This window comes from Oncorhynchus mykiss, chromosome 10 (assembly GCF_057628025.1).
Source record: "Oncorhynchus mykiss isolate SJ-2025 chromosome 10, ASM5762802v1, whole genome shotgun sequence".
NCBI classification, from domain to species: domain Eukaryota; kingdom Metazoa; phylum Chordata; class Actinopteri; order Salmoniformes; family Salmonidae; genus Oncorhynchus; species Oncorhynchus mykiss.
Genome location: NC_143031.1, coordinates 59,800,707 through 59,944,275, shown reverse-complemented (window position 1 = coordinate 59,944,275; position 143,569 = coordinate 59,800,707). Strand labels below are relative to the sequence as shown.

General features: G+C 43.6%; 1 protein-coding gene across 1 annotated transcript; it reads right to left on the bottom strand.

Moving 5' to 3' along the window:
* Positions 1–27,325: 27,325 nt before the first annotated feature.
* On the bottom strand, positions 27,326–87,958 carry LOC149980102 (uncharacterized). Its single transcript, XM_090188539.1, has 19 exons — positions 87,509–87,958; positions 52,917–52,957; positions 52,232–52,360; positions 51,085–51,937; positions 50,780–50,925; positions 49,140–49,563; positions 48,980–49,047; positions 48,013–48,894; positions 46,379–46,802; positions 46,207–46,253; positions 45,690–46,061; positions 44,860–45,005; positions 42,861–44,680; positions 42,666–42,730; positions 42,345–42,490; positions 30,889–42,167; positions 30,693–30,757; positions 30,385–30,530; positions 27,326–27,936 (listed from the first exon to the last, which is right to left on the bottom strand). Exons 1-19 carry the CDS (start codon positions 87,956–87,958, stop codon positions 27,737–27,739), a joined length of 17,703 nt encoding a protein of 5,900 aa, XP_090044665.1. The 3' UTR covers positions 27,326–27,736.
* Between the last annotated feature and the right edge of the window lie 55,611 nt (positions 87,959–143,569).

Sequence of the window (143,569 nt, the reverse complement as noted above, 5' to 3'; positions counted from 1 at the left end):
TTATCGTGGATTTATCAGTGGTGACAGTGTTTCCGTGTCTCAGTGCAGTGGGCAGCTGGGGGGAGGTGGTCTTATTCTCCATGGAATTTACAGTGTCACAACTTTTTTGAGTTTGTGCTACAGGATGCAAATTTCTGTTTGAAAATATAGCCTTTGCTTACCTAACTGCCTGTGTATATTGGTTCCTAACTTCCCTGAAAAGTTGCATATCACGTGGGCTATTCTATGCTAATCCAGTACGCTACAGGATGTTTTGGTGCTGGTCAGGGGCAGTCAGGTTTGGAGTGAACCAAGGGCTATATCTGTTCCTGGTGCTACATGTTTTGAATGGGGCATGCTTATTTAAGATGTTGAGGAAAGCACTTTTAAAGAATAACTAGTCATCCTCGACTGACTGGATGAGGTCAAAATCCTTCCAGGATACCCGGGCCAGGTCGATTAGAAAGGCCTGCACACTGAAGTGTTTTAGGAAGTGTTTGACAGTGATGAGGGGTGGTCGCATGACTGCAGACCCATTACGGATGCAGGCAATGAGGCATTGATCGCTGAGATCTTGGTTGAAGACAGCAGAGGTGTATTTGGAGGGCAAGTTGGTTCAGATGATATCTATGAGGGTGCCCGTGTTTACGGATTTGGGGTTGTACCTGGTAGGTCCATTGTTAGTTTGTGTGAGATTGAGAGCATCAAGCTTAGATTATAGGAGCCCTGCTAATCCATCACGACTGGTCTGCCGACGTAGAGAACTGGAAGCACTCATACTTGGTTAGTAAGGTGGGGCCAGTCAAGGTCATGGAGGACTTCTGGCTGGGGTGTAGATGAGTAGCCACCAGGGGTTCTATGGGGGAAATGTGGGCCAGCCCAGTCCACTTCATATCAACACATTCCAACATTGACCCACCTTGGACAGTTCTTGGAGAAAACAGGTGTACCATGTTTTGGGAACAATTACTACAATGGTAGTAATTGCCTGGCTAACTATTTTGGCATTGGGTAGCATCTTACCCTTGTAGCAGGACATGGTGGTCTCTGTTACTGCATTGGACCATGGAATCACCAGTTTTGCAGCGCATTTGCACATGTCCTGCAGGTCCACACCGAGTTCGGTTTTGGATTCCCTCAGCAGGAGGCTTGGTGGCCTAGCCTGAGGGATGAAGGAATCTTCGTCTCCATCCGGTGATTCCATCTCCAATCAGGAAGCCAGGCAGGGGGGTCATGAGTTCATTGCTGGAATCTTCCAACAGCGGGGCAATGACATCGAGCTGGTCACCCCAGCTTGCGCTAGCCATCGCTCCCATTGGGATATCCATCACTTCTGGTGAGCCATCGGGGCTCAGGCCCCAATTTTAGGGTCCTGTTGACTGAGGCTAGCTTGGCGCACTAGCCTGCGAAGAAGACACAGTGTGGATAGGAGCCGGGGGAAGCTAATTCTTCCTGGGTATGTAGCAGCCCAAGGCAAGTGGAGCACATCAAGTGTGTCCTTGGCCGATATCTTATTTCCACAGGAGCAGATTCGTGCCGGGAGCTTCTACTCGTTTGGGTTGGGAGATGCTTTTTTTCACCATAGCTTGGATGCTATGTTTTAAGCTGTCAGAAAAAAACTAGCATGGTAGGCTAGTCTGATAACTAGCGATTAGCGTGGGTTATTTCCGACGGTGGCACTCGGTGAGATGGCCGAATACCGTTTCCGAAAGGACAGGTTAGAAAAGATAGCTTGGTGTAGCTAGTAAAAACGTCTCTTTTTAAAGTAAAAAAAAACTAAAGCCAGCTGGCATGGTGGCTAGCTTACCGACGACTAGTCACTGTTTGGATACAGCTAACTTGGTCGTGAACGAATGAGTTCCTACCTCAAACAATATTTCTCTAGCTATGTTGAAGGGAAAGGAAAATAGTCACCACCGCACAATCATGAGAATAGTGCCCGACGAGCGAGTTGTAGCTCACGTCTGTGGACAGTTTAGCTATATCAGGAAAATGCAGTCGTGTCAAGGTAAGCTTTATGGTGAAAAGCGAGAAGAGGTGTTTGAATTACTTATAGAAGCTGCATTTGGCCCTTTATAGGGTAGGAAGGACATCCTTCCCCAAAGCACACGTCTCGACATCCAGCCAATCATGGCTGGCGTATTGTAGTAAGGCTTCTGATGAATACGTTGTGTAATAAGTGAAATACCAAAACGAATACTTGAAAGAGATCCCATTTCATGAAGCTCCTGACAAACAGTTCTTATGCTCACAGAAGCAGTTAGGGAACTTGCTAGTGAGTGTTGAAGCCGATGACAGACGATTTTTACTCACTATGCTTTTGCACTCGGCGGTCCCGTTCTGTGAGCTTGTGTGGCCTACCACTTTGTGGCTGAGCCATTGTTGCTCCTAGATGTTTCCACTTTACACGTAAAAGCACTTAACAGCTAACCGGAATAGCTCTAGCAGGGCAGAAATTTGACGAACTGACTTGTTTCGAAAGGTGGCATCCTATGACGGTGCCACGTTGAAAGTCACTAAGCTCTTCAGTACAGGACATTCTACTGCCAATGTTTGTCTATAGAGATTGCATTGCTGTGTTCTCGATTTTATACATTGCTGTGTTCTCGATTTTATACACCTGTCAGCAAGCGGTGTGGCTGAAACAGACAAAACCATTCATTTGAAGGGGTGTCCAGACACTTTTGGTCATGCAGTATACGTTGACGGGTGGTGGTGGAGCCATTGGAAGAATACAATCTGAATGGAAGCGGTCAAACTTCCTTTGTCTCACACGCTTTATAATGTGTTGCCAATAGATTCATATAAAACTATTATTGGGAAACTAAATTATCAGCCCACTGTGTACAGACGTTAATTCAACATCTTTTTCACAATGTTGATTCAACCAGTGTGTGTCCAGTGTGGAGCCAAATTAATCAAATGTCTTAGACTTAAATGAACTGCTTGAGAAAGAGAATTGTGGCATTACATTATATGGTCCATATTTATCAAATTACTAAATTGTTTTTTGAATAACCATCTTGTGACAAATAGGACACTCCCTAGTGTAGATAAGATGTTGACTATGTTACTGTAGGTAGACTATGTTACAAATGCATGGATGACTCATGAGCTTATAATGTTCTGAACTTGAATGAAACTGACTCACCCCTTAATTAAAGAAGATACATTGACAGCAGCACCTTTGTACTTGTGACTGATCTTGACGGGCCGGATTCCATTAAATTCACCAACACCCCAAAATTATATTATTTCAAAAACAACATTACAACTGCACATTAATTGTGCATTGTAAAACCATTTATTTTAGAATATTTCTAAATGGTCTATCTACACTGAGCATACAAAACATGAACACCTACTCTTTCCATGCCATACTGACCAGGTGAATCCAGCTGAAAGCTATGATCCCTTATTGATGTAACTTCCAATCAGTGTAGATGAAGGGTAGGAGACAAGAAGGCTAGGCGTCCCGCTAGCAGGACACCTGTCGACAACATCCGGTGAAATTGGAGGGCCCGCAATTCAAATAAATAATCGTAATATTAAACATTTATGATCATACAACGGATTTGGTCAACAGGTGTCCTGCTGATTAAATAATCACATACTTTTTGAAAATATTCCTCTGTTTGCAATGCAAACGGTCCCAGCTACAACATGCATGGCTGTTTTGTTAGATAAAATCCTTCTTTAATCAAATGCCAAAAAGTCTGTTTAGTTGGCGCCATCGATTTCAGTATTCAACTTGCAGACAAAGGCATCCAAAAAGCTACCACTAAACTTTGTTAAAACAAGTTAAACTAAATGTTTATTTAGTCCTCAGGTACCCTAAAATGTAAATAAACTGTGATATTTCATATGGAAAGAAATATGTTCAATATAAAAGTAAAATGAGCAAGTGTGCGTCCTCTTCGTCGCTTGCACACAGACTGATTTCCAACTTTGACTCTCAGCAAAAACTCCAAATTCTTCCTCGTTTGGGAAGAAACAAGCCTGAAACCTTGAACAAAGACTGTTGACATCTAGTTGAAGCCCTAGGAATTGCAATCTGGGAGCTGGAATTGCATGGGACCCATAGCTCTCCATGATAAGAGCATGGGATCTCCCCCCAAAAAATGCTGGTAATGTTTTCTTTGGATTTTGTCCTACCATATCAATTGTGTTATAGTCTCATACATTATTTTAACATTTCTACAAACTTCAAAGTGTTTTCTATCCAATGCTACCAATTATATGCATAACAGGCAGTTTACTTTGGGCACGTCAGTCAGGCGGAAATTGAGAAAAATAGACACTATCCTGAATAAATTTTAAAGAAGGATTGTTAAGCCTTAAGACAATTTACACAATATTAGGAATGTGTTCCTGGTGTTTCATATGCTCAGTGTATATCTCCATTTAATCACAATATAAGGCCTAGATGTCACACCATTTGATAGCCTATAGCCTACACTATAGTAGACTATAGCCTACCATGTCCAATTATTTGAATTTCCCTCAGGTGTTTCCCTCAGGTGGACTCATCTACACAATCTACACACAAGTAGAAACAATGGAAACAGAATGCACACTTTGTAATTATGGGGTATTGTGTGTAGATTGATTATTTTTTTAAATCCATTTTAGAATAAGGCTGTAACGTAACAAAGTAAGAAAAAAGTCAAGGGGTCTGAATACTTTCTGAATAAACTGTATATCACCATTACCCTTCAGAAGGCTGCATAGTGTACCCTATGTACAATTAAAAAGGTACCCTTTTTACACGCCCAAGCTTGGAAAATTATATTCTGTCAGAAAAAAACATTACAACTGCACATGAATTGTAAATTAAATCGAATATGTCTAATTGGGCAGACGTGATACAAAATATTTTAAAATACTGCAATAATACCTAAACTGCAAAAATACATTATTGCCTTTCTCTTGCCTTTCAAGGATGATGAAAAAAAACATCTAAATAAAACACGTTTTTTTGTTTGTATTTTTTTTAACCAGATCTAATGTGTTGTATTCTTCTACTTTAATTTCAGATTTCCACAATCTTCAACGTGTTTCCTTTCAAATGTTATCAAGAATATGCATATCCTTGCTCCAGGTCCTGAGCTACAGCCAGTTAGATTTGGGTTGTCACGAAAATTGAAAAAAAAGGGTCCAATCCTTTAAAACATACAATCTACTTGAAGTGATGTCGCTCAAAATTGACATTACATTCAGTTATCTAGCAGACACTCCCATCCTGAGCAACCCAAAGGAGCTACCAATGGCACAACGACAGATCTCTCACCAAGTCAAATCGGGGACCCGAACCAGCAACCTTTCGGCCACCGTCCCAAACTCACAACATCCAGACACTAACCATCCAAGATCCCCCCCACAGTTCCCCCGAGAGCTGCCCCTCAACCATCCGAGACCCTACCACAGCCCCCCCCCCCCCCCCCCCCAAATCCGATGCCGTTTAGGACTTTATAGGTGAGGTAGGGAATGTTATAGTCAATTATTTGAGGAACAGGAGATCAACAAGGATAGGGGTGAGGTGGGCAGACTTTGCTGTTTGTGTCAGAATCCTTGCGGAACTAATTTGGATGAGCTGTAATTTACAGGCAGGTGTCCAAGTACTGTGTTCCCATAATCAATTCTGGAGAAAATGAATATATGGATTAGCTTTTCTGCGTCAGAATTGATAAGAGAGGATCTTAGCTGGTAGATGTTGTTCAGGTGAAATAATATTTTTTTACAGACCGGACTAATGTGGCCATTGAAGGAGAGATACGGAGTGGGGCTAAGATTGGAAGATACAGTGTTCTGTAGGATGGTGTTGATTTTTAATCTTTCAAACTCGGCCAATCTGTAGGGTGAGGAGGTGACTGATAGTGAAAAAAGTAAGGTCCTGGGATTTCCTTGGGTTAAATTGTGCCTGGCGAAAACCAAACACTGCATTCCACAGTAAGAACCTCATACCAACGGTCAAGCATGGTGGTGGAAGTGGGATGGTTTGTGGATGCTTTGCTGCCTCAGGACCTGGACGACATGCCTTAATAGAAGGATCCATGAATTCTGCTCTATATCAGAGTTTTCTACAGGAGAATGTCAGGCCATCCATCCTGTGAGCTGAAGAGCAGCTCGGTCATGCAGCAAGACAATGATCCAAAACAATCAAGTCTACATGAAAATGGTTAAAAAGCAACACATTTGAAGTTTTGGAATGACCTAGTCAAAGTCCAGACCTAATCCCAATTGAGATGTTGTGGCAGGACTTGAAACGAGAAGTTCATACTTGAAAACCCACAAATGTCGCTGAGTTACAGCAGTTCTGCACAGAAGAGTGGGCCAAAATTCCTCCAGAGTGATGTGAGAGACTGATCAACAACTATAGGAAGTATTTGGTTAGAGTCATTGCAGCTAAATGTGCCACAACCAGTTTTTGAGTGTAAGGGGGCAATTACTTTTTAACTTAACACAGGGGCACTCAGGTTCACTTTTTGTAATATTAGGTTTTGGTTGAAGATCTGATAACATTCAGTATCAAAAATTTGAAATTGGGCAAATACTTTTTCACAGCACTGTATAAATAGAGATAAGGTGACTAGGCAACAGGATAGATAATACAGTAAGAACCTCATACCAACGGTCAAGCATGGTGGTGGAAGTGGGATGGTTTGTGGATGCTTTGCTGCCTCAGGACCTGGACGACATGCCTTAATAGAAGGATCCATGAATTCTGCTCTATATCAGAGTTTTCTACAGGAGAATGTCAGGCCATCCATCCTGTGAGCTGAAGAGCAGCTCGGTCATGCAGCAAGACAATTATCCAAAACAATCAAGTCTACATGAAAATGGTTAAAAAGCAACACATTTGAAGTTTTGGAATGACCTAGTCAAAGTCCAGACCTAATCCCAATTGAGATGTTGTGGCAGGACTTGAAACGAGAAGTTCATACTTGAAAACCCACAAATGTCGCTGAGTTACAGCAGTTCTGCACAGAAGAGTGGGCCAAAATTCCTCCAGAGTGATGTGAGAGACTGATCAACAACTATAGGAAGTATTTGGTTAGAGTCATTGCAGCTAAATGTGCCACAACCAGTTTTTGAGTGTAAGGGGGCAATTACTTTTTAACTTAACACAGGGGCACTCAGGTTCACTTTTTGTAATATTAGGTTTTGGTTGAAGATCTGATAACATTCAGTATCAAAAATTTGAAATTGGGCAAATACTTTTTCACAGCACTGTATAAATAGAGATAAGGTGACTAGGCAACAGGATAGATAATACAGTAAGAACCTCATACCAACGGTCAAGCATGGTGGTGGAAGTGGGATGGTTTGTGGATGCTTTGCTGCCTCAGGACCTGGACGACATGCCTTAATAGAAGGATCCATGAATTCTGCTCTATATCAGAGTTTTCTACAGGAGAATGTCAGGCCATCCATCCTGTGAGCTGAAGAGGAGCTCGGTCATGCAGCAAGACAATTATCCAAAACAATCAAGTCTACATGAAAATGGTTAAAAAGCAACACATTTGAAGTTTTGGAATGACCTAGTCAAAGTCCAGACCTAATCCCAATTGAGATGTTGTGGCAGGACTTGAAACGAGAAGTTCATACTTGAAAACCCACAAATGTCGCTGAGTTACAGCAGTTCTGCACAGAAGAGTGGGCCAAAATTCCTCCAGAGTGATGTGAGAGACTGATCAACAACTATAGGAAGTATTTGGTTAGAGTCATTGCAGCTAAATGTGCCACAACCAGTTTTTGAGTGTAAGGGGGCAATTACTTTTTAACTTAACACAGGGGCACTCAGGTTCACTTTTTGTAATATTAGGTTTTGGTTGAAGATCTGATAACATTCAGTATCAAAAATTTGAAATTGGGCAAATACTTTTTCACAGCACTGTATAAATAGAGATAAGGTGACTAGGCAACAGGATAGATAATAAACAGTAACAGCAGCATATGTGAAAAGGAAAAAAAAACGATTTAGCAGTCTTATGGCTTGGGGGTAGAAGCTGTTCAGGGTCTTGTTAATTCTAGACTTGGTGCATCAGTACCCCTTGCCAAGCGATAGCAGAGAATACAGTTCATGACGTGGGTGGCTGGAGTCATTGACAATATTTTGGTCATTTGACACTGCCTGGTATAGACGTCATGGATGGCAGGAATCTCCACCTCAGTGATGTGCTGAGCCATAGTCTGGTTCCTCTCTAGGTTTCTTCCTAGGTTTTGGCCTTTCTAGGGAGTTTTTCCTAGCCACCGTGCTTCTACACCTGCATTGCTTGCCGTTTGGGGTTTTAGGCTGGGTTTCTGTACAGCACTTTGAGATATCAGCTGATGTACGAAGGGCTATATGAATAAATTTGATTTGATTTGGTCTGATGAAACAAAAATAGAACTGTTTGGCCATAATGACGATCATTATGTTTGGAGGAAAAAGGGGGAGGCTTGCAAGCTGAAGAACACCATCCCAACCATGAAGCACGGGGGTGGCAGCATTATGTTGTGGGGGTGCTTCACTACAGGAGGGACTGGTGCACTTCACAAAATAGATGGCGTCATGAGGATGGAAAATTATATGTATATATTGAAGCAATATTTCAAGACATCAGTCAGGAAGGTAAAGCTTGGTCGCAAATGGGTCTTCCAAATGGACAATGACCCCAAGCATACTTCCAAAGTTGTGTCAAAATGGCTTAAGGAAAGAACCAAGTCAAGGTATTGGATTGGCCATCACAAAGCCCTGACCACATTCCTACAGAAATGTGTGGGCAGAACTGAACTGCAAGGAGGCCTACAAACCTGACTCAGTTACACCAGTTCTGTCAGGAGGAATCGGCCAAAATTCACCCAACTTATTGTGGGAAGCTTGTGGAAGGCTACCCGAAAAGTTTGACCGAAGTTAAACAATTTAAAGGCAATGCTACCAAACACTAATTAAATGTATTCAAACTTCTGACCCACTGGGAATGTGATGAAATAAATTAAAGCTGAAATAAATCATTCTCGCTACTATTATTCTGACATTTCACATTCTTAAAAAAAAGTTTTTAATTCCACTTAATAGATTTTTTTTCTGTGAGTTCAGTGTGCAGTTTCTCTAGAGCTAAATCAGATCGAGCCCAAACTGTGCAATGTAGGAGGGAGTTTTAGTTTCCCACAGTCTAATATTCAATATCGTTTAGCGCAGAAAACGTGGTATATAACTACAATGACCATAATCCATTGTGTTGACTACTTGTACTGTCAGTGTGGGCAGAGATCTGTGTATAATGACGAGATGCTCATGACGTTGTGGGAAGGCAGGCAACAAGCTTAGGTCCAAAATAAGCCCATGTCAGCCCATGGTGTGGGGCTGACATGGAGAGGGAGAGAGAATAGACGGAAAAGAGCACATCGAAAGGGAAGGGCAGCAGTTGCTTCGTGAGGTATCTCCACCTGAAAATACATGATCTAACCTAAGTGATTGGTAGTTGGTATTCAGCAGTTATAAAAGTATGTCTTATTTACTTTAAAGACCTAGTAAAAGAGTGATTTTGTCATACGGCATACGCAGTCATACAGCATACAATAAGGAATTAAAAAATAAAGTATAAATAAATAAAGCACATGTAATATACACAACTGAAATATTTTATTAAGGGAAAGTAATGTGAATAAATCAGACTGTAACTACCTGTAACGGATTTCTTCGTCTGAGGAGGATTAAGGATTGGACCAAAACACAGCGTGGTAAGTGTCCATATTGATTTATTCCAAAAACACAACTGAACACTGGAACAAAATAATAAACGTGAAATATACAAAACCAAAACAGCACCGTGTGGCCCAAACACTCACATGGAAACAAACACCCACAAACCAAAAGTGAAACCCAGGCTACCTAAGTATGATTCTCAATCAGAGACAACTAACGACACCTGCCTCTGATTGAGAACCATACTAGGCCGAACACAAAAACCAACACAGAAAAACAAACAGACTGCCCACCCCAACTCACACCCTGACCATACTAAAACAAATAATAAAATAGCAAAACTATGGTCAGAACGTGACAGTACCACCCCCCCAAAGGTGACTCCGGGCGCAAAACCTGAACCTATAGGGGAGGGTCTGGGTGGGCGTCTGTCCGCGTGGCGGCTCTGGCGCGGACGTGGACCACACTTCACAACAGTTTTTGTCCGCCTCCTCAACATCCCCAGTGGCCACTGTCGTACACGTAAATCCAGAGCATCCCACACGTGCTCAATTGATGACATGTCTGGTGAGTATGCAAGCCATGAAAGAACTGGGACATTTTCAGATTCCAGGAATTGTGTACAGATCCTTGCGACATGGGGCTGTGCATCATGCTGAACCATGAGATGATGGCAGGGGACAAATTGCACGACATGATTTCGTCACGGTATCTCTGCACATTTAAATTGCCATTGATAAAATGCAATTGTGTTCATTATCCGTAGCTTTCACTTGCCCATAGCATAACTCCACCACCACAATGGGGCACTCTGTTGACAATATTGACATTAGCAATCCGCCCGCCCCACGATGCCATAAACATAGTCTGCAGTTATGAGACCAGTTGGACGTATTGCCAAATTCTCTCATTTGGACACAGATTATGGAAGAGAAATTAACATTACATTCTCTGGAAACAGCTCTGTTCTGCCCTCTCCACCTCATTCACTGCTGCCTGCTAATGCTCAACCTGCTCTCTTTAGGAAGAAGTTCTGAATATCAATATTTGCTCTGTGTTATGCTACAGGCTCTGACTAAGTGACAGGCGTTTTGCTGAGTGATGACATTGACATCTAACTGGTGCGTGAGCTGCCAAGGGACATTGACCGGTCCAGTGCATTGTGAAATCTCAACAAATCACACAGGCACTGCATCGCTCCATGGGCTCCTTGCAGTGCCTGCTACTAACTAGTGCAGGATATTGTACTGATCATTTTTGTCATAAAAAGTGCATAGCGCAAGTGATGCGTGGTTATGGAAACTCATCAGACTGAAATTAATAAAATAAAATGTACTATATTCTTTTTTATTGTACCATCAAAAGGTTTGGGGCTGACACCCAGGAAATCCAGGCCTAGTGACACAATTTCATTTTTGAAACCCACAAGTTATCTATTTTTCTAATGCAACCACTATGCTGTGACTGTCATTCTTAAAAGGAAAATTAAGCAACTAGGTAATGCTAAAATAACGGATCTTGGAAACTTGTGGTGGTTGTGAACATGCAATTACAGCGCACATATGGGTTATGAGAACTAATAGGTAAAGTGTATGTACAGTATGCATGATTGTAAGTTGTTTTGGAAAAAATACTTTGCTAAATCTCATATTTTACATAACATACCAAAAGTATGTGGACATCTGCTCGTCGAACATCTCATTCCAAAATCATGGGCATTAATTTGGAGTTGGTCCCCCCCTTTGCTGCTATAACAGCCTCCATTTTTTGGGGAAGGCTTTCCACTAGATGTTGGAACATTGCTGCAGGGATTGGCTTCCATTCAGCCACAAGAGCATTAGTGTTGTGCAATTAGGACTGGCTCGCAGTTGGCATTCCAATTCATCCCAAATGTTTTCGATGGGGTTGATGTCAGGGCTCTGTGCAGGCCAGTCAAGTTCTTCCACACCGATCTCGACAAAGCATTTCTGTATGGACTTTGCTTTGTGCATGGGGGCATTGTCTGAAACAGGAAAGGTCCTTCCCCAAACTGTTGCCACAAAGTTGGAAGCACACAATCATCTAGAATCTCATTGTATGCTGTAGTATTAAGATTTCCCTTCCCTTGAACTAAGAGGCTTATACCAAACCATGAAAACAGCCCCAGACCATTATCCTCCTTCACCAAACTTTACAGTTGGCTCTAAGCATTCGGGCAGGTAGTGTTCTCCTGGCCTCTGCCAAACCAAGATTAGTCCGATAGACTGCCAGATGGTAGAGTGAGATTCATCACTCCAGAGAAACACGTTTCCACTGCTCCATAATCCAATGGCGACGTGCTTTATACCACTCCAGCCGACGCCAGGCATTGCACTTGGTGATCTTAGGTTTGTGTGCGGCTGCTCGTCCATGGAAACCCATTTCATAAAGCTCCCGACGAACAGTTATTTTGCTGACGTTGCTTCCAAAGGCAGTTTGGAACTCTGCAGTGAGTGTTGCAATCGAGGACAGATTATTTTTTCACGTATGCGCTTTAGCACTCGGCGGTCCCGTTCTGTGAGCTTCTGTGGCCTACCACTTTGCGGCTGAGCCGTTGTTGCTCCTAGATGTATCCACTTCACAATAACAGCACATACAGTTGACCGGGGCAGCTATATAACAGGGAAGAAATTTGATGAACTGACTTGTAATGTTGAAAGTCACTGATCTCTTCAGTAAGGCCATTCTGCTGCCAATGTTTGTCTATGGAGACTGCAAGGGTGTGGTTTAAATAGGCGAATCTACTAACTTGAATGGGTGTCGAAATACTTTTGAATATATATTGTATTATATTGTATAAAAGAATGCATTGTGTACTCCTCTGCATGATAAATGTGCACACGTCTCTCTGAGAAAGCAATTATCTTGTGGTATAACTGGTATGGCAAATCATTCTCATTTCTCTTTTGCAATCAGACAATGAACAAAAACAACATTTAGGCGGATGGCACTGGTGATGTATTTGCACATTGGGGCAGGGTAGATGGATTTTCCGGGTGGAGTAATGTTTAGAACATTCTAACAACACAAAAGGGCTGACATTGAGGCCACCCAACCAGTGGATCAGCAATTGCAATATTAAGGCTGTAAATATGGTCTGAGATTCTTATTCAGCATACCTGGGTTCTCCTGCCATACTGACAGTAATGATCGTGAGGTGATAGAGTGAGGATATGCGCTACTTTTGGACCTGTATACCTGGCTGACAATAACTTTGTGACCCTTTGGGAGTATAATTTTAAATGGACATTATTTATTATTTCAAGAAGTTCAGGTGAGTGGAAATTGGCATGCAAGATACTGAATTTAGTGTAAGAATGCTAGGATTTTTTAATGATTTAGATTTTATAGCATTGCTTTATAGAGTTATCTATCATTATCCAACTAATTTCATCGTCATGATAGTATTTGTGCATTTCATCATTTTAAACGCAATTGTTTTTCATGCGCAAACTTTATACACACATCTGAACTTCAAAAATAACAGTTTCACAATTCAAATCCATCAAAACAAAATATTAACACAATTAAACAATATATACAAAAATAATCCATGTGTTTCATAATTTTGTCATCAATATTGATATTTGACAGAATTTCGTGTTAAACTACAAAACAGTAATAAACACTCAAACATCAAAATTCCTCTCCAAAAAACAGTGTTATTGCACCAGTTTAGAGAAATGTTTCCTAAATCCAATAATATCACATTAAATGATCTTGTCACCAAGTAAACTTGTGACCAAAATCTCCTTCACGTTTATCTACCAAATCAATCAAGAAGGTTACCAAGTGAAAGCAAGAAAGGACATCAGACACAGTAGGATTCTTTCATTATAGAATGCCAAGAACGTCTTCACACCCTTTTCAAGCTTTTCACATTGGGCAGCCTTAAATTAAAATCAAAAAATCAATTAATTAAATGAAACTACTCCACACTATGTAAGTAAAATGAAAATGATAGAAATGTGCTTTAAAAAAAACTAATATATATATTGATTGTGTAGGTCTGCACACCCTTGATGTGGCACTTCTAAGTAGGCCTACTGTCCTGTATGACACTGGCCTCCAATCCAAATCATAATTTTTGATTGCAACAAGGCCATTGTGTAATACTGTATTATATAACGGGTGGGTCTTGTTCTGAATGCTGATTGGTTAAAATCGAATTCCAGACAGTGTCTATTCCACAAATTACCGCTGGCTAAATCTATGACCTTAAAATGCCTATTTACTCTGTTCCATCTGACTGCTCCATCCAACTGTCTCTTCAGTCCAGCAAAGCAATTTACAAACTTGATCTCCACTATAAAAAAAACATAATCTCACATTTCTTTTCGGCTACCAGTTAGTTTTCAACAGCGGAGATTTGTATAAACCTTGCTCTCTGTCTCTCCGACATTTGCAACATTGTTTCAATTTTCAAATTCGATCTCCAGCTGTCCAGTAATAATGAACATGTCGGGAGTAGGGACGAGACGGACAGACAGGCAGCTTTTCTCAGCCAGTCAAAATCAGATTATGGATATATATACAAAGAAATGTCAATTGAAAAAGGTAAGTGCAGCTAGTTTGCCATCTGTCCAGCTTCAGTTTGAAGTGATTATGTTAGCTGTGTTGTTCACTAGCTCCTCTGAACAACAGTGTCCTGACGAGTAAGCACATTTTCTTTGCCAGGCAAAATCGCACCTCGTTAGCTCATTGTTATGGATGTCGGCAAATCCATGTCAATAGAAAGCCATTTAAACAAATGCAAATACTTTGCTGGTATTCTGGCTGTACTTTATGACGTGACTGTAAGTTAGCCATGGTTGGCTTGCTAGCAAGCAAGGGATAAGAACGCTGTCAGCGAGTATGGCAATGGGACATTTAGAAAGAACAACTGGGTTGCGTCCATGCACTTCACAAGACTGAGGCAGGTGTAAGGTTCCTTTACTATGACTGTGAGTTGTGGTTCTTGTCCCTGAATTCACTAACTGTAAAAGTTACTCTGAATAAGAGTGTCTGCTAAATTATTAAATGGTTTTCCACATGGTGTTGAGTGTTTCTGAGGGTGCTAGTCTAGGTCCAGACTTAAATCTGCTTGAAAATCAGAGTCATGGGTATGCTTGTCACCAGCAGGGACTGGAGAGTTAGTTAGGATCAAAAGTAGTTGTATTTTACAGGGCTTCAATTACTCAAATTGCCAAATACACACCAGAATGGGTTTCCACACAATTGTGTTTCTGAGTGGGCTAGTCTTAAAAAATCAAAGACAAGACTTCAATGTTGCGCTCCTTCAGTGATCCCCAACTAACTTGACTGAGGTTGAGCAAGTTTGCCGAGAACAATGGATAGATGTTTCTGCAGAAGTTGATGTAATCTTATTTAAAAAATTCCACACCTGTAATTTCTGCCAAATGGTGCTTCCACCAAATATGAACTTGGTGTGAAGACCTACGCAATCAATACATTGTTTGTTTTCATTACTTTGAGAACATTTCTATAATTTCTCTTTCACTTTGAAAGTGTGTAGTTATTTTTGTAGATCTGTGGGAAAATCCCAATTTTGTCTATTGTTGGATTTTAATTTAATATAACATTTTTTAAACTGTGCGAAGGGTGTGAAAACATTCACCCTTCACCGTATATACTTTCATATTAAGGATATATTATTATGTATCCACAATTTACCTGAAATAAAATTGAATGTACAATAGTGTCAAATTCCATCCTTTATTTCAACTGTGAAACCACAGTTACATTCTTGTTCAAAGAAGGAAGGTTTGCTCACCTCTTTGGTCACATTTGCTGCCAATTCCTGAAATGCGGTTGTGGACTAGTCCAAATAGTCACTTAGGAATGTACGGATCATTCTGAATCGTATTCCCAGTGATCCCTCATTTGCTGTCGTTGCTGCTGTAGTTGTGGTTGTGGTTGTTGTGGGAGAAAATGTAGATGTTGTTGTTGCGACTGTTGTTGTTGTAGGAGCAGCTGTAGAACCAGCTAAGGTTGTCGCAGCAGCAGCTGTGTTTGTTGCTGCTGCAGAAGTGGTTGTTGTGGGAGTAGCTGTTATGGCAGCAGCTGTGGTTTTTGCAGGTGCAGCTGTGGTTGTTGTGTGTACAGCTGTGGCTTTTGTGAGATCAGTTGTGTGTGATTTGGCAGTAGCTGTTGTTGTGGCAGCAGTTGTGGTTTTTGTAGGTGCAGCTGTGTTTTTTTGTGGCAGCAGCAGTGGTTGTTGTAGCTGCCGCTGTGGTTGTTATAGGGGCAGCTGTGGTATTTGGTGCAGCTGTAGTTATTGTGGGAGCACATGTGGTTGATGTGGGAGTAGCTAATGTTGTTGTGGCAGCAGCTGTAGTTATTGTGGGAGAAGCTGTGGTTAATGTGGGAGTAGCGATTGTTGTCCTGTCAGCCACTGTGTTTGTTGTAGGTGCAGATTTGGTTGTTGTGGTAGCAGCTATAGTTGTGGGAGCCACTGTGGTTGTTGTGGGAATAGCTTTTGTTGTCATTCCTGCAACTGTAGTTGTTGTAGCTTTTGTTTTGGATGTTATGTGGGTTCAGCTTTATTTGTTGTAGCTGTGCCTGTGGTTGTTGTGGGTGCAGCTGTGATTGTAATTGGTGCAGCAGTAGTTATTGTGGGAGCAGCTTTGGATGATGTGGTAGTAGCTTTTGTAGTCGTGGCAGCAGCTGTAGTTGTTGTAGGTGCAGCTGTGGTTGTCATGACCGCAGCTGTGGATGTTGTAGCTGCGGTTCTGGTTGTTGTTGAAACAGCTGTGGCTGATGTGGGAGTAGCTGTTGTTGTCTTTGGCATCAGCTGTGGTTGTTGTTGGTGCAGCTGTAGTTGTTGTGGCAGCAACTATTGTTGTGGGGGCCAATGTGGTTGTTATAGCAGAGGTTGTGGTTATTGTGTTTGTTGTAGCAGCAGCTGCTGTTTTTGTTGTTGCTGTTGTAGCAGCCCCCATAGTTGTGGGTGAAGCTGTGCTTGCAGTTGTTTAATCTGTTGTTATTGTTGGAGCAGCTATGGTTGATGTGGGAGTAGGCGTATTTATTGTGGGAGCTGCTGTGGCTGGTGTGGGAGTAGCTGATGTTGTGGGAGCCACTGTGGTTGTTGTGGCAGAGGTAGTGGTTGTTGTAGCAGCTGACGGTGTTGTTTTTGTTGTGGTAGCCACGCCTGTAGTTTTTTTGGTTATTGTCTTGGCGGCAGCAGTGGTAGTTGTAAGTGCCACTGTGGATGTTGTAATCACAATTGTTGTTGTTTTGGCAGCTAATATGTTGTTGTGGGTGCAGCTGTGACTGTTTTGAGTGCTGTTGTGGTTGATGTACCTGCAGCTGTAGTTGTTGTAGGTTCAGCTATAGTTGTTGTTGGTGCAGCTGTAGTTGTGGCAGCAGCTGGGGTTGTTGTGTGAGCCGTTGAGTTTGTTGTTGCGGCAGCTGTAGTTGTGGGATCAGCTGTTGTCGTGGTGGAAGCTGTGGTTGTTGTTGAAGCATCTGTTGTTGTTTTCGGGGTGGCTTTGGTAGTTGTGGCAGCTGTAGCTGTAGTCCCTGTAACACCACAGAACTCATAGAAATCTACTCTATATAAGTGTCATGTATCAATGTTGAAAATGATGACATTGACAACGGGGTTATCAATGATGGCTTATTCTACTTGCAGTAATAGAGGTTTTATCAACAGCGAGCAAGTTGTTCCCCTGAGACAGAGATTCAGTCAATCCCTGCTCTGCCCTGGTTGCATTGGGAACCACAGTCTGATTCTTGAAAATAAGTGTCATGTCGACAATCACTGAGCCACTCCTGTAGAAAAAGATACAGTCAAAGGGATGTCGTATGTATTTTCAGGTGAGGTGCTTTAAAACTTGTTATGGCTGGGGGTAGTATTGAGTAGCTTGGATGAATAAGGTGCCCAGAGTAAACTGTCTGCTACTCAGGCCCAGTTGCTAATATATGCATATTATTAATCCAACCAGGAAGTGGGAAATCTGAGGTTTGTAGTTTTTCAACTCATTCCCTATCGAATGCACAGTGCCTATGGGGTCAAATTGCACTTCCTATGGCTTCCACTAGATGTCAACAGCTTTAGAACCTTGTTTGATGCTTCTACTGTGAATGAGAGGGGAATGAGTCAGAGGTCTGGCAGAGAGCCAGAGTAACTGTTTTCATACATGCTGTGGTTCTTGTTGGTGCGGCTGTGGTTGTTGTGTGGGAGGCTGTGGTTGTTGTGTGGGAGGCTGTGGTTGTTGTAGCCGCAGCTGTTGTTGTAGATGAAGCTGTCCTAACTTCAACATTGATAGTTGTGGCAACTGTGGGGGTTATAGCAGCTGAAATTGTAGTTTTTGTCCCTGTAAGACCACAGAAGATAACTAATAAAAATGTACCCAATATTAATGTGCCATGTGTCAATATTGAAAGTGATGATAATGACAACAAGGTCAGCAATGACAACAATTGTTGGAAAAATGACTTGTGTCATGTCAAAGTAGATGTCCTAACCGACTTGCCAAAACTATAGTTTGTTCACAAGAAATTTGTGGAGTGGTTGAAAAACAAGTTTTAATGACTCCAACCTAAGTGCATGTAAACTTCTGACTTCAACTGTATGTGCAGAGAACATATCTTTTCATAACACTGATGACAATGACAAAGAAACGTGGCTTACTTGCTCTGATGGATGCTGTTTCAACTGAAAGGTAGGCGCTCCCCTTGGACAGAGCTTTAGTAAATGCCTGCTCAACACTGGTTGTATCGGGAACCACTGTGTTGTTGAGTATAAGAGTCATGTTGACTATCACTGAACCGCTCCTGCAATGTAAAATATAATTCATTTTCACAGGTAAAGCACAACAGCATTGTAAATGCTTTATGTAAAAGAGTCATGCATATCAGATTAAAATTAGAAACAAGTTTGTACTTATGAGAATGTATTGACACAACATCTTTTGTATGTAATGGGATAGATTGGTCATTATGACAGATGATTCACCTGACAGAAGAACAATACAAATAAGGTTTAAATAATGAGGAGTAAGCCGGTATTTAAAAAAAAAAACAGCTGAGGGATGGAACTGAAGAAATATAACAACTCTCAAATGCATAGACAGACCATCCACAAGATCAACATTATAATTTTAATCGCGTTTTGAAGATATACCGTGCTTATTTACAATAATGTTATTTTCAAACAATAGAGTAAAACAAGCTTTTATGTTGTTTTCTGATGGGTTAAAACAGTTGGGCGTGAGACATTTATGAGTTATATTCTTCAAGACACAATGGCTATACAGTGCCTTGCGAAAGTATTCAGCCCCCTTGAACTTTGCGACCTTTTGCCACATTTCAGGATTCAAACATAAAGATATAAAACTGTATTTTTTTGTGAAGAATCAACAACGAGTGGGACACAATCATGAAGTGGAACGACATTTATTGGATATTTCAAACTTTTTTAACAAATCAAAAACTGAAAAATTGGGCGTGCAAAATTATTCAGCGCCCTTAAGTTAATACTTTGTAGCACCATCTTTTGCTGCGATTACAGCTGTAAGTCGCTTGGGGTATGTCTCTATCAGTTTTGCACATCGAGAGACTGAAATTTTTTCCCATTCCTCCTTGCAAAACAGCTCGAGCTCAGTGAGGTTGGATGGAGAGCATTTGTGAACAGCAGTTTTCAGTTCTTTCCACAGATTCTCGATTGGATTCAGGTCTGGACTTTGACTTGGCCATTCTAACACCTGGATATGTTTATTTTTGAACCATTCCATTGTAGATTTTGCTTTATGTTTTGGATCATTGTCTTGTTGGAAGACAAATCTCCGTCCCAGTCTCAGGTCTTTTGCAGACTCCATCAGGTTTTCTTCCAGAATGGTCCTGTATTTGGCTCCATCCATCTTCCCATCAATTTTAACCATCTTCCCTGTCCCTGCTGAAGAAAAGCAGGCCCAAACCATGATGCTGCCACCACCATGTTTGAGAGTGGGGATGGTGTGTTCAGGGTAATGAGCTGTGTTGCTTTTACGCCAAACATAACGTTTTGCATTGTTGCCAAAAAGTTCCATTTTGGTTTCATCTGACCAGAGCACCTTCTTCCACATGTTTGGTGTGTCTCCCAGGTGGCTTGTGGCAAACTTTAAACGACACTTTTTATGGATATCTTTAAGAAATGGCTTTCTTCTTGCCACTCTTCCATAAAGGCCAGATTTGTGCAATATACGACTGATTGTTGTCCTATGGACAGAGTCTCCCACCTCAGCTGTAGATCTCTGCAGTTCATCCAGAGTGATCATGGGCCTCTTGGCTGCATCTCTGATCAGTCTTCTCCTTGTATGAGCTGAAAGTTTAGAGGGACGGCCAGGTCTTGGTAGATTTGCAGTGGTCTGATACTCCTTCCATTTCAATATTATCGCTTGCACAGTGCTCCTTGGGATGTTTAAAGCTTGGGAAATATTTTTGTATCCAAATCCGTCTTGAAACTTCTTCACAACAGTATCTCGGACCTGCCTGGTGTGTCCCTTGTTCTTCATGATGCTCTCTGCGCTTTTAACGGACGTCTGAGACTATCACAGTGCTGGTGCATTTATACGTAGACTTGATTACACACAGGTGGATTGTATTTATCATCATTAGTCATTTAGGTCAACATTGGATCATTCAGAGATCCTCACTGAACTTCTGGAGAGAGTTTGCTGCACTGAAAGTAAAGGGGCTGAATAATTTTGCACGCCTGATTTTTCCGTTTTTGATTTGTGAAAAAAGTTTGAAATATCCAATAAATGTCGTTCCACTTCATGATTGTGTCCCACTTGCTGTTGATTCTTCACAACAAAATACAGTTTTATATCTTTATGTTTGAAGCCTGAAATGTGGCAAAAGGTCGCAAAGTTCAAGGGGGCCGAATACTTTTGCAAGGCACTGTATATGATTGTCGTGGAAATTTCCTCTATTTATCAAATCATGAGAGCAAACCACACACAAGTCAGAGTTAGTTATCACAAAGTCCATCTTTAATTATATGAGCTCTATCACAACCCTGTGACTCTCAGATCAATTCAGTGTATCAATGAATTCTCTGAGAGTCCCTTACACATTGCAACTGAGATCCTTTAATAGCAAAAACACACATAGCCAGACAGCATAGGCATAATTTATCGTTCAGCTTTGTCTCCTAAACTATGTTATTTTCTCAAACTCAGAACCATAAACCAATCCTCCATATCAACAGGCATATATCAAATCCATCCTATCTTGATAAGATCACAGAGACACACTGACTGGCACACAGACATTGTGGAGCCAAGAGATACACTCTTGACCTCTCCCCTCTCTCCGGCCCAAGCAACTTAGTCTTGACATAGAACAGATACTGCAACCATGCCACAGTATTATACAAAAATAACATTCTGATGAGAAGTAACTTACAAACATATGATGAATATAAAACATCTTACCTATGTTACCAACCAATTCGGATTATTCCCTAACAGGATTCCTTCATGTCCAAAAATGTAGGTACCAATGTCATATTGACCTTTTAACTCAATGGAGCCAATGAAACTATCTTGTCCAGATTTACCAAGAAATACAAACATCATACCTCTGCAGAAACATTTGCTGCCAGATTCTTGAATGCTGCAGTGGAAGAGTCTGAATAGTCACTTATGAAGGGAAGCGCCATTCTGAATTCAAATTTCAGTTACCCCTCTTCTCCAGTGGGCTCTGCTGTTTAGTCTGCCAGCGCAATTGTAGAGGTTAAAGTTGTAGCAGGAGATTTTGCAGTGGAAGCAGCATTTATTGCGGCTGAACTAACATGGGTTGTAGTTATTTTAGTGATGGCTGCCGAAGCACCAATTGTTGTAGTGGATGGTGCATTTGATGCTGTGGAACCGGTTGCTGTAGTCTACAGGATTTGTTGATACTGAACTTGTTCCAGAAGATGTCACTGTAGAACCAGTAAGTGAGTTGGGAGAACCAAATAATGTTGACCCAGACATGTTTGCTGTGGAAGCTGATTGTGTTTCTGTAATTGCCGTGGGAGTTTTGGTTGTGGCTCCGCTAATTAGAGTGAGGACTGAAATGAAGACATGATTTGAGTTATGGAAAAAAAGAAACCAAAATAGTACAATTTCACTGTCCTCCCCGATATAATAATAAAACATACTTGCTGTTTCATCAGCCGAGAATCCCAGATTCTTCAAATTCCTGAACAAATCTATGTTGATGTTAATTTGAAAGCATCTCATCTTTTGGCTCGAGTGGCATAAAGGCATTTTGAAAAGTATACGATATTAAATGATAGAATCATACATGCAAATGAAACATTATCAAATACTGTTTCAAATCATAGCAACACTGTAAGTTGCAATGATTTACATATTTTGAAGATATACAGTTGAAGTCGGAAGTTTACATACACTTATGTCGGAGTCATTAAAACTCGTTTTTCAACCACTCCACAAATTTATTGTTAACAAACTATAGTTTTGGCAAGTCGGTTAGGGCATCTACTTTGTGCATGACACAAGTCATTTTTCCAACAATTGTTTACAGACAGATTATTTCACTTATAATTCACTGTATCACGATTCTAGTGGGTCAGAAGTTGACTGTGCCTTTAAACAGCTTGGAAACTTCCAAAAAATGATGTCATGGCTTTAGAAGCTTCTGATAGGCTAATTGAAATAATTTGAGTCAATTGGAGGTGTACCTGTGGATGTATTTCAAGGCCTACCTTCAAACTCAGTGCCTCTTTGCTTGACATCTTGGAAAAATGTCGGTCAAGACCTCCATTTCCAAAGGCCTGAAGGTACTACGCTCATCTGTACAAACAATAGTACGCAAGTATAAAAAAGACAGACTACAGTTTGCAACTGCACATGGGGACAAAGACCATACTTTTTGGAGAAATGTCCTCTGGTCTGATGAAACAAAAATAGACCTGTTTTGCCAAAATTACCATCGTTATGTTTGGAGGAAAAAGGGGGAGGCTTGCAAGCCGAAGAACACCATCCCAACCGTGAAGCACGGGGATGGCAGAATCATGTTGTGGGGGTGCTTTGCTGCAGGATGGACTGGTGCACTTCGCAAAATAGATGGCATCATGATGCAGGACAATTATGTGAATATTTTGAACCAACATCACCAGACATCATTCAGGAAGTTAAAGCTTGGTCGCAAATGGGTCTTCCAAATGGACAATTACCCCAAGAATACTTCCAAAGTTGTGGCAAAATGACTTAAGGACAACAGAGTCAAGGTATTGGAGTGGCCAGCACAAAGCCCTGACCTCAATCCCATAGAAAATTTGAGGGCAGAACTGAAAAGGCATGTGCGAGCAAGGAGGCTACAAACCTGTCTCAGTTACATCAGCTCTGTCAGGAGGAATGGGCCAAAATTCATATTATTGTGGGAAGCTTGTGGAAGGCTACCCAAAATGTTTCACCCAAGTTAAACAATTTATAGGCATTTCTACCAAATACTAATTGAGTGTATGTAAACTTCTGACCCACTGGGAATGTGATGAAAGAAATACAAGTTGAAATAAATCATTCTATCTACTATTATTCTGACATTTCACAATCTTAAAATAAAGTGGTGATTGTAACTGACCTAAAACAGGGAATTGTTACTAGGATTAAATGTCAGGAATTGTGAAAAGCTGAGTTTAAATGTATTTGGCTAAGGTGTATGTAAACTTCGACTTCAACTGTATATACTGTATTTTTTACCATCTATTGCACCTTGCCTATCGCTCATCCATATAATAATATATACATATTCTCATTCACCCCTTTAGATTTGTGTGTGTTAGGTAGTTGTTGTGAAATTGTTAGATTGCTTGTTATATATTACTGCGCTATGAGAATTAGATGCACAAGCATTTCGTTATACTTGAATTAACATTTGCTAACCATGTGTATGTGACCAATAACATTTTATTTTATTTTATTTGATGCCATAAGACTCCTGAACAGCTAATCAAAGGGCTAGCCAGACCCCTCTGTTACGCTGCTGCTTCTCTCTGTTTATTACCTATGCATAGTCACTTTAACTCTACCTACATGCCCCCACACACAGACTCTGTACCTCTTCCCCCTGTACTTTATATAGCCTCACTATTGTTGTTTTCCTGCTGCTGTTTAATTATTGTTACTTATTTTTCATTTTTTACTTAAGACTTTCTTTTCTTAACTTGTTAAAGTATTGTTGGTTAAGGGCATGTCAGTAAGCATTTCAATGTAAGGTCTACACCTGCTGTATTCGGCGCATGTGACAAATACAATTTGATTTGATTTAATTTGAATGAGTGGGTGTCTCCAAACTTTTGACTTGTACTATATGTCTGTTACCCAAATAAATTAAATTCACAATAAATTAAATGGTAATTTAGCTTTGATTTTGAATTGTAGAACCCTTTAGTTATACAAAAAATATTTTTTGAATTTGAATTTTGAATTTGGCCTTTACGACTATGGCCCATAGGAACATATCGAATAACACCTTCATAGATGGAAAAAAACAGCCAAAAAAAGGAATGAGGTTTTAAAGTGACTGTACTACTGTATATCTAGGAGATATTACAAAGCTGAAGGAATATTTTTGTTTTTTTTGTACAAATATTTAACCCCTTATTTTTGTTGAATTTAAACTACCTCTAAACCTCTTCCATTTGTTTGTGTGTGTTACCTTCAGACTAGTCCTGTGACAGTTGTGGGGGTCGTAGAGCAAAACGGAGAACTTAGTTATAGATTGACCCACAGGTCCGTCAATAGACTCTTAAGGATTTTAAACACTGTTATTGCATTCAGAGTGAATCCATGCAACGTATTATGGAACTTGTTAACCCTTGTGTAGTCTTAACATTCTGTATACTCTTGTTGTCCTAATGGTAAAAAATGACCCTCCTTCACCATACCCCTAAAATAAAGCAGCTTAATTTTATTTTAAATCCTAAAACTATTTTGCATGTTCATCACAAAATTTGTGAATATCTGGGTTTTCCCTCTTCACAATGCAGAAAGACTGCATTTAATCAGTGGACACCACTCGTTTTTACAGATTGTTCTATTGTGTTATTGACTGTACGTTTGTTTATCCCATGTTTAACTGTTGTTTTTGTCGCACTGCTTTGCGTTATCTTGGCCAGGTAACAGTTGTAAATGAGAATTTGTTCTCAACTGGCCTACCTGGTTAAATAAAGGTGAAATTAAAAATAAATAAATAAAAAAATACAACAAACCTGTCATAATTGTTTTCTTTACTAAAGTAGAGGTTTATTATTATTACTAAAGGTACTGTATAGGTGTAAACATACACATTTTTTTGCAAGAGATAGAACTTGTATTTTCTAAAGAATGTAGCAGAAAGTAGTTTTGAATGTATTTTATTGAACGGAAACAATAACAGTCTTGAACTTTTTTTTGGCAAAATAGTGATATATTCTTATATATTCTACAATGAGGAATTCTACTTCAAAATACTAGTCTTCTCCCATTTTGTTATCCATTGCCCCCACCCACAAGGTGTATAAACAACAACAGTAAATAAGAATAAAATAAGATGATAGATGCAAAACAAAAACGTGAAGAACATAAATCAATCAACTCTAATTATCACATGTAGGACAGTATGCTAATGTGTGTGCATGGACTTTGTAGATGTATTTCTCACAGGTGCAGCACTTAGTATTTGTTTTACAGTCCTTCCTTGTGGGGCAGAATTGTCATCTCCTCCTCTTGCCTGCCCCAGCTGCATCCTCAGGTGGATCAGGACAAGATTCAGCCACCTGAACAGCTTTCACAAGCGCAGGAGAGGCTGCTGTGCGGGGATGCGCTCCCTTCTTTGAATGTGTGGGGTTACAAGTGCCTTTCCCAGCTGCTCCAGGACCACCCTTCTCTTGATTCGCTTATCAGACATCCAGGTAGGGTTGATCTTGTTCCATATCACGAAGGCATTTTATGAGGACACATCAAAGATTTTATGGAAGATGACCAGGGGCCAGCGGGCAGTCATCCTCCTGCAGCTGTAAGTTTAAATCACCTTGTCCAGGTTGTCCACGTCTCTTTCTTATGGTTGTAGTCCAGGACGATGGCTGGCTTCAAAACCACTGATCTCAGACTTTGTGTACAGTGTGCACAGGAGGACCACATTCTTGTTCCTCTTTGGGAGATAAGAAACTAGAGTGGTGGTGGGGGTGAAGGCACATTTTGATAAGAATGCCTCTCACCCCCTTGTTGCAAGGAGTGCAGGGGGGAAATCACGTTTGTTTTTTCTAACTGTGCCAACCATGGTGGTCTTCCTCTTCAGGAGCTGCTGGCTGAGTCATAAGAGGTGAAGAAATTGTCGTTGTGCCCTCTCAGTCCATCTGTCACATTAAGCACAACCTGCATCCCCTGGTTCTTCCCTGGGCCTCCACTGGTCGGCTTCCCTGTGTTGACTTACGTCTTCCAAGTGTAGCTGGATTGTGCGTCACAGGCCACCCATATCTTGATGCCATACTTTGCTGGCTTGCTGGGCATATACTGCCGGAAAGGACAGCAACCTTTTGACCAAAGAGATTACTATCAGTAATTAGTATCCGTGTCACAAAAAACAATCACATAAATCAATGATATTACAGCAATACATAATAAAATTAACAGTGAAAATTACTTATATTACAGAAATGAAAATAAACCAGGTAGGCAAGTTGAGAACAAGTTCTCATTTACAACTGCGACCTGGCCAAGATAAAGCAAAGCAGTGCGACACAAACAAAAACACAGAGTTACACATAGAATAAAGAAACATACAGTCAATAATTCAATAGAAAAAGTATACATACATTGTGTGGAAATGAGGTAGGATAAGAGAGGTAAGGCAATAAATAGGCCATGGTGGCGAAGTAATTACAATATAGCAATTAAACACTGGAATGGTAGATGTGCAGAAGATGAATGTGCAAGTAGAGATACTGGGGTGCAAAGGAGCTAAATAAATAACAATATAGGGAGGAGGTAGTTGGGTGGTCTATTTACAAATGGGCTATGTACAGGTGTAGTGATCTGTGAGCTGCACTTACAGCTGGTGCTTGAAGCTAGTGAGGGAGATATGTGTCTCCAGCTTCAGTGATTTTTTTTTCATTGGCAGCAGAGAACTGGAAGGAAAGGCGGCCGAACAAGGAATTGGCTTTGGTGATGACCAGTGAAATATACCTGCTGAAGTGCGTGCTACGGGTGGGTGCTGCTATGATGACCAGTGAGCTGAGATAAGACAGGTCTTTACCTAGCAGAGACTTATAGATGAGCCAGTGGGTTTGGTGACGAATATGAAGCGAGGGCCAGCCTATGAGAGCATTTAGGTCGCAGTGGTGGGTAGTATATGGGGCTTTGGAGACAAAATGGATGGCACTGTGATAGACTGCATCCAATTTGCTGAGTAGAGTTTTGGAGGCTATTTTGTAATGAAAAAAATCAAGGGGTGTGAATACTTCCTGAAGGTAGTGTATGATATCTGTTATGAGATCTCACTTGCTGATACTTCCTCCAGACAATATTTTGTTTGTCAGGCATTTCGGAAATGTACAATTCAGTGATTTACCGACTGTTGAACATTTTCATGTTCATGGCACTCAATATCTCAGATGGGTACAGTCTGTATAATGTAGTATGTAGACTTCAACAACATTGATAAGATTCATTTGAGTTTATTTCAGTGTTATTACAATACATCTACTATCTAAAGGGTATTTGTTAATACATGTTTATTGGTATATGGTTTTATATGGCAATATTTATTCAAGGGTTTTCAAAGTAATTTCCAAAGATTACAACGTATGGCTAAGGTTGGGTTACAATAAGGAAAAATATAGATGACAGAATAGACAAGTTTACCTGCTTATTTTATAATTGAATTTGTTAATTTCATTTTTATAATATTACATTATTCATAAGCTATTGCAATATACTAAAACAAAATGTAAATATTAAATAGCAAAACATCACACAATTTCACAATGATACATTTTCTGGTATTGTGGCAGAATTAGCTTCAGTACATTATCAGCTTAGTGGGTATAATTGAGTCCTAGAGTTATTCTGTTCAGAAGAAATAGATCAGCATTGAAGCAAGTAATATAGTGACCATTTCTTGAGGTCTGTTTCTTGACATAGCGCTGCTGCAGGTATGTGAACCCTCTGTAGTGTGTGTGGTTGCTGCTGGCGTGACTGTCGTGGTGGTTGCAGTAGTTGTAGCAGTAGTCGTAGTTGTAGTCGTAGCATTACTCGTCGAGTTCCGGAGTTCTGTAAAACAATAATCAGATTTTGACCATTTAAAAGCCTCTGCAAAGCCTTCCCAAAGTCTATATTCTAAAAAATATAAAAGATGTAAGCTGTAGACTACCTGAACAAAATAATGATTCATGCAAATCAGGGATGTTCAACTGGTGTCCAGCAGTATCCCTTTAGTATATTATACAGTACATTCGGGAAGTATTCAGACCCCTTGACTTTTTCCCCATTTTGTTACGTTACAGGCTTATTCTAAAATTGATTTCAACATTTTTTTCCCTCATCAATCTACTCACAAAACTGCATGATGACAAAGCAAAAACACGTTTCTAGACATTTAATGTAAAAATAAAAAAACAGAAATACCTTATTTACATAGGTAATCAAACTCTTTGCTATGAGACATGAAATTAAGCTCAGGTGCATCCTGTTTCCATTGATCATCCTTGAGATCATCCTTGAGATGTTTCTACAACTTTTAGTCCACCTGTGATGAATTCAATTGATTGGACATGATTTGTAAAAACACACACCTATATAAGGTCCCACAGTTGAAACGACATGTCAAAGCAAAAACCAAGCCATGAGGTCGAAGGAATTATCTGTATAGTTCTGAGACAGGGATGAGTCCAGACATAACTCTGGGGAAGGGTACCAAAACATTTCTGCAGCATTGAAGGTCCCTAAGAACACAGTGGCCTCCATCATTCTTAAATGGAAGAAGTTTGGAGCAACAAGACTCTTCCTGGAGCTGGCTGCCCGGCCAAACTGAGTAATCAGGGGAAAAAGGGCCTTGGTCAGGGAGGAGACCAAGAACATGATGGTCACTCTGACAGAGCTCTATAGTTCCTCTGTGGAGATGGGAGAACCTTCCAGAAGGACAACCATCTCTGCAGCTTTCCACCAATCAGGCCTTTATGGTAGTGTGGCCAGAAGGAAGCCACTTCTCAGTAAAACAGCCCGCTTGGAGTTATTCAAAAGGCACTTAAAGACTCTCAAACCATGAGAAACAAGATTATCTGGTCTGATGAAACCAAGATTGTATTCTTTGGCCATAATGCCAAACGTCTTGTCTGGAGGAAACCTGACACCATCCCTATGGTGAAGTATGGTGGTGGCAGCATCATGCTGTGGGGATGTTTTTCAGCAGCAGCGGAAACTCTCCAAATGCAGGTGTGCCAAGCTTGTAGAGCCTTACCCAAGAAGACACGAGGCTATAATTGCTGCCAAAGGTGCGTCAACTAATTATTGATTAAAGGGTCTGAAAACTTATGTAAATGTGATATTCAGTGTTTTTTTTCTAAAACATTTGCAAAACTTTCTTCACCCGTTTTGCTTTGTCATTATGAGGTCTTGTGTGAAGATTGATCAGGGGGAAAAAGTGTTTTAAAACCTCTATGGGATTGGTGTCCCTAAATTGGGACAAGTCTCACTCAATATGCAATAATGTGACTAGAATAACGTTGTAAACAAAAGCCAAATCCGGGGCATCGACATGTCTAATATGGGCAGAAATCTTAAATTGTTGTTCATCGAACTGCAGTGTCCCATTTACAGCGTCTATTACAGGAAAAAAAAAACATGCTATTATTTTGAGGATAGTGCACAACAACAAAACACTTTTATCACAGAACATGGTTTGATACATTCACAAAAAATGTACTTACATTCATTAATCTTGCTCTGATTTCTCATCCTGAGGGTCCCAGACATAAAATGTAGCACAGTTTTGTTTGATAAAATCCCTTTTTATATTCAAATGTAGGAACTGAGTTCTACAGTTTGACCCCACTGCTGCCATTTTAGAATAAGGCTGTAGCATAACAAAATGTGGAAAATGTCAAGGGGTCTGAATAATTTCTGAATGCACTGTAGATATATACACAGTATATATATTTAGGGACTCAGTCAGGGTCTCAACTTACTGTTGAGCGTTAGAATAATAGAATATACAAGGTGTAAAACTTCCCCCAAAAAATTCTGTCCCATGGCAAAATGTGTAGATTTGCAGCAAACTTGCTTTAAAACAGCAACAATTTTGTTACGCCTAATGGCAAATGTGGGAAGTGGGTATGAAGACCCACCAGCCACTGCAACCTCTCATGTTTTTTTGTGGCTCTCAACTCCATCAAAGTTCTCCATTCCTGATTCAAATAATCAGTGATGCAAACCAGAGAACCAGAATCATTTTTGCTCACATCTACGGGTAAAGATAGTCTTATTAGAGACTACTATGATTTAAATGGTTTTGAAATGAAAACATAGACCTTTAAATGAGGTACAGTATTTCAAGTATGATGTAATTTGGTCACAACTGATGAAACCAGAGCTGGTAAATAAGCTTTGGGCATAAAAAATCAACAACAGCAAAAACATGGTGTCACAGACGGGAATATTGATTCAAACAATCTTCTGTACTGTACGAATTTTCATAAATATTGTGTTAAGATTCATCCTTACCAGCTTTGATACTGCCAGGAATAACATCTAAGAAAACTGTGGACGTGTTGATGGATGTCTTGAGGGAGTCCTCTACATTTGTAACGTTAGGGACCACAGACTGGCGTGTGAAGATCAAGTTGGTTGTCACACCCACAGACCCAGACCTAAAAATCAAAGAAGTAGAATGTATGTGAAATGGGATAAAAGTTATTATTATTGGTTGTAGTAGTATTAGTATGATTAAATAATGGTAAACGTAAATAACACACTTGTTCTAGCGGCAAGTAATTTGTAGAAATATGGACCAAAATGAAAACTGAACATACCAAAAACTGATGATGATGCATCTGAGGAAGATCACAGGATATATATTTTTGTATCCTCGAGTCAACTGTAGAAAGATATCAGAGGGCATAATGAGTATTTTAAGGACAAAAAATGTGTAGTAGTTCCTAATAACTCTCAAGCAAGATATTTTTGTAAATGTCCATTTCAATATTTCTATTAATGATAAACTTTTACCTCAGTTGTGACATTTAAAGCCAAAGTAATGTAATCCAAGGAATTTGAATCTTTGTAGGCTTCCATAAACGTACGGTTCAACCGGAACGTTAGAATAAGTACACCTTCATTTGACGTTGGAGGGTTTGTGGATGCGGTGGTTGGGGAAACAGGTGTTGTCTTAGCAGCTGTAGTTGACTTTGGTGCAGCTGTAGCTGTGGTAGTTACAGCAGCTGTGGTTGTTATGTGGTGGATGTTGGTGGTCTTTGCAGCAACTGTGGTTGTCGATGGTGAAGCTGTGAGTGTAGTGGGAGCTGCTGTGGTTGATGTTGGCACTGCTGTGGTTGTTGTGGGAGCAGTTGTAGTTGTTGTAGGGGTGGCTGTTGTTGTCATAGCAGCAGCTGGGGATGTTAGTGCAAATGTTGTGGTTGTGGGAGCAGCTGTGGTTGCTGTTGGTGCAGCTGTGGTTGTCGTTGGTGAAGCTGTGGTTTTCGTTGGAGCACCTGTGGTTGTTGTGAGGTTAGCTGTAATTGTAGAGGGAGCAACTGTGGTTGTTGTGGGAGCTCCTGTTGTTGTGGGAGCCACTGTTGTTTTAACAGGAGCTGTAGTTGCCGTCTGTGTAAATGTGGTTGTTTGATCAGCTGTGTTTATGGGAGTAGCTGTGTTTGTTGTGGGGACAGCTGTGGTTATTGTGAGAGCAGCTGTGGTTGTTTTGGGTGTAGCTGTTGTTGTGGGGATAGCTGTAGTTGTTGTGGAAACAGCTATGCTTGTAAGGGAAGCTGTTGTGGTTGTGGGAGAAGCTGTAGTTGTTGTGGGTGCAGCTGTATTTGTTGTATCCCCAGATGTAGACATCATTGGTGCTACTGTGATCGTTGTGGGACCAGCTGTAGTTGTTGTACGGGACGTTGTTGTGGTTGTGGGACTTGATGTAGTTGTGGAAGCAGATGTGTTTTTTTCCGGTAAATCTGTGATTGTTGTTGGAGCAGATGTGGTAGTTGTGAGAGCACCTGTGGTTGTTGTGGGAGAAACTGTGGTTGTTGTTGGTGCAGCTGTGGTTGTTGAAGCCTCAGCTGTAGATGGTGTTGCTTTGGTTGTGATTTGTGAAGATGTGGTTGTTGCGGGAGCAGCTAAATTTGTTGTGGGAGCAGCAGTGGTTGTCGTGGGTAGAGTTTTGGGTGTTGATGCCACAAATGTTGTTGTAGCAGCAGCTGGGATTGTTGTTGGAGTTGCTGTGGTTGTTGTGGATACAGCTTTTGTTGTCATAGGAACAATTGTGTTTAATGTGTGTGAATCTGTTATTGTAGTTGGAGCAGATGTGGTTGAGGTGGGCAGGACATTGGTTGTTGTTGCTGTAGCTTTTGTTGTTGAAGCAACAGCAGTTGTTGTTGTGGGAGCAGCTGTTGTTGTTAAGGAAGATGAAGTGGTTGTTGTTGGTGCAATTGTAGTTTTTGTGGCCTCAGCTGTACTTGTTGAAGCCTCTGCTGTAGATGTTATTGGAGATGCTGTGGTTGTGGTTGGTGCAGATGTGGTTGTTGTGGGAGCAGATGTGTTTGTAGTGGGAGCAGCTGTGGTTGTTGTGGGTGAGGTTTTGGGTGTTGTTGCTGTAGCTATGGTTGTTTTTGTTGTATCATCAGCTGTGGTTGATGAAGGCAAGGTTTTGGGTGTTGTTGCTGTAGCTGTTGTTGTTGTTGTATCGGCAGCTGTGGATGGTGTGGGTACATCTGTGATGGTTGTAGCTACAGCTGTACTTGTCATAGCTGCTGCTGTAGATGTCATTAATGTTGCTGTGGTTGTTGTGGGTGAATCTGTAATTGTTGTTGGATCCTCTGTTGTTGTGGGCAGTGGTTCAGTTGTGGGAAGGTCTTCGGATGTTGTAGCAGGAGCTGTGGTTATTGAGGGCAGAGGTTCGGTTGTTGTGTGAAGTGCTTTGGTTGTTGTAGCAGATGCTTTGGTTGTTGTAGGAGCAGCTTTGGTTGTGGGAAAAACTTCAGTTGATGGATCTGCAGTTGTAGTTGGAGCAGATGTGGTTGTGGTGGGCAGGACATTGGTTGTTGTTGCTGCAGCTTTTGTTGTTGTAACACCAGCAGTTGTTGTTGTGGAAGCAGCTGAGGATGTTGTGGAAGACGATGTGGTTGTTGTTGGTGCAGTTGTGTTTTTTGTGGCCTCAGCTGTACTTGTTGAAGCCTCTGCTGTAGATGTTATTGGAGATGCTGTGGTTGTGGTTGGTGCAGATGTGGTTGTTGTGAGCGAGGTTTTTGATGTTGGTGCTGTAGCTGTTGTTATTGTTGTAGCAGCAGCTGTGGTTGTGGTTGTTGTGGCTGCATCTGTAGTGGTTGTAGCTACAGCTGTACTTGTCGTAGCTGCTGCTGTAGATGTCATTAGTGTTGCTGTGGTTGTGTTGGGGGAAACTGTGCTTGTAGTAATGGAAGCTATTATGGTTGTGGGAGCTGCTGTAGTGGTGGGAGCAGATGTGGTTGTTATGGGCAGTGGTTCAGTTGTTGTGGGAAGGTCTTCGGATGTTGTAGCAGGAGCTGTGGTTGTTGTGGGCAGGGGTTCAGTTGTTGTGGGAAGGTCTTCGGATGTTGTTGTTATTGTGGCTGCATCTGTAGTGGTTGTAGCTACAGCTGTACTTGTTGAAGCTGCTGCTGTTGATCTCATGAATGTCTCTGTGGTTGTTTTGGGGGAAGCTGTGCTTGTAGTGTTGGAAGCTATTATGGTTGTGGGAGCTGCTGTAGTGGTGGGAGCAGATGGAGTTGTTGTGGGAATGTCTTCGGATGTTGTAGCAGGAGCTGTGGTTGTTGTGGGCAGGGGTTCAGTTGTTTTTGGAAGGTCTTCAGATGTTGTTGTTGTTGTGGGTGCATCTGTAGTGGTTGTAGCTACAGCTGTACTTGTTGAAGCTGCTGCTATAGATGTTATTGGAGATGCTGTGGTTGCTGTTGGTGCAATTGTAGTTTTTGTGGCCTCAGCTGTACTTGTTGAAGCCTCTGCTGTAGAAGTTTTTGGAGATGCTGTGGTTGGTGCAGATGTGGTTGTTGTGGGCGAGGTTTTGGGTGTTGTTGCTGTAGCTGTTGTTATTGTTGTAGCAGCAGCTGTGGTTGTGGTTGTTGTGGCTGCATCTGTCGTGGTTGTAGCTACAGCTGAACTTGTCGTAGCTGCTGCTGTAGATGTCATTAATGTTGCTGTGTTTTTTGGTGGGGAAGCTGTGCTTGTAGTAATGGAAGCTGTTACGGTTGTGGGAGCTGCTGTAGTGGTGGGAGCAGATGTGGTTGTTGTGGGCAGGTCTTCGGATGTTGTAGCAGGAGCTGTGGTTGTTGTGGGCAGGGGTTCAGTTGTTGTGGGAAGGTCTTCGGATGTTGTGGTTGTTGTGGGTGCATCTGTAGTCGTTGTAGCTACAGCTGTACTTGTTGTAGCTGCTGCTGTAGATGTCATTAATGTCGCTGTGGTTGTTTTGGGGGAAGCTGTGCTTGTAGTAATGGGAGCTATTATGGTTGTGGGAGCTGCTGTAGTGGTGGGAGCAGATGTGGTTGGTGTGGGCAGGTCTTCGGATGTTCTAGCAGGGGCTGTGGTTGTTGTGGGCAGGGGTTCAGTTGTTGTGGGAATGTCTTCGGATGTTGTAGCAGGAGCTGTGGTTGTTGTGGGTAGGGGTTCAGTTGTTGTGGGAAGGTCGTTGGATGTTGTAGCAGGAGATGTGGTTGTTGTGGGCAGGGGTTCAGTTGTTGTGGGAAGGTCTTCGGGTGTTGTGGTTGTTGTGGGCAGGGGTTCAGTTGTTGTGGGAAGGTCTTCAGATGTTGTGTTTGTTGTGGGTGAATCTGTTATTGTAGTTGGAGCAGATGTGGTTGTGGTGGGCATGACATTGGTTGTTGTTGTTGTAGCTTTTGTTGTTGTAGCATCAGCAGTTGTTGTTGTGGGAGCAGCTGTTGTTGTTGTGGAATATGATGTGGTTGTTGTTGGTGAAATTGTAGTTTTTGTGGCCTCAGCTGTACTTGTTGAAGCCTCTGCTGTAGATGTTATTGGAGATGCTGTGGTTGTGGTTGGTGCAGATGTGGTTGTTGTGGGCGAGGTTTTGGGTGTTGTTGCTGTAGCTGTTGTTATTGTTGTAGCAGCAGCTGTGGTTGTGGTTGTTGTGGCTGCATCTGTAGTGGTTATCGCTACAGCTGTACTTGTCGTAGCTGCTGCTGTAGATGTCATTAATGTTGCTGTGGTTGTGTTGGGGGAAGCTGTGCTTGTAGTAATGGAAGCTATTATGGTTGTGGGAGCTGCTGTAGTGGTGGGAGCATATGTGGTTGTTGTGGGCAGTGGTTCAGTTGTTGTGGGAAGGTCTTCGGATTTTGTAGCAGGAGCTGTGGTTGTTGTGGGCTGGGGTTCAGTTGTTGTGGGAAGGTATTCGGATGTTGTAGCAGGAGCTGTGATCATTGTGGGCAGGGGTACAGTTGTTGTGGGAAGGTCTTCGGATGTTGTAACAGGAGCTGTGGTTGTTGTGGGCAGGGGTTCAGTTGTTGTGGGAAGGTCTTCGGATGTTGTAGCAGGAGATGTGGTTGTTGTGGGCAGGGGTTCAGTTGTTGTGGGAAGGTCTTGGGATGTTGTAGCAGGAGTTGTGGTTGTTGTGGGAAGGAGTTCAGTTGTTGTGGAAAGGTCTTCGGATGTTGTAGCAGGAGCTGTGATTGTTGTGGGCAGGGGTTCAGTTGTTGTGGGAAGGTTTTCGGATGTTGTAGCAGGAGCTGTGGTTGTTGTGGGCAGGGGTTCAGTTGTTGTGGGAAGGTCTTCGGATGTTGTAGCAGGAGCTGTGGTTGTTGTGGGCAGGGGTTCAGTTGTTGTGGGAAGGTCTTCGGATGTTGTAGCAGGAGCTGTGGTTGTTGTGGGCAGGGGTTCAGTTGTTGTGGGAAGGTCTTTGGATGTTGTAGCAAGGTTTTTGGATGTTGTAGCAGGAGATGTGGTTGTTGTGGGCAGGGGTTCAGTTGTTGTGGGAAAGTATTTGGGTGTTGTGGTTGCATTTGTAGTGGTTGTAGCTACAGCTGTACTTGTTGAATCTGCTGCTGTAGAAGTCATTAATGTCGCTGTGGTTGTTTTGGGGGAAGCTGTGCTTGTAGTAATGGAAGCTATTATGGTTGTGGGAGCTGCTGTAGTGGTGGGAGCAGATGTCGTTGTTATGGGCAGTGGTTCAGTTGTTGTGGGAAGGTCTTCGGATGTTGTAACAGGAGCTGTGGTTGTTGTGGGCAGGGGTTCAGTTGTTGTGTGAAGGGCTTTGGTTGTTGTGGCAGGTGCTCTGGTTTTTGTGGGAGCAGCTGTTGTTGTGGGAAACACTTTAGTTGGTGGATCTGCTGCTGTTGTGGGAGCCATTGTGTTTATTGTGGGTGAATCTGTTATTGTAGGTGGAGCAGATGTGGTTGTGGTGGGCATGACATTGGTTGTTGTTGCTGTAGCTTTTGTTGTTGTAATATCAGCAATAGTTGTTGTGGGAGCAGCTGTTGTTGTTTTGGAATAAGATGTGCTTGTTGGTGCAATTGTAGTTTTTATGCCCTCAGCTGTACTTGTTGAAGCCTCTGCTGTCGATGTTATTGGAGATGCTGTGGTTGTAGTTGGTGCAGTTGTGGTTGTTGTGGGAGCAGCTGGGTCTGTAGTGGGAGCAGGTCTGGTTGTTGTGGGCGAGGTTGTGGGTGTTGTTGCTGTAGCTGTTGTATTTGTTGTAGCAGCAGCTGTGGCTGTGGTTGTTGTGAGTGCATCTGTAGTGGTTGTAGCTACAGCTGTACTTGTTGTAGCTGCTGCTGTAGATGTCATTAATGTCGCTGTGGTTGTTTTGGGGGAAGCTGTGCTTGTAGTAATGGAAGCTATTATGGTTGTGGGAGCTGCTGTAGTGGTGGGAGCAGATGTGGTTGTTGTGGGCAGGTCTTCGGATGTTGTAGCAGGAGCTGTGGTTGTTGTGGGAAGGGGTTCAGTTGTTGTGGGAAGGTCTTCGGATGTTGTAGCAGGAGATGTGGTTGTTGTGGGCAGGGGTTCAGTTGTTGTGGGAAGGTCTTCGGATGTTGTAGCAGGAGTTGTGGTTGTTGTGGGAAGGAGCTCAGTTGTTGTGGAAAGGTCTTCGGATGTTGTAGCAGGAGATGTGGTTGTTGTGGGCAGGGGTTCAGTTGTTGTGGGAAGGTCTTCGGGTGTTGTGGTTGTTGTGGGCAGGGGTTCAGTTGTTGTGGGAAGGTCTTCAGATGTTGTGTTTGTTGTGGGTGAATCTGTTATTGTAGTTGGAGCAGATGTGGTTGTGGTGGGCATGACATTGGTTGTTGTTGTTGTAGCTTTTGTTGTTGTAGCATCAGCAGTTGTTGTTGTGGGAGCAGCTGTTGTTGTGGAATATGATGTGGTTGTTGTTGGTGCAATTGTAGTTTTTGTGGCCTCAGCTGTACTTGTTGAAGCATCTGCTGTAGATGTTATTGGAGATGCTGTGGTTGTGGTTGGTGCAGATGTTGTTGTTGTGGGCGAGGTTTTGGGTGTTGTTGCTGTAGCTGTTGTTATTGTTATTGTTGTAGCAGCAGCTGTGGTTGTGGTTGTTGTGGCTGCATCTGTAGTGGTTATCGCTACAGCTGTACTTGTCGTAGCTGCTGCTGTAGATGTCGTTAATGTTGCTGTGGTTGTGTTGGGGGAAGCTGTGCTTGTAGTAATGGAAGCTATTATGGTTGTGGGCGCTGCTGTAGTGGTGCGAGCATATGTGGTTGTTGTTGGCAGTGGTTCAGTTGTTGTGGTAAGGTCTTCGGATGTTGTAGCAGGAGCTGTGGTTGTTGTGGGCAGGGGTTCAGTTGTTGTGGGAAGGTCTTCGGATGTTGTTGTTGTTGTGGGTGCATCTGTAGTGGTTGTAGCTACAGCTGTACTTGTTGAAGCTGATGCTGTAGATGTCATTAATGTCTCTGTGGTTGTTTTGGGGGAAGCTGTGCTTGAAGTGTTGGAAGCTATTATGGTTGTGGGAGCTGCTGTAGTGGTGGGAGCAGATGTAGTTGTGGGAAGGTCTTCGGATGTTGTAATAGGAGCTATAGTTGTTGTGGGCAGGGGTTCAGTTGTTGTGTGAAGTGTATTGGTTGTTGGAGCTGCTGTAGTGGTGGGAGCAGATGTGGTTGTTGTGGGCAGGGGTTCAGTTGTTGTGGGAAGGTCTTCGGATGTTGTAGCAGGAGCTGTGGTTGTTGTGGGCAGGGGTTCAGTTGTTGTGGGAAGGTCTTTGGATGTTGTAGCAAGGTCTTTGGATGTTGTAGCAGGAGATGTGGTTGTTGTGGGCAGGGGTTCAGTTGTTGTGGGGAAGTTTTTGGGTGTTGTGGTTGCATTTGTAGTGGTTGTAGCTACAGCTGTACTTGTTGAATCTGCTGCTGTAGAAGTCATTAATGTCGCTGTGGTTGTTTTGGGGGAAGCTGTGCTTGTAGTAATGGAAGCTATTATGGTTGTGGGAGCTGCTGTAGTGGTGGGAGCAGATGTCGTTGTTGTGGGCAGTGGTTCAGTTGTTGTGGGAAGGTCTTCGGATGTTGTAACAGGAGCTGTGGTTGTTGTGCGCAGGGGTTCAGTTGTTGTGTGAAGGGCTTTGGTTGTTGTGGCAGGTGCTCTGGTTTTTGTGGGAGCAGCTGTTGTTGTGGGAAACACTTTAGTTGGTGGATCTGCTGCTGTTGTGGGAGCCATTGTGTTTGTTGTGGGTGAATCTGTTATTGTAGGTGGAGCAGATGTGGTTGTGGTGGGCATGACATTGGTTGTTGTTGCTGTAGCTTTTGTTGTTGTAGCATCAGCAATAGTTGTTGTGGGAGCAGCTGTTGTTGTTGTGGAATAAGATGTGGTTGTTGGTGCAATTGTAGTTTTTATGCCCTCAGCTGTACTTGTTGAAGCCTCTGCTGTCGATGTTATTGGAGATGCTGTGGTTGTGGTGGGAGCAGGTATGGTTGTTGTGGGCGAGGTTTTGGGTGTTGTTGCTGTAACTGTTGTTGTGGCTGTGGTTGTTGTGAGTGCATCTGTAGTGGTTGTAGCTACCGCTGTACTTGTCATAGCTGCTGCTGTAGATGTTATTAATGTCGCTGTGGTTGTTTTGGGGGAAGCTGTGCTTGTAGTAATGGAAGCTATTATGGTTGTGGGAGCTGCTGTAGTGGTGGGAGCAGATGTGGTTGTTGTGGGCAGTTCTTTGGATGTTGTAGCAGGAGCTGTGGTTGTTAAGGGCAGTGGTTCAGTTGTTTTGGGAAGGTCTTCGGGTGTTGTAGCAGGAGCTGTGGTTGTTGTGGGCAGTGGTTCAGTTGTTTTGGGAAGGTCTTCGGGTGTTGTAGCAGGAGCTGTGGTTGTTGTGGGCAGGGGTTCAGTTGTTGTGGGAAGGTCTTCGGATGTTGTGGTTGTTGTGGGTGCATCTGTAGTGGTTGTAGCTACAGCTGTACTTGTTGAAGCTGCTGCTGTAGATTTTATTAATGTCGCTGTGGTTGTTTTGGGGGAAGCTGTGCTTGTAGTAATGGAAGCTATTATGGTTGTGGGAGCTGCTGTAGTTGTGGGAGTAGATGTGGTTGTTTTGGAAGAAGCTGTGGTTGTTGGTGCAACTGTGGCTGTTGTTTCCTCAGCTGTACTTGTTGAAGCCTCCACTGTAGATGTTATTGGAGATGCTGTGGTTGTGGTTGGTGCAGATGTGGTTGTTGTGGGAGAAGCTGTGTTTGTAGTAGGAGTAGCTGTAGTTGATGTGGGCAATGTTTTGGGTGTTGTTGCTGTAGCTATGGTTGTTGTTGTTTCAGCAGCTGTGGTTGATGAAGACGAGGTTTTGGGTGTTGTTGCTCTAGCTGCTGTTGTTGTTGAATCAGCAGCTCTGGTTGTTGTGGCTGCATCTGTGGTGGTTGTAGCTACAGCTGTACTTGTCGTAGTTGCTGCTGTAGATGTCATTAATGTTGCTGTGGTTGTTTTGGGGAAAGCTGTGCTTTTAGTGTTGGAAGCTATTATGGTTGTGGGAGCTGCTTTAGTCGTGGGAGCATAATTGTTTTTTGTGGGTAAATCTGTGATTGTTGTTGGATATGCTGTTGTTGTTGTGGGAAGGGCTTCGGATGTTGTAGCAGGAGCTGTAGTTGTAGTGGACAGGGGTTTGGTTGTTGTGGGAGCAGCTGTGGTTGTGGGAGCAATTGTGTTTGTTGTTGGTGAATCTGTGATTGTAGTTGGAGCAGATGTAGTTGTGGGCAGGACGTTGGTTGTTGTTTCTGCAGCTTTTGTTGATGTAGCAACAGCAGTTGTTGTTGTGGGAGCAGCTGTGGTTGTTGTGGAATATGATGTGGTTGTTGTTGCTGCAATTGTGTTTTTTGTGGCCTCAGCTGTACTTGTTGAAGCCTCTGCTGTAGATGTTATTGGAGATGCTGTGGTTGTGGTTGGTGCAGATGTGGTTGTTGTGGGAGCATCTGTGGTGGTTGTAGCTACAGCTTTACTTGTCATAGCTGCTTCTGTAGAAGTCATTAATGTCGCTGTGGTTGTTTTGGGGGAAGCTGTGCTTGTAGTAATGGAAGCTATTATGGTTGTGGGAGCTGCTGTAGTGGTGGGAGCAGATGTGGTTGTCGGTGAATCTGTGATTTTTGTTGGATTCGCTGTGGTTGTTGTGGGCAGTGGTTCAGTTGTTGTGGGAAGGGTTTCAGATGTTGTAGCTGGAGCTGTGTTTGTTGTGGGCAGGGATGTGGTTGTTGTGGAATATGATGTGGTTGTTGTTGATGCAATTGTGTTTTTTGTGGCCTCAGCTGTACTTGTTGAAGCCTCTGCTGTAGATGTTATTGGAGATGCTGTGGTTGTGGTTGGTGCAGATGTGGTTGTTGTGGGAGCAGCTGTGTTTGTAGTGGGAGCAGCTGTGGTTGTTGTGGGCGAGGTTTTGGGTATTGTTGCTGTAGCTGTTGTTGTTGTTGACGTATCAGCACCTGTGGTTGCTGTGGGTGCATCTGTGGTGGTTGTAGCTACAGCTTTACTTGTCATAGCTGCTTCTGTAGAAGTCATTAATGTCGCTGTGGTTGTTTTGGGGGAAGCTGTGCTTGTAGTAATGGAAGCTATTATGGTTGTGGGAGCTGCTGTAGTGGTGGGAGCAGATGTGGTTGTCGGTGAATCTGTGATTTTTGTTGGATTCGCTGTGGTTGTTGTGGGCAGTGGTTCAGTTGTTGTGGGAAGGGTTTCAGATGTTGTAGCTGGAGCTGTGTTTGTTGTGGGCAGGGATGTGGTTGTTGTGGAATATGATGTGGTTGTTGTTGATGCAATTGTGTTTTTTGTGGCCTCAGCTGTACTTGTTGAAGCCTCTGCTGTAGATGTTATTGGAGATGCTGTGGTTGTGGTTGGTGCAGATGTGGTTGTTGTGGGAGCAGCTGTGTTTGTAGTGGGAGCAGCTGTGGTTGTTGTGGGCGAGGTTTTGGGTATTGTTGCTGTAGCTGTTGTTGTTGTTGACGTATCAGCACCTGTGGTTGCTGTGGGTGCATCTGTGGTGGTTGTAGCTACAGCTTTACTTGTCATAGCTGCTGCTGTAGAAGTCATTAATGTCGCTGTGGTTGTTTTGGGGGAAGCTGTGCTTATAGTAATGGAAGCTATTATGGTTGTGGGAGCTGCTGTAGTGGTGGGAGCAGATGTGGTTGTCGGTGAATCTGTGATTTTTGTTGGATTCGCTGTGGTTGTTGTGGGCAGTGGTTCAGTTGTTGTGGGAAGGGTTTCAGATGTTGTAGCTGGAGCTGTGTTTGTTGTCGGCAGGGATGTGGTTGTTGTGGGCAGGGATTCGGTTGTTGTGTGAATCGCTTTGGTTGTTGTTGCAGAAGCTGAGGTTTTTGATGGAGAAATGGTTGTTTTTGTATTCAAAGCTGTTGTTGAAGTACCAGCAACTGTGGTTGTCGTGGGGAAAGCTGTGGTTGTTGTTGGAGCAGCTGTGGTTGTGTAAGAGGAGGCTATTGTGGTTGTTGGAAATGCTGTAGTTGTTGATATTATATATGAGGTTGTTGTGGGTGCATCTGTGGTTGTTGTGAGAGCAGCTGGGGTTGTTGTGGGGGCAACTGTGGTTGTTGGAGCTGTGGCTATGGTTTTTGGAGCTACGGCTGTGGTTGTCATTGATGCAGATGTGGTTGTTTCGATTGCGGCTGTGATTGTTGTAGCCACAGCTGTACTTTTCAGAGCCACAGCTGTAGATGTCATTGGTGTGGCTGTAGTTGTTGTTGAAACATATGTTGTTGTTTGGGGAGCAGCTGTGGTTGTTGTTGCCATGGCTGTGGTTGTTGTAGAAGCAGCTGTGGTTGTTGTGTGGTAAGCTGTGGCAAATGTGGGATTAGCTGTCGTTGTGTTGGTAGGCGTAGTAGCAGTCGTCCTTTGCTTGAGTTCTGTATAAAACATTTTTTTATTACGACCATTAAAATGCTCTGCAATATCTGTTAAACGTGCTGAATTAAATTAGATTGGAAACCCAACATCACAGTCCTGGAAAACTCAGACAACTACTCTTTCTCCCCATAATGTGTTTGAATTGTATTATGTGTTGTGTTTAGATGAATCCTTACCAGCTTTGATACTGCCAATAATAACGTCTAAGAAGACTGTGAACGTGTCGATGGAAATCTTGAGGGAGACCTCTACATTTGTAACGTTAGGGACCACAGACTGGCTTGTGAAGATCAAGTTAGTTGTCACACCCACAGAACCAGACCTAAATACCAAAGAACAGAATTGATGTGAAATGCAATAAAAGTTATTACTGTTGTTAGTAGGAGTATTTGTACTAATAGTATTGTTAAAGGATGGTTTACATGTGACTAATACACTTTGTCTATCTGCGAATAAGTAAATTGCATGAATGTGGACCAAAAAGAAAGTCAACATACCAGAAACTGACAATGATGCATCTGAGGAAGATTACCGGATATATTCTTTTGAATCCTATATTCAACTGTAGAAAAATATCAGTGCACACAATAAGCATTAAAAGGACAGGAGAAATAGTAAATATAACTCACAATCAAGTTTTGTTATAAATGTCCATTTAAAGATTTGTGCTTATGTCAATTATCAACATGTACCTCAGTTGTCAGATTTGAAGCCAAATTAAGGTACTCATTGGACTGTGGACTTTTGTAGGCTTCCAAAAATGTACTATTCAACCGGAAATGCAGAATAAGTACACCTTCATTTGCTGTTGGAGGGTCAGTGGAATCACTGGTTGGGGCAACAGTAGTTGTTGGAGCAACAGGTGTTGTTGTTATAGCAGAAACTGGAGTTATCATTGTTACAGCTGTGGTTATCATTGGTGAAGCTGTGGTTGTTGTGTAAAAAGCTGTGGTTGTTGTAGCGGCAGCTGTGGTTGTTGTGGGGGTAGTTATGGTTGTTGTACGAACAGCTGTGGATGTTGTGGGGCCGGCTGTTGTTGTTGTAGCAGCATCTGTGTTTGATGTGGGGGAAGCTGTGGTTGATGTGGGGCTGGCTGTGGTTGTCGGAGCTGCGGATGTGGTTGTCGTTGTAGACGTGGTTGTTCCTGGAGCATCTGTGGTTGTAGGGATGGCTTTGGTTGTTGTAGCTGTTGTTGTCGTAGCAGCAGCTATGGTTGTTGTGAGGGAAGCTGCAGTTGTTGTGGGAACAGCTGTGGATGTTGTGGGGACTGCTGTTGTTGTCGTAGCAGCATCTGTGTTTGATGTGGGGGAAGCTGTGGTTGATGTGGGGCTGGCTGTGGTTGTCATAGCTGCGGCTGTGGTTGTCATTGTAGACGTGGTTGTTCCGGGAGAATCTGTGGTTGTGGGGATGGCTTTGGTTGTTGTAGCTGCAGCTATTGATGTCGTAGCATCAGCTATGGTTGTTGTGGGGGAAGCTGTGGTTGTTGTGGGAACAGCTGTGGTTGTTGTTGATTGGACGGCTGTTGTTGTTGTAGCCACAGTTTTAGTTGTCGTAGCAGAAGCAGCTGTGGTTGTTGTTGGAGCAGCTGTGGTTTTTGTGGGGACGACTGTGGTTGTTGGTTGTTTGCATGGTTTAGGGTGTTGTTGTCCCTGATGATGTTGATGTTTCAGCTCATGATGATCTGGGTGCCGCTGTGGTTTTTGAGGGTACAGCTCTTCTTCTTCTGTCTGCAGTGTGGTTGTTGTGGGAGCAGCTGTAGTTAGTGTTGGTGCTGCTGTGGTTTTTGTTGGAGAAAGTGTTCTTTCTGTAGCCAAAGCTGTAGTTGTTGTAGCAGCAGTTACTGTGGTTGTTGTGGTAGATGCTGTGGTTGTTGTGAGTACAGCTGTGGTTGTTGTAGGGGAAGCTGTGGTGGTTCTGGGAGCTGCTGTAGTTGTTGTCAACATTTTTGGGATTGTTGTGGGTGCATCTGTGGTTGTTGAATCCGCAGCTGTTGTTGTAGAAGCAGCAACTGTGGTTGTCGTGGGGAAAGCTGTGGTTGTTGTTGGAGCAGCTGTGGTTGTTGAAGAGGAAGCTGTTGTGGTTGTTGGAATTGCTGTAGTAGTTGTTAGAGAATATGTGGTTGTTGTGGGTGCATCTGTGGTTGTTGTGGGAGCAGCTGTGGTTGTTGTGAGTACAACTGTGGTTGTTGGAGCTGTGGTTGTCGGAGCTACAGCTGTGGTTGTCATTGATGCCGATGTGGTTGTTTCGTTTGCAGCTGTGATTGTTGTTGCCACAGCTGTACTTTTCATAGCCACAGCTGTAGATGGCATTGGTGTGGCTGTGCTTGTTGTTGGATCATGTGTTGTTGTTTGGGGAGCCGATGTGGTTGTTGTTGTAATGGCTGTGGTTGTTGTTGCAGCAGCCGTTGTTGTCGTAGCAGCTGCAGTGGTTGTTGTGTGGGAAGATGTGGTAATTGTGGGAGCAGCTGTCATTGTGTTGGTAGTCGTTGTAGCAGTCGTGTAATTCTGGAGTTCTGTATAAAAAAAATGTTTTTATTACGACCATTAAAAGGCTCTGCAATATCTGTTAAACGTGCTGAATTAAATTTGTTTGGTAACCCAACACCACAGTCCCGGACAACTCGGACAACTACTCTTTCTCCGCATAATGTTTTTGAATTGCATAATGTGTTGTGTTTAGATTAATCCTTACCAGCTTTGATACTGCCAGTAATAACGTCTAAGAAGACTTGAAACGTGTTGATGGACTTCTTGAAGGAGTCCTCTACATTTGTAACGTTAGGGGCCACAGACTGGCTTGTAAAGATCAAGTTAGTTGTCACACCCACAGAACCAGACCTAAATACCAAAGAACAGATTTGATGTGAAATGCAATAAAAGTTATTACGGTTGTTAGTAGGAGTATTTGTACTAATAGTATTGTTAAAGGATGGTTTACTTGTGACTAATACACTTTGTCTACCTGCAAATAAGTAAGTTGTAGAAATGTGGACCAAAAAGAAAGTGAACATACCAGAAACTGATGATGATGCATCTGAGGAAGATTACCGGATATATTCTTTTGAATCCTATATTCAACTGTAGAAAAATATCAGTGCACACAATAAGCATTAAAAGGACAAGAGAAATAGTAAATATAACTCACAATCAAGTTTTGTTATAAATGTCCATTTAAAGATTTGTGCTTATGTAAATTATCAACATTTACCTCAGTTGTCAGATTTGAAGCCAAATTAAGGTACTCATTGGACTGTGGACTTTTGTAGGCTTCCAAAAATGTACTATTCAGCCGGAAATGCAGAATAAGTACACCTTCATTTGCTGTTGGAGGGTCAGTGGAATCACTGGTTGGGGCAACAGTAGTTGTTGGAGCAACAGGTGTTGTTGTTGTAGCAGAAGCTGGAGTTATCATTGTTACAGCTGTGGTTATCATTGGTGAAGCTGTGGTTGTTGTTATGTAAGAAGCTGTGGTTGTTGTGGCGGCAGCTGTGGTTGTTGTGGGGGTAGCTACGGTTGTTGTACGAACAGCTGTGGATATTGTGGGGCCGGCTGTTGTTGTCGTAGCAGCATCTGTGTTTGATGTGGGGGAAGCTGTGGTTGATGTGGGGCTGGCTGTGGTTGTCGGAGCTGCGGCTGTGGTTGTTCCGGGAGCATCTGTGGTTGTGGGGATGGCTTTGGTTGTTGTAGCTCTTGTTGTCGTAGCAGCAGCTATGGTTGTTGTGGGGGAAGCTGTGGTTGTTGTGGGAACAGCTGTTGATGTTTGGGGGACAGCTGTTGTTGTCGTAGCAGCATCTGTGTTTGATGTGGGGGAAGCTGTGGTTGATTTGGGGCTGGCTGTGGTTGTCATAGCTGCGGCTGTGGTTGTCATTGTAGACGTGGTTGTTCCGGGAGAATCTGTGGTTGTGGGGATGGCTTTGGTTGTTGTAGCTGCAGCTATTGATGTCGTAGCATCAGCTATGGTTGTTGTGGGGGAAGCTGTGGTTGTTGTGGGAACAGCTGTGGTTGTTGTTGATTGGACGGCTGTTGTTGTTGTAGCCACAGTTTTAGTTGTCGTAGCAGAAGCAGCTGTGGTTGTTGTTGGAGCAGCTGTGGTTTTTGTGGGGACAACTGTGGTTGTTGGTTGTTTGCATGGTTTAGGGTGTTGTTGTCCCTGATGATGTTGATGTTTCAGCTCATGATGATCTGGGTGCCGCTGTGGTTTTTGAGGGTACAGCTCTTCTTCTTCTGTCTGCAGTGTGGTTGTTGTGGGAGCAGCTGTAGTTAGTGTTGGTGCTGCTGTGGTTTTTGTTGGAGAAAGTGTTCTTTCTGTAGCCAAAGCTGTAGTTGTTGTAGCAGCAGTTACTGTGGTTTTTGTGGTAGATGCTGTGGTTGTTGTGAGTACAGCTGTGGTTGTTGTAGGGGAAGCTGTGGTGGTTCTGGGAGCTGCTGTAGTTGTTGTCAACATTTTTGGGATTGTTGTGGGTGCATCTGTGGTTGTTGAATCCGCAGCTGTTGTTGTAGTAGCAGCAACTGTGGTTGTCGTGGGGAAAGCTGTGGTTGTTGTTGGAGCAGCTGTGGTTGTTGAAGAGGAAGCTGTTGTGGTTGTTGGAATTGCTGTAGTAGTTGTTAGAGAATATGTGGTTGTTGTGGGTGCATCTGTGGTTGTTGTGGGAGCAGCTGTGGTTGTTGTGAGTACAACTGTGGTTGTTGGAGCTGTGGTTGTCGGAGCTACAGCTGTGGTTGTCATTGATGCCGATGTGGTTGTTTCGTTTGCAGCTGTGATTGTTGTTGCCACAGCTGTACTTTTCATAGCCACAGCTGTAGATGGCATTGGTGTGGCTGTGCTTGTTGTTGGATCATGTGTTGTTGTTTGGGGAGCCGATGTGGTTGTTGTTGTAATGGCTGTGGTTGTTGTTGCAGCAGCCGTTGTTGTCGTAGCAGCTGCAGTGGTTGTTGTGTGGGAAGATGTGGTAATTGTGGGAGCAGCTGTCATTGTGTTGGTAGTCGTTGTAGCAGTCGTGTAATTCTGGAGTTCTGTATAAAAAAAATGTTTTTATTACGACCATTAAAAGGCTCTGCAATATCTGTTAAACGTGCTGAATTAAATTTGTTTGGTAACCCAACACCACAGTCCCGGACAACTCGGACAACTACTCTTTCTCCGCATAATGTTTTTGAATTGCATAATGTGTTGTGTTTAGATTAATCCTTACCAGCTTTGATACTGCCAGTAATAACGTCTAAGAAGACTTGAAACGTGTTGATGGACTTCTTGAAGGAGTCCTCTACATTTGTAACGTTAGGGGCCACAGACTGGCTTGTGAAGATCAAGTTAGTTGTCACACCCACAGAACCAGACCTAAATACCAAAGAACAGATTTGATGTGAAATGCAATAAAGGTTATTACGGTTGTTAGTAGGAGTATTTGTACTAATAGTATTGTTAAAGGATGGTTTACTTGTGACTAATACACTTTGTCTACCTGCAAATAAGTAAGTTGTAGAAATGTGGACCAAAAAGAAAGTGAACATACCAGAAACTGATGATGATGCATCTGAGGAAGATTACCGGATATATTCTTTTGAATCCTATATTCAACTGTAGAAAAATATCAGTGCACACAATAAGCATTAAAAGGACAAGAGAAATAGTAAATATAACTCACAATCAAGTTTTGTTATAAATGTCCATTTAAAGATTTGTGCTTATGTAAATTATCAACATTTACCTCAGTTGTCAGATTTGAAGCCAAATTAAGGTACTCATTGGACTGTGGACTTTTGTAGGCTTCCAAAAATGTACTATTCAGCCGGAAATGCAGAATAAGTACACCTTCATTTGCTGTTGGAGGGTCAGTGGAATCACTGGTTGGGGCAACAGTAGTTGTTGGAGCAACAGGTGTTGTTGTTGTAGCAGAAGCTGTAGTTATCGTTGTTACAGCTGTGGTTATCATTGGTGAAGCTGTAGTTGTGGTGTAAAAAGCTGTGGTTGTTGTAGCGGCAGCTGTGGTTCTTGTGGGGGTAGTTACGGTTGTTGTACGAACAGCTGTGGATGTTGTGGGGCCGGCTGTTGTTGTTGTAGCAGCATCTGTGTTTGATGTGGGGGAAGCTGTGGTTGATGTGGGGCTGGCTGTGGTTGTCGGAGCTGCGGATGTGGTTGTCGTTGTAGACGTGGTTGTTCCTGGAGCATCTGTGGTTGTAGGGATGGCTTTGGTTGTTGTAGCTGTTGTTGTCGTAGCAGCAGCTATGGTTGTTGTGAGGGAAGCTGCAGTTGTTGTGGGAACAGCTGTGGATGTTGTGGGGACTGCTGTTGTTGTTGTAGCAGCATCTGTGTTTGATGTGGGGGAAGCTGTGGTTGATGTGGGGCTGGCTGTGGTTGTCGGAGCTGCGGCTGTGGTTGTCGTTGTAGACGTGGTTGTTCCGGGAGCATCTGTGGATGTTCCGGGAGCATCTGTGGTTGTGGGGATGGCTTTGGTTGTTGTAGCTGTTGTCGTAGCAGCAGCTATGGTTGTTGTGGGGGAAGCTGCAGTTGTTGTGGGAACAGCTGTGGATGTTGGGGGGACTGCTGTTGTTGTTGTAGCAGCATCTGTGTTTGATGTGGGGGTAGCTGTGGTTGATGTGGGGCTGGCTGTGGTTGTCGGAGCTGCGGCTGTGGTTGTCGTTGTAGACGGGGTTGTTCCGGGAGCATCTGTGGTTTTGGGGATGGCTTTGGTTGTTGTAGTTGCAGCTGTTGTTGTCGTAGTAGCAGCTATGGTTGTTGTGGGAGAAGCTGTGGTTGTTGGGGTAACAGCTGTTGTTGTTGTTGTTTGGATGGCTGTTGTTGTTGTAGCCACAGTTTTAGTTGTCGTAGCAGAAGCAGCTGTTGTTGTTGTTGGCGCAGCTGTGGTTTTTGTGGGGACGACTGTGGTTGTTGGTTGTTCACATGGTTTAGGGTGTTTTTGCCGATGTTTCAGCTTATGATGATCTGGGTGCCGCTGTGGTTTTTGAGGGTACAGCTCTTCTTTTTGTGTCTGCAGTGTGGTTGTTGTGTGAGCAGCTGTAGTCAGTGTTGGTGCTGCTGTGGTTTTTGTTGGAGAAAGTGTTCTTTCTGTAGCCAAAGCTGTAGTTGTTGTAGCAGCAGTTACTGTGGTTTTTGTGGTAGATGCTGTGGTTGTTGTGAGTACAGCTGTGGTTGTTGTAGGGGATGCTGTGGTGGTTCTGGGAGCTGCTGTAGTTGTTGTCAACATTTTTGGGACTGTTGTGGGTGCATCTGTGGTTGTTGAATCCGCAGCTGTTGTTGTAGTAGCAGCAACTGTGGTTGTCGTGGGGAAAGCTGTGGTTGTTGTTGGAGCATCTGTGGTTGTTGAAGAGGAAGCTGTTGTGGTTGTTGGAATTGCTGTAGTAGTTGTTAGAGAATATGTGGTTGTTGTGGGTGCATCTGTGGTTGTTGTGGGAGCAGCTGTGGTTGTTGTGAGTACAACTGTGGTTGTTGGAGCTGTGGCTGTGGTTGTCGGAGCTACAGCTGTGGTTGTCATTGATGCCGATGTGGTTGTTTCGTTTGCAGCTGTGATTGTTTTTGCCACAGCTGTACTTTTCATAGCCACAGCTGTAGATGGCATTGGTGTGGCTGTGATTGTTGTTGGATCATGTGTTGTTGTTTGGGGAGCAGATGTGGTTGTTGTTGTAATGGCTGTGGTTGTTGTAGCAGCAGCCGTTGTTGTCGTAGCAGCTGCAGAGGTTGTTGTGTGGGAAGATGTGGTAATTGTGGGAGCAGCTGTCATTGTGTTGGTAGTCGTAGTAGCAGTCGTGTAATTCTGGAGTTCTGTATAAAAAAAATGTTTTTATTACGACCATTAAAAGGCTCTGCAATATCTGTTAAACGTGCTGAATTAAATTTGTTTGGTAACCCAACACCACAGTCCCGGACAACTCGGACAACTACTCTTTCTCCGCATAATGTTTTTGAATTGCATAATGTGTTGTGTTTAGATTAATCCTTACCAGCTTTGATACTGCCAGTAATAACGTCTAAGAAGACTTGAAACGTGTTGATGGACTTCTTGAGGGAGTCCTCTACATTTGTAACGTTAGGGGCCACAGACTGGCTTGTGAAGATCAAGTTAGTTGTCACACCCACAGAACCAGACCTAAATACCAAAGAACAGATTTGATGTGAAATGCAATAAAAGTTATTACGGTTGTTAGTAGGAGTATTTGTACTAATAGTATTGTTAAAGGATGGTTTACTTGTGACTAATACACTTTGTCTACCTGCAAATAAGTAAGTTGTAGAAATGTGGACCAAAAAGAAAGTGAACATACCAGAAACTGATGATGATGCATCTGAGGAAGATTACCGGATATATTCTTTTGAATCCTATATTCAACTGTAGAAAAATATCAGTGCACACAATAAGCATTAAAAGGACAAGAGAAATAGTAAATATAACTCACAATCAAGTTTTGTTATAAATGTCCATTTAAAGATTTGTGCTCATGTAAATTATCAACATTTACCTCAGTTGTCAGATTTGAAGCCAAATTAAGGTACTCATTGGACTGTGGACTTTTGTAGGCTTCCAAAAATGTACTATTCAGCCGGAAATGCAGAATAAGTACACCTTCATTTGCTGTTGGAGGGTCAGTGGAATCACTGGTTGGGGCAACAGTAGTTGTTGGAGCAACAGGTGTTGTTGTTGTAGCAGAAGCTGTAGTTATCGTTGTTACAGCTGTGGTTATCATTGGTGAAGCTGTAGTTGTTGTGTAAAAAGCTGTGGTTGTTGTAGCGGCAGCTGTGGTTCTTGTGGGGGTAGTTACGGTTGTTGTACGAACAGCTGTGGATGTTGTGGGGCCGGCTGTTGTTGTTGTAGCAGCATCTGTGTTTGATGTGGGGGAAGGTGTGGTTGATGTGGGGCTGGCTGTGGTTGTCTGAGCTGCGGATGTGGTTGTCGTTTTAGACGTGGTTGTTCCTGGAGCATCTGTGGTTGTAGGGGTGGCTTTGGTTGTTGTAGCTGTTGTTGTCGTAGCAGCAGCTATGGTTGTTGTGGGGAAAGCTGTGGTTGTTGTGGGAACAGCTGTGGATGTTGGGGGGACGGCTGTTGTTGTTGTAGCAGCATCTGTGTTTGATTTGGGGGAAGCTGTGGATGATGTGGGGCTGGCTGTGGTTATTGGAGCTGCGGATATGGTTGTCGTTGTAGACGTGGTTGTTCCGGGAGCATCTGTGGTTGTGGGGGTGGCTTTGGTTGTTGTAGCTGTTGTTGTCGTAGCAGCAGCTATGGTTGTTGTGGGGGAAGCTGTAGTTGTTGTGGGAACAGCTGTGGATGTTGTGGGGACGGCTGTTGTTGTCGTAGCAGCATCTGTGTTTGATGTGGGGCTGGCTGTGGTTGTCGGAGCTGCGGCTCTGGTTGTCGTTGTAGACGTGGTTGTTCCGGGAGCATCTGTGGTTGTGGGGATGGCTTTGGTTGTTGTAGCTGTTGTTGTCGTAGCAGCATCTGTGTTTGATGTGGGGGAAGCTGTGGATGATGTGGGGCTGGCTGTGGTTATCGGAGCTGCGGATATGGTTGTCGTTGTAGACATGGTTGTTCCTGGAGCATCTGTGGTTGTGTGGATGGCTTTGGTTGTTGTAGCTGTTGTTGTCGTAGCAGCAGCTATGGTTGTTGTTGGGGAAGCTGTAGTTGTTGTGGGAACAGCTGTGGATGTTGTGGGGACGGCTGTTGTTGTCGTAGCAGCATCTGTGTTTGATGTGGGGCTGGCTGTGGTTGTCGGAGCTGCGGCTGTGGTTGTCGTTGTAGACGTGGTTGTTCCGGGAGCATCTGTGGTTGTGGGGATGGCTTTGGTTGTTGTAGCTGTTGTTGTCGTAGCATCAGCTATGGTTGTTGTGGGGGAAGCTGTGGTTGTTGTGGGAACAGCTGTGGATGTTGGGGGGACGGCTGTTGTTGTCGTAGCAGCATCTGTGTTTGATGTGGGGGAAGCTGTGGTTGTCGTAGCTGCGGCTGTGTTTGTCGATGTAGACGTGGTTGTTCCGGGAGCATCTTGGGTTGTGGGGCTGGCTGTGGTTGTTGTAGCTGCAGCTGTGGTTCTTGTGGGGGTATCTTCGGTTGTTGTACGAACAGCTGTGGATGTTGTGGTCGTAGCAGGATCTGTGTTTGATGTGGGGGAAGCTGTGGTTGTAGTGGGGTTGGCTGTGGTTGTCGGAGCTGTGGTTGTCGTTGTGGATGTGGTTGTTGCGGGAGCGTCTGTGGTTGTGGGGTTGGCTTTGGTTGTTGTAGCCACATTTTTAGTTGTCGTAGCAGCCTCAGCTGTGCTTGTTGTGGGAGCATCTGTGCTCGGGACGACTTTGGTTGTTTGTTGTTGGCAGGGTTTCGGGTGTTGTTTCCCCTGCCGTTTTTGTTGTTGTTGCAGATGATGTTGTTGTTCATGCAGCTGTGGTTGTTGTAGCCACAACTCATTTTGTTGTGTCTGCTGCATGGTTGTTGTGGGAACATCTGTGGTTGTTGTTGGAGCATCTGTGGTTCTTATGGGCTCAGGTGTGGTTGATTGTGCTGACTCAGTTGCCACGATTGCTGTTGCCGTAAGTACTGTTGATGGAATGGAAATTATTATTGGTATTTATTTGGTTTTTTCACGTTTCATCATACCAAGCACATTTAAGGGGAAATTTGAAGTGTCATTCCTATAACTGAGAGACATACGAATTATCAGTATGTAAATATTTTTTGACACATATTTAACCCCTATTTTTGTCACTAAACAATTTCCTTACATATTTTCATAATTTGCATTAACTGGTACCGGGCTGCCTTCAGGCAAGTCTTATGAGGCTTGTTGGCGTCCTAGAACAAAACAACTGACGCACGTGTTCGTGAGAGACTCACCTTTACATCTATGGGTCAATAGTTTGTAGGCCAAACCATTCGGCAGTACAGAGTAATTTTTTTTTTATGTATCATTGTTTTTAGCTCTGCCACTTTCCACTGCAGATGCGGAAAGCAGATATGGGCGGAATGCGGTCGATTGAGACGCAGCCCATCCAAAAACACATCTCTAGCTTAAACAGTCTGATTTGAACAGGGATTTATTTTATTATGCGAGTTACATTTCCGGAAATTGACCCAAGAGGGTTTTAATATGTTTCTGAGCTATTGCCATTCAAGCAGGTAGAAATACAGCTGGTATGACAAGTTTTTTATAATTTCTGCCTGCTGTATTTGGCATTGCATACATTTGGCATTGCATACATTTGGCATTGCGTAAACATTTTTTGTGTGGTTCTTGGACTGTGTTATGCAGTATTGATTGGTCAAATTTGATTTTGCTAAACATTTTCCAATTTCAGGATCAGGATATGAAAAATGATGTCTTCCATTTTGAAGAGATGGTAACCTACTGCAGATGCCTTTCAGAGGCATTTGGGGCTCAGACCCAGGGGTAAACGAAGGTCCGGGCAAAATTGTGCAGTTCGCGGACGATTCATAATTTTTTTATTTATCTTTCTACTGATTCAAGAGTCATGATTTTTCCTTGTTTGTATATATTTGTTTGACCTGCTGGCACAATGAATCCTACAACAGGATTAATTTGTGCTCTTCCTGCTTACCGGCTGCTGAGATTTGCTCTGACTACCAACTGTCTATCATATCTTCATGAAAGAAAATACATAATGTTGCAGGCAGCATAGAGAAGACAAATACATGTTCAGAAGTGATCATTGAAAGTATGCTGCAGGAATGAGTGCAATTAAGAGAGGATGCAAGGAATAAAGGAAATGCAATTGAGATTCTCCCAAGTTTAATCATTTGGATGCGTTCGGGTATTGTTTCCCAGGCAATAACTTTGACTCTGCCCGCAAAGGGTATAGAAAAGGGAATCTCTATCAATCCACTTATTGTAGTACTGTGTTAAATGGCATAAATATAATATTGTATTATAACCACGTTCTCTATATATAACCGATTTGATGCCTGATGTGTGATGTGCTGAACCAGAAAGTCACATTTCTAAATAAATAACTTTTACCACTTGTTTAAATGTATGTAGCTAAGGTGGTGAAATGATGATTCAATGCAATAAATGCATGCACGCGTGTGCCCCATGCCACAGGCAAGTTTGGTTGGTCCGTATCTAGTGTGGGTGGAACATTATCACTGTTTCTGCTTGCTTCTTCTCCACTGCAATGTATTTCAGGATTCTAGGACTTGAAATATTTCGTGCACACGTTAGCTGGTTAGACAGCCACCCATGCATTGTTGAAACGTTCTGCTAATTATTGGCTAGTGGTAGCCGATAACGACAAGGCAAACATAATTAGCATCTCTATTTTATTTGAGATTAACTAAGAAGAGGACCTTTGTCAACTGTCTTGCGTGTCATGTATAGCTAGCTAGATAGGGCTAGCTTGAGGCAAGGCAGAAGCAGAGGCACCTTTCATCATAAATCACAAATACTGCTGAGAAAATGACATTACCGCTTTGTGTGCAATTTAAAAATCTGAACCAGCTAGATGTCATTGATAACCAATCAGGTTTGAATAATCTAAAGATGTGTTTTATGGTTGTGATGGACTTCACACCAAAGTGAGTGAGTGACTCAAGTGCGAGCTGTTGAGAATTTTTATCATGCCAACATTCAAGCAACCTAAAGCCAGAAGGAAGCTAGCTAACTAGCTAGCTAGCTAGCTATTTCCAAGTATAGGCATTCATTTGAAAACCCATATAAGGAATCTAGCAAGCCAGCTAGATATCTAGCCTGCAATACTTTTTGCCATGTTTGTCAATGCCTAATGCTAGCTAGCTATCCAGTTCCAACCTGCCTGGCTGCCCACCCAACCAGCTAGAAATGTGCAACTAGCTAGCTACATCTTTCTAGTACAGAAGTGACATTCTTGAAGTCAACGTTGTATATATTAATTAGTACTGTAGCAAAGGATGAATTATCCAATCAGTTAAGACTGCATGAATATGTTTTAAACCTTAAACTGTAGCATCATAACGTTAATCAAAAAAATATGATACGGTTTTCACAGCATTCTGAAGCAATCTATACCTTTTGTGGTCATTGCTAATGGTAACAATGGACCAAATGTCATTGATGACACAAGCGTGTCTTCCTCCATGGTGAACAAGAGCCTTTTTGAATAATGATTAATTTTACATTTTAGTTCATGGTTTTCCTGTGTGCTCTGGGCATTACTAAATCAAATTAATGGAATTAGTAGAAAGATGTGTTCTTTTGACTGAGAGAGTTAAAAACCCAGAGTCAGTGAAAAGTAACTAACTTCCAATCAATATTTTTACAACCATATTTCATATAACTCTATGTAGTTTTACATGCTTTGAGACATTATCCGAATTGTTTTAATATAAAAAAAAATGACTGAAATGACTGGGCTATGCAAATACTGACATCCAGAGATAAATATAACCGTCCTTGTCTTCAATGCAACCACTACTAAAATAAAGAGATGTACATTTGTGTCTCCCTACCTTTAGATTTTGTGTCTCCCTACCTTTAGATTTTGTGTCTCCCTATCTTTAGATTTTGTGTCTCCCTACCTTTAGATTTTGTGTCTCCCTACCTTTAGGCTCCTTTTCCTTTTTGCCCATGTGATCCAGAATAAAGTCTGACACAGAACCACAGCTTCACACACTGCTTTAGCTTATTTTGAATCTGCTCCCAAAAACGGACACATGACATTTCCTAAACTTGAGTGGGCAGGCAGTCAAAGAAGCTGAACCAGCTAGGCTAACTTGGAGAAGAAACATTACACTTTAACACATCCTTAATAAAGTTGGTTTTACATCTTACCTTAGAAATTGGTCCTTTCAAAGTATACATAGTATAATTCCATGATAGGTTCTATTTCACTGCTATCATGTACAATGATGATTAGTCAGCTGGCTACAGTGGTTTACGTTTCAGTGGATGCATGTGCAACAACGATGGGGCATGAGCCAGGAGCCATTGCCATTTAGCGTTAACCATGCTACTTGCTATTCATCCCAGTTCATGTGCACTCTCTGCTGTTTGAGTCTTTGGTAATGCAATCATTTGATGTGTGCCCCCATTGCCACACAATATATAAATTTTTTGTGCCACTGATTATCAGATCATCTTTGGCAGGACTAGGGTTGGAAAATTATGGTAACTTCTCAAAAATGTCCAAGTTTTCCAGAAATCTTGGTCGAAGAATTCCACATTTCCTGGTTATTCCCTCCTAATTCCAGGAATCTTCCAACCGGGATATCTGTAAAACCTTGGAATTTGGTTTATATTACCAGCATTTTCAATCCTAGGTTTGACTATGTGGAGTGGACACATTTTAGCTCCGTTTTTTTATCTCGGTGCTGAAGCCGCAGTAGCCAGGTCTTGGACTCATCAACCCAAAATCAACCCATCCATTGTCAACTATCTCCTAAGCCCATTTTTTAAAGACTCAATGCAGTTTTTATCTCACTACCACAATCATGTCTGGGTAACAATTAAGTGTCTTACTGTGTTTGTTTTATATTAAAATGGTCAAAAAGAAAAATAGCTTTTTAGCAAAGAGCAATTTCTCAAGCAACATGTTTGCCAGGACTGTCATGGAGTGGTTTGAGTGGGGTGGGAAAACTGAAAATGAGCTGTTATTGGAGAGGTTTGGAAATATTCATATTGTTCCATTATATCATTTACCACATGGTGACATCACCATGGATGGCCAAAACTACATCCCACTGGAACATTCTCAAATTTCAAATGGCTTTTCAAACCGCTCTTACACCAAAAAGGCTTTGTCATAATTTTCACAGTATTGTTCCAACCTTATAGTGTGGAAATATATATAAAACACAGGAAAATCACGTTGTTGACTGCACTGGGATTTTAACAATTTCACAATCTCCATATAATTGTTTTACACATTGTTTAAGGCATATTCTCATATGAACCTCAGGAACTAATTAATCACACAGAAGTTTAATGCACCACTCTTGAAACTATGGAGCTAAACCCCAAAGTTTTTGAGCATGTTCTGCTCTCATTTCTTACCTGTTAGACATAGCAGTGTAGTGCTCATCTTGATTTTGGCCATATTTCCACCACCTAAGAGAAAAGGATGATATCAGGTTTTCTACTGTACACATAACTGTTGGAAGTATATTTTGATATACTGCCTATATATATTCTGCCCAATATATGTACATTTTGGCATGTAGATTTGTTTACACACTTACCCAAATGGTTTTCGATAATCTGAGTCACATTTTCCTTCCATATGTCACATACAGTCATGACTGCAATCATTTGCACCCTTGATAAAGACTACATTTTTTAAAAGATTATATAATAATAATACAAATATAATTGCTTAGAGAAACATTTTTTGTTTAAGAAGTAATATTTTTTTGCTCAAAAAGAAATGATTGGCACACCGGTTTTCAATCCTCCCCTTGGGAGGATAATGGCACTGAGACTTTATCAAAAATGTTTTTTTAACATTGGAGAACACATTGGGAGGAATCTTAGACCATTCCTCCATACAGAATATTTCCAGATCATTGATGTCCTTCGTCTGCGCTTTGACTTGCCTTAAAATAATAAATTCCATAAATTGTATCACTTTTTGAGAATCCAATCAGTCTTGCATGTTGATTCAACGTCATCACATAGATTTTGGGGGTTGAAATGGCATGGAAACAACGTTGATTCAACTATATTTTTCACCAGTGGGTAGTTTTATGTTACTTTACATGTTGTCATATGTTATCACATGATCTTCACTTAAGATCACGTGAGCACATGAAAACGTGTTTTTGGAACAGTGGTTGGTGGGTTTGGTGTCAAAAGAAAATACCTACTGTACAATAGAGTGGCAGATCTTTGATGCTCTGAGGCTATTTTGCTTCCGCTGGTCCTGGGGTCCTTGTTAACGTCAATGGAAACATGAACTTTACCCAGTACCAGGACATTTTAGCCAAAAACATGGTGTCCTCTGCCAGGAAGTTGATCTTCCAAGACAATTACCCAAAGTACACATCAAAATCCTCAAAGAAATGGTTAATTGACACACAAAATTACAACATTTGCAATGGCCATCTCAGTCTCCAGATTGGAACCTTATTTAAAACTTGTGGTTTGAATCGAAGAGGGTAGTCCATAAGCTCAGGCGAAGGATATCAAGGATCTGGAAGGATTATGCATTGAGGAATGGTAAAAGATCCCTCCCATTGCGATTTCCAAACTCATAAAACATTTTAGAAAAATACTCAATGCTGTTATTCTCGCAAGGGGAGGGTGATAACATATTGAAAACAGGGCCAATAATTGTTATTAATTCATTTTTAGAAGAAAAACAATTACTTGTTAAATAAAACTCTTTCTCTGAGCAATTGTATTAGTCTAAAATAATATAATGTTTTGGTTATACAATATAGCTCAGTATTTTTACTCTTTATTTCATACAGTCTTTTTGCTAATCTTTATCATATGTGCCAATAATTGTTTGTGACATTATTTAGAAACTACGCTGGCATATTGTGCTATGATTTGTGTGTGTATGTGTTATTTTCATATAACTGAGATTTAAAAGGGCATTCAGTTGCTAAAATTAATGATATGTTAACTTAAATTAACTAATTAATGCCTCATGAGTTTAGTTCAACTGTCTAACACAATTGCCGGAGAGGAAGGAAACTGCTCAAGGATTTCACCATGAGGCCAACTTTGAAACAGTTACAACGTTTTAATGGCTGTGATAGGTGAAAACTGACAACATTGTAGTTCTCCACAATACTAACCTAAATGACTTGAGTGCAAAAAATGCACTTTTCAGCAGGAAAATTACCAAAAACACAAGGCGAAATATGCACTGGCGTTGCTTACCAAGACTACATTGAATGTTCCTGATTGGCCTAGTTACAGTTTTGACTTAAATCAGCTTGAAACTCTATGGTAAGACTTATGTAAATACATAAATATTGTACATTCCATTTGTACAGATTTTCCCAGAAAGGCTCACAGCTGTAGTTGCTGCAAAATATGATTCTAACATGTATTTCCCTATTTTTGTATTTCCTTTTTAGTAAATCAGCAAACATGTTTTCATTTTGTCCTTATGGGAAATTGCGTGTAGATGGGTGTAACACAACAAAATGTGGAAGGGGTATGACTACTTTCTGGAAGGCATTGTATAATGAAATAATCCTATTATGTCTCATGTCATTTCTTGAACTGACTTGATATCCTTCTTGATTGATTTGGCAGATATAAATTAATTATGTTTGGGGCCACAGGTCTACTTGGTGGCAAGATCATTTCATGTGATATTATTGGATTGGTAAATATCACTCACTGATTTTGAAAGGCATTTCCATGTTTTAGTCTTCATTACTAGTGTGTAATTTCAAATAAAATTCTGCCAAAAATCCATTTTGATGACATATGTTGATATTAAGAATTCTTATTATTTTTCACTCATTTGTTTTTATGGATTTTAAATGTGGAACTGCTATTTTTAATGTTTAATAAAGTATGCACATAAATCAACAATTGATTAAAATGATGAAATACACAAATACTGTCATGACAATTAAATTAGTTGGATAATGATAGATATCTTTATAAAGTAATGCTATAAAACTAATGCTATGGCACGTTATTTAAGTGTCAGCCATTGTTGCCAGAATGACACAATTTACCACAATCTGCCACCATCTACCACAAACAGTCATGGCATAAGCTCAAAACATTTAAAGGAAGAACAACTGTAGCATTCTAACACTAAATTCAGTATCTTGCATGCCAGATTCCACTCACCTGAAGTTCTTGAAATAAATAAATGAAGTCCACTTGAAATTGTTCTCCGAAAGGGGTCACTGGGTTATGGTCAACCAGGTATACAAGTTGAAAAGTACAGCGTCTTCTCTCTCTATCACCTCACAATCAGTAATGCCAGTATGACAGGAGGATGCAGGTATGCTCAATCTGAATCTCAGACCGTATTTAAAGCTTTAATGTGGCAATTGCTGATCAGCGGGATGGGTGGCGTCTTGTGTTGTTCGGCCCTTTTTATAGGTGACAACATTCCTAAACATTCCACCACCCTGGGAAATCAATCTACCCTGCCACACTGTGGAAAGACATCATCAATGCCATCAGCCTATCTATTGTTTTTGTTCATTGTCTGATTGCAAAAGAGGTATCAAAATAATTTTCCATACCGGTTATACCACAAGTCACAGATAATTGCACATAGGACTGGCAATACAGGGATGTATCTGTTACTCACAGATGTCTTGGAGGAAAAAAAGGTAAAGGCGTGGATCAGAAAGCCAGTGAAAGCCAGAAAGCCAGTTTTGTTGATGCAGAGCATTTCGATCAGGCTCAATGTCTGGTAAGTATGCACGGTAGAACACTGGGACATTTTCAGCATCCAAGAATTGTGTATAGATCCTTGTGACATGGGGCCGTGCATCATCATGCTGAAACATGAGGTGATGTAAGCGAATAAATGGTACAACAATGGGCCTCAAAATTTTGTTGCGGTATCACTCTGCATTCAAATTGCCATTGATAAAATGCAAATGTGTTCGTTATCCGTAGCTTATGCCTGCCCGTACCATAACTCACTCCCACCATGGGGCACTCTGTTCACAATGTTGACATTAGCAAACCACTATCCCCATGATGCCATAAACGTGGTCTACAGTTAAGGACGGTTAGACTTATTGCCAAAATCTCTAAAATGACCTTGAATGCAGTAGAGTTATGCTAGAGAAATTAACATTAAATTATCAGGGAACAGCTCCGGTGGAAATTCCTACAGTCAACATGCCAATTGAACTCTCCCTCAAAACTTGAGACCTCTGTGGCATTGGGTTGTTTGCCAAAACCGCATATTATAGAGTGGCCTTTTTTTTCCCGCCACAAGGTGCACCTGTGTAATGATCATGCTGTTTAATCTGTTTCTTGATATGCCACACTTGTCAGGTGAATGGATTATACTTGCAAAGGATAAATGCTCAATAACAGGGATGTAAACAAATTTGAGCACAGACTAAGATAAATAAGCTTTTTGTTTTGTATAGAACATTTCTCGGCTCTTTTCTTTCAGCTCATGAAACATGGGACTATCACTTTTTTTCAGTGTAGTTAATTACCACCAACCCTGTTAAACCTGTTGCTAATTATGCGTTTAGATGGGGTATGCAAAAATTGAAAGACGGTGAAAGCAAAAGCAAGCCAGTACGACGGTATGCATCACTATGGGGTTTTCAGAAAAATGATCTGTGCAAATCAACATCCTCTACAAATCAACCCTATGGCAGATGGCAAAACTATTTTAACTCTGCTGCTGCAGCAGCTGCACTTTGACTTTCTGTCTGTTCTGTCTTCTCCACCTGATTCACTGCTACCTGTTCATGCTCTTACCTGTCTCTTTTGGATGAAGTTCCAAAATCCACAGTTGCTATGTGTTATGGTCCAGGCTCTGACTGGGAGAAAAGCATTTGCTGAGTGATGACATTGATCACTAATCTCAAAGGTATGGTGATCTGGGTAGAGTCACTTGGATAGATTAGTACATTGAACGTAGGCTGACGATGGAGAAGAAAAGGATAGAGTCGGGGAAGTGCTGTCTTGTGAAATTAGGTTTTATTCACAAGTGATGCAATTTAGTACAGCAACTAAGGGAGTGAAGTGGTCAGGGAACGTTTTAAACACCAGTAGACCACAACAACGTCTAAAAGTCAGAAAACACTTGACATATCTCCCAGGAGACCGGTTGACGGTAAACGGAAAGTGGCAGAAGGTGGCTGCTTATCAACCATTGGGACCCAATGTTTACACTGTAACAGGGGTGTTCACAAACGGGTGGGGTGTGGATCGGCCTTGGGATGAAGGATGTGTACCTAAGTTGAGCACATGGAAGTATTATCCACAGGTACCGACTGTAGCAGAACACAGGAGGTCATTGGAGATGTTGGTGGCTAGGGAACCGGGTTTGAGTTGGGAGACATGTAGGGAGCATCTGAAGGGTTCAGTCCTAGATCTAACAGTGAACAACGAAGATAATACGAGAGCAGGAGACAGATTCCCTGCATTTGTTATTCTCACGGCAGTCACAGTAGGGACAATAACTGAAGGATGCTATAGTAACAACATGGAATTGGACTACGACGCAAATAAGGGATTGTGAAGAATTCGTCATGGGCAGTGTTAGTAATAGCAAAGGTTGTTACTTTGTTGGGATATCATATTCTGAGGGCATTGATGTTGAAACATATATACAGTGCTGAGTTACCTCAAGATGAGATAAAGTTGATATACAGTGCCTTGCGAAAGTATTCAGCCCCCTTGAACTTTGCAACCTTTTGCCACATTTCAGGCTTCAAACATAAAGATATAAAACTGTATTTTTTTGTGAAGAATCAACAACAAGTGGGACACAATCATGAAGTGGAACGACATTTATTGGATATTTCAAACTTTTTTAACAAATCAAAAACTGAAAAATTGGGCGTGCAAAATTATTCAGCCCCCTTAAGTTAATAATTTGTAGCGCCACCTTTTGCTGCGATTACAGCTGTAAGTCGCTTGGGGTATGTCTCTATCAGTTTTGCACATCGAGAGACTGACATTTTTTTCCCATTCCTCCTTGCAAAACAGCTCGAGCTCAGTGAGGTTGGATGGAGAGCATTTGTGAACAGCAGTTTTCAGTTCTTTCCACAGATTCTCGATTGGATTCAGGTCTGGACTTTGACTTGGCCATTCTAACACCTGGATATGTTTATTTTTGAACCATTCCATTGTAGATTTTGCTTTATGTTTTGGATCATTGTCTTGTTGGAAGACAAATCTCCGTCCCAGTCTCAGGTCTTTTGCAGACTCTATCAGGTTTTCTTCCAGAATGGTCCTGTATTTGGCTCCATCCATCTTCCCATCAATTTTAACCATCTTCCCTGTCCCTGCTGAAGAAAAGCAGGCCCAAACCATGATGCTGCCACCACCATGTTTGGCAGTGGGGATGGTGTGTTCAGCTGTGTTGCTTTTACGCCAAACATTACGTTTTGCATTGTTGCCAAAAAGTTCAATTTTGGTTTCATCTGACCAGAGCACCTTCTTCCACATGTTTGGTGTGTCTCCCAGGTAGCTTGTGGCAAACTTTAAACAACACTTTTTATGGATATCTTTAAGAAATGGCTTTCTTCTTGCCACTCTTCCATAAAGGCCAGATTTGTGCAATATACGACTGATTGTTGTCCTATGGACAGAGTCTCCCACCTCAGCTGTAGATCTCTGCAGTTCATCCAGAGTGATCATGGGCCTCTTGGCTGCATCTCTGATCAGTCTTCTCCTTGTATGAGCTGAAAGTTTAGAGGGACGGCCAGGTCTTGGTAGATTTGCAGTGGTCTGATACTCCTTCTATTTCAATATTATCGCTTGCACAGTGCTCCTTGGGATGTTTAAAGCTTGGGAAATCTTTTTGTATCCAAATCCGGCTTGAAACTTCTTCACAACAGTATCTCGGACCTGCCTGGTGTGTTCCTTGTTCTTCATGATGCTCTCTGCGCTTTTAACGGACCTCTGAGACTATCACAGTGCAGGTGCATTTATACGGAGACTTGATTACACACAGGTGGATTGTATTTATCATAATTAGTCATTTAGGTCAACATTGGATCATTCAGAGATCCTCACTGAACTTCTGGAGAGAGTTTGCTGCACTGAAAGTAAAGGGGCTGAATAATTTTGCACGCCCAATTTTTCAGTTTTTGATTTGTTAAAAAAGTTTGAAATATCCAATAAATGTCGTTCCACTTCATGATTGTGTCCCTCTTGTTGTTGATTCTTCACAAAAAAATACAGTTTTATGTCTTTATGTTTGAAGCGTGAAATGTGGCAAAATGGCGCAAAGTTCAAGGGGGCCGAATACTTTCGCAAGGCACTGTATCGGGTGCCTATGGATAAGGAAGGAGATGGGGAGCGAAGTGAAAATGAAATGGCTAGGGAACACCTTTTGTGGCCGGAGGTGGAAGACCGGATGAAAGCATGAGGAGGTTTCTTAGGGCCTTCATTGTTTTGTGGAATCCAGCAGATAATTATCCTGAAGGCATCGTCAGGCGAAGAGAGAGTGGTAATTGTCATGTTATCAAACTTTGGTTTTGTCTTTACATATATAATTATGCAGAGGTTAACACGTTATTAATGCTGTAATGTTTGTGCTGTCTTGTGCTGTCACTCTCTTAGAAACCAAATGCTCCAGCTGAAATGTCATTCTGTTGTCCGACGAGAAATGGAAATTAGAGTGTGCATAGTGTGATTAGAGGTCATAAGGCTTGGAGTTATAAACATACTAATCAACTGTGAATGTTAATCATGTGGTATTTTTTCTTCATGTTTTATTTTGTGTTCGTTTATAAGTAGTTTCCAAGTTTAAATAATGTTGAACGGTATCGGTATATCTTCAAATGGGGGGACTGATGGGCTCTGACTTCTAAAACTGAAAATATGAAAAATCCTTAGTCATGGCACTGACGGAGAGAGGGGAATGTAGAACATTTACATTCTGACAGAATAGGTTAATGTTACACATCAGGTCCACCGTCTGGTACAAGTTAACAGGACAGCCGTGAGTTGTGGAGGAGTGAGGAAACAGGGACAAGGTCAGGTGAAGTGAGGAAGAACAGATATCACTAAAGTTCAGTCTAGCAACAGAGGTGTATTAGCTGTTCAGATATGTAAGGAGGAAACTCAGAAAATGAGAAAGGTTAAATACCAGTGCTTGTGTGAATTGGTTTTTGTCTGTTCAGCTGTCATTGGTTGAATAAACTTGGTTTGTGCTTTTATAGTTGCCCGTCGGTTTTTACCCTGTTATTTAGAACCTAATACAACCTATTTCATTCTGCAGGTCAACATGCTTGGCTCATATCTGTAATTTCCATATAGACTATGTAAACATTTATATAGTTTAAAATAATGGTGAAATGATTTAATTCCTTTTTTAATTTTGTGACTGTTTATTAATTTAGCTACTTACCTTTTCTATTGTTGTTGCATTGTTCAGAGGTGACCCTGCAAGTAAGTATGTCTTTGTACTGTGTACTCCATTTTCCCACATTTTCTTAGGTTACAGCCTAATCTACACACAATACACCATAATGACAAAGCAAAAACAGGTTTAAGGTTTGCTAACTCAAACAAAAAAGAAAAAATTAAAAAAAACATTCATTTACATAAGTATTCAGTTAATTCAGTACCTTGTTTGTCATGTACTGTCATGTTGTGTCTTGTCTCTGTCCTTTCCCTTCACCCTGTCTCCCTCTGCTGGTCGTTGTTAGGTTACCTTTTCTCCCCCGCTTTCCCCCAGCTGTTCCTTGTCTCCTCTAACTACCCATTCACCCCGTTTCCCACCTGTTCCCTTTTTCCCTCTGATTAGGTCCCTATATCTCTCTCTGTTTCTGTTCCTGTCCTTGTCGGATTCTTGTTTGTTGTGTTTCATGCCTGAGCCAGACTATCGTCATGTTTGCTGTAACCTTGTCCTGTCCTGTCGGAATCTGCCGGTCTATCTGAGCCTACCTATGTTTGGTTATTAAAGAAGCTCTGTTTAAGTTAGTTCGCTTTTGGGTCCTCATTCACTCACCATAACAGAAGAATCCGACCAAGAATGGACCCAGCGACTTCGGATCCTCTCCACTCAGCCGTCGGGATCCAGGGAGCGATGCTAGGCAGACACGAGCAGGAAGTGTCTGCTGCTCGACATGCCGTTGAGACCCTGGCCATCCAAGTCTCCAACCTCACAGAACAGGTTCACCATCTCCGCCTCGATCCACCGGCCACTTCCAGGGCTTTCGAATCTCCGGAGCCCAGAATCAATAACCCGCCGTGTTACTCTGGGGAGCCCACTGAATGCCGCTCGTTCCTCACCCAGTGTGATATTGTGTTTTCTCTCCAGCCCAACACTTACTCCAGGAGCACTGCTCGTGTCGCCTACGTCATATCTCTCCTTATTGGACGGGCTCGTGAGTGGGGCACGGCAATCTGGGAGGCAAGGGCTGAGTGTACTAACCAGTATCAAGACTTTAAGGAGGAGATGATACGGGTTTTTGATCGATCTGTTTTTGGGGAGGAGGCTTCCAGGGCCCTGTCTTCCCTATGTCAAGGCAATCGATCCATAACAGACTACTCTATTGAGTTTCGCACTCTTGCTGTCTCCAGTGGCTGGAACGAGCCGGCCTTGCTCGCTCGTCTTCTGGAGGGTTTCCGCGCAGAGGTAAAGGATGAGATTCTCTCCCGGGAGGTTCCTTCCAGCGTGGATTCCTTGATTGAACTCGCTATTCGCATTGAGCGACGGGTTGATCTTCGTCACCGAGCTCGTGGAAAGGAGCTCGCGCTCTCCGTCGCCTCCCTCTCCGCATCACTACCATCTTCCTCTGCCGGCTCGGGTGCTGAGCCCATGCAGCTGGGAGGTATCCGCATCTCGACTAAGGAGAGGGAACGGAGAATCACCAACCGCCTCTGTCTCTATTGCGGTTCCGCTGGTCATTTTGTCACTTCATGTCCAGTAAAAGGCCAGAGCTCGTCAGTAAGCGGAGGGCTACTGGTGAGCGCTACTACTCCTGTCTCTCCTTCAAGATCCTGCACTACCTTGTCGGTCCATCTACGCTGGACCGGTTCGTCAGCTTCCTGCAGTGCCTTAATAGACTCTGGGGCGGAGGGCTGTTTTATGGACGAGACCTGGGCTCGGGAACATGACATTCCTCTCAGACAGTTAAAGGAGCCCACGGCCTTGTTCGCCCTGGATGGTAGTCCTCTCCCCAGGATTCAGCGTGAGACGCTACCTTTAACCCTCACTGTTTCTGGTAATCATAGTGAAACCATTTCTTTTTTAATTTTTCGTTCACCTTTTACACCTGTTGTTTTGGGCCATCCCTGGCTAGTTTGTCATAATCCTTCCATTAATTGGTCTAGTAATTCTATCCTCTCCTGGAACGTCTCTTGTCATGTGAAATGTTTAATGTCTGCTATCCCTCCTGTTTCCTCTGTCTCTTCTTCACAGGAGGAGCCTGGTGATTTGACAGGGGTGCCGGAGGAATATCACGATCTGCGCACGGTGTTCAGTCGGTCCAGGGCCACCTCTCTTCCTCCACACCGGTCGTATGATTGTAGTATTGATCTCCTTCCGGGAACCACCCCCCCCCCCGGGTAGACTATACTCTCTGTCGGCTCCCGAACGTATGGCTCTCGAAGATTATTTGTCTGTAGCTCTTGACGCCGGTACCATAGTCCCCTCCTCCTCTCCCGCCGGAGCGGGGTTTTTTTTTGTCAAGAAGAAGGACGGGTCTCTGCGCCCCTGCATAGATTATCGAGGGCTGAATGACATAACAGTGAAGAATCGTTATCCGCTTCCTCTTATGTCTTCAGCCTTCGAGATCCTGCAGGGAGCCAGGTTTTTCACTAAGTTGGACCTTCGTAACGCTTACCATCTCGTGCGCATCAGGGAGGGGGACGAGTGGAAGACGGCGTTTAACACTCCGTTAGGGCACTTTGAATACCGGGTTCTTCCTTTCGGCCTCGCTAACGCTCCAGCTGTCTTTCAGGCATTAGTCAATGATGTCCTGAGAGACATGCTGAACATCTTTGTTTTCGTTTACCTTGACGATATCCTGATTTTTTCACCGTCACTCCAGATTCATGTTCAGCACGTTCGACGTGTCCTCCAGCGCCTTTTAGAGAATTGTCTTTTTGTGAAGGCTGAGAAGTGCACTTTTCATGCCTCCTCCGTCACATTTCTCGGTTCTGTTATTTCCGCTGAAGGCATTAAGATGGATCCCGCTAAGGTCCAAGCTGTCATTGATTGGCCCGTCCCTAAGTCACGCGTCGAGCTGCAGCGCTTTCTCGGCTTCGCGAACTTCTATCGTCGTTTCATCCGTAATTTCGGTCAGGTGGCAGCTCCTCTCACAGCCCTTACTTCTGTCAAGACGTGCTTTAAGTGGTCCGTTTCCGCCCAGGGAGCTTTTGATCTCCTCAAGAATCGTTTTACATCCGCTCCTATCCTTGTTACACCTGACGTCTCTAGACAGTTCGTTGTCGAGGTTGACGCGTCAGAGGTGGGCGTGGGAGCCATCCTTTCTCAGCGCTCCCTCTCTGACGACAAGGTCCACCCATGCGCGTATTTTTCTCATCGCCTGTCGCCGTCGGAACGTAACTATGATGTGGGTAACCGCAAACTGCTCGCCATCCGGTTAGCCCTAGGCGAATGGCGACAGTGGTTGGAGGGGGCGACCGTTCCTTTTGTCGTTTGGACTGACCATAGGAACCTTGAGTACATCCGTTCTGCCAAACGACTTAATGCGCGTCAGGCGCGTTGGGCGCTGTTTTTCGCTCGTTTCGAGTTCGTGATTTCTTATCGTCCGGGCTCTAAGAACACCAAGCCTGATGCTTTGTCTCGTCTCTTCAGTTCTTCAGTAGCCTCCACTGACCCCGAGGGGATTCTCCCTGAGGGGCGTGTTGTCGGGTTGACTGTCTGGGGAATTGAGAGGCAGGTAAAACAAGCGCTCACTCACACTCCGTCGCCGCGCGCTTGTCCTAGGAACCTTCTTTTCGTTCCCGTTCCTACTCGTCTGGCCGTTCTTCAGTGGGCTCACTCTGCCAAGTTAGCCGGCCACCCTGGCGTTCGGGGTACGCTTGCTTCCATTCGCCAGCGTTTTTGGTGGCCCACCCGGGAGCATGACACGCGTCGTTTCGTGGCTGCTTGTTCGGTCTGCGCGCAGACTAAGTCCGGTAACTCTCCTCCTGCCGGCCGTCTCAGGCCGCTTCCTATTCCCTCTCGACCGTGGTCTCACATCGCCTTAGATTTTGTCACCGGACTGCCTTCGTCAGCGGGGAAGACTGTTATTCTTACGGTTGTCGATAGGTTCTCTAAGGCGGCTCATTTCATTCCCCTTGCTAAGCTTCCTTCTGCTAAAGAGACGGCACAAATCATCATCGAGAATGTTTTCAGAATTCATGGCCTTCCGTCAGACGTCGTTTCGGACAGAGGTCCGCAATTCACGTCTCAATTTTGGAGGGAGTTTTGCCGTTTGATTGGGGCTTCCGTCAGTCTCTCTTCCGGCTTTCACCCCCAGTCTAACGGTCAAGCAGAACGGGCCAATCAGACTATTGGTCGCATCTTACGCAGTCTTTCTTTTCGTAACCCTGCGTCTTGGTCAGAACAGCTCCCCTGGGCAGAATACGCCCACAACTCGCTTCCTTCGTCTGCGACCGGGCTATCTCCTTTTCAGAGTAGCCTCGGGTACCAGCCTCCGCTGTTCTCATCTCAGTTCGCCGAGTCCAGCGTCCCCTCCGCTCAGGCTTTTGTCCAACGTTGCGAGCGCACCTGGAAGAGGGTCAGGTCTGCACTTTGCCGTTATAGGACGCAGACTGTGAGGGCTGCTAATAAGCGTAGAACTAAGAGTCCTAGATATTGTCGCGGTCAGAGAGTTTGGCTCTCCACTCAGAACCTTCCCCTTAAGACGGCTTCTCGCAAGTTGACCCCGCGGTTCATTGGTCCGTTCCGTATTTCTCGGGTCATTAATCCTGTCGCAGTTCGACTTCTTCTTCCGCGATACCTTCGTCGCGTCCACCCGGTCTTCCATGTCTCCTGCATCAAGCCCGTCCTTCGCGCCCCCGCTCGTCTTCCCCCCCCCCCCCATCCTTGTCGAGGGCGCACCCATCTACAGGGTCCGTAGAATTTTGGACATGCGTCCTCGGGGCCGTGGTCACCAGTACCTCGTAGATTGGGAGGGGTACGGTCCTGAGGAGAGGAGTTGGGTTCCCTCTCGGGACGTGCTGGACCGTGCGCTGATCGAGGATTTCCTCCGTTGCCGCCAGGTTTCCTCCTCGAGTGCGCCAGGAGGCGCTCGGTGAGTGGGGGGGTACTGTCATGTACTGTCATGTTGTGTCTTGTCTCTGTCCTTTCCCTTCACCCTGTCTCCCTCTGCTGGTCGTTGTTAGGTTACCTTTTCTCCCCCGCTTTCCCCCAGCTGTTCCTTGTCTCCTCTAACTACCCATTCACCCCGTTTCCCACCTGTTCCCTTTTTCCCTCTGATTAGGTCCCTATATCTCTCTCTGTTTCTGTTCCTGTCCTTGTCGGATTCTTGTTTGTTGTGTTTCATGCCTGAGCCAGACTATCGTCATGTTTGCTGTAACCTTGTCCTGTCCTGTCGGAATCTGCCGGTCTATCTGAGCCTACCTATGTTTGGTTATTAAAGAAGCTCTGTTTAAGTTAGTTCGCTTTTGGGTCCTCATTCACTCACCATAACATTGTTGAAGCACATTTAGCAGCAACTACAGCTTTGAGTCGTATTGGGTATGATGCTTCAAGCTTGGCACACCTGTAATTTGGGAGTTACTCCCGTACTTCTATGCATATCCTTGCTAGCTCTGTCAGGTTGGATGGGGAGCGTTGCTGCACAGCTATTTTCAGGTCTCTCCAGAGATGTAAGATCTGGTGCAAGTCCGGGCTCTGGCTGGGCCAATCAAAGACATTCAGAGACTTTTCGCAAAGCCTGTCCTGCATTGTTTTGGCTGTGTGCATAGGGTAGGGCGCCATTGAAAGGAGTGATAACGATGGATGGCATTAAGTGTTGAGGAGGATCACTTGAAAAGAATGGAGAGCGTGGGAAAAGACATTGTCTGTCCTGCTGAGTTTTGAGGCTTTGTTCAACATGGTCAATTTAGGAAGTGTAAGTTATCCCATTAGAGCTTTTGTTCCAAAAATACTACAGTGTTTTAAAGGTGTGAAGTTTATGGGCATGTTGCAGCAGTGTGCAGGAGGGAGATTCCTAGATTTGAGAAGTGTGCCGGTAGGCATGAGGTGAAGGAATGTGTAGTATCGATGGAGAAAGTTGTGTGTGTTAGCTGTGGGGGGCCCATGGGAGTGGAGATTCGGGGTGTCCAGTGAGAGAAAGGCAGGTTGAGTTTGCCAGGGTTAGAGTTGTACAGAATGTGTCTTATGCCGAAGCTGTGAAAAGAGTGGTAGAGGAAGATGGGTACAGGTTGAGGGATCCTGAGAGGATTCCTGTGAGTAGGCAGAGACCAAGAGAGTGATGGGAAGAATATGGTACCTGTTGGAAGTCACAGAAAATAGAGGTTGTGGTCGCAGCAGCAAAGAAGTACTTGGGATTGCGAGGATTTACTGCATAACTGTTGCAGGGGGTGTTGACTGGTAGTGTTATGTCCTCTCACACCGCAGGATTAATCATGTGAAATAGTGGAATGGGGTGGTGTTTTTTTATAGAGGGCTAATAGTTGGCAGGGCAGTTTTCCTATTCCCTTTTCTAAATGTTTTCATACGGTATCATGAATTTATTGTAGGTAGGCCGATAATGGCTTTACACACCAGTACAGTAGGTGGGGGTCCATGCACCTAATTGTTGAATGCAATCTGACAACAAAATCCTAAAGAAGAAGAAGAAGAAAAAGAGACAACTGCTGTCTGTGTGTTGCGCTTTTTCTCCATGATGTAAAAGCAAGCAGAGCAGAAACAGACTACTCTTTATTTGACTGATGTAGCTGTCAAGGCAACTGCTGTTTGACTTAACAGAAAGTATTTATTCCCAGTGCTGAGCTAGTAGTGCAACTGACATGTAATGTTAAAGTTTCATCCCCTCTCGACTGAAGTTCTAACATTAGCTAGCTATCTACCTAGTAGTAGTTAGCTACCACAGCTAGTCCAGCTCTAGCTATCTGTCAGGTAGCAGTATATTACAGCTGTTGTGTAATTAAATGTTTTTTGGCCTTTTTTTGTCCCGTTTTCAACAGAAGTACATTCACTTGGACAGTTTTCGCCAGTTGATGTACCATTAGAGCTAGCCAAAAGCTAGCTGTAATTTTTGCCTAAATCACGCAAATGTTAGACTTGAATCAAATTATGAAATAAACGGCCAAACAATCGAAGATAAATGTTTTGACGCAACGTGAGTTTTTATTAATTAGTATAGCACTGTAACGCTATTGATCTGTCAGTATCCCTAGCTAATTCACTACTTTTCACACTGACATGGTATAAACAGCTCTACATGCTTCACTGTGAAAGTGAACACAGTCAGTTCACAACACTATGCTCATCATGTCTTGAAAGGATCAGATGGTGACAGGTGTCCCAGCAGGGTCAGACAGCCAGGTAAGATCAGTCTACGAAGCTCAGGTGAATTTTACAGTATATTATTGCAATCAGTGAATGGATACAACTTTCTATCTTGAGTTGATGGGCTACAGTCTGGGATCTGGAGATAATGGTAATTTCATTCATTTAACCATTGATTCTGTTCTTGGTTAATATAATGTATAAATGTACACCAACATAATTATTTGTCATGCCTCATCTTAGGAGGATCAGATGGTTATGGGTCTAGCAGGGTCAGGCAACCAGGGAAGAACAGTCTGTGACGGCACTGAGGTGAGCTTTTGCAGATACAGCAAACACTGGACAGAAAACATAGGACGAGCCAGAAGCTTGATCTAAACTATTTTAAGGCAGTTTGACAAACCTCTAAAGTTGATGGATGGCATAAATGTAAAGTTATCACTAGATTTTGTTTATTACAATATTAAGGGTGTACTGTGCAACTGTCATATCGTCTGGATGACTTATTTGGAATACTGTATGACAAAAGGAGTCTATATTGAAAACATGTCCACTTCAGGGGAAATACCTGTTTAAGCAATCACAAGTTGCTGCGCTGCTCAGTCCTGGCCCTGGGGTTGGTTGTCACTGGCCTTGGCCTAACACACCTGAAACCAATAATGAATATTTCACTAAGATCCTAAAGATGAGTGGGATGTGTGGGGTTTTGGAGCTGCAGGGCTGTGGACCCCTAGCAACAGGACAGGGTGATCCAGCTACAGCATATTGTGTGCAAATAAAAATAGGTCTACTGTACAGTAGTATTAGGCCTATGATAAAAAGTACCGTGCCCGCCATAATTTTTTGGACAGTGAAGCATTTTTCTTCTTCTTTTGACTCTATAATCCAAAGGTTTGGATTTGAAAACAAACAATGAGTTTGAAATTAAAGTGCAGTCTGTAAGCTTTCGGGCTGTCTCACTGCCTGGTACAGCAGCTGCACTGCGCCCAACCGCAAGGCTCTCCAGAGGGTGGTGTGGTCACCAGGGGCAAACTACCTGCCCTTCAGGACAGCACCCGATGTCACAGGAATGCCAAAAATATAATCAAGGGCAACTGCTTGTTGCCACTGCGTGTTCTGCGTGTTCAGGTGAGGTCAGTACAGCTGCATCAAAGCTGAGCCTGAGAGACTGAAAAACAGCTTCTAGCTCAAGGCCATCAGACTGTTAAAACAGCTGTAACTAACACAGAGAGGGTGCTGCCTACATACAGACCTGAAATTATTGGCCAATTTAAGAAATGAATCACTAATCACTAGTTAATAATGTCACTTTCTTCTTCACCACACTGGTGGGTGGACCATTTTAGTTTGTACGTTATGTGTACGCCAAGGAACTTAAAACTTTACACCTTCTTCACTGCTATCCCGTCGATGTGGATAGGGGGTGCTCCCTCTGCTGTTTCCTGAAGTCCACGATCATCTCTTTTGTTTTGGTAACGTTGAGTGAGAGGTTATTTTGTTGACAACACACTCCAAGTGCCCTCACTACCTCCCTGTAGGCTGTCTCGTAGTTGTTGGTAATCAAGCTTACTACTGTTGTGTCATCTGCAAACTTGATGATTGAGTTGGAGGCGTGCATGGCCAAGCAGTCATGGGTGAACAGGGAGTACAGGAGGGGGCTGAGAACACACCCTTGTGGGGCCCCAGAGTTGAGGATCAGCGAAGTGGAGATGTTGTTTCCTATCTTCACAACCTATGGGCGGCCCATCAGGAAGTCAAGGACCCAAATGCCCAGGGTGTGGTTGAGTCTCAGGGCCTCTAGCTTAAAGATGAGCTTGGAGGGTACAATGGTGTTCAATGCTGAGCTATAGTCAATGAACAGCATTCTTACAAAGGTATTCCTCTTGTCCAGATGGGATAGTGCAGTGTGCAGTGTTATGGCGATTGCTTCGTCTGTGGACCTATTGGGGTGGTAAGCAAATTGAAGTGGGTTTAGGGTGACAAAGCACTTCATACAGTCGTTTTGTCTCATCTTTATCAAGGGTGCCAATAATATTGGACCGTTCTACATTTCATACTGTATGTAACTGACATATTTCAAATACTTCCGATATTTGACATGTAACTGACACATTCACTGATGTGATGTACAACTCTAGAGAAAACCCCTTACTTGAAATAGAACTATTGACCAATATGCCAGTTTATATGTTACAAAAAGGTAAAATGCCTAGATGTCAGCATTTTGATGTTTTCCAATAATAACATGTTGGAAAGTACGTTGACCTAACTGACAGTCAAACAGGAAACAGAAGCATCATTTCTTAAAACCCACATTCAAATGTTCAGTTTAAAGGTATAATAAAACTTTATAGTCAAAGCTGAATGTTTTAAGAAGTCCTGAATAATTTAACAGCGATCTGGTATGTCTATCCGCATTCCTCTCAAGGTAAACTGGGCGGTAGGTACCTAGTTGTGGTTTCACTAATTGTTGGCTGACAGTGTCTCTGTTCCACATTTGTGTTTCTCACAAAAGCATCTAATTCATAATCTGCCAGATCCTGATTTTACTTCCTCAATCCTATCAGATCCTTACACTTGGCACTTTAATACAACATCAAGGTCATTTGAATAGTAACGCATGAAAGTAGAAGCACAGTTAAACATGTCTTCCAATATGCTGTGTTTACAAATGTGATTATCTTGGTTTTCTTGGTTTGTCTAGGAAATAAGGTCAACTAATTACCTCATGTTTCTACCTGCAACTTTCTAAGCATTGCACCTAAAGGACAAGACCACTGGGGCATTTTCAGATGAGGACAAATGTTACAAAACATTCAGAAAGAAGTACAGGAGGCTCTGTATGTCTTTCTTGGACACACATTCTAAGTATGCAGTTGCAGATATTGGAACATAGCCATTTCCTATCCATCATCTATGGTTTTATCCTTGTATGAATGTTGTATTCATCTGAATAATCCACTAATCTGTTTTGTTTTTATCCTCAATACTAGTTTGTATTGTTTGCTAAAAGACTATAGACTTTGTGAGCATTTCATCACATGAAGCAAACCAAGATTATATGCAAGTTCCAAACTTTAGAAACTGGTGCTGGGAAAAAACGTTTTATATACATTGGGGAGAACAAGTATTTGATACACTGCCGATTTTGCAGGTTTCCCTACTTACAAAGCGTGTAGAGGTCTGTAATTTCTATCATAGGTACACTTCAACTGTGAGAGACAGAATCTAAAACAAAAATTCAGAAAATCACATTGTATGATTTTTAATTAATTAATTTGCATTGTATTGCATGACATAAGTATTTGATACATCAGAAAAGCAGAACTTAATATTTGCTACAGAAACCTACAGATCATGCGTTTCCTGTAGTTCTTGACCAGGTTTGACCAGGCAGGTGCCAAAATCAACAGTTCACAATTCCAATGTATCATACTTTCACATCTGATCACAATGTTATTTAATAGATTAACTCCTCTGTGGCAATAATGATGGACCTGACTGCATGTCATATATGTATATATCCACTGTATCATACTTTCACATCTGATCACAATGTTATTTAATAGATTAACTCCTCTGTGGCAATAATGATGGACCTGACTGCATGTCATATATGTATATATATATCTATCATAGGTACACTTCAACTGTGAGAGACAGAATCTAAAACAAAAATTCAGAAAATCACATTGTATGATTTTTAATTAATTAATTTGCATTGTATTGCATGACATAAGTATTTGATACATCAGAAAAGCTGAAATTAATATTTGCTACAGAAACCTTTGTTTGCAATTATAGAGATCATGCGTTTCCTGTAGTTCTTGACCAGGTTTGCACACACTGCAGCAGGGATTTTGGCCCACTCCTCCATACAGACCTTCTCCAGATCCTTCAGGTTTCGGGGCTGTCGCTGGGCAATACGGACTTTTAGCTCCCTCCAAATATTTTATATTGGGTTCAGGTCTGGAGACTGGCTAGGCCACTCCAGGACCTTGAGATGCTTCTTACGGAGCCACTCCTTAGTTGCCCTGGCTGTGTGTTTCGGGTCGTTGTCATTCTGGAAGACCCAGCCACGACCCATCTTCAATGCTCTTACTGAGGGAAGGAGGTTGTTGGCCAAGATCTCGCGTTACATAGCCCATCCATCCTCCCCTCAATACAGTGCAGTTGTCCTGTCCCCTTTGCAGAAAAGCATCCCCAAAGAATGATGTTTCCACCTCCATGTTTCACGGTTAGGATGGTGTTCTTGGGGTTGTACTCATCGTTCTTCTTCCTCCTAACACGGCGAGTCGAGTTTAGACCAAAAAGCTCTATTTTTGTCTCATCAGACCACATGACCTTCTTTCATTCCTCCTCTGGATCATCCAGATGGTCATTGGCAAACTTCAGACTGGCCTGGACATGCGCTGGTTTGACTAGGGGGACCTTACGTGCGCTGCAGGATTTTAATCCATGACGGCGTAGTGTGTTACTAATGGTTTTCTTTGAGACTGTGGTCCCAGCTCTCTTCAGGTCATTGACCAGGTCCTGCCATGTAGTTCTGGGCTGTTCCCTCACCTTCCTCATGATCATTGATGCCCCACGAGGTGAGATCTTGCATGGACACCCAGACCGAGGGTGACTGACCGTCCTATTGAACTTCTTCCATTTTCTAATAATTGCGCCAACAGTTGTTGCCTTCTCACCAAGCTGCTTGCCTATTGTCCTGTTGCCCATCCCAGCCTTGTGCAGGTCTACAATTTTATCCCTGATGTCCTTACACCCACTCTGGTCTTGGCCATTGTGGAAAGGTTGGAGTCTGTTTGATTGAGTGTGTGGACAGGTGTCTTTTATACATGTATCAAGTTCAAACAGGTGCAGTTAATACAGGTGGAGAACAGGAGGGCTTCTTAAAGAAAACAGGTCTGTGAGAGCCGGAATTCTTACTGGTTGGTAGGTGATCAAATACTTATGTCATGCAATAAAATGCAAATTAATTACTTAAAAATCATACAATGTGATTTTCTGTTTTTTTTTGTTTTAGATTCCGTCTCTCACAGTTGAAGTGTACCTATGATAAAAATTACAGACCTCTACATGCTTTGTAAGTAGGAAAACCTGCAAAATCGGCAGTGTATCAAATACAAAATCAACACTATACAATTCCACTGTATGATACATTTATATCTGATCACAATATTATTTAATAGATTAAATCCTTCGTGGCTGTCCTTGTATGCAACAACTGATATTACCTTATTTTTTGAGCATGCAGTATAGTTCAGTATGTGTATTATACATGTATGTTTTAAACAATCATGTTTTGCTCATCCTTATCAATGGTGCCAGTAATTATGGACCTGACTGCATGTCATACTGTATGTAACTGACATATTTCAAATACTTCCGATATTTGACATGTAACTGACACATTCACTGATGTGATGTACAACTCTAGAGGAAACCCCTTACTTGAAATAGAACTATTGACCAATATGCCAGTTTATATGTTACAAAAAGGTAAAATGCAGAGATGTCAGCATTTTGATGTTTTCCAATAATAACATGTTGGAAAGTACGTTGACCTAACTGACAGTCAAACAGGAAACAGAAGCATAATTTCTTAAAACCCACATTCAAATGTTCAGTTTAAAAGTATAATAAAACTTTATAGTCAAAGCTGAATGTTTTAAGAAGTTCTGAATAATTTAAAAGTGATCTGGTATGTCTATCCGCATTCCTCTCAAGGTAAACTGGGCGGTAGGTACCTATTTGTGGTTTCACTAATTGTTGGCTGACAGTGTCTCTGTTCTACATTTGTGTTTCTCACGAAAGCATCTAATTAATAATCTGCCCCATCCTGATTTTAATTCCTCAATCCTATCAGATCATTACACTGTGCACTTTAATACAACATCAAGCAGTTTCGAATAGTACCGCATGAAAGTAGAAGCACAGTTAAACATGTCTTCCAATATGCTGTGTCTAGAAACATGATTATCTTGGTTTGACTAGGAAATAAAGTCAATCATATGCATCATGTTTCTATCTGCAACTTTCAAAGCATTGCAACTAAAGGAAAAGACCACTGGGGTATTTTCAGATGAGGACAAATGTTGCAAAACATTCATAAAGAAGAACAGGAGGCTCTCTATGTCTGTCTTTGACATGCATTCTAAGAATGCAGTTGCAGATATTGGAACACAGCCATTTCCAATCTACAACATACATTTGAAGTCGGAAGTTTACGTACACCTTAGCCAACTACATTTAAACTCAGTTTTTCACAATTCCTGACATTTAATCCTAGTTAAAATCCCCTGTTTTAGATCAGTAAGGATCACTACTTTATTTTAAGAATGTGAAATGTCAAGATAATAGCAGAGAGAATAATTAATTTCAGCTTGTATTTCTTTCGTCACATTCCCAGTGGATCAGAAGTTTACATACACTCAATTAGTATTTTACCAAATTGTTTAACTTGCGTCAAAGGTTTTGGGTAGCCTTCTACAAGCTTCCCACAATAAGTTGTGTGAATTTTGGCCCATTCCTCCTGACAGAGCTGGTGTAACTGAATCAAGTTCGTAGGCGTCTTGGCTCGCAGATGCTTTTTCACTTCTGTCCACAAATTTTATATAGGATTGAGATCAAGGCTTTGTGATGGCCACTTCAATACCTTGACTTTGTTGTCCTTAAACCATTTTGCCACAACTTTGGAAGACCCATTTACGACCAAGCTTTAACTTCCCGGCTGATGTCTTGAGATGTTGCTTCAATATATCCACATAATTTTCCTGTCTCATGATGCCATCTATTTTGTGAAGTGCACCAATTCCTCCTGCAGCAAAGATGCTGCCACCCCACGCTTTCAAGCCTCCCCCTTCAATCCTCCAAACATAACGATGGTCATTATGGCCAAACAGTTCTATTTTTGTTTCATCAGACCAGAGGACATTTCTCCAGAAAGTACAATCTTTGTCCCCATGTGCAGTTGCAAACCGTAGTCTGGCTTTTTTATGGAGGTTTTGGAACAGTGGCTTCTTCCTTGCTGAGTGGCCTTTCAGGTTATGTCGATATTGGACTCGTTTTCCTGTGGATATTGATTTGATCTTTTCGCACCAAAGTAAGTTAATCTCTATGAGACAGAAGGCTTCTCCTTCTTGAGTGGTATGATGACTGCTTGCTTGTTTATACTTGTTTACTATTGTTTGTACAGATGAACGTGGTACCTTGAGTCGTTTGTAAATTGCTCACAAGAATGAACCAGACACAGATTACAATAAGAAAACCAGCCCCGTCGCGACCAGGATGCCTTGCTCCGAGACAGACTAAACAACTTCTTTGCTCGCTTTGAGGACAATACAGTGCCACTGACACGGCCCGCTACCAAAACCTGCGGACTCTCCTTCACTGCAGCCGATGAGAGTAAAACATTTAAACGTGTTAACCTTCGCAAGGCTGCAGGCCCAGACAGCATCCCCAGCCGCGTCCTCAGAGCATGCGCAGGCCAGCTGGCTGTTGTGTTTACGGACATATTCAATCAATCCTTATCCCAGTCTGCTGTTCCCACATGCTTCAAGAGGGCCACCATTGTTCCTGTTCCCAAGAAAGCTAAGGTAACTGAGCTAAACGACTACCGTCCCGTAGCACTCACTTCCGTCATCATGAAGTGCTTTGAGAGACTTGTCAAGGATCATATCACCTCCACCCTACCTGACACCCTAGACCCACTCCAATTTGCTTATCACCCCAATAGGTCCACAGACGACTCAATTGCAACCACACTGCACACTGCCCTAACCCATCTCGACAAGAGGAATACCTATGTGAGAATGCTGTTCATCGACTACAGCTCAGCATTGAACACCATAGTACCCTCAAAACTCGTCATCAAGCTCGAGACCCTAGGTCTCGACCCCGCCTTGTGCAACTGGGTACTGGACTTCCTAACGGGCCGCCCCCAGGTGGTGACGGTAGGTAACAACATCTCCACCCCGCTAATCCTCAGCACTGAGGCCTCACAAGGGTACGTTCTGAGCCCTCTCTTGTACTCCCTGTTCACCCACGACTGCGTGGCCATGCACGCCTCCAAGTCAATCATCAAGTTTGCAGACGACACTAAAGTGGTAGGCTTGATTACCAATAACAATGAGACGGCCTACAGGGAGGAGGTGAGGGCCCTCAGTGTGGTGTCAGGAAAATAACCTCACACTCAACGTCAACAAAACAAAGGAGATGATCGTGGACTTCAGGAAACAGCAGAGGGAGCACCTCCCCTATCCACATTGACAGGACAGTAGTGGAGAGGGTAGTAAGTTTTAAGTTCCTCGGCATACACATCACAGACAAACTGAATTGGTCCACCCACACAGACAGCGTTGGGAAGAAGGTGCAGCAGTGCCTCTTCAACCTCAGGAGGCTGCATCAAAGCAGGGACGAGAGACTGAAAAACAGCTTCTATCTCAAGGCCATCGGACTGTTAAACACCCACCACTAACACTGAGTGGCTGCTGCCAACATCCTGACTCAACTCCAGCCACTTTAATAATATAAAAATTCATTTAAAAAATGTATCACTAGCCACTTTAAACAATGCCACTTCATATAATGTTTACATACCCTACATTACTCATCTCATATGTATATACTGTACTCTATACCATCTACTGGTTTTCCTATGATGTCAAGCAAAGAGGCACTGAGTTTGAAGGTAGGCCTTGAAATACAGGTACACCTCCAAATGACTCAAATTATGTCAATTTGCCTATCAGAAGCTTCTAAAGCCATGACATAATTTTCTGGAATTTTCCAAACTGTTTTAAAGTGATACAATGATACAATGAGTTATAAGCGAAATAATCTGATTGTAAACAATTGTTGGAAAAATTACTTCTCATGCACAAAGTAGATGTCCTAACCGACATGCCAAAACCATAGTTTGTTTAACAAGAAATTTGTGGAATGGTTGAAAAATTAGTTTTAATGACTCCAACCTAAGAGTATGTAAACTTCAGACTTCAACTGTATATGGTCTTCTCCTTGTATAAATGTTGTATTCATCTGAATAAATTCACTAATCTGTAATGTTTTCATGCTCAATATTAAATAGTTTTGTTTGCTAAAAGACTATAGACATTGTGAGCATTTAATCACATGACGCAAACAAAAAAATTAGTTTTAATGACTCCAACCTAAGAGTATGTAAACTTCAGACTTCAACTGTATATGGTCTTCTCCTTGTATAAATGTTGTATTCATCTGAATAAATTCACTAATCTGTATTGTTTTTATCCTCAATACTAGTTTGTATTGTTTGCTAAAAGACTATAGACTTTGTGAGCATTTCATCACATGAAGCAAACAAAGATTATATGCAAGTTCCAAACTTTAGAAACTGGTGCTGGGAAAAAACGTTTTATATACATTGGGGAGAACAAGTATTTGATACACTGCCGATTTTGCAGGTTTCCCTACTTACAAAGCGTGTAGAGGTCTGTAATTTCTATCATAGGTACACTTCAACTGTGAGAGACAGAATCTAAAACAAAAATTCAGAAAATCACATTGTATGATTTTTAATTAATTAATTTGCATTGTATTGCATGACATAAGTATTTGATACATCAGAAAAGCAGAACTTAATATTTGCTACAGAAACCTACAGATCATGCGTTTCCTGTAGTTCTTGACCAGGTTTGACCAGGCAGGTGCCAAAATCAACAGTTCACAATTCCACTGTATCATACTTTCACATCTGATCACAATGTTATTTAATAGATGAACTCCTCTGTGGCAATAATGATGGACCTGACTGCATGTCATATATGTAACAGATGTATTTTAAATACGTCCGATTTTTGACATTTAACTGACACGTCCACTGATTCCTATATGTGGCATGTCTGAAAGACTATACACATTGTGTACATTTAATCACACGAATCATACAAAGGTTATATGTAAATTCCAAACTGTAATGGCAGTCTTTTCCACAGCTTCTGCAGGTAAAATGTTTGTCTTATTCAAAGAAATCAAGACAGTAGTAACTTCCTGGCACGAAGTGGTGGTTATTCTGGTTACTGTGGTTATTGTTATATTGCTCAACTGGTATTGTTAGTTCTGTCACTTTACAGAAAATGAGAGACAATCAACTATTGAGAGTATTTTATTACGTCTCTATGTGCTATTTAATCCATTTATTATAAGTAATAGACAACACACAGTACCAGTCATAAGTTTGGACACACCTACTCATTCAAGGGGTTTTCTTTATTTTTACTATTTTCTACAATGTAAATTAATAGTGAAGACATCAAAACTATGAAATAGCATATTTGGAATCATGTAGTAACAAAAAAAAAGTGTTATAAAAACAAGTCTGAATATATTTTAGATTTTACATTCTTTGAAGTATCCATTTGCCTTGATGACAGCTTGGCCCACTTTTGTCACACTGGTACTGTGTGTGTATATATATATATATATATATATATATATGCAACAGATTTGTTTTCCTTTTTTTCAGTATTATATTATAGAATTTATTTGGTATTAAATGCACTATTCTTACTGTTGTCACTGTTGTTTTCATAATGTTTATGTGTGTCACTTTGCTTTGGCAACGTTGACCTTGTCATTCATGCGATTAAAGGATATTGAATTACAGAGAGAGAGAAAGAGAGAGAGCGCGAGAGAGAGTGTGAGAGAGAGAGAGAGAGATGGAGGGTGTGGTCACCCTGAGGCACAAGTGTGTTTGTCACATCTTGGTTGTTGAGAAACCAGCCCTCCCATGTGTACTTCCTGATATCAGAATGTATACTGCAAAACAATGTTCAACCAGTGGCGGTCGGTGACATTTAAAATGAGGGGCTTATTTCTATTACAACATATTGGTTGACTGTCATTCATATTCCATTCACCTAGCTCAATGTAACATTGTTAGGTTTAGGCTACTACATGATACTCAAATTTTCCTATACCCATTATGAGGTTGCTACAACCTAGACTATAAATACAAGTTTACAACGTAGCTGCACAGGTCAAGAGAAAAATTATAGAAATCAAGGTGACAGACAGTGACACATTCAATACCGCCTTGCACACTCTTGCCTGCATATATAGCTGATCTAGGGTATAATCATTAGTCCAACCGTTGCAAACGAGAGTTTCTATTCGACAAATTCAGGAATGTTTATCCCCATTTCGTTCCGTTTGCTTCCATTTAAGAAACCTTTTCCCACATAATCGGCGGAATGAAAACACACCTGATCACTAACAAACACAGTTCACTTTCATAGCAGCCACATAAAAACATAATGATCATTTTGTATAAGTCTCGCATCTACTTGCTCTCCTCCTCTCAGCTTTTCCCTTGTGGACTTCAGAGGACAACATATCAGCTGTCTGTGACCAGACCAAAAATAATTTTTGTCACCGTATTAGCTAACGTCATAATCAACATCAGACCAGAGACTTGTGTGTCTCATGGTCTGAGAGTCCTTTAGGTGCCTTTTGGCAAACTCCAACTGAGTTGTCATGTGCGTTTAGTGGCTTCCGTCTGGCCCATCTACCTTAAAGGCCTGATTGGTGGAGTGCTGCAGAGATGGTTGTCCTTTTGGTAGGTTCTCCCATCTGCACAGAGGAACACTAGAGCTCTGTCAGAGTGACCATTGGTTTCTTGGTCACCTCTCTGACCAAGGCCCTTCTCCCCCGATTGCTCAGTTTGGCCGGGTGGCCAGCTTTAGGAAATCTCGGGGGTTCCAAACTTCTTCCAATTAAGAAAGATGGAGGCCACTGTGTTTTTGCGGATCTTCAATGCTGCAGAAATGTTTTCGTACCCTTCCCCAGATCTGTGCTTTGACACAATCGTGTCTCGGAGCTCTAAGGACAATTTCTGCGACCTCATGGCTTGGTTTTTGCTCTGACATGGACTGTCAACTGTGGGACCTTATACAGACAGGTGTGTGCCTTTCCAAATCATGCCAATCAATTTAATTTTCTACAGGTGGACTCCAAGTTGTAGAAACATCTCAAGGGTGATCAATGGAAACAGGATGCATCTGAACTCAAATTCGGATCTCATAGCAAAGGGTCTGAATACTTTTGTAAATAAGGCATTTCTGTTTTTTATATTGAATACGTTTGCAAAAATGTCTAAAAACTTGTTTTTGCTTCGTCATGATGTGGTATTGTGTGTAGATTGCTGTTGAGTATATTTTTTAAATAAATTCTAGAACTTTTCAGCGTAACAAAATGTGGAAAGGGTCAAGGGATCTGAATACCTTCGGAAGTCACTGCATGTGTTTATCATGTATTCTTAGCTTCACCACAGCTGTTTTGACTGGTACTTTTTGGTGAACTACTTGTTCTGTGGTAACTGTAACAAAATAAATAAGTTACATTTAAACCAATAAAAGCAATTGAAATTCTGTATTTTACAAATACGATGTATAAAACAAGATTGTAAAGAATGAATTAGAACAGTCTAAGAAATTAACTCTTAATATTTTTCAGAGACAAGCATTTCTGGTGGGGTTGAAAATGTGTCACTCTGGCAGCAAGACTCCCTCAAGGTCTCCACCTCTGGGTGCAGAAGCATCACTGTCTCTGAAAATATAAGCTAAGACCGTATATAGATCAGGATTCATACACATTTTGAGAGATGGAATTTCATTACTTTTATATGACTTCTCCATGACTTTTAACCACATTTTCATGACCAATACATCTCCATGTACAGTATACATGAAAAAGTAAGCATAAATATGGTATTTATGCTTACCTTTCATTCGTTTTTATTGCTGTTTAGGTGTTGAGGCATTTGACAAGAATGTGCAGGTAAATGAAAAGGAATCTAATTTTGGACTCAAGTGTCTATTGACTGCCACCTGTGAGGAGTGACTGCTTTTGTTTTTGGGTCCTCTCTGTCCCTTTCTGTCCCCTACCTAACCTGGTCTTTCTGTCACTCAGTGGGAGGTTTGTTGGGGAATGTGCACTTTGTGACTTCAGGGCAACACATGGGTGTCATTCAAAAGAGCTCATGTACTGAGAGGATCGGTCAGATTACTAGGGTTGTATTAGAATACATACACAGTTCAAGAAAGAGTTAAGAAAAAAATTATCAAATAAACTTAGGTAAAAAATCATTTTAAAAAATACAATAAAATAACAATCACAAGGCTATATACAGGGGGTGCCGGTGCCGAGTCAATGTGCGGGGGCACAGGTTAGTTGAGGTCATTTGTACATGTAGGTAGGGGTGAAGGGATTATGCGTAGATAACAAACAACGAGTTCTTATATCTTTAGATATTAAGCTTTAAAAGAATGATTCAGCATTCAAGTGTCTACAATTCCACCTCCAAGTGCACAGTAGGCCTCTGCAAAGAACTACGAGCAACTACAAGGGGTGTACTGTTGAGTTAGATTAGATAGAACCCGTAGAGAAAACACCACCAGTGTTGTGTGCACACACTTAAGGTCTGACACTACTGATGTCAACAAATAATGTAGACTGATCTTTTCTTTACTCAGTTAGACAAATAGTTGTATAGAGTATAAAATATCACTTTTATTGCCAGTTATTGATAGCACAGTATGATATTAGTTTATACTCTTTCGTTGAATGGGGGTAAGAGGGGAGTAGTTGTGAAAATACTTCTTACTGACGCTAAATTGCGTAAGGGGTTCGACAATTGCTTATGACAATAGAGCATGCACCTCAGAATCATAAAACACGGGACGAGATGTTAAAAACTGAACATTGTGCCAATAGATGGTATGCACTCACATGAGAATTGCCGTGATGTTGACAGAGTGGCATGGGAGGTTTATTTCTTAGACTGGGTTAAGATGTCCATTTTGGGACACATCCTCAGTAGTGTGCCTTCGAATCAGTGGGTGTTTCGGCCTTTAATCACTAAACACCCTCATCAAAGGTGGCCAGCTAAAGGGTGATCAAGCCTTAGCTTTGTGACCCATGCCCAATTAAGATTTCCTACGGGACTATGCAAGGCAGGGGTGTCCTCTTCCCTGAGCCAGCCCTACAGCTGACCGCATACCTCATATGCCCTCCTCAAGTTGGAGGGATCTGAATTAGGTTCTCAGGTGGGGGTGGGGGTCATGAAGTTATAGCCCAGCAAGGGTCCTTCCGTTTGATCCAGATCCACTGGCTGCCTCTTTCAGCTGCTTGAGAAACTGCTCTGACGGTCTGCCGCAGAGCCTGTCCATGGATTCCAAGTTCTTTCAGCAACCTGATGGTGGATTCAGCAACCTGACCATTGGTTGGTAGAAGGTTGGTAGAAGCAATCTCAGGTGGAAAAATTAGTTGCTGGCCAATTTCGACAAGCATCTTCCAGTCCCGGCCATGGCTTGGTGTCCAGTTTCTGGCTTCGTAGGAGGATGCTTGGGCCTTTTCTATCCCTCCCGGATGAATGTTGTTGTTTTGACGGGATTGCTTGTTTTTGGAGGTAATGAATTGGTTGCACTCCTCTTGGTCTCAAGTGCTGTATCCAGGCTCTTGAGGACCTGATTGTGCCTCCAGGTGTAGCGGCCTTGTGAGAGGCTGGTCTTGCAACCTGTCATTATATGCCTGAGAGTCGCTGGAGCTGGGCAGAGGGGGCAGGTCGGGTCCTCGCCATACCATTGATGTAGGTTTTTTTGTGATGGAAGCACATCATAAACAGCTCTTATGATGAAGCTGATATTGCTTGCCTCCATTTGCCAAAGCTCACTCCAGTTGATCTTTCTCCTCTCCAGGCCTTCCCACCGCGTCCATTGCCCTTGTTTAGCAAGAGAGACAGCCTTTGCACTTCTTGCAGTCTCCTCCTGTCTGCGCACCTCCTCGACCACCAGCTTCTTGCGTTCAGATGTTGTTGCCTTATGGAACGTTGGTTTGCTTGCTGCCAGGCCAAAGCCTCGTCTTCCATGCTGGATATTCCCCACCATGTCTTGGTGTCTCAGGGCTGATGTTGCTTGCTGCACAGCCTTGGATTATGTCAATTTCCGTCCAGTTTGTAGGGGAGGTGCAGCCTTGCTAATGGTCTGGTCTTTGGAGTCATTCAATGTCATCTGAAGTCTTACTTTAGAGCACTTGTACTCCTACGTTAGACTTGTAAGAGGTAGTTCAAGGACCCCTTTGCCATAGAGGCCGATGTTACTCAGGCATCGTGGGACACCTAGCCATTTCTTCACGTATGAGGTAATGTTTGCTCCATCTTCTCTACTGTTGTTATTGGGACCTCACAGACGGTGAGTGGCCACATTACCCGAGGGAGAAGTCCAAACTGTAGGCACCAAACCTTGAGCTTCCCAGGCAGGGTCTTGTTGATGTTCTCAAGACCGTCGGCGATGTCCTGCCTTACTTGCTGCACTTGATCTTTATCCCGGAGGCTTTCGTTGTACCATCTACCCAGGCTCTTGACGGGTTGCTCAGACACTGTTGGTATCGGATCATCTCCAATGCAGAACCTCACATCTTTAAGCTGTCCCTTGACTATGGAGATGCTTCGAGATTTGCTTGGCTTGATTTTCATCTGGGCCCACTTGATGTAATCCTGCAGTTTTGCAAGTAGCCGCCTGGTGCATGTTGCAGTGGTGGTCAGTGTAGTCATGTCATCCATGTAGGCTCGGATAGGTGGGAGACGGAGCCCTTCCTTAGTTCTCTCACCGCCGACCACCCATCTCGATGCCCTGATGATGACTTCCATGGCCATAGTGAAGGCCAGCGGTGAAATTGTACAGCCTGCCATTATGCCTACTTCCAAGCGCTGCCATGTTGTTGTGAAGTCAGGTGTTGTGAAACACAATTGCAGGTCTTGGAATTAGGCCTTTACCAGTGTAGTGATGGGTTCTGGTACGTGGAAAATGTTGAAGGATTCCCAGAAGAGTTCATGGGGAACTGAGCCAAAAGGCATTGGCCAGGTCGAGGAAGATGACATAGAGGTCTCTCTTGTCCTTCTTAGCTGTTTGGAGCTGGTGCCAAATCATACTGGTATGTTCCAGGCAACCAGAGAAAGCAGGAATGCCTGCTTTCTGTACAGATATATCAATGTACTTGTTCCTTTCCAGGTAAGTGGATAACCTCTGTGCTATTAAACTGAAAAATATCTTCCCTTCGACGTTGAGAAGGGAGATTGGTCGGAATTGACTGATGTCTGTCGCAGGGGCGGCAGGGTAGCCTAGTGGTTGAAGGATTCCCAGAAGAGTTCATGGGGAACTGAGCCAAAATGCATTGGCCAGGTCGAGGAAGATGACATAGAGGTCTCTCTTGTCCTTCTTAGCTGTTTGGAGCTGGTGCCAAATCATACTGGTATGTTCCAGGCAACCAGAGAAAGCAGGAATGCCTGCTTTCTGTACAGATATATCAATGTACTTGTTCCTTTCCAGGTAAGTGGATAACCTCTGTGCTATTAAACTGAAAAATATCTTCCCTTCGACGTTGAGAAGGGAGATTGGTCGGAATTGACTGATGTCTGTCGCAGGGGCGGCAGGGTAGCCTAGTGGTTAGAGCGTTGAACTAGTAACCGGAAGGTTGTGAGCTGAGCCCCCGAGCTGACAAGGTACAAATCTGTCGTTCTGCCCCTGAACAGGCAGTTAACCCACTGTTCCCAGGCCGTCATTGAAAATAAGAATTTGTTCTTAACTGACTTTCCTGGTTAAATAAAGGTAAAAAAAAATAAAAAATCCTTCTCTTTTGGGATTAGCACACCACCAGCCCTTCGCCATGCCTTTGGTATTATTTCCTTCTGCCACACTATCCTCATGAGCCTCCAAAGAAAGCGTAGAACATCCGGGGCGTTCTTGTAGAGCTTGTATGGTACTCCATTAGGCCCAGGAGCCGAGGCCGCTCTTGCTCGTCGGACAACGTTCTCTACTTCCTTCCATTTTGAAGGGTCAGTGTCCAGATTGAATTCTGGTGGTTGAATAGGTGGGATGTCATGTGGGATGATTATCTGCTCATGCCTTTTCATGTCCTGGTGGACCTTTTCCAGGTGTTCTTCCAGTTCTGCCGTTTTTAGGATTCCGCACTTTTCCTTTGTGAAGAGGTCTTTGACAAACTTAAAGTTTTTTTATAGAACCATGTTCTTGAGTGTTCCTTCTTCCTACGAAGTTTCCTAAAGTTTTCCGCTCTTTGCAAGGTTGCCAGCCGACATTTGATGTCTGCTTGGAGTAGCATGAGACCTTCTCTCTCTTCATCAGAGGCCTTCTTCCACTGCTTTCTCAGCTGCCTTCTCACTCTGACAAGTATCTCGATCTCTTGCTGCCTCCTAGATTTGGGTGGCGCTGGTGGTGTCTTGCCACTTCTCCTTTCGTTTACTCCAAAGCGCTCTTCTCCGTAGTGGTAGATAATGTCTCCCATCCTTTCAAGCTTTTTCTATGCTGTTCCTACCTGTTGTTCCAAGATTTTTGTCAGGTCGTTGTTGAGTGTTTCCCACTCTCTCTTTTCAACAGCTTTGGGCCACTTCACACTCGGTCTGTGCCCTTTGATCTTTTTCTATTTTAGAGGTCTCTGTGGTTGGCTGAGTTCATCCACTGGCATTTCTGTGCTTGTGTTATCCTCCTCCGTTACAGGGGTGCTGATGCTCTGCGAACTTTGGTTTGCGTCCCGTCGCTGTGCTTCATTCGACTGATTTGACTGGCTGCGTCGTAAGAAGTACTGGTCAATGCGAGGTCCCTGTCTCTGCTCTCCCAAGCACCTTTTCCTCCCTTGATGGATCCTTAACCCCCTTGCCGATGTTACTCTCTCCCAACCACAGCTGCACACCTGAAGTGTGTGTCCTGCTGCTGTTATGGTTGTCTCATGTGCTGTGTTCCTACTCGTAGTCATTTCCGTTCCTGGGTCCGTAGCCGTGTGTTCAGTCTTTGAGACATCTTGCGTCCCAGCTCTCGCAGGCTCTAGGGGTATGTTCATTTGTTGACTTTCAGTAGCACTTAGCGGGAGTCTCCAACATACTGAAGCAGCGTCGGAGACTGCCAACATGGGTAGCTAGCCCATGACAGCCCCAGTGGGGTCTATTCCCTCCGATCACTCCAAGCTGTCACACAGACTTTCCTATGTTGCCAGCTGCCCTTTCACAGCAGTCACTGGACTGGTCCAGATAATCAGAATCATAAAACATGGGACGAGATGTTAAAAACTGTCCATTGTGCCAATAGATGGTATGCACTCACATGAGATTTGCCATGATGTTGACAGAGTGGCATGGGAGGTTTACTTCTTTGACTGGGTTAAGATGTACATTTTGGGACAAATCCTCAGTAGTGTGCCTTCGATTCAGTGGGTGTTTCGGCCTTTAATCACTAAACACCCTCATCAAAGGTGGCCAGCTAAAGGGTGATCAAGCCTTAGCTTGTGTCCCATGCCCAATTAAGATTTCCCATGGGACTATGCAAGGCAGGGGCGTCCTCTTCCCTGAGCCAGCCCTACAGCTGACCGCAGACCCCATAATTTAATTGAAAAGGATTAATGAATATAGAGTCAAATAAACATTGTTTCTTCCATCATTGAGAATACTGTCATGGGACTTCTAAATTATTGTCATGGAACTTCTAAATTATTGTCATGGGACTTCTAAATTATTGTCATGGGACTTCTAAATTATTGTCATGGGCCTTCTGAGTTTGTCTGATCACACCAGCATTGTCCATAAGCATTTACAGTGCCTTGCGAAAGTATTCGGCCCCCTTGAACTTTGCGACCTTTTGCCACATTTCAGGCTTCAAACATAAAGATATAAAACTGTATTTTTTGTGAAGAATCAACAATAAGTGGGACACAATCATGAAGTGGAACGACATTTATTGGATATTTCAAACTTTTTTAACAAATCAAAAACTGAAAAATTGGGAATGCAAAATTATTGTGTGTGCTGAGGATTCCCCGCCTCCATGTTGTTCTCTGACGTAGTCAGTGGGTAACGTAAGCGAATAGATTTCTGTATGAGGGCTGATAAACTAATTATAGAAATCTGAGAAATAGAGCGTTTGGCTAAACGCACTGCTATTTCTGCCTTGCGCGTTTCAGACGAGGGTAGGCTCGGTCATTACGAATTTCTCGAGCGAGGACAAAGAGCCAGCCGATTGAAATTCAGGAGATATAAGCTTGACCAGCGATATATATATATATATATCTGTCTCTCTCGCGAGTAGACCAAGGCGCATTTCGTTGTTGCCGCGTGTTCCGGTTAAAACATCGTCAAAAAACGGCGAAAAGGGTTTGAACATAATACATTATAAGTCAAACCCTTCCCTTGCCAAGGGAATCCTATGTGCTACGTTCAAATCCTCCCCATTGCGGAACAGAAGTCCCGCCCCGGGTAGTTCCGTTTGATTTCAGCGTGTGAAATCATTGACTGCTATAGTGAGCCCAGTATATTCGTTCATGAAGAATTATTCAGGTCACACTCAAGTCATAACTTATGATATCCAGACGGATATCAATGTCTTATCCAATTAAACTAATAAGTGTAAATCTGGCCATTTACATTCTGAAATAGATCTTTTATCTTTTTCCAAACTAACCTAGATGAAGCAACGTCTCAGGTTAATTAAAGTTTTATTCTCAAATAGCCTATACAGGAATGAAAAACCATTCAGTAATCCAGTACTGACAGAAGCCCCACACCAGCGGGAATCCCATGTGGCTTCAGCCTTAGGGAGAAGTGTACCATAGTGGTGGTGAATGTTCCCAACATTTGATCTACTGTTTACACTTATGACATCCAATAATCAATGGAGATTGTATGGATTATCGTCTCATTCAATTTAATAAATTAAATTGTTGAACATAACTTAATGTTCTTCCAATCAAATGCCCTCTTCACAACTGTGTTGATGAGTTTGGACCATGAAAGGTCCTTAGTGATGTGGACTTTGAGGAACTTGACGCTATTGAAGCTATCAAACTTGAAGCTCCACTACAGGATGCCACAATTGCCTAGTTAGAAGTTGAACACATGGGCTTGATGCTCTTAACTGTCCATATACTTTTCTTGTGTGGGAGGAGGAGGCAAGGATCAAGGGGTTTACTGATGGTGAGAATTGGTGGTCTCATCAATGAACGTTAATTTGCCCAACAGTTTTGATATATGTTCATCATAATCCATTACACCCCATATTATGCTACTTAGTAATAATATAGAAATATACTTTTCATACTACAAAAACAAGCATACAACGTTTCTAAACGAAACTTTATTTTCAATATAAGAAACTTATTTTGTGGAGTGATTGATACTACTAAAGGACAGAATGAAACTTAAAAAGAGACAATTTCATGGCATTAATTAAGGAGCTTGATGGAGGTTTGCAAAATATATATATATATTGCGTTTTTGGTTTTGAATAAGAGAGATCTATGTCTTTAGTGTTCAGAAGCTATATAGTGCTCATGCAGTGTGTGAGCGGTGTATGATGCTATGTGCTTCTCATTTCTTCTTTTGCATTTTCCCATCTTGGATATATGGATCTATCTACACACTTTCCCCTGCTGTCGTTGATATCCCCATATAGTTTTGTACTCCATATGTTGCATTAGGTATTGTATAATTTGAATGACCATATTGCAAAAACACCTGGCACATTTTTTAAACTAACTTGAGGTATTATTCGTATTGATGGTATCGCTCAGAATATGAACTGGTATTTTTCAATGTTGAGTGTGAGTCACCATTTTCTACTGCGTGTAAAAATTGGAACACTACTTTCTCAAAGAAAAAAAACAAGATTTAATGTTTCATTCAAAACGTTTATTTAATGACAGATAGAAAGATAAATAGATAGATGGACAGGAATACTGAACAAACGTATAAATGCAACATGTGAAGTGTTCATATGCCACAACTATTATGGGGGGTGGATTATCTTGGCAAAGGATAAATTCTCACTAACAGAGATGAAAACAAATTTGTGCACAACATTTGAGAAAAATATTTTTTTTCAACCCAATTACATGACCCAAAATAGAATTATCATAAAGGTATTTGGTATTTGGTCTTGGTGAATTTAAAAACAGATATAAAGTAGTTACAATAAGTTAATAATTAAAAATGCAACTATGATCAAATAACACAATAAAAAAAAGTATACAAAAGGATTAGGATGTCACATGTTGTAGGAACAGTTTTCTAATCTTTCAGTTATTTTCCGTATTAATCTAACAGATAAAACATGTGCAAGCTGCTGTGTGCAAGATGCAAATAAATAAGTAATGTCTATATGGTTAAGTATAAATACAATCACTTGTAAGCAAAGGTATATGCATTTAATATTCATAAGCAGAAAAAAAAACTATATGATTTCTTAAGGAATGTCACAAATATCATACTTGACATCAAAATGTACAATTAGGTGTGTTTTGTTTGTGTATGTACTTGGGGGAATGTACATGAAATACATATATATTTTGCCAATTAACACAGGCACAATCCATTGTGCATTCTTCTGCCAAAGCAGGTCCTTAATCATAAGGCTGTCTCTATGAGAGCTGGAAAACCGTTCATTGGTGAAAAAGATGCCATAGGAGCTATGACACAGGCTGTTAGTTAGCCAGCAACTGTACCATTAGCAGTGCCAAAGTGAGAGGCAAGAAAGCCAGACAGAAGGCAGTGGGTCGGGGAGCACTTCCTGAATTGACTGATGACTCTGAAAAAGTAGGAAAAATAAAGATATGGTTCAGTGAATGATGAAAGTAGATTGTATTTTCTGTTGTTTCTGTTCAAATGTTGAATTTGCTCTTACAGATGTGTAGTTGTATTGTGACAATTAATACATACCAACATTGACGCTGCCCGGTAGGATGTTCAGGGAGGTGGAACTGATGGTGAAAGTTGCCTGTGCACTGCATGTGCTGGGAACCGAAGATTTGTTACTGAACACGAGAGTCATGTTGGTAACTACAGATCCACTCCTAGGAAAGAAAATGGACAACCCACAGAAATCATTATCATCACTGTCATAATCAAAGTATTTAAGTCGGTAACAAGAATTCATACTTACTTGAATGAGTTGACAATGGAACGAAGGAAGCTTGGGGTTCTAGAAAAAATCTTGTTCACCTGCATTGAAATATTAAAATATGATTACCAAAGCTTAACCGCATTTGCGTAAAAATTAAAACAGGGCCAGAACTCAAAGAGTCAAAACACCAAGCGCTACAAAAAGGTGCCCCAGACTCTTCTGCTAATTGGGATACTTTAGCTGTTTTTTTTCTGAGAGAGGGAAATGGTGTAAATCAAGAGGACTTGATGTGTTCTGAAAAATGAGATGTTGAGGATTATAATAAATAACACTTTGATGTCATAGAACAAAGCCCAGACTGCTCAAGATTGACCTTGAAATTGGATGCCTGTCCATGTCGTAAAGACATCGGGAAATCCCATAATCCCATAACAACAGATACAAAGGTTGCAGGTTCAATACCAGTTGTAGACACTAGTTTATTATGTTTTTGTTTCAACTCTATCCCAAACATTAACCGTTAACTTAACCTTTCGGAATGAATGCCTAAACATACTGTTTTAACCCTATCCAAAACCTTAACCATTAACGGAAAATGTGTCATCCTATACATGAATGCTGACATGCAATACAACGTCAAATTTCAAAGATGCTCCAAATTTCAAAGTTAGGAATACGCCACTCAAAAACTGTCTTTTAGTGTTTGTTTCATTAGTCCATTGTTGAAATAATCCCCAAAATGTTTTGAAGATATTTAACATTCAAAATACAGAAACACAGCAGGTATGATCCATTTTGCATCATAAGATGCTGCGTCTGCTTCATATGATGCAAAATGCATCACAGTGGCTGTATTTCTGCATTTAAAAGTTGTTTAATATCTTAATGACTTGATTACTGACATGCAAAACTGTAAATATTTCCCATGTTGTGCACATTGTACTCTGTGTTGCCCATAACAGCTGTTAGGCAGGCACAAGGGTTCATAGGCAGGCACAAGTTTTCATGTCCACTAAGAAGACCGTAAAAAAAAGTCTGGACATTGTTCTCAATGGGGAGGTCCCAGAGTACGATAACTTTGTACTGAATAATCTTTGGTTCTATCTAACAATAGGATGCCAACTCATATCCAGTCTCTTTGGTGTGGTTTGTATTGATGAAAAGGCTTCTGGATACTTACCTCTGAGACCACTTTGCCAGCCAGAGCCTTGAATGCTGAAGAGGACGGGTTGGCAAGATCCGAGGTGAATATCTCATTGAGACTGAACCGAAGAATCAGGGTTCCTTCACTAGAAGAAGGAGGGTCAGTTGGTGCGAAAGCAGTGGTGGTGGCTGCTGCCGGACCAGTGGTGGTGGTGGCTGCTGCCGGACCAGTGGTGGTGGTGGCTGCTGCCGGACCAGTGGTGGTGGTGGTTGCTGCCGGAACAGAGGTGGTGGTGGTTGCTACCGGAACAGAGGTGGTGGTGGTTTTTACCGGAACAGCAGTGGTGGTGGTTGCTGCCGGAACAGCGGTGGTGGTGGTTGCTACCGGAACAGCGGTGGTGGTGGTTGCTGCCGGAACAGCGGTGGTGGTGGTTGCTGCCGGAACAGCGGTGGTGGTGGTTGCTACCGGAACAGCAGTGGTGGTGGTTTTTACCGGAACAGCAGTGGTGGTGGTTGCTACCGGAACAGCGGTGGTGGTGGTTGCTGCCGGAACAGCGGTGGTGGTGGTTTTGGCCACTGCCGGAGGGGTCGTAGTGACATCTGCAGTTGGAGCAGCAGTTGTTGCAGCGGAGGTGGTTGCATTAGTCATTGTAGTAGCGCCTGAAAAATGCAACATTCAATGCAATGCATTTTACAATTATAAAAATAAATTAACAATTTTATTGGTCACATACACGTGTTTAGCAGATGTTACTGCGTGTGTAGCGAAATGCTTGTGCTTCTGGTTCCGACAGTGCAGCAATATCTAACAAGCAATATCTAACAATTTAACAACATATTCCGCAAACACACAAATCTAAGTAACGAATGGATTTAAGAATATATAAATATATGGGTGAGCAATATCAGATTGGCATAGACAAAAATACAGTAGAATATTATAGAATACTTTTATAAACATATGAGATAAAGTGCCTGATCAGTTGTGTTTTGGGATCTCATGAAGGACAGAATAATAACATAACTGTATCTTTGAATGTATATACAGTATTTCCAAGTTGTCAGGGTCATACCCACATTTTGGGGAATTGACATGATTAAATTTGAAACCATTTGTGAGAAGATGTAATGTGATGTTAGACTTCTAAATTAGAGAATTGTTTTTCATATGAAGTCTTAAACAAGCCAGTGGCCACGCCTACGTAAGCACAGACATTACGACAAAAGGAGGGAACACCCCTTTTCCCCCGAGTGCATAAAACCCACTCGTGAGAAAATGTACAAATAGTCAAGAAAACGCAGGGACGGGAGTCCCCACGTTGAAATGGCAACTACTCTACAGAACAAGCAGACGGACAGTGTTGAACCGGACGTTGCGAATGGTTAGGAAATCTACAAAACTAAAGATGCACACATTCACAGTCTGCAGCTGTATATGTGAAATAGTCTAGGAAACTCGACCAAAGACGAATGGAGAACATTTCACAATCAAACGACCGAATTGTACTCTGAAAGATATATTCTGGAGAACATTTCCCTATAGAACGACCATTGGTACATCTGACGTATCCATTGTAACAGAGCTACATCTATGAAAGACTTTGATCTCTGGTGGACACAGCCAGAGAATTTCTGTCGACCAACTGTCCAGCAGAGAGACCGAAGATTTAGTCAAAGAGACAACAAGACATATGGCGTGAATATATATATTGCAATTATTTTCAAATGAGCGGATGTTCATGTGAAAGTATAATCATGTCAATGAGCCTAGTTATCAACTGTGTGTAGTGGGTCCCATTATGTCTTTCCCACTCTTTATCTGTCCCCACCCCTGTCCATGGTCTACCAAGCCGTCATATCGGTTTAGTCCACTAGGGACCATTTATTGCATTGTGTTAGTAACCAATAAGCAATATGTCGGTGTCCGCAACATGGCTGGTTTTCCTTTTGTTTCCTCTGGTTTTCCTTTTGTAGTCCATGATTGTCTGTAGACCCTGCCACATACGTATTGAGCCGTTGAATTGTGAATCCGCTTTGTCTCTATACTGACGTTTTGCCTGTTTGATTGCCTTGTCGGAGGGAATGACTACTCTGTTTGTATTCTTCCATATTCCCAGTCACCTTCCATGTTTAAATGCGGTGGTTCGTGTTTTCTGTTTTGCACGAATGCTGCCATCTATCCACGGTCTCTGGTTAGGGTTGGTTTTAATAGTCACAGTGGGTACAAAATTCCTATACACTTCCTGATAAACTCAGTTATTGTTTCAGTGAATTCGTCCATATTATTCTCGGAAGCTACCCGGAACATATCCCAATCCACGTGATCAAATCTGTCTTGAAGCATGGATTGCAATTGGTCAGACCAGCGTTGAATAGTCCTCAGCACGGGTACTAACAGTTTGAGTTTCTGACAATAGGAAGGGAGCAGAAAAATTGAGTTGTGGTCAGATTTGCCGAAAGGAGGGCGGGGGAGCGACTGGTATGCATCCCAGAAGTTGGAGCAACAGTGGTCTAGTGTTTTAGCAGCATGAGTACTACAGTCAAATTGCTGATAGAATTTAGGCAGCCTTTTTCTCAAATTTGCTTCGTACAAATCTCCAGCTAAAATAAATGCAGCTTCAGGATATATGGTTTCCAGTTTGCATAAAGTCCAGTGAATTTCCTTGAGGGCCATCGTGTTATCAGCTTGAGGGGGAATATACATTTGATTGTGAGGTATTCTAGGTTAGGTTGAGTGAACAAAAGGACTTGAGTTCCTGTATGTTATCACAATTACATAATTTGTCGTTAATCATCAAACATACATCCCCGTCCTTCTTCTTCCCGGCGAGATGTTTATTACTGTCGGTGCAATGAACTGATAATGCAGATTGCTGGACCAACTGCGACAATATATCCCGAGAGAGCCATGTTTCCGTGAAACAGAGTATGTTGCAATCCCTGATGTCTCTTTGGAAAGAAACCCTTGCCATAATCTCGTCAACGTTATTCATCAGGGACTGAACATTAGCAAATAATATACTCTGGAGAGGTGTGTCATGTGCGCGCCTTCTAAGTTGGACTAGAAGAACTCTCCAAGTACCCCTTTTTTGCCGGCGTTGTTTTGGGTCAGCCTCTGGAATCAGTTCAATTGCCCTCGGTGGTGCAAACAAAGGATCTGCTTGGGGAAAGTCGTATTGCTGGTCGTATGCTGGTAGTGCTGGTGAGTTACCGTCGCTCTGATATCTAATAGTGCTTCCCAGCTGTAATAAATAACACGTACATTCTCTGGGCTAACAATGTGAGAAAAAATACAGAAAAAAACTAAACACTGCAAAGTCTCCTAAGAACGAGAAGCGAAGCAGCCCTATCTTTCGGCGCCATCTAGTGTTTTGAGTGTGTGAGAATAGGTAAAGCGATGTGTTGATGAATTGTCTTACGTGTGACCACAATGGAGGATGAATTGATAGGTAAGGTCAGGCCAGACGTGTTGGAAGTAATGGCAGTTTGTAACGTTTGTGCTACCAGGCTATCGTTAGGCACTGAGCTGATGTTGTTGAATATCAACGTAGAATCCACCACAATTGACCCTGACCTGAAAATAATATGAGAAAAATTTTAAGAACTTTTACAAGCATTACTTCAGTAACAATCCACTCCCAAGGCAAACAAAATAACAATACTTATTGAAATGTTATTTTTCTCCATCATCCACACTGTTTCAAAGTCATTCAGATGATAATTATGTACCCACCTGAAACTATTGACAACAGTTCGAAAGAATCTGGCTCCAAATTGAGCCTTGAACAAATTATCCAGCTGAAAAAAAGTGTATACAGAATTTTAAGTTATATTATAATAACAATTCAACAATGTAAGGCTGGTAATCAAGATGCCATATGATGAATTATGATGGAGATGATCATGATTCTGATTTTATCATGCGTCTTTCAAACAACTAACGACACTGTATTAAATTAAATGAAAGTTACCTGTGTAGTCACATGATTTGCCAAAGCCAGGAACTCTGGTGACCTGCTGTTGCTCAGAGAGATAGTGAAGATAGATATCAGGCTGAACTGCAGTGACAGTTGTGGGCTGGTCAGTGGCGCCTCTGTTGCATGGGATGCCGTTGTAGTTGGCACTTGGATAGTTGGTACTGGGGTAGTTGCTACCGGCGTAGTTGGTAATGGGGTAGTTAGTACTTCGGTCAAATTGGTAGTTGGAGATGTTGTTGCACTGACTACTGGGGTAGTTGGAGGAGCTGTTGTGTTGACTACTGGGGTATTTGGAGTTGCTGTTGTGTTGACTATGGGTGTAGTTGAAGGAGCTGTTGTGTTGACTATCGGGGTAGTTGACAACAATGGGGTTGTAGTTGATAGTGTTGAAGTTGTATTGCTTTGTGTTACAGGTCCTGATGTGACATTGACAGCACTTTGGGCTGATGTTAACACATTTATGGGCGCTGATGTTCCATTGGGAACTATGTGTGTTGTTGACATGTTCACAGGATCCGATGTTGCATTGACAACCATGTTTGTAGTTGACCTGTTTGAGGGGGCTGAAGTTGCTTTCATGACCGTATATGGTGTTGATATTGGAGGATCTGGAGTAGAAGTAGTAGTTGTAGCTGAGGTTGAAACGACTCCTGGAAGACAGCAAATCATCAGATATCATTATGTGTGTATAATAGAAGATGTAGTGATGTTAAAGAAAAAATAAACATTAAGTGTTGCACACACCTTTGACAACATCTGATCACTGTTAACGATCAGAATGTTATTGTGACGTGACATGATAGAATAGATTACTTGATGTCCAATCAATAATCGTTTATAGGAATTTGTTTCAGTTGTTATAATATTCTTAGAATGTTAAACAGTTAAGTAATATAGAGACCAGATAACTCTAATTACTTTAATATTCTCAAACATAGGAAAGTAAAATGCAGACATATAAAGAAGTGCAGCTGTATGATAACTTGGTCTTTAAAACACTTGAGGTAGAGAGAGTGCTTGGAAATACTAAGTAATTTAGAGTTCAGAATTTGGAATATTAAGGTTTCGTACTTGTTGCCACGATAGAAGTTGTGTTCAGTGGGAGAGAGATATAAGAGCTGTTGCTTGAGACAATCTCTATCAAGGTTGCAACCACTGCACTGGACTCAGGGACTGAGCTGGCATTGTTAAATATCAGCTTAGCATCTACCACAACCGAACCTTGACTGGAATACAACAAAATGAAAAACAATTAATATGATACCATCAGTAAAGCAAATTCATATTTAAATACTATGACAAATATGAACACTAACACAATTTAATGATTTATCTTTAAATTAATTGATGAATACAATGTCTATCTTAAAATGTATTCCAATAATGGCCCAAAATCTAAATAAAAACGAAAGAATAACTAAGTACCTGAAACCTAGAACCTCTGTGCGATTAAAACTGGATCCATATTTGTTTCGATAAACTGTGTCCAGCTGTAAGCGTAATATAAGCAAATTTAGAAATTTGTCTTTAGAACTGACACATTGACATAAACAATTAGAGGGAATGTGTTTGACATAATGACAAATATGAAAACTTATTTTGGGGATGAAATGCCCCTTTAAGAAACTGTACAAATGAAGATGAACAGTATTAAAAGAGTGGAAAGTAAAACAGAATTTACCGCTGTAGCCACACTGGTTACTAATGCTTGGAACTCTGGTGAAGATGCATTATTCAACTCTGCTGTGAAGTTTTGCTCTAATTTGAACTCCAACTTAACCTCTGGTGGTGGAGGGGCCGGTGTTGTGGTAGTGGTTGAAGAACCAGTTGTAAATGTGGTCAGAAAAGCTGTGGTTGTTGTTAGAGTAGCTGTGGTTGTTGTGGGAGCAGCTGTGGTTGTTGTTGGAGCAGCAGTGGTTGTTGTGGGAGCATCTGTGGTTGTTGTGGGAGAATCTGTGCTTGCTGTGGGAACAGCTGTGGTTGAAAGAACAGCTGTGGTTGTTGTTGGAGCAGTTGTGGTTGTTGTTGGAACAGCTGTGGTTGTGGTGAGAGAAGTTGTGGTTGTTGTGAGAGCAGCTATGGTTGCTGTGGGAGCAGCTGTGGTTTTTGAAGTAGCGACTGTGGTTGTTGTGGGAGATTCTGTGGTTGTTGTGGGAGCAGCTGTGGTTGTTGTGGGAATAGCTGAGGTTGTTGTTGGAGCAGCTGGGGTTGTTGTGAGACCAACTTTAGTAGTTGTGGGAGCAGCTGTGGTTGTTGTTGGAGAAGCTGTGTTTGTTGTGGGAGCAGCTGTAGTTGTTGTGGGAACAGCTGTTGTTGTTGTTGGAGAAGCTATGGTTGATGTGGGAGCAGTTGCGGTTGGAGTTGGAGTATCTATAGTTCCTGTATCCCCAATTGTAGTTATCGTTGGAGCTGCTGTGGTTGTTGTGGGAGCAGATGTGAGTGTTGTGGGGAAGGCTGTGGTTGTTGTGGATGTATCTGTGTTTGTTGTGGGTGCAGCTGTGGTTGTTGTTAGAAGAGTTGTGGTTGTGGTTGGAACATCTGGGGTTGTTGTCGGACTAGCCGTGGTTGTTGTGGGAACAGCTGTGGTTGTTGTTGGAGAAGCTATAGTTGATGTGGGAGCAGTTGTGGTTGTTGTTGGAGTATCTGTAGTTGCTGTAGCCCCAATTGTAGTTGTCGTTGGAGCTGCTGTGGTTGTTGTGGGAGAAGCTGTGGTTGTTGTTGGAGCAGATGTGGTTGTTGTTGGAACATCTGGGGTTGTTGTTGGGGCAGCTGTGGTTGTTGTGGGAGAAGCTGTGGTTGTTTTTGGAGCAGATGTGGTTGTTGTTGGAACATCTGGGGTTGTTGTTGGAGCAGCTGTGGTTGTTGTGGGAACAGCTGTGGTTGTTGTTGGAGAAGCTATGGTTGATGTGGGAGCAGTTGCGGTTGGCGTTGGAGTATCTATAGTTGCTGTATCCCCAATTGTAGTTATCGTTGGAGCTGCTGTGGTTGTTGTGGGAGCAGATGTGAGTGTTGTGGGGAAGGCTGTGGTTGTTGTGGATGTATCTGTGTTTGTTGTGGGTGCAGCTGTGGTTGTTGTTGGAAGAGTTGTGGTTGTGGTTGGAACATCTGGGGTTGTTGTCGGACTAGCCGTGGTTGTTGTGGGAACAGCTGTGGTTGTCGTTGGAGTATCTGTAGTTGCTGTAGCCCCAATTGTAGATGTCGTTGGAGCTGCTGTGGTTGTTGTGGGAGAAGCTGTGGTTGTTGTTGGAGCAGAATGGGTTGTTGTTGGAACATCTGGGGTTGTTGTTGGAGCAGCTGTGGTTGTTGTGGGAGAAGCTGTGGTTGTTTTTGGAGCAGATGTGGTTGTTGTTGGAACATCTGGGGTTGTTGTTGGAGCAGCTGTGGTTGTTGTGGGACCCGCTGTGGTTGTTGTGGGAGCAGTTGTGGTTGTTTTTGGAGTATCTGTGGTTGTTGTAGCCCCAATTGTAGTTGTCGTTGGAGCTTGTATGGTTGTTGTGGGAGAAGCTGTGGTTGTTGTTGGAGCAGATGTGGTTGTTGTTGGAACATCTGGGGTTGTTGTTGGAACAGCTGTGGTTGTTGTGGGAACCGCTGTGGTTGTTGTGGGAGCAGCTGTGGTTGTTGTGGGAGCAGCTGTGGTTGTTGTGGGAACAGCTGTGGTTGTTGTGGGAACAGTTGTGGTTTTTGAAGTAGCGACTGTGGTTGTTGTGGGAGATTCTGTGGTTGTTGTGGGAACAGCTGTGGTTGTTGTTGGAGGAGCTGTAGTTGATGTGGGAGCAGTTTTGGATGTCGTTGGAGTATCTGTAGTTGCTGTAGCCCCAATTGTAGTTGTCGTTGGAGCTGCTGTGGTTGTTGTGGGAGCAGCAGTGAGTGTTGAGGGGATGGCTGTGGTTGTTGTGGATGTATCTGTGGTTGTTGTAGCCCCAATTGTAGTTGTCGTTGGAGCTTGTATGGTTGTTGTGGGAGAAGCTATGGTTGTTGTTGCAGCAGATGTGGTTGTTGTGGGAACCGCTGTGGTTGTTGTGGGAGCAGTTGTGGTTGTTTGTTGAGTATCTGTGGTTGTTGTAGCCCCAATTTTAGTTGTCGTTGGAGCTTGTATGGTTGTTGTGGGAGAAGCTGTGGTTTTTGTTGGAGCAGATGTGGTTGTTGTTGGAACATCTGGCGTTGTTGGTGGAGCAGCTCTGGTTGTTGTGGGAACAGCTGTGGTTGTTGTTGGAGCAGCTGTGGTTTTTGAAGTAGCGACTGTGGTTGTTGTGGGAGATTCTGTGGTTGTTGTGGGAACAGCTGTGGTTGTTGTTGGAGGAGCTGTAGTTGATGTGGGAGCAGTTTTGGATGTCGTTGGAGTATCTGTAGTTGCTGTAGCCCCAATTGTAGTTGTCGTTGGAGCTGCTGTGGTTGTTGTGGGAGAAGCTGTGGTTGTTGTTGGAGCAGATGTGGTTGTTGTTGGAACATCTGGGGTTGTTATTGGAGCAGCTGTGGTTGTTGTGGGAGAAGCTGTGGTTGTTTTTGGAGCAGATGTGGTTGTTGTTGGAACATCTGGGGTTGTTGTGGGAGCAGCTGTGGTTGTTGTTGGAAGAGTTGTGGTTGTGGTTGGAACATCTGGGGTTGTTGTCGGAGTAGCCGTGGTTGTTGTGGGAACAGCTGTGGTTGCTGTTGGAGAAGCTATGGTTGATGTGGGAGCAGTTGTGGTTGTCGTTGGAGCAGATGTGGGGATGGATGTGGTTGTTGTGCGAGCAGCTGTGGTTGTTGTAGGAGAAGGTGTGGTTGATGTGGGAGCTGTTGTGGTTGTTGTTGGAGTATCTGTGGTTTTTGTTGCCCCAATTGTAGTTGACGTTGGAGCTTGTATGGTTGTTGTGGGAGAAGCTGTGGTTGTTGTTGCAGCAGATGTGGTTGTTGTTGGAACATCTGGAGTTGTTGTTGGAGCAGCTGTGGTTGTTGTGGGAACCGCTGTGGTTGTTGTGGGAGCAGTTGTGGTTGTTTGTTGAGTATCTGTGGTTGTTGTAGCCCCAATTTTAGTTGTCGTTGGAGCTTGTATGGTTGTTGTGGGAGAAGCTGTGGTTTTTGTTGGAGCAGATGTGGTTGTTGTTGGAACATCTGGCGTTGTTGTTGGAGCAGCTCTGGTTGTTGTGGGAACCGCTGTGGTTGTTGTGGGAGCAACTGTGGTTGTTGTGGGAGCAGCTGTGGTTGTTGTGGGAACAGCTGTGGTTGTTGTGGGAACAGCTCTGGTTGTTGTTGGAGCAGCTGTGGTTTTTGAAGTAGCGACTGTGGTTGTTGTGGTTGTTGTGGGAACAGCTGTGGTTGTTGTTGGAAAAGCTGTAGTTGATGTGGGAGAAGTTTTGGTTGTTGTTGGAGTATCTTTCGTTGTTGTAGCCCCAATTGTAGTTGTCATTGGAGCTGCTGTTGTTGTTGTGGGAGCAGCAGTGAGTGTTGAGGAGATGGCTGTAGTTGTTGTGGATGTATCTGTGTTTGTTGTGGGAGCAGCTGTGGTTGTTGTTGGAAGAGTTGTGGTTGTGGTTGGAACATAAGGGGTTGTTGTCGAAGTAGCCGTGGTTCTTGTGGGAACCACTGTGGTTGTTGTGGGAACAGCTCTGGTTGTTGTGGGAGCAGCTATGGTTTTTGAAGTAGCGACTGTGGTTGTTTTGGGAGATTCTGTGGTTGTTGTGGGAACAGCTGTGGTTGTTGTTGGATAAGCTGTGGTTGATGTGGGAGCAGTTGTGGTTGTTGTTGGAGTATCTGTGGTTGTTGTAGCCCCAATTGTAGTTGTCGTTGGAGCTGCTGTGGTTGTTGTGGGATCAGCAGTGAGTGTTGATGGGATGGCTGTGGTTGTTGTGGATGTATCTGTGTTTGTTGTGGGAGCAGCTGTGGTTGTTGTTGGAAGAGTTGTGGTTGTGGTTGGAACATCTGGGGTTGTTGTCGGACTAGCCGTGGTTGTTGTGGGAACAGCTGTGGTTGCTGTTGGAGAAGCTACGGTTGATGTTGGAGCAGTTGTGGTTGTCGTTGGAGTATCTGTGTTTGTTGTAGCCCCAATTGTAGTTGTCTTTGGAGCTTGTATGGTTGTTGTGGGAAAAACTGGGATTGTTGTTGGAGCAGCTGTGGTTGTTGTGGGAACCGCTGTGGTTGTTGTGGGAGCAGCTGTGGTTGTTGTGGGATTAGCTGTGGTTGTTGTGGGAACAGCTGTGGTTGGTGTGGAAACAGCTGTGGTTGTTGTGGTAGCAGCTGAGGTTGTTGTGAGAGCAGCTGTGGTTGTTGTGGGAGCAGCTGTGGTTGTTGTGGGAGATTCTGTGGTTGTTGTTGGAGCAGATGTGGTTGTTGTTGGAACATCTGGGGTTGTTGTTGGAGCAGCTGTTGTTGTTGTTGGAGTATCTGTGATTGTTGTAGCCCGAATTGTAGTTGTCGTTGGAGCTTGTATGGTTGTTGTGGGAGAAGCTGTGGTTGTTGTTGGAGCAGATGTGGTTGTTGTTGGAACATCTGGGGTTGTTGTTGGAGCAGCTGTGGTTGTTGTGGGAGCAGCTGTGGTTGTTGTGGGAGCAGCTGTGGTTTTTGAAGTAGCGACTGTGGTTGTTGTGGGCGATTCTGTGGTTGTTGTTGAAACAGCTGTGGTTGTTGTGGGAGCAGCTGTGGTTGTTGTGAGAGCAGCTGTGGTTGTTGTGGGAGCAGCTGTGGTTGTTGTGGGAACAGCTGAGGTTGTTGTTGGAGCAGCTGGGGTTGTTGTTGGAGCAGATGTGGTTGTTGTTGGAACATCTGGGGTTGTTGTTGGCGCAGCTGTGGTTGTTGTGGGAACCGCTGTGGTTGTTTTGGGAGCAGCTGTGGTTATTGTGGGAGCAGCTGTGGTTGTTGTGGGAACAGCTGTGGTTGTTGTGGGTGCAGCTGTGGTTGTTTTGGGAACCGCTGTGGTTGTTGTGGGAGCAGCTGTGGTTGTTGTGGGAACAGCTGTGGTTGTTGTGGGAGAAGCTGTGGTTGTTGTTGGAGCAGCTGTGGTTGTTGTGGGAGCAGCTGTGGTTGTTGTGGGAGCAGCTGTGGTTTTTGAAGTAGCGACTGTGGTTGTTGTGGGAGATTCTGTGGTTGTTGTTGGAACAGCTGTGGTTGTTGTGGGAGCAGCTGTGGTTGTTGTGAGAGCAGCTGTGGTTGTTGTGGGAGCAGCTGTGGTTGTTGTGGGAACAGCTGAGGTTGTTGTTGGAGCAGCTGGGGTTGTTGTTGGAGCAGATGTGGTTGTTGTTGGAACATCTGGGGTTGTTGTTGGCGCAGCTGTGGTTGTTGTGGGAACCGCTGTGGTTGTTTTGGGAGCAGCTGTGGTTATTGTGGGAGCAGCTGTGGTTGTTGTGGGAACAGCTGTGGTTGTTGTGGGAGCAGCTGTGGTTGTTTTGGGAACCGCTGTGGTTGTTGTGGGAGCAGCTGTGGTTGTTGTGGGAGAAGCTTTGGTTGTTTTGGGAGATTCTGTGGTTGTTGTGGGAACAGCTGTGGTTGTTGTTGGAGGAGCTGTAGTTGATGTGGGAGCAGTTTTGGTTGTTGTTGGAGTATCTGTGGTTGTTGTAGCCCCAATTGTAGTTGTCGTTGGAGCTGCTGTGTTTGTTGTGGGAGCAGCAGTGAGTGTTGAGGGGATGGCTGTGGTTGTTGTGGATGTATCTGTGTTTGTTGTGGGAGCAACTGTGGTTGTTGTTGGAAGGGTTGTGGTTGTGTTTGGAACATCTGGGGTTGTTGTCGGAGTAGCTGAGGTTGTTGTGAGAGCAGCTGTGGTTGTTGTGGGAGCAGCTGTGGTTGTTGTGGGAGATTCTGTGGTTGTTGTTGGAGCAGATGTGGTTGTTGTTGGAACATCTGGGGTTGTTGTTGGAGTAGCTGTTGTTGTTGTTGGAGTATCTGTGGTTGTTGTTGCCCCAATTGTAGTTGTTGTTAGAGCTTCTATGGTTGTTTTGAGACCAGCTGTTGTTGTTTGTGTAACCGCTGTGGTTGATGTAGGAGCAGCTGTAGTTGTTGTATCCACAGCTGAAGTTGGAGTTGTGGCTGCTGGGGGTTGTGTTGGTACAATGACCTCTGTAATTATAAAATGGATTGTTAGGTTTTCTATTCTGATTGATCCAATGGTGTTCTATAGGATTCCATTATACCTAAATCTTATTAACTGTACAGTGGCTAAAAATGGTGTACAACTCTAAACAAATTCTGACATAAAACCCAGTCAACAAAGTTACAGATGTTTCATCAACAGTGCTGAGGACGTAGGGTTACTCAGTTTTGCTTCTTGTTGTTGAGCATAAGATAAGAAGGCAATGGGTTTTCTCTTCAGAATGAAAAATTTTTACAACCACATTTGTTAGTTTGTTTTCTATGTCAAGTATCAATAATAAAAGACAGATAATCAACTCCAGGCTGCGTAGTTAAATGGAAATGACCTTCGTCACCTGTTTGGGACCGGATCACACCCCCTACGTTGTGATTTATTTTAATAGAATTGCACAGTCTTGAATGAACCATTCCTTGCATATATATGCAAGTTATAATGAACTGATATGTTATAACAAATTAGTAACAGGAAATCTGTGATGAACAACTAGTGCAAATAATATGTGTGTCTTACTTGTTGCCACAATGGAGGCTGTGTTCACTGGGAGAGAGAAATTAGAGCTGTTGCTTGAAACTGCCTCTGTCATCGTGGCAGCCACATCACTGGTCGCAGGGACTACACTGGTATCGTTAAATACCAGCTTAGTGATTACCACAACTGAACCTTGACTGGAAAACAACCACAATTATTATTTTAAATTATGATTTCATCAACAGATCAGATTCATTTTGAAATGCTATGATAAATATGAACAATTAAACAAATGACTTCTAACTTAAATAGAACCCCAAACACGATGTCAGAAAAAAATGCTTAGAATTACTTCTTACCTGAAACCTATAACTTCTATGCGAATGAAACTGGATCCATATTTACTTTTGTACACATTTTCCAGCTGTAAAAAAATAATATGAATATATCATAATTTATACATGAATATGTCCTGAGACATTGCGAAGGTTTTACATTGAAATATACTTTACAACTCACCCTAACCCTAATTTAAAGGTTTGCTTATCATTTTGAAATATTTTCTTCATTACTTGCAAACTACTTCTAAATCAATATATCAATCAATCATTTAAATTCAGTCCAAGCAATCATTGAGCAGAATAGTTTTAGATTTTATTCCCTGCATTTAATAACATGATATTTTGATTACTGAATTGACTAGACTAAACCTTTTTTTGTTAGGGAATCTAAAAGTATGATATTAAAAGGGTTGAAAATGAAAGTAAAACAGTATTTACCGCTGTAGACACAGTATTTGCTAATTCTTTGAACTCTGGTGAAGAAACATTATTCAAATCTGCTGTGAAGTTTTGCTCCAATTTGAACTCCAACTTCACCTCTGGTGGTGGAGGGGCCGGTGTTGTGATAGTGGTTGAAGAACCAGTTGTAACTGTGGTAAGAGCAGCTGTTGTTGTTCTTGGAGCAACTGTGGTTGTTGTGGCAGCAGCTGTGGTGGTTTTGGGAGCAGCTGTGGTTGTTGTTGGAGCAGAAGTGGTTGTTGTGGCAGCATATGTTGTTGTTGCTTGAGCAGCTGAGGTTATTGCTGGAGCAGCTGTGGTTGTTGTGGGAGCAGAAGTGGTTGTTGTGGGAGCATATGTTGTTGTTGCTTGAGCAGCTGTGGTTGTTGCTGGAGCAGCTGTGGTTGTTGTGGGAGCAGAAATGGTTGTTGTGGCAGCAGATGTTGTTGTTGCTTGAGCAGCTGTGGTTGTTGCTGGAGCAGCTGTGGTTGTTGTGGGAGCAGTTGTGGTTGTTGTGGGAGCATATTTTGTTGTTGCTGGAGCAACTGTGGTTGTTGTGGGAGCAGAAGTGGTTGATGTGGGAGCATATGCTGTTGCTGTGGGAGCAGCTGTGGTTGTTGTGGGAGCAGAAGTGGTTGATGTGGGAGCATATGTGGTTGTTGGCAGAGCAGCTGTAGTTGTTGTGGAAGATCTTGTGGTTGCTGTTGAAGAAGGTGTGGTTGATGTGGGAGAAGTTGTGGTTGTTGTGGGAGCATCTGTGGCTGTTGTAGCCCCAATTGTAGTTGTCGTTGGAACTTGTATGGTTGTTGTGGGAGAAGCTGTGGTTGTTGTTGGAGCAGATGTGGTTGTTGTTGGAACATCTGGGGTTGTTGTCGTAGCAGCTGTGGTTTTTGTGGGAACAGCTGTGGTTGTTATGGGAGCCGCTGTGTTTGTTGTGGGAATAGCTGTGGTTGTTGTTGGAGCAGTTGTGGTTGTTGTTTGAGCAGCTGTGATTGTTGTGAAAGTTGCTGTGGTTGTTGTAAGAGCAGCTGTGGTTGTTATGGGAGCAGCTGGCGTTGATGTTGGAAATGCTATGGTTGTTGTGGGTGCATCTGTGGTTGTTGTGGGAGATTCTGTGGTTTTTGATGGAGCAGCTGTTGTTGCTGTTGGAACACCTGAGGATGTTGTGTAAGTAGCTGTCGTTGTTGTGGGATTAGCTGTGGTTGTTGTTGGAGCAGCTGTGGTTGTTGTGGGAGCAGATGTGGTTGTTGTGGGAGCAGCTATGGTTGTTGTGGGAGCAGCTGTAGTTGTTGTGGGAGCAGCTGTGGTTGTTGTTGGAGCAGCTGTGGTTGTTGTGAGAGCAGCTGTGGTTGCTGTTGGAGATTTGGTGGTTTTTAAAGTGTTGACTGTGGTTGTTGTGGGAGATTCTGTGGTTGGTGGTGGAGCAGCTGTGGTTGTTGTGGGAGCAGCTGTGGTTGTTGTGGGAGCCGCTGTGTTTGTTGTGGGAGCAGCTGTGGTTGTTGTGGGAGCAGTTGTGGTTGTTGTTGGAGTATCTGTGGTTGTTGTAGCCCCAATTGTAGTTGTCGTTTGAGCTTTTATGGTCGTTGTGGGAGAAGCTATGGTTGTTGTTGGAGCAGATGTGGTTGTTGTTGGAACATCTGGGGCTGTTGTCGTAGCCGCTGTGGTTGTTGTGGGAACAGCTGTGGTTGTTTTGGGAGCAGCTGTGGTTGTTGTTGGAGAAGCTGTGGTTGTTGTGGGAGCAGCTGTTGGAGAAGCTGTGGTTGTTGTGGGAGCAGCTGTGGTTGTTGTTGGAGCAGCTGTGGTTGTTGTGGGAACAGCTATGGTTGTTGTGGGAACAGCTGTGGTTGTTGTGCGAGCAGCTGTGGATGTTGTGGGAGCAGCTGGGATTGTTGTGGGAGCAGCTGTGGTTGCTTTGGGAGCATCTGTGGTTGTTGTGGGATAAGCTGTGGTTGTTGGGGGAGCAGCTGTAGTTGTTGTGGAAGATTCTGTGGTTGCTGTTGAAGCAGCTGTGGTTGTTGTGGGAGCAGATGTGGGTGTTGTGGGGAAGGATGTGGTTGTTTTGGGAGAAGCTGTGGTTGTTGTTGGAGGTGTGGTTGATGTGGGAGTAGTTGTGGTTGTTGTTGGAGTATCTGTGGTTGTTGTAGCCCCAATTGTAGTTGTCGTTGGAGCTTTTATGGTCGTTGTGGGAGAAGCTATGGTTGTTGTTGGAGCAGATGTGGTTGTTGTTGGAACATCTGGGGCTGTTGTCGTAGCAGCTGTGGTTGTTGTGGGAACAGCTGTAGTTGTTGTGGGAGCAGCTGTGGTTCTTGTGGGAACAGCTGTGGATGTATTGGCAGCGACTGTGGTTGTTGTGGTAGATTCTGTTGTTGTTGTTGGAGCAGTTGTGGTTGTTGTTGGAGTATCTGTGGTTGCTATAGCCCCAATTGTTGTTGTCGTTGGAGCTTGTATGGTTTTTGTGGGAGAAGCTGTGGTTGTTGTTGGAGCAGATGTTGGTGCTGTTGGAACATCAGGGGTTGTTGTCGGAGCAGCTGTGGTTGTTGTGGGAACAGCTGTGGTTGTTGTGGGAACAGCTGTGGTTGTTGTGCGAGCAGCTGTGGATGTTGTGGGAGCAGCTGGGATTGTTGTGGGAGCAGCTGTGGTTGTTTTGGGAGCATCTGTGGTTGTTGTGGGAGCCGGTGTGTTTGTTGTGGGAGAAGCTGTGGTTGTTGGGGGAGCAGCTGTAGTTGTTGGAGAAGCTGTGGTTGTTGTGGAAACAGCTGTGGTTGTTGTGGGAGCAGCTGTGGTTGTTGTGGGAGGAGCTGTGGTTGTTGTGGGAGAAGCTGTGGTTGTTGTTGGAGCAGCTGTGGTTGTTGTTGGAGCAGTTGTGGTTGTTGTTGGAGTAGCTGTGGTTGTTGTGGGAACAGCCGTGGTTGTTTTGGGAACAGCTATGATTGTTGTGCGAGCAGCTGTTGATGTTGTGGGAGCAGCTGGGATTGTTGTGGGAGCAGCTGTGGTTGTTTTGGGAGCATCTGTGGTTGTTGTGGGAGAAGCTGTGGTTGCTGTGGGAGCAGATGTGGGTGTTGTGGGGAAGGATGTGGTTGTTGTGGGAGCAGCTGTGGTTGTTGTTGGAGAAGGTGTGGTTGATGTGGGAGCAGTTGTGGTTGTTGTTGGAGTATCTGTGGTTGTTGTAGCCCCAATTGTAGTTGTCGTTGGAGCTTTTATGGTCATTGTGGGAGCAGCTGTGGTTGTTGTTGTAACATCTGGGGCTGTTGTCGTTGCAGCTGTTGTTGTTGTGGGAACAGCTGTGGTTGTTGTGGAAGCAGCTGTGGTTGTTGTGGGAACTGCTGTGGTTGCTGTGGCAGCGACTGTGGTTATTCTGGTAGATTCTGTTGTTGTTGTTGGAGCAGCTGTGGTTGTTGTGGGAGTAGCTGTGGTTGTTGTGTGAGCAGCTGTGGTTGTTGTTGGAGCAGCTGTGGTTGTTGTTGGAGAAGCTGTGGTTGTTGTGGAAACAGATGTGGTTGTTGTGGGAGCAGCTGTGGTTGTTGTGGGAGAAGCTATGGTTGTTGTTGGAGCAGATGTGGTTGTTGTTGGAACATCTGGGGCTGTTGTCGTAGCAGCTGTGGTTGTTGTGGGAACAGCTGTGGTTGTTGTGGGAGCAGCTGTGGTTGTTGTGGGAACAGCTGTGGTTGTTGTGGCAGCGACTGTGGTTGTTGTGGTAGATTCTGTTGTTGTTGTTGGAGCAGCTGTGGTTGTTGTGGGAGTAGCTGTGGTTGTTGTATGAGCAGCTGTGGTTGTTGTTGGAGCAGCTGTGGTTGTTGTTGGAGAAGCTGTTGTTGTTGTGGAAACAGCTGTGGTTGTTGTGGGAGCAGCTGTGGTTGTTGTGGGAGAAGCTGTGGTTGTTGTGGGAGCAGCTGTGTTTGTTGTTGGAGCAGCTGTTGTTGTTGTTGGAGCAGTTGTGGTTGTTGTTGGAGTAGCTGTGGTTGTTGTGGGAACAGCTGTGTTTGTTGTTGGAGCAGCTGTTGTTGTTGTTGTTGGAGCAGTTGTGGTTGTTGTTGGAGTAGCTGTGGTTGTTGTGGGAACAGCTGTGGTTGTTGTGGGAACAGCTATGGTTGTTGTGCGAGCAGCTGTTGATGTTGTGGGAGCAGCTGGGATTGTTGTGGGATCAGCTGTGGTTGTTTTGGGAGCATCTGTGGTTGTTGTGGGAGACGCTGTGGTTGTTGGGGGAGCAGCTATAGTTGTTGTGGAAGATTCTGTGGTTGCTGTTGAAGCAGCTGTGGTTGCTGTGCGAGCAGATGCGGGTGTTGTGGGGAAGGATGTGGTTGTTGTGGGAGCAGCTGTGGTTGTTGTGTGAGCAGCTGTGGTTGTTGTTGGAGCAGCTGTGGTTGTTGTCGTAGCAGCTGTGGTTGTTGTGGGAACAGCTGTTGTTGTTGTGGGAGCAGCTGTGGTTGTTGTGGGAACAGCTGTGGTTGTTGTGGCAGCGACTGTGGTTGTTGTGGTAGATTCTGTTGTTGTTGTTGGAGCAGCTGTGGTTGTTGTGGGAGTAGCTGTGGTTGTTGTATGAGCAGCTGTGGTTGTTGTTGGAGCAGCTGTGGTTGTTGTTGGAGAAGCTGTTGTTGTTGTGGAAACAGCTGTGGTTGTTGTGGGAGCAGCTGTGGTTGTTGTGGGAGAAGCTGTGGTTGTTGTGGGAGCAGCTGCGTTTGTTGTTGGAGCAGCTGTGGTTGTTGTTGGAGCAGTTGTGGTTGTTGTTGGAGTAGCTGTGGTTGTTGTGGAAACAGCTGCTGTTGTTGTGGGAACAGCTATGGTTGTTCTGCGAGCAGCTGTTGATGTTGTGGGAGCAGCTGGGATTGTTGTGGGAGCAGCTGTGGTTGTTTTGGGAGCATCTGTGGTTGTTGTGGGAGAAGCTGTGGTTGTTGGGGGAGCAGCTGTAGTTGTTGTGGAAGATTCTGTGGTTGCTGTTGAAGCAGCTGTGGTTGCTGTGGGATCAGATGTGGGTGTTGTGGGGAAGGATGTGGTTGTTGTGGGAGCAGCTGTGGTTGTTTTTGGAGAAGATGTTGATGTAGGAGAAGTTGTGGTTGTTGTTGGAGTATCTGTTGTTGTTGTAGCCCCAGTTGTAGTTGTCATTGGAGCTTGTATGGTTGTTGTGGGAGAAGCTGTGGTTGTTGTTGGAGAAGATGTGGTTGTTGTTGGAACATCTGGGGCTGTTGTCGTAGCAGCAGTGGTTGTTGTGGGAACAGCTGTGGTTGTTGTGGGAGTAGCTGTGGTTGTTGTGTGAGCAGCTGTGGTTGTTGTGTGAGCAGCTGTGGTTGTTGTCGTAGCAGCTGTGGTTGTTGTGGGAACAGCTGTGGTTGTTGTGGGAGCAGCTGTGGTTGTTGTGGGAACAGCTGTGGTTGTTGTGGCAGCGACTGTGGTTGTTGTGGTAGATTCTGTTGTTGTTGTTGGAGCAGCTGTGGTTGTTGTGGGAGTATCTGTGGTTGTTGTATGAGCAGCTGTGGTTGTTGTGGAACCAGCTGTGGTTGTTGTGCGATCAGCTGTGGTTGTTGTAGCCTCAATTGTAGTTGTCGTTGGAGCTTGTATGGTTATTGTGGGAGCAGATGTGGTTGTTGTGGGAGCAGCTGTGGTTGTTGTGAGAGCAGCTGTGGTTGTTGTGGGATCAGCTGTGGTTGTTGTGAGAGCAGCTGTGCTTGTTGTGGGATCAGCTGTGGTTGTTCTGGGAGCAGCTGTGGTTGTTGTGGGAGCAGCTGTTGTTGTTGTTGGAGCAGCTGTGTTTGTTGTTGGAGCAGCTGTGGTTGTTGTTGGAGCAGCTGTGGTTGTTGTGGGAACAGCTGTGGTTGTTGTGGGAACAGCTGTGGTTGTTGTGGGAGCAGCTGTGGTTGTTGTGGGAGAAGCTGTGGTTGTTGTGGGAGGTGCTGTGGTTGTTGTTGGAGCAGCTGTGGTTGTTGTTGGAGAAGCTGTGGTTGTTGTGAGAACAGCTGTGGTTGTTGTGCGATCAGCTGTTGATGCAGCTGGGATTGTTGTGGGAGCAGATGTGGTTGTTTTGGGAGCATCTATGGTTGTTTCGGGAGCCGGTGTGGTTGTTGTGGGAGAAGCTGCGGTTGTTTTGGGAGCATCTATGGTTGTTTCGGGAGCCGGTGTGGTTGTTGTGGGAGAAGCTGTGGTTGTTGGGGGAGCAGCTGTAGTTGTTGTGGAAGATTCTGTGGTTGCTGTTGAAGCAGTTGTGGTTGCTGTGGGAGCAGATGTGGGTGTTGTGGTTGTTGTGGGAGCAGCTGTGGTTGATGTTGGAGAAGGTGTGGTTGATGTGGGAGCAGTTGTGGTTGTTGTTGGATTATCTGTGGTTGTTGTAGCCTCAATTGTAGTTGTCGTTGGAGCTTGTATGGTTGTTGAGGGAGCAGATGTGGTTGTTGTGGGAGCAGCTGTGGTTGTTGTGAGAGCAGCTGTGGTTGTTGTGGGAGCAGCTGTGGTTGTTGTGGGAGCAGCTGTGGTTGTTGTGGGAGCAGCTGTGGTTGTGGTGGGAGCAGCTGTGGTTGTTGTGAGAGCAGCTGTGGTTGTTGTTGGAGCAGTTGTGGTTGTTGTGGGAGTAGCTGTGGTTGTTGTGGGAGCCGCTGTGTTTGTTGTGGGAGCAACTGTGGTTGTTGGGAGAGCAGCTGTTGTTGATATGGGATCAGATGTGATTGTTGTGGGAGCAGCTGCGGTTGTTGTGGGAGCAGCTGTGGTTGTTGTTGGAGCATCTGTGGTTGTTTCGGGAGCCGGTGTGTTTGTTGTGGGAGAAGCTGTGGTTGTTGTGGGAGCAGCTGTGGTGGTTGTGGGAGCAGCTGTGGTTGTTGTGGGAGCAGCTGTGGTTGTTGTGGGAGCAGCTGTGGTTGTTGTGGGAGAAGCTGTGGTTGTTGTGGGAGGTGCTGTGGTTGTTGTTGGAGCAGCTGTGGTTGTTGTTGGAGAAGCTGTGGTTGTTGTTGGAGCAGTTGTGATTGTTGTGGTAGATTCTGTGGTTGTTGTTGTAGCAGCTGTGGTTGTTGTGGGAGTAGCTGTGGTTGTTGTGGGAGCCGCTGTGTTTGTTGTGGGAGCAACTGTGGTTGTTGGGAGAGCAGCTGTTGTTGATATGGGATCAGATGTGATTGTTGTGGGAGCAGCTGCGGTTGTTGTGGGAGCAGCTGTGGTTGTTGTTGGAGCATCTGTGGTTGTTTCGGGAGCCGGTGTGTTTGTTGTGGGAGAAGCTGTGGTTGTTGTGGGAGCAGCTGTGGTTGTTGTGGGAGCAGCTGTGGTTGTTGTTGGAGCAGATGTGGTTGTTGTGGGAGCAGCTGTGGTTGTTGTGGGAGAAGCTGTGGTTGTTGTGGGAGGTGCTGTGGTTGTTGTTGGAGCAGCTGTGGTTGTTGTTGGAGAAGCTGTGGTTGTTGTGAGAACAGCTGTGGTTGTTGTGCGACCAGCTGTTGATGTTGTGGGAGCAGCTGGGATTGTTGTGGGAGCAGCTGTGGTTGTTTTGGGAGCATCTATGGTTGTTTCGGGAGCCGGTGTTGTTGTTGTGGGAGAAGCTGTGGTTGTTGGGGGAGCAGCTGTAGTTGTTGTGGAAGATTCTGTGGTTGCTGTTGAAGCAGCTGTGGTTGCTGTGGGAGCAGATGTGGGTGTTGTGGTTGTTGTGGGAGCAGCTGTGGTTGATGTTGGAGAAGGTGTGGTTGATGTGGGATCAGTTGTGGTTGTTGTTGGATTATCTGTGGTTGTTGTAGCCTCAATTGTAGTTGTCGTTGGAGATTGTATGGTTGTTGTTGGAGCACATGTGGTTGTTGTGGGAGCAGCTGTGGTTGTTGTGAGAGCAGCTGTGGTTGTTGTGGGAGCAGCTGTGGGTGTTGTGGGAGCAGCTGTGGTTGTTGTGGGAGCAGCTGTGGTTGTTGTGAGAGCAGCTGTGGTTGTTGTGAGAGCAGCTGTGGTTGTTGTGGGATCAGCTGTGGTTGTGATGGGAGCAGCTGTGGTTGTGGTGGGAGGTGCTGTGGTTGTTGTTGGAGCAGCTGTGGTTGTTGTTGGAGAAGCTGTGGTTGTTGTTGGAGCAGTTGTGGTTGTTGTGGTAGATTCTGTGGTTGTTGTTGTAGCAGCTGTGGTTGTTGTGGGAGTAGCTGTGGTTGTTGTGGGAGCCGCTGTGTTTGTTGTGGGAGCAACTGTGGTTGTTGGGAGAGCAGCTGTTGTTGATATGGGATCAGATGTGATTGTTGTGGGAGCAGCTGCGGTTGTTTTGGGAGCAGCTGTGGTTGTTGTTGGAGCATCTGTCGTTGTTTCGGGAGCCGGTGTGTTTGTTGTGGGAGAAGCTGTGGTTGTTGTGGGAGCAGCTGTGGTTGTTGTGGGAGCAGCTGTGGTTGTTGTTGGAGCAGCTCTGGTTGTTGTGGGAGCAGCTGTGGTTGTTGTGGGAGAAGCTGTGGTTGTTGTTGGAGCAGTTGTGGTTGTTGTGGGAGTAGCTGTGGTTGTTGTGGGAGCCGCTGTGTTTGTTGTGGGAGCAACTGTGGTTGTTGGGAGAGCAGCTGTTGTTGATATGGGATCAGATGTGATTGTTGTGGGAGCAGCTGCGGTTGTTGTGGGAGCAGCTGTGGTTGTTGTTGGAGCATCTGTGGTTGTTTCGGGAGCCGGTGTGTTTGTTGTGGGAGAAGCTGTGGTTGTTGTGGGAGCAGCTGTGGTGGTTGTGGGAGCAGCTGTGGTTGTTGTGGGAGCAGCTGTGGTTGTTGTGGGAGCAGCTGTGGTTGTTGTGGGAGAAGCTGTGGTTGTTGTGGGAGGTGCTGTGGTTGTTGTTGGAGCAGCTGTGGTTGTTGTTGGAGAAGCTGTGGTTGTTGTTGGAGCAGTTGTGATTGTTGTGGTAGATTCTGTGGTTGTTGTTGTAGCAGCTGTGGTTGTTGTGGGAGTAGCTGTGGTTGTTGTGGGAGCCGCTGTGTTTGTTGTGGGAGCAACTGTGGTTGTTGGGAGAGCAGCTGTTGTTGATATGGGATCAGATGTGATTGTTGTGGGAGCAGCTGCGGTTGTTGTGGGAGCAGCTGTGGTTGTTGTTGGAGCATCTGTGGTTGTTTCGGGAGCCGGTGTGTTTGTTGTGGGAGAAGCTGTGGTTGTTGTGGGAGCAGCTGTGGTTGTTGTGGGAGCAGCTGTGGTTGTTGTTGGAGCAGATGTGGTTGTTGTGGGAGCAGCTGTGGTTGTTGTGGGAGAAGCTGTGGTTGTTGTGGGAGGTGCTGTGGTTGTTGTTGGAGCAGCTGTGGTTGTTGTTGGAGAAGCTGTGGTTGTTGTGAGAACAGCTGTGGTTGTTGTGCGATCAGCTGTTGATGTTGTGGGAGCAGCTGGGATTGTTGTGGGAGCAGCTGTGGTTGTTTTGGGAGCATCTATGGTTGTTTCGGGAGCCGGTGTTGTTGTTGTGGGAGAAGCTGTGGTTGTTGGGGGAGCAGCTGTAGTTGTTGTGGAAGATTCTGTGGTTGCTGTTGAAGCAGCTGTGGTTGCTGTGGGAGCAGATGTGGGTGTTGTGGTTGTTGTGGGAGCAGCTGTGGTTGATGTTGGAGAAGGTGTGGTTGATGTGGGATCAGTTGTGGTTGTTGTTGGATTATCTGTGGTTGTTGTAGCCTCAATTGTAGTTGTCGTTGGAGATTGTATGGTTGTTGTTGGAGCACATGTGGTTGTTGTGGGAGCAGCTGTGGTTGTTGTGAGAGCAGCTGTGGTTGTTGTGGGAGCAGCTGTGGGTGTTGTGGGAGCAGCTGTGGTTGTTGTGGGAGCAGCTGTGGTTGTTGTGAGAGCAGCTGTGGTTGTTGTGAGAGCAGCTGTGGTTGTTGTGGGATCAGCTGTGGTTGTGATGGGAGCAGCTGTGGTTGTGGTGGGAGGTGCTGTGGTTGTTGTTGGAGCAGCTGTGGTTGTTGTTGGAGAAGCTGTGGTTGTTGTTGGAGCAGTTGTGGTTGTTGTGGTAGATTCTGTGGTTGTTGTTGTAGCAGCTGTGGTTGTTGTGGGAGTAGCTGTGGTTGTTGTGGGAGCCGCTGTGTTTGTTGTGGGAGCAACTGTGGTTGTTGGGAGAGCAGCTGTTGTTGATATGGGATCAGATGTGATTGTTGTGGGAGCAGCTGCGGTTGTTTTGGGAGCAGCTGTGGTTGTTGTTGGAGCATCTGTCGTTGTTTCGGGAGCCGGTGTGTTTGTTGTGGGAGAAGCTGTGGTTGTTGTGGGAGCAGCTATGGTTGTTGTGGGAGCAGCTGTGGTTGTTGTTGGAGCAGCTCTGGTTGTTGTGGGAGCAGCTGTGGTTGTTGTGGGAGAAGCTGTGGTTGTTGTGGGAGGTGCTGTGGTTGTTGTTGGAGCAGCTGTGGTTGTTGTTGGAGAAGCTGTGGTTGTTGTGAGAACAGCTGTGGTTGTTGTGCGATCAGCTGTTGATGTTGTGGGAGCAGCTGGGATTGTTGTGGGAGCAGCTGTGGTTGTTTTGGGAGCATCTATGGTTGTTTCGGGAGCCGGTGTTGTTGTTGTGGGAGAAGCTGTGGTTGTTGGGGGAGCAGCTGTAGTTGTTGTGGAAGATTCTGTGGTTGCTGTTGAAGCAGCTGTGGTTGCTGTGGGAGCAGATGTGGGTGTTGTGGTTGTTGTGGGAGCAGCTGTGGTTGATGTTGGAGAAGGTGTGGTTGATGTGGGATCAGCTGTGGTTGTTGTTGGATTATCTGTGGTTGTTGTAGCCTCAATTGTAGTTGTCGTTGGAGATTGTATGGTTGTTGTTGGAGCACATGTGGTTGTTGTGGGAGCAGCTGTGGTTGTTGTGAGAGCAGCTGTGGTTGTTGTGGGAGCAGCTGTGGGTGTTGTGGGAGCAGCTGTGGTTGTTGTGGGAGCAGCTGTGGTTGTTGTGAGAGCAGCTGTGGTTGTTGTGAGAGCAGCTGTGGTTGTTGTGGGATCAGCTGTGGTTGTGGTGGGAGCAGCTGTGGTTGTGGTGGGAGCAGCTGTGGTTGTTGTGGGAGCAGCTGTGGTTGTTGTTGGAGCAGTTGTGGTTGTTGTGGTAGATTCTGTGGTTGTTGTTGTAGCAGCTGTGGTTGTTGTGGGAGCATCTATGGTTGTTTCGGGAGCCGGTGTTGTTGTTGTGGGAGAAGCTGTGGTTGTTGGGGGAGCAGCTGTAGTTGTTGTGGAAGATTCTGTGGTTGCTGTTGAAGCAGCTGTGGTTGCTGTGGGAGCAGATGTGGGTGTTGTGGTTGTTGTGGGAGCAGCTGTGGTTGATGTTGGAGAAGGTGTGGTTGATGTGGGATCAGCTGTGGTTGTTGTTGGATTATCTGTGGTTGTTGTAGCCTCAATTGTAGTTGTCGTTGGAGATTGTATGGTTGTTGTTGGAGCACATGTGGTTGTTGTGGGAGCAGCTGTGGTTGTTGTGAGAGCAGCTGTGGTTGTTGTGGGAGCAGCTGTGGGTGTTGTGGGAGCAGCTGTGGTTGTTGTGGGAGCAGCTGTGGTTGTTGTGAGAGCAGCTGTGGTTGTTGTGAGAGCAGCTGTGGTTGTTGTGGGAGCAGCTGTGGTTGTTGTTGGAGCAGTTGTGGTTGTTGTGGTAGATTCTGTGGTTGTTGTTGTAGCAGCTGTGGTTGTTGTGGGAGTAGCTGTGGTTGTTGTGGGAGCCGCTGTGTTTGTTGTGGGAGCAACTGTGGTTGTTGGGAGAGCAGCTGTTGTTGATATGGGATCAGATGTGATTGTTGTGGGAGCAGCTGCGGTTGTTGTGGGAGCAGCTGTGGTTGTTGTTGGAGCATCTGTGGTTGTTTCGGGAGCCGATGTGTTTGTTGTGGGAGAAGCTGTGGTTGTTGTGGGAGCAGCTGTGGTTGTTGTGGGAGCAGCTGTGGTTGTTGTTGGAGCAGTTGTGGTTGTTTTTGGAGAAGCTGTAGTTGTTGAGGGAACAGCTGTGGTTGTTGTGCGATCAGCTGTTGATGTTGTGGGAGCAGCTGGGATTGTTGTGGGAGCAGCTGTGGTTGTTTTGGGAGCATCTATGGTTGTTTCGGGAGCCGGTGTGTTTGTTGTGGGAGAAGCTGTGGTTGTTGTGGGAGCAGCTGTAGTTGTTGTGGAAGATTCTGTGGTTGCTGTTGAAGCAGCTGTGGTTGCTGTGGGAGCAGATGTGGGTGTTGTGGGGAAGGATGTTGTTGTTGTGGGAGCAGCTGTGGTTGATGTTGGAGAAGGTGTGGTTGATGTGGGAGCAGTTGTGGTTGTTGTTGGATTATCTGTGGATGTTGTAGCCTCAATTGTAGTTGTAGTTGGAGCTTGTATGGTTGTTGTGGGAGCAGCTGTGGTTGTTGTGAGAGCAGCTGTGGTTGTTGTGGGATCAGCTGTGGTTGTTGTGGGAGCAGCTGTGGTTGTTGTGGGAGCAGCTGTGGTTGTTGTGAGAGCAGCTGTGGTTGTTGTGAGAGCAGCTGTGGTTGTTGTGGGATCAGCTGTGGTTGTGGTGGGAGCAGCTGTGGTTGTGGTGGGAGCAGCTGTGGTTGTTGTGGGAGCAGCTGTGGTTGTTGTTGGAGCAGTTGTGGTTGTTGTGGTAGATTCTGTGGTTGTTGTTGTAGCAGCTGTGGTTGTTGTGGGAGCATCTATGGTTGTTTCGGGAGCCGGTGTTGTTGTTGTGGGAGAAGCTGTGGTTGTTGGGGGAGCAGCTGTAGTTGTTGTGGAAGATTCTGTGGTTGCTGTTGAAGCAGCTGTGGTTGCTGTGGGAGCAGATGTGGGTGTTGTGGTTGTTGTGGGAGCAGCTGTGGTTGATGTTGGAGAAGGTGTGGTTGATGTGGGATCAGCTGTGGTTGTTGTTGGATTATCTGTGGTTGTTGTAGCCTCAATTGTAGTTGTCGTTGGAGATTGTATGGTTGTTGTTGGAGCACATGTGGTTGTTGTGGGAGCAGCTGTGGTTGTTGTGAGAGCAGCTGTGGTTGTTGTGGGAGCAGCTGTGGGTGTTGTGGGAGCAGCTGTGGTTGTTGTGGGAGCAGCTGTGGTTGTTGTGAGAGCAGCTGTGGTTGTTGTGAGAGCAGCTGTGGTTGTTGTGGGAGCAGCTGTGGTTGTTGTTGGAGCAGTTGTGGTTGTTGTGGTAGATTCTGTGGTTGTTGTTGTAGCAGCTGTGGTTGTTGTGGGAGTAGCTGTGGTTGTTGTGGGAGCCGCTGTGTTTGTTGTGGGAGCAACTGTGGTTGTTGGGAGAGCAGCTGTTGTTGATATGGGATCAGATGTGATTGTTGTGGGAGCAGCTGCGGTTGTTGTGGGAGCAGCTGTGGTTGTTGTTGGAGCATCTGTGGTTGTTTCGGGAGCCGATGTGTTTGTTGTGGGAGAAGCTGTGGTTGTTGTGGGAGCAGCTGTGGTTGTTGTGGGAGCAGCTGTGGTTGTTGTTGGAGCAGTTGTGGTTGTTTTTGGAGAAGCTGTAGTTGTTGAGGGAACAGCTGTGGTTGTTGTGCGATCAGCTGTTGATGTTGTGGGAGCAGCTGGGATTGTTGTGGGAGCAGCTGTGGTTGTTTTGGGAGCATCTATGGTTGTTTCGGGAGCCGGTGTGTTTGTTGTGGGAGAAGCTGTGGTTGTTGTGGGAGCAGCTGTAGTTGTTGTGGAAGATTCTGTGGTTGCTGTTGAAGCAGCTGTGGTTGCTGTGGGAGCAGATGTGGGTGTTGTGGGGAAGGATGTTGTTGTTGTGGGAGCAGCTGTGGTTGATGTTGGAGAAGGTGTGGTTGATGTGGGAGCAGTTGTGGTTGTTGTTGGATTATCTGTGGATGTTGTAGCCTCAATTGTAGTTGTAGTTGGAGCTTGTATGGTTGTTGTGGGAGCAGATGTGGTTGTTGTGGGAGCAGCTGTGGTTGTTGTGAGAGCAGCTGTGGTTGTTGTGGGATCAGCTGTGGTTGTTGTGGGAGCAGCTGTGGTTGTTGTGGGAGCAGCTGTGGTTGTTATGAGAGCAGCTGTGGTTGTTGTGGGATCAGCTGTGGTTGTTGTGGGAGCAGCTGTGGTTGTGGTGGGAGCAGCTGTGGTTGTTGTGGGAGCAGCTGTGGTTGTTGTTGGAGCAGTTGTGTTTGTTGTGGTAGATTCTGAGGTTGTTGTTGTAGCAGCTGTGGTTGTTGTGGGAGTAGCTGTGGTTGTTGTGGGAAACGCTGTGTTTGTTGTGGGAGCAACTGTGGTTGTTGGGAGAGCAGCTGTTGTTGATATGGGATCAGCTGTGATTGTTGTGGGAGCAGCTGCGGTTGTTGTGGGAGCAGCTGTGGTTGTTGTGGGAGCAGCTGTGGTTGTTGTGGGATCAGCTGTGGTTGTTGTGGGAGCAGCTGTGGTTGTTGTGGGAGGTTCTATGGTTTTTGAAGAAGCGACTGTGGTTGTTGTGGTAGATTCTGTGGTTGTTGGTGGAGCAGTTGTGGTTGTTGTGGGAGTAGCTGTGGTTGTTGTGGCAGCCGCTGTGTTTGTTGTTGGAGAGGCTGTGGTTGTTGGGAGAGCAGCTGTTGTTGATATGGGAGCAGTTGTGGTTGTTGTGGGAACAGCTGTGGTTGTTGTGGCAGCAACTGTGATTGTTGTGGGAGATTCTGTGGTTGTTGTGGGAGCAGCTGTGGTTGTTGTGGGAGCAGCTGTGGTTGTTGTGAGAGCAGCTGTGGTTGCTGTGGGAGGTTCTATGGTTTTTGAAGTAGCGACTGTGGTTGTTGTGGTAGATTCTGTGGTTGTTGGTGGAGCAGTTGTGGTTGTTGTGGGAGTAGCTGTGGTTGTTGTGGCAGCCGCTGTGTTTGTTGTTGGAGAGGCTGTGGTTGTTGGGAGAGCAGCTGTTGTTGATATGGGAGCAGTTGTGGTTGTTGTGGGAACAGCTGTGGTTGTTGTGGCAGCAACTGTGATTGTTGTGGGAGATTCTGTGGTTGTTGTGGGAGCAGCTGCGGTTGTTGTGGGAGCAGCTGTGGTTGTTGGTGGAGCAGCTGTAGTTGTTGTGGAAGATTCTGTGGTTGCTGTTGAAGCAGCTGTGGTTGCTGTGGGAGCAGATGTGGGTGTTGTGGGGAAGGATGTGGTTGTTGTGGGAGCAGCTGTGGTTGTTGTTGGAGAAGGTGTGGTTGATGTGGGAGCAGTTGTGGTTGTTGTTGGATTATCTGTGGTTGTTGTAGCCTCAATTGTAGTTGTCGTTGGAGCTTGTATGGTTGTTGTTGGAGCAGATGTGGTTGTTGTGGGAGCAGCTGTGGTTGTTGTGAGAGCAGCTGTGGTTGTTGTGGGATCAGCTGTGGGTGTTGTGGGAGCAGCTGTGGTTGTTGTGGGAGCAGCTGTGGTTGTTGTGAGAGCAGCTGTGGTTGTTGTGAGAGCAGCTGTGGTTGTTGTGGGATCAGCTGTGGTTGTGGTGGGAGCAGCTGTGGTTGTGGTGGGAGCAGCTGTGGTTGTTGTTGGAGCAGTTGTGGTTGTTGTGGTAGATTCTGTGGTTGTTGTTGTAGCAGCTGTGGTTGTTGTGGGAGCATCTATGGTTGTTTCGGGAGCCGGTGTTGTTGTTGTGGGAGAAGCTGTGGTTGTTGGGGGAGCAGCTGTAGTTGTTGTGGAAGATTCTGTGGTTGCTGTTGAAGCAGCTGTGGTTGCTGTGGGAGCAGATGTGGGTGTTGTGGTTGTTGTGGGAGCAGCTGTGGTTGATGTTGGAGAAGGTGTGGTTGATGTGGGATCAGCTGTGGTTGTTGTTGGATTATCTGTGGTTGTTGTAGCCTCAATTGTAGTTGTCGTTGGAGATTGTATGGTTGTTGTTGGAGCACATGTGGTTGTTGTGGGAGCAGCTGTGGTTGTTGTGAGAGCAGCTGTGGTTGTTGTGGGAGCAGCTGTGGGTGTTGTGGGAGCAGCTGTGGTTGTTGTGAGAGCAGCTGTGGTTGTTGTGAGAGCAGCTGTGGTTGTTGTGGGATCAGCTGTGGTTGTGGTGGGAGCAGCTGTGGTTGTGGTGGGAGCAGCTGTGGTTGTTGTGGGAGCAGCTGTGGTTGTTGTTGGAGCAGTTGTGGTTGTTGTGGTAGATTCTGTGGTTGTTGTTGTAGCAGCTGTGGTTGTTGTGGGAGTAGCTGTGGTTGTTGTGGGAGCCGCTGTGTTTGTTGTGGGAGCAACTGTGGTTGTTGGGAGAGCAGCTGTTGTTGATATGGGATCAGATGTGATTGTTGTGGGAGCAGCTGCGGTTGTTGTGGGAGCAGCTGTGGTTGTTGTTGGAGCATCTGTGGTTGTTTCGGGAGCCGATGTGTTTGTTGTGGGAGAAGCTGTGGTTGTTGTGGGAGCAGCTGTGGTTGTTGTGGGAGCAGCTGTGGTTGTTGTTGGAGCAGTTGTGGTTGTTTTTGGAGAAGCTGTAGTTGTTGAGGGAACAGCTGTGGTTGTTGTGCGATCAGCTGTTGATGTTGTGGGAGCAGCTGGGATTGTTGTGGGAGCAGCTGTGGTTGTTTTGGGAGCATCTATGGTTGTTTCGGGAGCCGGTGTGTTTGTTGTGGGAGAAGCTGTGGTTGTTGTGGGAGCAGCTGTAGTTGTTGTGGAAGATTCTGTGGTTGCTGTTGAAGCAGCTGTGGTTGCTGTGGGAGCAGATGTGGGTGTTGTGGGGAAGGATGTTGTTGTTGTGGGAGCAGCTGTGGTTGATGTTGGAGAAGGTGTGGTTGATGTGGGAGCAGTTGTGGTTGTTGTTGGATTATCTCTGGATGTTGTAGCCTCAATTGTAGTTGTAGTTGGAGCTTGTATGGTTGTTGTGGGAGCAGATGTGGTTGTTGTGGGAGCAGCTGTGGTTGTTGTGAGAGCAGCTGTGGTTGTTGTGGGATCAGCTGTGGTTGTTGTGGGAGCAGCTGTGGTTGTTGTGGGAGCAGCTGTGGTTGTTATGAGAGCAGCTGTGGTTGTTGTGGGATCAGCTGTGGTTGTTGTGGGAGCAGCTGTGGTTGTGGTGGGAGCAGCTGTGGTTGTTGTGGGAGCAGCTGTGGTTGTTGTTGGAGCAGTTGTGTTTGTTGTGGTAGATTCTGAGGTTGTTGTTGTAGCAGCTGTGGTTGTTGTGGGAGTAGCTGTGGTTGTTGTGGGAGCCGCTGTGTTTGTTGTGGGAGCAACTGTGGTTGTTGGGAGAGCAGCTGTTGTTGATATGGGATCAGCTGTGATTGTTGTGGGAGCAGCTGCGGTTGTTGTGGGAGCAGCTGTGGTTGTTGTGGGAGCAGCTGTGGTTGTTGTGGGATCAGCTGTGGTTGTTGTGGGAGCAGCTGTGGTTGTTGTGGGAGCAGCTGTGGTTGTTGTGAGAGCAGCTGTGGTTGCTGTGGGAGGTTCTATGGTTTTTGAAGAAGCGACTGTGGTTGTTGTGGTAGATTCTGTGGTTGTTGGTGGAGCAGTTGTGGTTGTTGTGGGAGTAGCTGTGGTTGTTGTGGCAGCCGCTGTGTTTGTTGTTGGAGAGGCTGTGGTTGTTGGGAGAGCAGCTGTTGTTGATATGGGAGCAGTTGTGGTTGTTGTGGGAACAGCTGTGGTTGTTGTGGCAGCAACTGTGATTGTTGTGGGAGATTCTGTGGTTGTTGTGGGAGCAGCTGTGGTTGTTGTGGGAGCAGCTGTGGTTGTTGTGAGAGCAGCTGTGGTTGCTGTGGGAGGTTCTATGGTTTTTGAAGTAGCGACTGTGGTTGTTGTGGTAGATTCTGTGGTTGTTGGTGGAGCAGTTGTGGTTGTTGTGGGAGTAGCTGTGGTTGTTGTGGCAGCCGCTGTGTTTGTTGTTGGAGAGGCTGTGGTTGTTGGGAGAGCAGCTGTTGTTGATATGGGAGCAGTTGTGGTTGTTGTGGGAACAGCTGTGGTTGTTGTGGCAGCAACTGTGATTGTTGTGGGAGATTCTGTGGTTGTTGTGGGAGCAGCTGCGGTTGTTGTGGGAGCAGCTGTGGTTGTTGGTGGAGCAGCTGTAGTTGTTGTGGAAGATTCTGTGGTTGCTGTTGAAGCAGCTGTGGTTGCTGTGGGAGCAGATGTGGGTGTTGTGGGGAAGGATGTGGTTGTTGTGGGAGCAGCTGTGGTTGTTGTTGGAGAAGGTGTGGTTGATGTGGGAGCAGTTGTGGTTGTTGTTGGATTATCTGTGGTTGTTGTAGCCTCAATTGTAGTTGTCGTTGGAGCTTGTATGGTTGTTGTTGGAGCAGATGTGGTTGTTGTGGGAGCAGCTGTGGTTGTTGTGAGAGCAGCTGTGGTTGTTGTGGGATCAGCTGTGATTGTTGTGGGAGCAGCTGCGGTTGTTGTGGGAGCAGCTGTGGTTGTTGTGGGAGCAGCTGTGGTTGTTGTGGGATCAGCTGTGGTTGTTGTGGGAGCAGCTGTGGTTGTTGTGGGAGCAGCTGTGGTTGTTGTGAGAGCAGCTGTGGTTGCTGTGGGAGGTTCTATGGTTTTTGAAGAAGCGACTGTGGTTGTTGTGGTAGATTCTGTGGTTGTTGGTGGAGCAGTTGTGGTTGTTGTGGGAGTAGCTGTGGTTGTTGTGGCAGCCGCTGTGTTTGTTGTTGGAGAGGCTGTGGTTGTTGGGAGAGCAGCTGTTGTTGATATGGGAGCAGTTGTGGTTGTTGTAGGAACAGCTGTGGTTGTTGTGGCAGCAACTGTGATTGTTGTGGGAGATTCTGTGGTTGTTGTGGGAGCAGCTGTGGTTGTTGTGGGAGCAGCTGTGGTTGTTGTGAGAGCAGCTGTGGTTGCTGTGGGAGGTTCTATGGTTTTTGAAGTAGCGACTGTGGTTGTTGTGGTAGATTCTGTGGTTGTTGGTGGAGCAGTTGTGGTTGTTGTGGGAGTAGCTGTGGTTGTTGTGGCAGCCGCTGTGTTTGTTGTTGGAGAGGCTGTGGTTGTTGGGAGAGCAGCTGTTGTTGATATGGGAGCAGTTGTGGTTGTTGTGGGAACAGCTGTGGTTGTTGTGGCAGCAACTGTGATTGTTGTGGGAGATTCTGTGGTTGTTGTGGGAGCAGCTGTGGTTGTTGTGGGAGCAGCTGTGGTTGTTGGTGGAGCAGCTGTAGTTGTTGTGGAAGATTCTGTGGTTGCTGTTGAAGCAGCTGTGGTTGCTGTGGGAGCAGATGTGGGTGTTGTGGGGAAGGATGTGGTTGTTGTGGGAGCAGCTGTGGTTGTTGTGAGAGCAGCTGTGGTTGTTGTGGGATCAGCTCTGGTTGTTGTGTGAGCAGCTGTGGTTGTTGTGGGAGCAGCTGTGATTGTTGTGGGATCAGCTGTGGTTGTTGTGGGATCAGCTGTGGTTGTTGTGGGAGCAGCTGTGGTTGTGGTGGGAGCAGCTGTGGTTGTTGTGGGAGCAGCTGTGGTTGTTGTTGGAGCAGTTGTGGTTGTTGTGGTAGATTCTGTGGTTGTTGTTGTAGCAGCTGTGGTTGTTGTGGGAGCAGCTGTGGTTGTTGTGAGAGCAGCTGTGGTTGCTGTGGGAGGTTCTATGGTTTTTGAAGTAGCGACTGTGGTTGTTGTGGTAGATTCTGTGGTTGTTGGTGGAGCAGTTGTGGTTGTTGTGGGAGTAGCTGTGGTTGTTGTGGCAAACGCTGTGTTTGTTGTTGGAGAGGCTGTGGTTGTTGGGAGAGCAGCTGTTGTTGATATGGGAGCAGTTGTGGTTGTTGTGGGAACAGCTGTGGTTGTTGTGGCAGCAACTGTGATTGTTGTGGGAGATTCTGTGGTTGTTGTGGGAGCAGCTGTGGTTGTTGTGGGAGCAGCTGTGGTTGTTGGTGGAGCAGCTGTAGTTGTTGTGGAAGATTCTGTGGTTGCTGTTGAAGCAGCTGTGGTTGCTGTGGGAGCAGATGTGGGTGTTGTGGGGAAGGATGTGGTTGTTGTGGGAGCAGCTGTGGTTGTTGTTGGAGAAGGTGTGGTTGATGTGGGAGCAGTTGTGGTTGTTGTGAGAGCAGCTGTGGTTGCTGTGGGAGGTTCTATGGTTTTTGAAGTAGCGACTGTGGTTGTTGTGGTAGATTCTGTGGTTGTTGGTGGAGCAGTTGTGGTTGTTGTGGGAGTAGCTGTGGTTGTTGTGGCAGCCGCTGTGTTTGTTGTTGGAGAGGCTGTGGTTGTTGGGAGAGCAGCTGTTGTTGATATGGGAGCAGTTGTGGTTGTTGTGGGAACAGCTGTGGTTGTTGTGGCAGCAACTGTGATTGTTGTGGGAGATTCTGTGGTTGTTGTGGGAGCAGCTGTGGTTGTTGTGGGAGCAGCTGTGGTTGTTCGTGGAGCAGCTGTAGTTGTTGTGGAAGATTCTGTGGTTGCTGTTGAAGCAGCTGTGGTTGCTGTGGGAGCAGATGTGGGTGTTGTGGGGAAGGATGTGGTTGTTGTGGGAGCAGCTGTGGTTGTTGTTGGAGAAGGTGTGGTTGTTGTGGGAGCAGCTGTGGTTGTTGTGGGATCAGCTGTGGTTGTTGTGTGAGCAGCTGTGGTTGTTGTGGGAGCAGCTGTGGTTGTTGTGAGAGCAGCTGTGGTTGCTGTGGGAGGTTCTATGGTTTTTGAAGTAGCGACTGTGGTTGTTGTGGTAGATTCTGTGGTTGTTGTTGGAGCAGTTGTGGTTGTTGTGGGAGTAGCTGTGGTTGTTGTGGCAGCCGCTGTGTTTGTTGTTGGAGAGGCTGTGGTTGTTGGGAGAGCAGCTGTTGTTGATATGGGAGCAGTTGTGGTTGTTGTGGGAACAGCTGTGGTTGTTGTGGCAGCAGCTGTGGTTGTTGTGGGAGCAGCTGTGGTTGTTGGTGGAATCGCTGTGTTTGTTGTGGGAGCAGCTGTTGTTGTTTGTGGAACAGCTGTGGTTGATGTAGGAACAGCTTTTGTTGTTGTATCCACAGCTGAAGTTGTTGTGGCTGCTGGGGGTTGTGTTGGTACAATGACCTCTGTAATTATAAAATTGATTTTTAGGTTTTCTATTCTGATTGGTACAATGATGTTCTATGGGATTTCATTATACCTAAATCGTATTAACTGTACAGTGACTAAAAATTGTGTACAACTCTAAACATATTCTGACATAAAATCCAGTCAACAAAGTTACAGATGTTTCATCAACAGTGCTGAGGACGTAGGGTTACTCAGTTTTGCTTCTTGTTGATGAGCATAAGATAAGAAGGCAATGGGTTTTCTCTTCAGAATTAAACATTTTTACAACCACATTTGTTAGTTTGTTTTCTATGTCAAGTAGCAATAATAAAAGACAGATAATCAACTCCAGGCTGCGTAGTTAAATGGAATTTACCTACTTCACCTGTTTGGGACCGTATCACACCCCCTACGTTGTGATTTATTTTAATAGAATTGCACAGTCTTGAATGAACCATTCCTTGCATATATATGCAAGTTATAATGAACTGATATGTTATAACAAATTAGTAACAAATGTTACAATATTATTTTAGGCATATGGGATGCAGCTCACTTGCCAGGAATGGTCCCAGAAATCTTGCGCCCTTTAGGCAGGGGTGCAGCTTTCACTTGGGACATGACCCCCCCCCCCCACACACACACACACATTCTGAAATAGTATTTTAGTCTCCCCCAGTTTTATCATTGCACTGTAATACAAAAACATGCCTTGTGTGCTTTAGGACTATGCGGATGCCTCAAAGCGGTCTGGTAGGCTGTTTAGCGGTGTCTGCCGACTAGATTTAGAACCATGTGGACACCACAAAGCGTGCCGACAGACTGTGTGAAAGAAAAGCTTCAAGGGAGAGATAAAGAGAGGCAACTGCTGGGAGATGGCAGTGCGGCTTGCAAATGGTCCTATCTTCTCTAGGTTTTGTAGCTGATGAGGAGGAAGAAGATGGTGGACAAGGAAAAAAGGAAGAAAGTGGAACATATTATTGATACAGTAGATATAAAGAGGGGTGTTATGGTTGTGTTTCAGATAATTCTGGACCCTTTAGAAATTAATGGAAAATAATGTATTGTGTCATTTTGGAGTCACTTTTATTGTAAATAAATAGAATATGTTTCTAAACACTTCTACATTAGTGTGGGTGCTACCATGATTACAAAAAATCCTGAATGAATATTGAATAATAATGATGAGTGATAAAGTTACAGACACACAAATATCATACCCCTGGGTATGGTTAGCATTACTTGGGAAGGGGGGAGGTTAGCATTACTTGGGAAGGGGGGGATAATATTAGTACATCTATAACTTTCTCACTTATCATCACTAAAAACCCAAGTTGTGCCCCCGCCAATTGGCAATATTAAATGTGCAAAAATAACTTAAGATATGGGTTAAATTACCAGAGATTCTCACGTGGTCCATTATATTAGGCTATCGGTATTAATGGGCTATATCAGATAATATGCTCGATATAGTTTGATAAGAGCAGAGTTGGAGAGACTTGCATTTTCTCTTGAGATTTTTTTATAGCCTAACTTTTAGGAGTATGAAGATTTTCAGACTGAGAAATATGGGTCATCAATATTTAGGCCTAATTCTAGGCAATGTAGTATACCATAGCCCAATCATATTTAGGAAGTACATTTCTTTGGAAAGATATCTGCCCTGTGCTTCTCCGCTCATGCAACAGCCTACTCTATTTAACTGAGACACACACGTATGGCTACTGAACTTGAAGCAGCAAGAATGATGAAAGGGACACTTGCTACGTTTTGCATATACTGTAGGACACAACCTACATTTTAGGAGTACATTCTCCAGGCAGAGACAAATAAATGGGTAACCGTTACTTATTGAAAACGAAAAGGTGCAACGCTCGCTCGCCATAGTAACCTCCTTTTCAATGATGAAAAATAAAGATTGAACCTTGACTCAAGTTGGTTTGAGCGCCATCGACTTATTTTCATTATTGATAAGTATCTGCAGACACAGTAGGAAACTGCCCCGTGATTCTCCATCCATGTAGAAAGCCTACTCTATTTCAATGAGAACACACATACTGCGCGCACGTTAACTTGCACGCCCAACTAGGAGAGTGTTAACGTATACAAAGCAAACAATCTGCTGGACAACAAAAAAAACATTTTAATCCCAAAGTAATCTGTCTGACCACAATACAATGATCTCTGTCAGGACCTGCAGGCATCCTGCGGAATGCAGCCCTCTAGTTGGAATTGTTATCACATTTGAGAATTTTAAGTTGTATTTAAGACTGTTTGCAAAGTAATTGTCACATCAATAGGTTATGGAGTTGTTATAGTGTGTGGTTGTGGGGAAACAGCAACACTCAGTGGTAATGTAGTATTCATATCTGGTGTCAGTGTAGTCATATTATGGAGCAAAAGTAATGTTGCTAATTGGTTGTGGTGTTGTCACATTTAAAGACACTGAAGCTGTGTTGGCATCTGTTTGTGGTGGTGTGCAATGCTTCATTTGAGCGTGCTGGAACAAGATCTGGCACCTCCCAGTTTTGTTTTGTTAAATTCTGGAATCCATTTGCCACGATCCACTACCTCTTGTGGCATGAAAAATAATTGTCACTCTGCAGTGTAAAAATGATAATGAAAGCATTCAGAGTTAATTCACGTTGCCTCCTCTGTAAATATCCTGCCCTCTAAAAGAAAAAGTTATTTTGAAATGTTCCTGATATTCTAATAATTTATTTATTTTGGTACGGCCCTGGTTTATGGTTTGCGCAACTTTCTAGCCTATACCAATACGTGGCCAACATTCTAGCCTATACCAATACGTGGCCAACATTCTAGCCTATACCAATACGTGGCCAACATTCTAGCCTATACCAATACGTGGCCAACATTCTAGCCTATACCAATACGTGGCCAACATTCTAGCCTATACCAATACGTGGCCAACATTCTAGCCTATACCAATATGTGGCCAACATTCTAGCCTATACCAATACGTGGCCAACATTCTAGCCTATACCAATACGTGGCCAACATTCTAGCCTATACCAATACGTGGCCAACATTCTAGCCTATACCAATACCTGGCCAACATTCTAGCCTATACCAATACGTGGCCAACATTCTAGCCTATACCAATACGTGGCCAACATTCTAGCCTATACCAATACGTGGCCAACATTCTAGCCTATACCAATACGTGGCCAACATTCTAGCCTATACCAATACGTGGCCAACATTCTAGCCTATACCAATACGTGGCCAACATTCTAGCCTATACCAATACGTGGCCAACATTCTAGCCTATACCAATACCTGGCCAACATTCTAGCCTACACCAATACGTGGCCAACATTCTAGCCTATACCAATACGTGGCCAACATTCTAGTCTATACCAATACGTGGCCAACATTCTAGCCTACACCAGTACGCGGCCATTGCTGTGGTGAGAGAGAAGCGCACTTGTATCTTTCACAGAACCAGCATGATCTCTCATTCTATGATCTCTCTCTCCTTGCTCTGATAGACATGAGCCTGCAACTCTCATCTGTCCAGCATTGCACTTCATTTATTTCCTCATAGAATCATAGCTGCTGGAAGGGTGCTGAAAGTGCTGAACACCCCTGATGAATAAAAAATGTATTTGCCATAGTTATAGAATTACTGCTGTCCAGAAAGAAAATGAATTACTCAGAATACTACACCAGGAGTAGACCTATACTTTAGCTTATTTAGCTAAAGTTGGGAACACGTGGTGAATATGTCAGTGAACAGCATGAAGTCAAAACAGGCCTTTCACAATATTTCAAAAACAATAGCGGGAAAACACAGGTTGGAAAGCAAATGGCTCCTGCTGAAAAGAGAAGACTAATCTGTCTGTAGGCTACCAAATATGTAATCAACTTCCAATAAGCCTATTGAGTGAAGAACAGAGTTTTAGAAAGTAAAACAAGAGAGATGGGCTTTTGTTTCACCAGCACCAGCACATTGGTCATCGCAAGTGAGTGAGCTGCACATCATTTGGTGAGTCAGTGAAACTGGAAAGCTTTGGACACTGTGTTAACAACCCTCCAGACGAGCTTCAATGCCATACAACTCTCCTTCCGTGGCCTCCAATTGCTCTTAAATACAAGTAAAACTAAATGCATGCTCTTCAACCGATCGCTGCCTGCACCTGCCCGCCTGTCCAACATCACTACTCTGGACTGCTCTGACTTAGAATACGTGGACAACTACAAATACCTAGGTGTCTGGTTAGACTGTAAACTCTCCTTCCAGACCCACATCAAACATCTCCAATCCAAAGTTAAATCTAGAATTGGCTTCCTATTTCGCAACAAAGCATACTTTACTCATGCTGCCAAACATACCCTTGTAAAACTGACCATCCTACCAATCCTCGACTTTGGCGATGTCATTTACAAAATAGCCTCCAATACCCTACTCAACAAATTGGATGCAGTCTATCACAGTGCAATCCATTTTGTCACCAAAGCCCCATATACTACCCACCATTGCGACCTGTACGCTCTCGTTGGCTGGCCCTCGCTTCATACTCGTCGCCAAACCCACTGGCTCCATGTCATCTACAAGACCCTGCTAGGTAAAGTCCCCCCTTATCTCAGCTCGCTGGTCACCATAGCATCTCCCACCTGTAGCACACGCTCCAGCAGGTATATCTCTCTAGTCACCCCCAAAACCAATTCTTTCTTTGGCCGCCTCTCCTTCCAGTTCTCTGCTGCCAATGACTGGAACGAACTACAAAAATCTCTGAAATTGGAAACACTTATCTCCCTCACTAGCTTTAAGCACCAACTGTCAGAGCAGCTCACAGATTACTGCACCTGTACATAGCCCACCTATAATTTGGCCCAAACAACTACCTCTTTCCCTACTGTATTTATTTTATTTATTTATTTATTTTGCTTCTTCGTACCCCGTTATTTTAATTTCTACTTTGCACATTCTTCCACTGCAAATCTACCATTCCAGTGTTTTACTTGCTATATTGTATTTACTTTGCCACCATGGCCTTTTTTTGCCTTTACCTCCCTTCTCACCTCATTTGCTCACATCGTATATAGACTTGTTTATACTGTATTATTGACTGTATGTTTGTTTTACTCCATGTGAAACTCTGTGTCGTTGTATGTGTTGAACTGCTTTGCTTTATCTTGGCCAGGTTGCAATTGTAAATGAGAACTTGTTCTCAACTTGCCTACTTGGGTAAATAAAGGTGAAATAAAAAATAAATAAATAAAACTAGTTACTGCTTACGAACAGGTTTACCAGTTACAAATACCTATAATGTAACTACATTACACTGCCTATGTAACTACCATGTAAATGTAAAGGTATTAGGGACATGTATTGTAATGTCAGACAGAAAGTAAACCAGGGGTTTTGCATGCAAAGATAAGACAAGTATCTTCTCGAAGTGTTTAAGTACTGCTGGTATCTGGTGGCAAAATAGTCATATTCAGCCTGAAATCACACTACCGGCAAATGATAATGAATTGAATGAAGGCATGTTTTTTCTGTGGTTTTGTTTTCAACGTTTACCCTAACCACTTGGTGGCATCTGTTTGTGGCATTGTTCAGTAGCTGTGTTGATAACTACAGATTGCCATTCTAAATGTTATGAGGCAGTGATTTTGACTGCATCTTGTGTGGTCTCAATTACCATTGAATCTGTTTCCCAATTGGGGTTTGATTCAATGGATTGTGTTGAAGCCGTTGGAATGTTGATCCATATGAAGGTATATTACCTATTGCTGTTGTGTCTGTCGCTGATGTCTTCCCTGCTAGTCCTGTTAGAAAACAATTCATAAAAATGTAAGACATGCCTATACATTCCAGTCCAATATATCTATCTGCCTTATACACTGTACAAGAAACACCAAGTAGGCTAATAAAGTCATAATTATTATTTCCAACTATAGTGGTAAAAGGTGGCTTTGCAACCCCTGATGAACCTGTCAGGTTAACCCGAGGAACACACCCACACACAACCACCCCCCCACACACAAAAAACATGCACAGATACACATACACACACACACAAACACCCCCCCCACACACAAAACACACATAGATACACACACACACAAACACACAGACACTTAGATACACACACATACACACAAAACACACACACCAAGTGTTTTACCTGCTAGCAGAAGGAGAATGATCAGAGGCTCCATATCTGCCATGTCCCTGTAGAGGTATACAACATCAATCCATGCACATCAAATATTTAATTAAGCCCATTACAGCTCACATGAACACCTATTGAACTACTTATGATATAGACCAGGGTTCCGCAACTGGTGGTCTGTGGGCGACCACTGATTTTTTGGGGGCCAACTAAGTTTTCTGTTAAAAAAAAATTTTTTTGTAATTATTGTTGGAAATAAAAGACTGTAAAAACACCAGAGAATCAGTAGATTTTTCTTTTGGAAATCTGTTCCAAATAATTCCCTACCATAATATAGAGCTAATTGTGATCGTATACAAATGTAAATAAAGTTTAAATTATTGTTTCATTCAAATATTATATCTGTTTGGTGTCAATCTGTGGTCAATTTATTGCCGTCAATTTTGGCAGTCATTTTGCAGCCAACTAATTATTTGTATGTATGTTTCTGGCACCCTGACCATCTGCTCAAGAAAAAATTGTCCCGCAGCTGAATCTAGTTGATGATCCATGATATAGACTAATATTAATTTGTCCATAATATGTTAATTTGTGTCAATCATCAATGAACCCAATTAGATCTTACATTAACCCATGTTGAAGAAATGATCATATCATAAAGACTAACATTAATTAGTCTATGTGAGATGTGATGTGAGATCAGTCAATATCCCAAAATTGTATAATGTTAATTGATATTCAATAAACAATCCCCTTGCTACTTACAGTTGTTAACAGTATCCCTATGCATTAACTAGTAGGCCCATGTCTCATAAGCTTGATAAATGCATTCAACCCTGTTCTCTACTTTCAGTCAGTGGAGGCTCCTTAAATAGTGAAATATTTAAAAAGTTATCCTTTTTAGATAATACTATACTAAATATATTCATGTCACCAAATAAAATATATTGTTTTTCATCGAAGGTCTACAGTAACTTCAACAGCACTGTCTGGGCTAGCACCATAGTATAGCCGGAGGACAGCTAGCCTCCATCCTCCTCTGGCTACATTGACTTCAATACAAAACCTAGGAGGCTGGTAGGCCTCACCGCCTTCCATAGACATATATGGTAACTATGACCACTTCCGGAGGGCGTCCTCCAACCAATCAAAGCTTTTGCATTATGAACTGACATGTTGTACATCCAATCAGATATGTAGGATCAGAGAATGAACCTAGTGTGCTGTATTGGGATTGTGCCACAGAGCATTATGGGGGTTCTATGTGTTAAGAAGCTTGGTGACATTGTTGGATAGAGATTAAGAGTGATATTTGAGCATTTTGGGGACATTATTCAATTCAAATGAGTTTTTTCAAATTACAGGAGATGGAGGTATATTATAAATAGTTTTGGGGGGTTTAGAACTTAATTTTGTGTCCAGTTAGCAAAGCAATTTATAAATTGCACTAACTTCAGTAGCTATCTAACTTTAGCTACCAGCGCGAGTGTGCAGTTTTCTCCGCCAGAATGCTAGATTGGCCAAAGCTGCCAAAAATGTTGTGGACTTTTTATTGAAGAACCCCTTACATTCTCTGGGGTACATGGAAAAGGTGCAAAATAAAAGCGATGGTCGACCTCTGCCTGAGATCAGTGTCATGAAGAAGGATGAAAAGGTGAGAGCGTTCAATAGCAACTGGTATCAAATGTATAGCTCGTTAACTATCATCAAGCCGCCTGTAATTGCACGTTACGATGCTTTACATGCTGAGTATCTTTTCTGGGATGTCGAAAACAATTCCGAATGATTTGATAGCTTCCACGGCATCATCCATTAAAAGTTAGATTAAAGAGAGAGCTTGACACGGAATTTTTTTTTGTGCACTCAAGTAGGCTTTGCACTTTTCTCCGGTATTTATTGAGCAAAGATGAAAACACATAATCACTCCGGACAGACACAAGCAGAACTCATGACATTAATGTAGCAGTAGCCCAGGCTACACCTGAACTTTAGAAATCTGACATGATGTATGGGATGAAAACAAGACAATTCTTCAGTCTGATCAACTGTAGGCTACTAATAAGAGCAGCTGCATACAGCCTATGGTCAGGGTAAACTAATTGGTAACATTATGTATTTATGTGTGTCAGGAGAAAATGTGAATGTGATCAAATTTAGATTATATTCAACATTGGGAACGGCTAGGCTGCCTATACGTTTTTAATCCAAAATTAAGACCCGGAATTAATCAATCAACATAATAGTGATGTCAGATGTGAATATTTTTTTCTAAGGCCTACAGTTGCATAGACCTGCATGATGCAAACATGTTTAAAGCAATCTCAGCCCTCTGAGTTATACTGTCTATCAGTTGTTGTCTACGTGTCTGGCTGGGAAGAGGAAATCCCCCTTTTTTTCAGGAGTTTTTTTAAAGCCATGTGACTTGATTAGGAAAAATTGGTGCCATCATAGCCCATATAAAACCTTTTTACAACTGATTAATCACTGTCATACCTTATAGGGTCCAGGGTTAACAGATAAGGAAAAACTCCAGGTGCTAAGGGGAAAAATTGCCCCACCGCTCTGGGACCTATGGTGCCACCAGTCTGCAGTTGTCAATTATAGTCAGGTATTTGGATGATCAGGGCTTTATTCAGGAACGTTTCTTGGGCTACTAATGATGTGTCAAGTCTGTGTTTGACTTTATGAATTTTGAGATGTCTGAGTTTAACTTCATAGAGAAACTCGTACGATGGCGCAGCTGTAATGGAATGTATCTGCTATTTGTATTTACAGCTAAGTCCCCTCATGTTTCCTGATTAAGAGGTGATGACTACTCCACTCCACTACCATTGTCAACTTTCTCCTGACATGAACTGATGAGGTGCCCGCTCATCCACTGGCACATTGAATGTTTCCCTTCCAAACACCATGAGTACCTCTATCAAGTATCTCTCATTACTCTTTGTAGAGTCAATCACATACACAATCACATTATTAAACATAAAATATTTAATTCCTTGCTTAGTTAGACTAACTCATTCTTAGCTCTTTTGTCTAACTGTGTCGTGAATGTGTTACGTTTTTTGGTAAAATCCTGTCCTGCACTCTAGTCAACCCTCTGAACATCTCAACTCATGCCACATACCCTCATTCAATGACTGTTGTGATCCCTTTTCAACACGGTGTATGTAGCCCTCTCATTCCCCTTCCCCGAAATATTGTGCTATAAATGTCTTTATTAAATGCTTTAGGTTAAAATAATGAGTCTTTGATGATTTTTAAAACACACTTTGTGGGTCTACCATCCTCCTCAAAGTCAACAGCCTCCACTGCTTTCAGTGTATATTAGTGTATTGTCCTAAAATCGAAAAGAAACAATAGGTGTGGCTAAGGTTAGCAGTAATCAAAGTGTGTGGCTTTGTTTTTTGACAACATTGTCAAACTATAGAAGTCGTGACTGGATGTACCCAAAATGTAGTGATTTTGACCAAAACCACGATGGCCCCATCTCGATTACAAGGGCTGTGTTTAGACAGGCTTTGACCAATCACATCAGATATTTTTCGGAGTTGATCTGATATTTCAAAAGACTGATTAGTAACAAAAACTGCTTCAACAACAGTGTTTACAGTAAGCACTCCGGGGTCCCTTTGTTACAGTTGCCCCGTCCACACCTATAAAGGTGTAGAGGCTAGTTCCAAAGGTGTAAATCCTAGTAATCTTAAAAGGATATGCCAAAAATATGTGACTTTAAGGCTCACAACCGGGACTCAACAGCTAAGGGTGAGAGCTCAGAATTCCAACAGAATTCCTACTTACTTCATTTCACAAAATCATAGGTTGGTATTTCACTGACATTACATACTGTAATGTTCACACACAGCGATGAGTTTATCCAGATCAGAACTTCAAAACATAACATCCAAACCTGCACATTCCCATTCTATGTTACTGTGTAATCTTTGTAGATCCTATCTTAGTGAGTGTTCTGAAGGCTGTTACAACTCTATTTGGTAGACTCTAAAACAGATGAGAGAGATGGATCAAAACCATTACTGTGTTATCTCAGCTCAACATCGGCCTACTTTTTCATTTCTAGTTCATCTGCCCCTGTCATCTATATCTGGAATTTCAAACACCCAGTGCTGCTGAAAGATGAGAACCATTTATAGCCACACATTAAAACCTGTTGGGGGGAAATGTGTGGCAATCAAACAAAGCTGACAGAACCAGTCTTGGAGAGGATGAGTGATAATGCCACTATCTCTCACTCGGTCTCTCATGACAAGATGGTTAATTTGATATCAAAGCAACTCAACAATGCATCAACTATATTGCCTGTCTTGCCTGTGCTATCAACCTATCATCTTTAAACCTTGATAGATAGTCAGGTCCAAAACTATTGGCACCATTGATAAAGATGAGAAAAAAATGCTGAGCTATATTGCATGCTCTACAAAATTTGAAATTATATAATTTTATACTAATACTACCACTAAACAGGTGCCCCCTGTTTTTAATACTCCAGCACCCTCCCTTTGGGGAACTTAGACCATTCCTCCCACAGACTCTTTCCAGACCCTTGATATCCTTCGTCTGTGCTTTTGACCCCTATTTTATTTTTGTAAAAAAAAAAATGTCTGTCTCTGAGCAATTGTACTAGTATAAAATAGTACACCTTTTAGGGCTGTGACGATGTCATGGTAAAAATGAAAACACGAGGCGGAAAAAACTCTTTGGTCCTTCAAAAACCTTCTGAATGTAAAATATTGTGTGCTATAGTTTGGAAAATAAATAAATGAATGACAACATAATGATTTGTTTTCAACATTAGGGCTGGTTGCTAAAGAAGTTACATACACATCCTGTTTTGTTTCCTTGTCACAATAGGCTTCTAACAAGATACTGGTATCGTCCCGGCCAAAATAATTGTAAAAAAATTATTGAGCATGCCATATAACTCAGTATTTTAATTGTTTATTTTAGACAGTCTTTTTTTCTAATCTGTATCAAGGATGAGAATAATTTTGGACTTGACTTCAGCTTTAAATCTCAAAGCTTCTGCTGAATATGAAATGTTCCACATTGCATGATGTTCGAGACATTCCTGAATCTGGAATGTACAACTGAAGTAAGAAGTTAAAGAACAAGTTGAGAACTTCCTAAGTGACTCACATTATTAAACAAAATGACCTCATTAGCGTAGGTGTCTGTTTAAGGTGTCTGTTTCTTTAATTTGGAGCAGCAAACTGTCAAGTCACTAGCTGTGACAAACCTGGGGGCAGTCTATTTGAGGCAGGCTTTATACAAATTAAATATGAAACTACTTCTTGCTAAGGTGATGAGCATCCTTCTCTGTACTAGAATAAGCCCCCATATTAACAAACTTGCTGGCTAGTACACATTGCGCTGCTGAATGACATGTTATTGTATAAATGGTGTCTCTAATGCTCCCAGTCTATCAGGAAGTAAATTGACATTCTTACAGAACAATAAGATTTACTGCTCACAAAATTTGCCTTTGGAAATGCAGCCCAAGTTGTTATATCTTTAGAGACAATAAAACACCACCTCCTCCAAAGAACACGTTGTGTATTTAGCCACAATAGAACTCATTATTGTGTCCCTCTTCATCCTCAGATTGTTTTCAATTTCACAATAGAACTTCAAACATTTGGAGCCTTTTGATGTTGGATCCTTCATTATCCTTCAATAACTTTTTATCCAGACAGTGCAATTTTCAGAACAGGTATCAATCAATGATGCATATAAACCCTTGATTGCTAATTGCTATGTCTTGGCCATTGAGAGGCTTTGAAGCCACCGTTCGGCCATAATATTGCCACTCCCTATAGGAGCAGTCCTCCATTGGAATTAATGGGTTTCTTCTGTATTTCAATTAAATGTTTAGAGGACAAAATTACATGTACTTAAGTATTTTCGTAGTGTAACACTAGAACATTAGAAATATCTAAAAATTGTACTTAAAGGAAAACGTTTATATAAACTCAGCAAAAAAAGAAACGCCCCTGTTTCAGGAGCCTTTCTTTCAAAGATTATTCGTAAAAGTCCAAATAGCTTCACAGATCTTCATTGTTAAGGGTTTTAACACTGTTTCCCATGCTTGTTCAATGAACCATAAACAATTAATGAACATGCACATGTGGAACGGTCGTTAAGACACTAACAGCTTAAAGATGGCAGGCAATTAAGGTCACAGTTATGAAAACTTAGGACACTAAAGAGGCCTGTCTACTGACTCTGAAAAAAAAACAAAAGAAAGATGCCCAGGGTCCCTGCTCATCTGCGTGAACGTGCCTTAGACATGCTGCAAGGAGGCATGAGGACTCCAGATGTGACCAGGGCAAAAAGTTACAATGTCCGTACTGAGATGTCTAAGAAAGCACTACAGGGAGACAGGATGGACAACTGATCATCCTCACAGTGGCAGACCACGTGTAACAACACCTGCATAGGATCGGTCCATCTGAACATCACACCTGCGGGACAAGTACAGGATGTCAACAACAACTGCACAAGTTACACCAGGAACCCACAATCCCTCCATCAGTGCTCAGACTGTCCGCAATAGGCTGAGAGAGGCTGGACTGAGGGCTTGTAGGCCTGTTGTAAGGCAGGTCCTCGCCAGACATCACCGGTAACAACGTCGCCTATGGGCACAAACCCACCGTCGCTGGACAAGACAGAACTTGCAAAAAGTGCCGGGTCGCGGTTTTGTCTCACCAGGGGTGATGGTCAGATTCGCATTTATCATTGAAGGACTGAGGGTTACACTGAGGCCTGTACTCTGGAGTGGGATCGATTTGGAGGTGGAGGGTACGTCATGGTCTGGGGCGGTGTGTCACAGAATCATCGGACTGAGCTTGTTGTCATTGCAGGTAATCTCAACGCTGTGCGTTACAGGGAAGACATTCTCCTCCCGCACGTGGTACCCTTCCTGCAGGCTCATCCTGACATGACCCTCCAGCATGACAATGCCACCAGCCATACTGCTCATTCTGTGCGTGATTTCCTGCAAGACAGGAATGTGTTCAGTGTTCTGCCATGGCCAGCGAAGAGCACGGATCTCAATCCCATTGAGCACGTCTGGAACCTGTTGGATCGGAGGGTGAGGGCTTGGGCCATTCCACCCAAAAATGTCTGGGAACTTGCAGGTGCCTTAGTGGAAGAGTGGGGTAACGTCACACAGCAAGAACTAGCAAATATGGTTCAGTCCATGAGGAGGAGATGCACTGCAGAACTTAATGAAGCTGGTGGCCACACTAACAGAAATTATTTCATTTCTGTTAGTCACATGTCTGTGGAACTTGTTCACTTTATGTCTCCGTTGTTGAATGTTATGTTCATACAAATATTTACACATGTTAAGTTTGCTGAAAATTTACACAGTTGATAGTGAGAGGACGTTGTTTTGCAGAGTTTATATATAGATATATAACATGTCATTTAAAAGTATGCATTAAGGTGTCTGTAATATAATAAACATGGCAAAAACTAATGTAGACATTCATAAATGCATTTCTAAAGCTTCCAAAATATTGTCTACGATGGTGATGGAGTGCCAAGATGGAGGCCCAGTGGCTTCAACACAGCCCTCCCTATCAATCATCTAGTCTATATATAAATCATTGGTATCAACGTGGAGGATCCGGTCTTTATCATTTTTCAAAGCCTGTACACTTTCAGAGTAGAATATTTCACATGCATAATAAAGTCAATAAAATACAGAATCCTTTGTCAATGACAACGTCAATCAAAGTAGCACTTCTAGTCTTTGCAGTAGGATAAATAAAATTTATTTTCAGGGTAGCATGTTTGGCAGCCCCATCGTAACATTAGAATGGCTACCATTTAGTGGTTTAGGACAATCATTCATATTGAGTCATTCATATACTTATGGAGGTTATTCAGAGAATTTAAGGTAGAGATATGCATTCTGTGAAGATGCTCAAGTCTGACATTATTTGAAGTGAGCACGGTTGAATGCACACAATAATACAATTACTGTGGAAAGTCAGATTAATATAAAATGTTGTTTAAAACGCTTATTAGCTTTGAAAGAAGAAGATTTCCCAAAAATTCCAGCGTACATGGAAATCAGAAATCAGGCTACCTGATGGGAAATTTGATGAATGCAGAAAATCGACAATCAAAATAGACTTTCTATCACAGTGACCATGTTATTTTTGTGAAACCTTTTTGATTC

Excerpts from the sequence above, each read along its gene's own strand:
- LOC149980102 (XM_090188539.1), bottom strand. The coding sequence starts at position 87,958 with ATGGCAGGCTGTACAATTTCACCGCTGGCCTTCACTATGGCCATGGAA. Across the intron at positions 50,926-51,084 it reads GATGCTCCAGGAACAACCAC|AACCACAGCTGCCGCTACAA; the intron begins GTCTAAAACGAC and ends TACCCCCACAAG. Across the intron at positions 30,531-30,692 it reads TGCATCATCATCAGTTTTTG|GTCTGGGTCTGTGGGTGTGA; the intron begins GTATGTTCAGTT and ends TTTGATTTTTAG.